The 144,179-nt window shown below is 42.5% G+C and overlaps 3 protein-coding genes and 2 long non-coding RNA genes across 5 annotated transcripts in view; 4 read left to right on the top strand and 1 right to left on the bottom strand.

Moving 5' to 3' along the window:
• Nucleotides 1–30,179: 30,179 nt before the first annotated feature.
• Nucleotides 30,180–88,056, bottom strand: CUNH10orf67 (chromosome unknown C10orf67 homolog). Its single transcript, XM_087207162.1, has 11 exons — nt 87,961–88,056; nt 86,956–87,157; nt 83,682–83,748; nt 72,243–72,536; nt 59,462–59,582; nt 57,936–58,079; nt 56,151–56,225; nt 42,377–42,526; nt 34,984–35,128; nt 33,818–33,876; nt 30,180–30,292 (listed from the first exon to the last, which is right to left on the bottom strand). The coding sequence occupies exons 1-11, from the start codon at nt 88,054–88,056 to the stop codon at nt 30,218–30,220; spliced, it is 1,428 nt and encodes a 475-aa protein (XP_087063288.1). The 3' UTR covers nt 30,180–30,217.
• Nucleotides 64,310–65,253, top strand: LOC101703194 (ubiquitin-conjugating enzyme E2 L3). The gene has a single exon (XM_004859916.3). The coding sequence runs from the start codon at nt 64,531–64,533 to the stop codon at nt 64,993–64,995; it is 465 nt and encodes a 154-aa protein (XP_004859973.2). The 5' UTR covers nt 64,310–64,530; the 3' UTR covers nt 64,996–65,253.
• A 22,955-nt stretch (nt 88,057–111,011) lies between the features above and the next one.
• On the top strand, nt 111,012–122,035 carry LOC101702967 (uncharacterized). The gene is made up of 3 exons (XR_205876.3): nt 111,012–111,302; nt 113,314–113,416; nt 114,532–122,035. It is a non-coding gene; the product is annotated as an uncharacterized LOC101702967 (long non-coding RNA).
• Nucleotides 122,036–124,586: 2,551 nt separating this feature from the next.
• Nucleotides 124,587–139,819, top strand: LOC147829084 (uncharacterized). The gene is made up of 2 exons (XR_015449677.1): nt 124,587–126,037; nt 139,376–139,819. It is a non-coding gene; the product is annotated as an uncharacterized LOC147829084 (long non-coding RNA).
• A 4,321-nt stretch (nt 139,820–144,140) lies between these two features.
• Nucleotides 144,141–144,179, top strand: part of Otud1 (OTU deubiquitinase 1) — a 2,793-nt gene continuing 2,754 nt past the window's right edge. Inside the window, exon 1 of the mRNA XM_004859915.2 lies at nt 144,141–144,179. This exon is cut by the window's right edge and continues 2,754 nt beyond it. The gene's annotated coding sequence lies outside the window, so the exon portion shown is untranslated.

Consider the following 144,179-nt stretch of genomic DNA (forward strand, 5'->3'; position numbering starts at 1 on the left):
GGCACGTACTTCTCATTGTGGAGGCCAAAAGTCAAAACATATTTCAACTTTAAATGTTCTATCAAAATCATTAAGCTAGGGAAATCTAGGTCACAAAATGACCACAGTGTAACACCCGCTGACATGGAAACCTTAAGCATGTCTTCTCAAAGGCCCAGAAAATCATAACAGTTGACTCGGGCCTGGTCTCCTCTTCCAACTCCTGACACCCTAGACCTTCTGTTCTTGCAGGGAGTCAGATATGTAGTAGCTGTACACACATCTATCAAACTGTCCAATTGAGAAAATTTGTAATCAGGACATTACCATGATGAGAAAGTCTCTATTAATGATGGGAAAGCCACTTTATGATAGCAAATGATTAGAAATAGTATCTCAGGAAGATGCCATGAGTTGACAGGGAGGGGTTAAATAAGTCATACTACTCGGTGAAGTGAAGTGCTACACACAATTGATTACGTATGTTCAGTGCATAGAACAACGTTCTGTGCATCTTCTTGAATATGCAATCCATCAGGACTCATCCAAAGAGACAGCGTAAGAGGTTTCCAGTGGTTCTCATTGGGTGGCAGGATTGCATTTTAGCTTTCTGCTTTTGACATTTCTTTTTTCTTTTCTCTTCTTTTCTTTCTTGGTGGTGGTGGTGGTAGGGGTTTGCTGGGATCAAACTCAATATCTTCTCACTGAACCACATCCCCAGACCCTTAAAACATTTTTTTTTTAAATTTTGAGATAGGATCTTACTAAATTACTAAATTGCCCAGGATTGACTCAAACTTTTGATCTTCCTGTCTCAACTTTCCAGAGTGCTGGGATTATAGGAGTGCATCACAATGACTGGCTTGATATTTCTTATTGAGCATATTTTATTCAATAAGTATGTGTCTGTTTTATTAAAAATAGTTCAGACAGGGCCGTGGATTTAGCTCAGTTGTTCTGCCACCCGCCTCGCAAATGCAAGGTTCCGAGTTGGATCCCAGGTGCCCCAAAAAAGAGAAAAAAGTTCAGACATTTAATTCCCACTTTGAAACCAAGAAATTCCACTCTCATGCTAACAAAAAAATCCCAGGTAAAGTAGCAAATGACAACTTTTCTTGAAGCATCAGAAAACTAAGGTCATACTTCAGTAACCTAAATTCTAGCAGAGAGGTAGAAAATGTTAAAAAAAAAAAAAAGAGAGAGAGAGACAGAGAGAGTTAAATGGAAATAGTACTTGTTATGGCTTGGATCTGGAGGTGCTCCCAAAGCCTCATGTGGTCATAGGTGGGGCTTTTCGGAGGTGGCTAGATCTAGGTTGTGTGATGCTGGGATTACGCATGGGATTCTGGGAGTCAAGTTGCCCCACCTTGGGTATGGATGGCACCAGCCAAAACACGTGAGGGATGAAAGGGAGAGGCAGGCTTGTTGCTGCTGCTTCTGCTGTTTTGTGGCTTGCTACTTCACTGCTTCACTGTCTTCTGCCTGCCTTGCCCTGCCATGAACTGTTTCTCCTCTTCGATGCCCCTCTGCTATGTCACCCTGCCTTGGAGCCAGCTGACTAAGGACTGAAAGCTCTACACACTGCGAGGTGAAATAAACTTTTCCTCCTTTAATTTTGGGTGTTGGGTATTTTGTCTCAGCAACAAGAAAAGTTACTAAGATAGTACTCAAAAGAAAAAAGGACGGAAGTGAAGAATTTACATGATGGGCTCATCAGTAGACTCAATGCTATTGAGGAAAACAATTCGTAAATTGGAAGGTAGGTCAAAAGAAGTTCTCCGAACTGAAATAAAGAGAAAGGGGTAGTTCAAAATTAATGAGCCGAACAAACAAGCATTTGGGGACAGTATCAAATAGTCTAACATAGACATGTAGTCATGGGTCATGTGAAGATGTTTCCACCAATGGAGGGCTGAAGATATAGCAGCATATGAACAGCATGTGCCATGTGAACTAGGTGTGCAGTAGCCTGTACCAGCTAGGTTTATGTAAGTGTACTTTGTGATGTTCACACAACAACACCATCACCTAGTAACTTAGGACATGTACCTATCATTAAGTAATACATGGCTATATTTGAAGGCAAAGACAGAATTAGATATAATGGCCAGGAGTTAATGAAAGACACCAAATTACAACTTCAAGAAATGGAATGGGGATAAACAGGAATAAAGAGAAAAAGAGATGGGATGGGTCCTGGATAACAAACACCCAAAGATATATTATAGTCTGACTGTTGAAAAGTGAAGATAAACTCTTGAAGTCACTTCAAGTGAAGCACGTTGCAGACAGAGCCACAAAGTTTACAGGAGGCTTCTTGCCAGTAATATGCAAGTGGGAGAGAAAATGGAGTCAGATCTTCAAATTACTAAAAAACAACCTGTCAACCTTGACTTCTATAATCAAAAAACAGGTATCAAAAATGAAAGCAAAATAAAGGTCCTTTGTCAGACACAGAAAAAAAATTAAGAATTCATTGCCACCAGACCAGATATAAACTTAGACCCACACAAGGAGAAAAATTTCTGAAACGATATAAACAAAGGCATCAAATATAAATCTTGCCAAGACAAATTATATCAATTTCTGTTACATGAAAAAAATCTGTATATTTTTGAAGGGTACAATATGTCAGGAACTCTAAAGAACTATACCTTTGATGGAAAAACAGGAAGAGATAACCCAAAGTCATTCGGAACGAGATACATGATCAGATACGAGTGTCATGTTGTTCTAGAGTGTGCTTACCTAGGGATTGGACTCAGGGCCTCACACATGCTGGGCAAGGGCTCTGCCACTGAGTGACAAGCCCTTTTTAATTATTTATTTATTTATTTTCCAGTACCAGGGATTGAACTTAGGACCACGTGTTTTCGAGGCAGGCATTGCTCCACTGAGCTAAATCCCTGGGCTAAAGCCCTTTTTTATTTTTGAGAGAGAACCTTGCTAAATTGTTCGGGCTAGCCTTGAACCTGTGATTCTCCTACCTCAGGCCCCTCAGTAGCTGGGATTTTAGGTTTGTGCCATTGTGCCTGGCTAGAAATACTTTCTTCACTGTTAAGGCACTTAGTTCCAACTTTATTGGGGTTCCTCTCAATTGCAGTGTCTTTTTTTTTTTGGTACTGGTGATTGAACTCAGGACCTTGCATTTGTGAGGCAGGTGGCAGCACCACTGAGCTATATCCCCAGCCCTGCAATGGCTTTTTTTTTTTTACTGAACTCTTCTCAAGCAGCTGGTTGGGTGTTTCAGTCTAAATCTTTTTATATTGCTTTCTTAATTTTTGTTCTTCTAGCTTTTCCAATGGCTACAGAAATCCACATTTCTGTAACTAGATCTTTCTAAAATGTGCTTATGTTTTATTTAATATAAATCAGGATCCATTGCATATTATCAACTAGAGAGACAAATCATTCAAATTACACTCTAGGATATTTAGACTCATGGCCCTCAATTCTTTTTTTTTTTTATGGCCATCAATTCTTGTAGCATTAATCCATATAAATGTTCATGGTTCATTTTTTGCCCTTGGATTAGTCAGAGTCCATACATTTTATGGTTTTAGGTAACTCCTGTTTCTATTTTAAAATAGAAAATGAAATTAAAGGTCCAGTGTAGAAAAGAGTTATCTACAACCAATGCCATGAACTTTATGGGCTCGTTAATCCAATAACTGAAATATATATTTTAATGGCTGAAAGTATATATATCAGAGAAATAATTCCACACTGAGATTAGTGGAACAGATCTTCAAGTTGCTTTTAAGGTTTTCAAAAGTTTAAAGAAAAGCGTGTCTCTATTCCCTAACTAAGCCGTTTAGACTGAAAAAACTCTAGAGCTCTTTAATTTGCCCGGCATTGCATCAGTTCAGTGAGACAGGAGTGGTTATCTAGGGTTGTCTGGATTGCAAATCAGGCTGGTGGTGTAGCTCAGTGGTAAAGCACTTGCCTGGTGTGTATGAGGCTTTGGGTTTGATCCTCAGTACTACACCAAAAAAACAAAAAAGAGTCGGTCTCAGATACTTAAATTGGAACTGCCATGTAATAGATGAATATACAAGGGAGGACAATTTCTCTGTAATAAGTTCTGTTTTCTTGAACAAGCAGAGATCAAACCGTGAGAACAAGAAAACAAAAGGGATATTAAATGGAGAAAAGTTCGAGAACTACCCTTTAGGAAGATAAATTCCCAAAGGCAAAAATGATCTATTATACCTTTTATAGACTGGCCCCCAGGTTTGGAGGAGAAAGCTGGGACCTGGCGAATCTAGGGACAGAGGAACCAGGGCTGGAGAAACCGCCAGGTTGGTGGAACTGGATCCGAGGAAGGTGGCCAACAGTCCCCAGCCGGGGTCACAGCAGGAGCCACCATGGGTTCCACAACAGGGTACAGCACCAAGTGGCAGCACTGGCACATGCAATGCTGGGGTCAGGATGAGCGACAATGTGTCAGACACTCGGACTTCTGGGGAGGACCCGAGTCTGGGCAGGGTTAGGACTCTGGTCACATGACCGAGTGTTCCGTGTTCAGAACCAGCCTCAGCTCCCCGTGGGGACTGGCAAGAAGCCCACAGCTACTGCCCAGGCAAGCGGAATAAAGCAACACCACGTGTGAGGGGTAAGATGGCTGCCCCAGTGGTCCTTGCTTTCAAGGACAACACTTCTGTCACAGCCAGGTCGAAGCCACACGTAGTCAGAACCTAGCATCCACCCCCATGGCCAGCGCTGCCTGGGGAAGGACAGGAAATCCTCCAGAGCTCAGATTTACTATTTCTGACTCACAGTAAAATTTCCAGTCCTGAATTTAAATTATATTAAAATATGTGAACGCCACAAATAAAATGTTATGATTGTTTCCTAACAAAAGAGAAAAAAGCATAAAATTCCTGAAGAAAACAAATAATATTTTCATGTGTACCACAAACATTAAATATTTTATGAATATATTTTAAGTTCCAAATATATTGAAAGCATTTGTTAAACTTATCAACAAACTACCCTCAAATAAAATAATGTAAAAGGTAAAGGCTACCTTCAAATTGAATTTTAAATAGAATATTGGTCAGGTTTTCAATTATGGTTTCTGAGAGAATATCCTAAAGATGAATTCATTTCAGAGGTACACGAAAAATTTGCTTGAAAAAATAAAACAAGTGATTATCTCTATATTTCAAAGTTATTCATATTATATGAAACAAAAATCGAGTATGATAACGGATTTTTTTTTGTGGTACTTGGGCCATCACACTGAGCTGTAATAATAATAAAAATTATTATTATTTTCAAAATTTGGAGATAGGGTGTTAGCTAAGTTACTAAACTGCCCAGGGAGGGTTTGAACTTGTGATCCTCCTACCTCAGTCTCCCAGAGTGTTGGGAGGATAAATGCTATTGTGCTGCTATAACCTATCAAAACATGGCAAACCTCCCTTGAGGAACTCTGAAGGGCACCAGGTGTCCAGCATGCCCGTCTCTATTCATTTACTGCCCAGAGCTGCTGGATCAGCGGTGAACAAAGTGTGGGCTCTCTCACATTGCTGAAAGAACTAATAGCTTGATCAATCGGGGAAAAAGAATCAACGAATGAGTGAACAGATTATATTATTTTCTTCTTCTAGAACAGTTTTTTTAAACCTCATCTACAACTGAACCAAACAATCTATGGAGAGGAATAGGAAATGCCAGGAGAAAATTATTTTCTTTACCCACCCAGCCTATAATAATAATTCTAGCCCCATAACAAGCGTTTAAAAAATTACTAACTTGCAGGGTTCCTATGGTCACAAAACCATTGAAAAAATACTGTACCTAACAATTCTTGAATGTTAAAAAAAAAAAAAAAGGCTGTAGACTTGCATTAAAATTTGTGTCTGTCGAAACTGCTTTGTGTTGCAAGAACTGTAAGAATGGGAACAGGATCTGCTCATCTCTTGCCCCATTTCCCACGAAGATGCCCGGGTGCAGCGCTGAGCTTGAGAAGGCATAGCGGGTGCAACTTAATTAACTAATGACTTGGGGCGGGAGAGGGGTGAGGGAGGAAAACCTGAGCATCCAATTTAACCTTGATATGTGAAGCCTCAGTATTTGAAATGTTTCACAGATAGCAAAAAATAAACTTTACATAAAAGCCCTGAGCAAATAGAAATTTCATGTTGTGAAATCTTTCATAAACAGAAATCAGATGGCAATGTCCGTGTCGTGTTTTCAGACTGGCTAAACACACGGTTTATCACTGTGTCTGCTGCCGTGAGCAGCATGTGCCCCGTTCCCACCGAGTGACACAGATTTCAAAAACTAAGTATGATTAATTAGATAAGTTCAATGACTGATGTAAAAGTTCCTGCCGCAAGCCCTCCATTTGGCCGTTTACACGCACTAAATGTTATAAAACCCTTCAAAGACCACTTACTTTAAAGAGGTCCAGCTACTGTGAGAGAGTTAAATGTTTAAAGCAGAAGCAGGGAGATTGTAACTAGAGTGTGTGTTTGTAGAATGGGGCGCTGAAGAATCAATCACAAGGGAAGGTGGCAGAAGGGACGCTCACAGTAAGTTTATTGTCATTAACAACAATAATACACATGATGGTAGTGACAATGAACCTGAAAATGCATTTCACTTTAAAACTGAGTCAGTTAATATAAGGACCTAAATGCCAGCTTCAGGATCTCCCCCTGCCCGTCCCAGTTTTCCCTGTTACACATTAACCTCAGAGTCTCCCGGGCTGACAAAATGTACCTGACAAAATAACAGCCAGATAACAGTCGTTACAGTCAGAAGGAAGGCGAGAGTCTGGCCCTGAGTGAGAAGCCTATTCAAATTACACGTCTTAGCGATGACCCCAAGTCGGCCTTTGTCTTGCCTTCTCCCAGCACCTTGCAGTGGGGGAGAGCAGACATTGCCCTTCTGGCTGTGATTCTAGAAGCTCGGCATCTATCTATAAACGAGGGCCCCAGATTCTCTGACCTGCAGTTCTAGGTTTAGCTCCAGCTTGGGGTTGTGGGGACCCCACACCTTCTGCTGCAGCTGCCCCCCTGCTGCTGGGACCTCAGGACTAGGGACTCAGCTGCTCTGCCTGAGAAGCTGACCCGGCTCTGCTGTCCTTGGCCCACACAGCCTGGACCCGGGACTCACTTCCTACTGCTGATTCCACCTTGGGGAGAAGCCCCTGCCGCATTGTGAGCCCATGGAGTCCAGGGCTTGCACCAGAGCCCTGGGATCCGCAAAGACCCACGTGTATCCAGAAACAAAATCCTTAAATAGCAAAGTGCTCAAGTAATTTTCCAGGAAAAGTCTTCGCAGTCCCTGAAAGACCCCTGGAAATCTGCTTTACTAGAATGGACAAGTGTAGAAGCGGCCAGCTACTGTGGTCAGGGACCTTTTGGCATCACAGCTCAACATCCACTCCCCGAAATGATAACTGTCTGAAAAGATGTGTGCAGAGCAGCATGGTGGCCATCTGCACTCACGCAAAAGCACCCTGAAACTATGCTCTCCAGTGAGAGGATAAACACTTGTCCTCTCTTGCTTCATGTAAAGTCTTCCCTATTCTGAATGGGGAGACAGATTTGCAGCTTTTAAATCTCTTGTCTCCTTTTTCCCCAGCCCTGGGCTTGAGCACCAGGGTCTCTGCACTGAGCTACATCACCAACCCTCTAATAATTTTAAATTTTGAGACACTAAGTCTCAGCATTGCCCAGGCTGGGTTTGAACCTTCGATTCTCCTACCTCATCCTCTCAGAGTGCTGGAGTTACAGTCATACTCCACCATGTCTGGCTCTCTTGTCTCCTTGATGGTCAGCCCTCAATAAAAAAATAAAAAGCATTTTTGGGGGCAAAAATCTCATGCTGTAGTATTGGCTTCTGTGTGTCTCGGTCCATGAGACCTGGTCCTGTACCACCCTCACCCAGTGTGGCTGAGTGGCTGGTTTCCTGCCTGGCTCAGCTGTTGGTATTGCGCACTCAGGCCAGGTGTGTGCTTGTGGTGCAAGATACACTTCCCAATAGCTGGATCATAAAGGTCTTACTGCTAGAGCTCAGTCGCTGGGCAGTCTCTGCCTTGGAATGTTGCACCTGCTTCCACCTGCCTAGAACTCCTAATTTCTGGAAAGTGGAACTGCTCCTAGAGGAAAATGCCTTTCCTCACCTCTGACATTTCCCTCCCTGTGGATGGCTTCCCCTGACTCACACCTCTGCTGGATGGGAGGAGTGATGCCTCTGCTTGGTGTTGGCACAAGAAGCCGACAGTTTTTGGAGCAAGGGTGCATGCAGGATGCATGAATCTGCTCCCCTGCTGCCATGCCCCACATGTTAAAGAAGGAAGAACTTGGTAACTTGAACATGACTGAGGGGCCTGGAAGACGACACAGGCAAATGGTGAGCCTCTCTTGGCCTTGCCTTGGGGGTCATCTGCTGGGTCCTAGGCTTTCTGAAAGTCAACACAGGAGAGGAGCCATGGATGATTACACAAGGCCCAGTGCCCACAGACCATCTCAGAGAAATGCAATTCCCAGAGAGAAGAGCAGGAGAAAGCTCTCCATGGAGCCACGTTGATGCAGGAGGCGGGACCTCAGCCATGGTGTCGCAAGGAACCACCAAGCAGCTAAGCTCACAGAGCTTTCCGGACAGTCCGGGGTGTAGAGCGATGGCACCCCCATAGATCTAGCGGAATCGGTGCTGAATTTCGGGGGGCAGGTGATAGGTAAGAGGGGCGACAGCATAAAATTCACACCTGGGTGTGTCCGAGAACGGGATCGAATCCAGTTTTTGACCTTAGAATGTTACATGAGTGAATGGGCTGGGCCATGTGTGTCCTTCGGTGGGCTTCTGAGGGAGGTTGGGGGTAATGGGTGAGCTCATCCTCAAAAGTGCTTGCGATGCGGTTTCGCTCCTTTGCTAATTAAAGACAGACTCACTAAGGCGTATTACTACTAATCCGGGGCATCCTCTTGGGAGAGCTGAGGGAGGGCGAGCTGGTCAGCAGCCAGCGTCCCCCACAGGCCCACCGCGCTCCCGGTGAGGGCCAGGCCTGCTGGCACAGCGGGGTGTACGGCTGCTGCCGCTGGAGCGGGGCTGACACACAGGAGCCCTGGTCAATGGAAGGGACGCAGGGCCAGGGCGTGGAACTCTTCTTACCGCTGCCTGCTCTGGCCTTGGAATTTTCTTCAGCGAAAGTTTCGATTTCTTCGCTCTGACAGGCTGTGTATTCATGGAACCAGAAGTTGCCCTTGGAGATGTCGAGCTCCTGGGCTGTGACTGCCCTGGGGATAAAGAGGGTTCTCTCTTCTCGGATGATTTCAGGTTCTGGCCCACAAAAAAGTCAGCTCTGTTATTCTCATTTCACTCCTCAGATTTGTGCCCCTTCTTGCCCTCGGCTGACCTGGAATCCCAGACTCGTAGTTTGACGACCCCCCCCCCCCCGCCCCCAGGCACGATCCGTTCTTGGCTCGTGCTCCCAAGCTGCCCTGGGCTGACGGGATTGGCAGACTGGGTTCACCCCCTGCCCATGGACCCTGGTATTGTCGGAGACACAGTAACAAGCCAGCGTTCTTTGGAAGCACCCCGGAAAGTGTGGAGTAGGGCGAGCCTGGGGTTTGCATCAGAGTGGGAAGAAGGAAGGGGCGTAGGACGAAGCAAGGAAGGGGTGGGAGCTGCAGGGCCTGGCACCCGCTCAGGGAGCGGTCCGCAGGCATGGACGCTCTGGCCTCCGCTTGCTCTCCTCCTCCCGGCTCACCCAGCAGCTCACTCTCACTCTTGCCTTTCTGCCCTCAGCAACCTTTCCCTCCCGATGATCTCTCAGTCACAGTGCTGGCTCCACTCCCAGGCATTTCCTCTCTCAAACTCAGATAGCAGAGAACGGAAAGCCTCAGTGTGGTATATATTCTTCATCCCAGATGCGAAGATAACAGGGTAGAAAGGGGAGAGGGGAGAGAACATATACAAACCCTGGCATATATTTCCACGTCTTTGTGCTTACTGGTCTGTAAAATTCAAGACCCATATAATTTTTTATTATTTGCAAATATTCAAAGGGAGAAAAAATTTAAATTGTATTAATACGTGTTTGCAGTTCATTATGATTACATTCACCACGGGGAGTTGGTGCGCGGACAGAACACATCTTAATCCTTTTCACTTCCCCTTCCCTTCCACTCCCTCCTTCTCTGAGTCCCTTTCTCACTTGCTTTATAAAACAGCTCTAAGTGGGCCGGGGATTTAGCTCAGTGGCTCCGCTGTCTGCCTCGAAAGCGCAAGGTCCCGAGTTCGATCCCCGGTACCAAAAAACCCCCCAAAACCTCTAAGCAATGAAAGAGTAGCATTTAGAAACCATTTCACTGACAAAACTCTTAGGGGCTATGAGTAATTCCGTTAAATGTGAATTTTAAAAGAGAAAATAAATTTGTATATAGGAAAAAAGCACTTAGAAATAGGTGAACAGTAATACATAAAATTGTACATTTTAGAAGTTGTCTGCATTTATTTATTGCTTTATGCAAAATAGAGATTATAGAGAAACATGTTTGATTATGAGGTGATTATTTGATACATTATTATAATAGCTCTAAATCCTAACGCCTTATTTTACTCTTTTGTAGGCATTTAAGACAATACAAGAGTCAAACATCAGTAATATAAGGAAATTTTACTGTAAAACTTAATTCTAATTTCCATTCAGAAAAGCTTTGTATCAAAAATACTGTCAAGGGCTAGGGATTTAGCTCAGTGGTTCGTCACCTGCCTTGCAAGTGCAAGGTCCTGAGTTTGATCCCCAGTACCAAAAAAAAAAAATAATGTTAATATATGGTTGGCTAATATTAATATTGTAAATCATGCTATGAGTACTATTTAGTGATTCTAATTATGTCTAATTTTATTTGAAATTAAACAACGATGAGAAATGCATCTAACCATTAATCTCATTGGCATCTGAACAACAACTACAATGATTTTTTAAAATCTCTCTCAACTTGCAGAGCAGAACTCAGCAGAAAGATGTCTTGTGACACCATGCAGACTGGATGCTCATTAAGGATTCTATTAAATAGTCTCAGTAGGTTTGAACTCAAGCCTAATATTAGAGTTAGGTTCCATTATAATTATTTAAAATCATGTTCTCCACAAATCTTTAAAAATCTATTAGCAGATTGAATTCAGTCTATAAAATGTATGCTAGAATATGACCAAGTGGAGTTTTTCTCAGGAATGCAGAAATGCTTTGACATTAAAAAAAAATCAAAGTATTTTAACTGATTGCAGAATAAGGGAGAAAAATGTCATAATTTCCATAGCTGAAGAATAAATATTTGACAAATATTTCATGATAGAAACTTGGAATAGAAGGAAAGTTCTAAACTTTGACAAATGCTTGCAATAAAAAACTTATATCCCAATTATACTTAATCATGATATAATAAATGATGCTCCCTTAAGGTGGAGAACAAGGCAATAATATTTATTTTCACCACTGATATTCAATATTGTATTAGAAGTCTTAGCCATTGCAATAAGACACTAAAAAGAAATAAAAGGCGTAAAGATCAGAACAAAAAAGTAAAACTGTAACTATTTTCAAACAACCTGACTGTTTACAAGGAAAATCTTAAAGAACCTACAAAATTATAATGGTAGCTAATACATTAATCTAGCAAGGATTAATGATATAAAGCTAATATGAGAATCAACTGCATTTTTACATACCAGTACCAAACTACTGGAAGTAAAAATCTAAAAACAATTCCACTTAAAACAGCATCAAAATATAAAATATTTGGAAATAAACTTAACAAAAAAGTGCATGACTTCTCACTAAAAATTACAACATTTTGCTAACAAAAATTAAAGAAGACCTAAGTGAATGGAGAGGCACACCATGCTATGAATTGGATGACTTAGTCTAGAATACATTAATATGTTAATCCCTTCAAATCAATGCATACATTTATTGAAATCATCATATATGATTGTAAAAAAATCACAGTATTCTTTTTAAAACATGAACAAGTTTTTTCTAAAAGTTACATGTGAATACAGAGAATCTAGAATTTTCAAGATGCTTTTGAAAAACAACAAAGTTGAGTTATGTAATTTGATTTCAAGACTTATATAAAGCTGTAGTATAATAGAGCTCAAAATATACCCTTAGATTTTTTTTTTTTTTGGCACTGGGGATCGAACTCAGGTCCTTGTGCTTGCACAGCAGGCAGCAAAATCACTGAGCTAAATCCCTGGCCCCTACCCTTAGATTTTTAACAAAGGTTCCAAAGTGATCAATCCAATAGAGAAAAAAAAAGTTATTTCAACAAATGGAGTTGAAATAAATGAATATGTTTTGAAAAAATATGAAATTTAGGACCGGGGATGCCTGCCTCAAAAGTGCAAGGACCCAAGTTTGATCCCCGGTGCCAAAGAAAAAAAAAAGAAAAAGAAATTTGACCCCTATCTCCCACCGTACACAAAATGTAATTTAATGTGATCATTCCTAAACAAAAGGGCTAAAATCATAAAAGTTTAGACAACATAAAGGAATATCGTTTTTACTTCAGAGGATAGAAAAGTTTCTAAATATATATAAAGCAATAGCCATAAAAGAAAATAAGAGGTAAATTAGACTTTAAAATAAAAATTTTCTACTATTAAAACACATTGTTACATGGTCATGGTGGTGCACGCCTGTAATCTTGGCCCCAAGGAACCCTAAGGCAGGAATATCATAAATAAATTTGAATCCCACTGGGGGGTAACTTAGTGAGACCCTTTCTCAAAAATTTAAAAAATAAAAATAAAAATAGCTAGGAATGTAGCTCAGTGTCAGAGCACCCCTGGGCACAATCCCTAATACTGTAAACAATAACAACAACAATGATAACAATAACAGGTTGTTAAGAAAATGATCAGAAAAGGCACAGCTAGGGAGAAAATATTTACAAATCTGAGAAAAAAAATTGGTTTTCAGGAAACAATTTCTGGTTGTGTTATAGTTGTATGCTTAGTTTTTAATAACTGCCAAACTGTTTACCTAGTTGTACAGTTCCTCTGTATTTCTTCACTAATAAAAAGGCAACTCAATGTTTTAAAATGGCTAGTTAATTTTGAAATAATTGTACAGCCACTTGAAGCTGTGAAATAATACAGCAAAATCTTGTAATATATTTTGTCCACTTTTCCCCAATGGCAACATCTTGAAAAATTATTGCATAACATCACAATCAAGATTTTATTTTTTACATATATTAAACATCTATTTCCAAATGTCCAGATTTTTTTTTGCTTAAATTCTTTTATTGGTACATTTCAGGTACATAATATGTTTACATTTATCATTGGGTATCATTGTGCCTGTACATGCTGTATCTTGGTTCTTATTTTACCCCTATTCCCTGTCCTCCCTTCACCCCCTCCACCCTTCCCTATTTACATAGACTTCGTTTCCATTTTTTTTTCTTCTCATAATTTTTCCTTTCCCTTCTTTCCTTTCCCCCACCCCTCCCACTTCCCCTACCCCTTTGGACCTTTGCTTCAAGATTTTTGATGTTGATACAACCCACCAACTTTATTCATATTTCCCTAGGTGTCTGTGCATTTGGGTGTGTGTTTAGTTCTATACAATTTGATCAGATGAGTAGATTTGTGTTTCTACCACCACAACCAAGATACAAAACAATCTCATCATTGCAAGACTTCTGGGGTTGTTATTTTATAGCCATGCCCACATCACTTACTGTGCCCTTCTTCTGCATCCTGAACCCTGGAAACCCTACCTTGTTCTCCATTTCTAAAATTCTGTCTTTTCACAAATGTCGTCTAAAAGGAGGGTGCAAGAAGTACACAGAGAAGTACATTTTGAGGTGGGCTTTTCATTCAGCAAAATTCTCTTGGAATCCATCCAAATTGTTGCCTGTCATCACTACTAAGTATATTGCTAAGTCGTGCTGTGTGGTATGGACATACCACAGTTTGTTTAATCATTCATGTGTTGAAATATTGGGATGTCTTCTAGCATTGAACTATTATGAATAAAGCTGATTCAAATATATGGGGGGTTTTGCTGTGAATATGAGGTGTGATAAAAATGAGTGATTACATTTTAAAAATTTATTACAAGTAAAGATGCATTCATCATTAATTCTCCTCGGAATACTCCTCACTTCAAGCACACGTATCCCGACGTTTTGGCCACATTCTGACACAGTTCTCAAAGTCCTCTTTCATGAGCATCTTTAGATGTGTTGTGATGGGCACCTGGATGTTTGGAATAAGTGCCAGATGGTTACCCTTCGTGACCATTTTAACTTTGGGGGAGAACAACAGTCATGCAGTGCCAGATCCAGTGAGTAAACTGCATGGAGATGCACTGTGTCATGTTTTCATGAGTCTTTCTTTTGGTGGCACTTGGCAGCAGCATTCACTGTATTTTTTGATCACAATTTGTAAGGACCCTCAGGAAAGAGGACTCCAGAACTGCTTCAGAAAGTGGCAAGAATGATGGGATGAGTGTGTCCAAAGTAAGTGGAAGTATTTTGAGGGGATTAATGGCAATGTGCCTGGTACTGTAATACTTTTTTGAAGAAATTTAAATATATACCATATATTTTGATCATCCCTTGTATAAGTTTTCATTTCCCTGGAAAAAATTCATGAGTGCAACTGCTGGATTATACAGTAGTTTCATTTTCTGCTTTTTCAGAAAGTGCCAACCTGTTTTCCTCTTTATCCAGTTTCTCTGCATGTTTGCCAACATTTACTGTTAATACTATCATTTTTCTTTTAAAATTTTAATAGTTTGATAGGTCTGTAGCAATATCTTCTTGTGGCTTTAGTTTGCATTTGCCTTGTTAATAATATTGAACATCTTTCCTGTACTTCTTCAGGAAACATCTGTTCATGTGTTTCACCCATTTTCTAATTGGATTGATTGGGGGGGCAATAAGTTTTGAGAGGTCTTTATACATTTTAGACATTAGCCCCTTACTAAATACAGTGTGCAGACATTTTTTCCTCCAAGTGTGCAGCTTGTCTCTTCATCTGGTCACTATGCACTTTTCTGGAGCAAGAGCATTTAATTTTGATCAAGTTTGTCATGGACTGAAGGTTTACGTCCCTTCAAAGCCAATATGTTGATGTATACTTCCAGGGTCAATGTGATGGTATTAGGAGAGAAGGCCTTCCAGAGGTAAGTAGATCTAGATTAGGTCATGAGAGCAGGACCCTTATGACGGGATTAGGGTCTTTATTGGAAGAGGAATCTCTCTTCTCTCTCCCCTCTCCTCTCCCCTCTTCTCTTATCTCTCTCTCCCTCCCTCCCTCCCTCCTGAGGAAAGGCCAGGTGAGCACACAATGACAAGGTAGCTGTCTGCAACCTAGGAACTGGGCTTCCTCAGACACTAAAAATGCTGGTACCTTCCTTAGTGTGGAGAGTTCCTTTACAGAGCTTTGTAAAATGAATTCAATTTCTTTACGGTCATAGGAATATTCAGATTTTTTTGTATAATGTTGTTTGAATTTTAGTAATGAGTGGTTTTTGAGGAATTGTTCAATATTTCTAAGTTGTGAAACTTTTTAAGCAAAAAGTCATTTGTAGTTTCTCTGATTATCCTTTTACAGTTTACATATTTTACAGTGACATCCCATTTCTTCTCAATCCTGGAGATTTGTGGCTTTTGCCTATCTCTTTGCATATTTGTTAGTTTTTTTAAAGGCTTATCAATTTCACTGATTGTTTTTTCAAAGAACCACCTCTTTCTTCATTGATTTTCCCTGTTGTTTTCTTATTTTCAATTTTACGATTTCTACCATTATCTTTATTATTGCTTTCTCATTGATTTGGGTTAATTTGCTCTTCCTAATTTCTTGTACTGAGAATAGATTGTTGGTTTGAAACCTTTCTTATTTTCTACTGTATTTCATGCTATATTTTTCTCTCAGCAATGATTTAACTGTATCTCACATATTTGGTATGTTTCAATTTTTATTCAGTTCTATGTTGATTTTTAAAAAAATTTACATTAAGACTTCATTTTAACTCATTAATTGTTTGAGTGTACTTTGTTTAATTCCTAAGTGTTTAGAGATTTTACTCTTGTTTTTCAGTTATTGACTTCAACTCACTTCATTATGTTTGGAGAACACATTATGTAAAATTTTGTTTTTAAAATGTGTGTAGGTTCACTTTCTGGCTCAGGATATATGGTCTACAGTGTTAAATGTTCTGTAGGTATTTGAGGAAGAAATGTGTCCTGCTGTTGTATGGATGCCTCTCTGTATGTCAATTAGAACTTATTGCTTGTTTTTCATTTCTCAGTCCTTGTTAATTTTATGTGTAGTTCTATCAGTTGTGGAGAGGAGTGTTTTAAATTTCCAATTATAATTGTGAATTTCTCTGTCCTTTTACCTCTATCATTAGTTTCTTTGTGTATTTTGACCATCTGTTATATATACCTACACACATTTAGGATCATTCTGTATTCTAGGGAGATTGATATTTTTAGCATTATGTACTTTCCACTTTGTTTATACTAATTCTGTTTGTTCCATTTACTTTATCTGATATTGATAGGGTCAATTCTGTTTTTTTAGAATTAATGTCTACAAACTTTTTTTCATCCTGTTCCTATCAACCTACCTATGTCATTGGACTTGAAGTGAATTTCTTGTACACAATATATTATTGGGTCATGTTTTTAATCCACTCACCCAATTTAAATGCTTGGTAGTTATTGATGTATTAGGGTTTAGTCTGCTCTTTTATCATCTGTTTTCTGTTTTTTCCTTTATTTTTCATTCCTCTTTCCTTTTTCTTAACTTTTATGCATTACTTGGGCATTTTTAAAGATTTAGTACTGATTTAGTGTTTCTGTGTATAACATTTTACACAGTTTTCTTAGTGTTACAACAAGCATTACAATATACATGTACACACAGGGGTACCTTGGTTCATGAACTTAATTTTGGAAAAGATGGCCACATTTGTGTTTGTGTGGGAAAGATGGCCATGGTTGTGTTTTTCACCCGATGTAGAGTTTGCAAGCAATAAGAAAATTTTACCTAAAGTTTTTGTTTGTGTACCAAATTGTTTGCAAACTAAAGCATTCGTGAACTGAGGCACCACTGAAATTTGTCAGAGTCTAATGGTGTCGAGGGAAGTGTAGAAATGTTACTTCCATGCAGGTCTCTTTACCTTCTAACTTTTTATTTATACATTAAAGACCACATTAGCCAGGCAGTCCTGTACTCCCAGCACTCCAGAGGCTGAGGCAGGACGATGGCCGTGAGTTTGAGGCCAGCCTGGGCCACATAGTGAGTTCAAGGCCAGCCTGAATCGCACAGTGAGAACTTTCTTCAAAACAAAATAAACAAACAAACAAACAAACTCATGAGAAGATGGTCTCTTGTGTTTGTTCTCATTTTGACCTACTTATGTACTGTGTTTTCTCCCTAACGTTCCAATCCTTCTGTTATTATTTCATGTAGGGCACTTCCTTAAGCATTCATTAAGGGTAACAAATACTCTTAGCTTTCCTTCACCTGAGAGTATATTCATTTCTCCTTTCTTGTGTGTGTGTATGTGTAGTGCTTGAGATTGAACGTAGTGACTCACGTGTACTAGTCAGGCTTTCTACTACTGAGCTATAACCTTTAATATTTTTTTTGAGATAAAGTCTTGCTAAGTTGCTCAGGCTAGGCTTGAACTTGCAATTCTCCTGCCTCAGCCTCCCAAGTGGTTGGGATTACAGGCATATATCACCACACATAACCTGGCCTTCATTCTTGACAGATACTTATGCCTGATAGAATTTATATTTTCAGTACTTCAAGAATATTTTGTCACATTTTTCTGGCCGCCATGATTGTAGACAAGACATGCTGCCATTTAAATTATAATACAGGTCATTCAGATTTTGGTTGTTTCTTTTTTGACCTTCAGTTTTCAGACATTTAATTGTGGATTGGTGTGGATTCCTTTAGATATATCCTACCTTGTGTTTCCTCAGTTTCTTAAACTTCTTGATTTATGGTCTCTTGCCAAATTTAGGATATTATCAACCATTATTTCTTTGAATTTATTTCAAACTCACTCTCTCCTGTCTTTCTTGGACTTTAATGATACAAAGAGTAGCTCTTTTGTTATTGTCCTATGTACCCTGAGTCTTTGTTCATTAAAAAAAATTCTATTATCTTTCTTTTTCAGGTTGGGCAAATTCTAGTAATTCTAGTAATTTGTCATCAAGTTCAGATTCTGTCATCCATTATCTCCACTCTGCTATTAACTTATCCTCTGAATGTCATTTGTTTGAGTGTTTTTCAATTCTATAGTTTCAATTTTGATTTTAAAAAGTAATTTCTGTTAGCTGAAATTTCATATCTTTTCATTTTTCAAGAGAATTCTGTTTATGTATGTATGTCTTTATTTGTGTTGCTGGGAGTTGAATGCAGGGAATGTTAAGCCACCTCCCCGGCTTCTTTCATTTTATTTTGAAGCAGGACCTTGCTAAGTTTCTTAAATTAGCCTTGAATTTGAGGTCCTCCTGACTCAGGCTCCCGAGTAGCTTGGATTACACCCTGCTTCTCAATTTCTTGGTGAAGAATTTCTATGATTGCTGTTTTTAAAAATCTTTGTAAAAACACTAACGTCTTAGATAGGTGTTGAATTTGATTTTCTTTTCTCATTCAAGGTTGTGATTTTCCAAGTTCTCGGCATGAGTGATTTCCAGTTGTACCCTCAACATTTAAATATTGTGTTATGATTTCTTTAATGTAATATTATATCACTTAATCCTTTTGTAGGCAGACATGAACCAGGCGGGTGGAAATTGGCCACCTGCTGTCACCAGCAGAGGGTGGACACAGTCTGCTCCTTTGCTCCAGGTGGGACAGAAGCTCAGCTCCCCATTTATAGCAAAGGTTGGGGGAATCTGGAGAGTCAACTTGCCCGCACTACGTCATCCCCTAGTGGAGGGGCCTCGCTCTGCTCCCCACCAAGCCCTACTTGCTTGGGAAGTCGGGAAGAGCTGTCGGGCTGGCCACACCGGGCGCCTCCCGGTGGGTCAGTCCCGTTGGTGCTGGGTGGGAACAGAGGCTCGGCTCCTGGTGGCTCCACTGCCGAAGGGAGTAGCGAAGGCAGCTCGGGGTGACTGGCATTGCCTCTGACGTCCTCGTTAAGTCTCGCTGCTGCTGGGTGTTGTTGGGGATGCAGGCTCAGGGCAATGCTGATCCTCGTGATCTTATCATAACAGGGGCATGGTGGGGAGGTTGCAGGCAATGTAAACTCTACCTTCTCTCTCTAAGGTAGGATGGAAAATCAGTCGTCACTTGGCCTTATCAACACTGCCCCGCTGCGGAATCACAGCTCCACCACCCGCTTCCTCTAGGCTCAAGAGTGTTCCACTAGCCCTGCTTCCTGTTTGGCTTGTCCACACCTCCTGGTGGAATTGTACTGTCCCCTGCCCCGTCAGGCAGAGGGCAGAAGATTAACTTGATGCTTGGTCTTCCAACACGCTATCCTAGCAGGGGAATCGAGCCACCTGTGCTGGCTTCTGAGTGCCGTGAGGGTAGAGTGGAAGATCAACTTGTTCTCCAGGTTTTTCTTGGAGATGGCTTTTTTTCTTCTTTTCCTGTTGGTTCTGGGATGTAGGCTTCTAGTGTGCCCTGTCGGTTGATACAGGAAAGCCAGTAAGGGAATGCAGGGGACTCATTGCTACACCATTCTCCAGGTTCCATAGATAATCTGCCCTACTCCTCCGCCTTCTGAAGTCTTACTGTATTTTTTTGGTGCTGTGTGTAAGATTTTATAGTTGTAAAAGGGACAACCTGGGAAGAATGGCTTCTCTATCTTTACTGGTCCCAGAAGTCTCAGCAACTCATTTTCCAAATAGGAAAAATATTGGTGTGTATACTTCAAAAAGAGAGAGAGAAGATTTGTGAATGGTTAATAAGCAAAGAAGATGTGTTTGATGCCTTTAACGGTTACAGAAATGCAAGTCAAAGTCACAGTGAGACATCACTCTGCATCTACTTGCAGAGCTAAAGTAAGGTTGACACCACCAAATGTTGGCGAGGATGTAGGACAAACAGAAGTCTCATACTTTGTTGGTGGGAGTGTAAGGTGGTATAACCACTTTGGAAAAAGATCTCTATATTGTAACACTCAACATATACCTACACTCTAATATAGCAACTCCAGTTCACAGTCCTCAAGGTATGAAAACACGGCAAAAAGACATGTAAGGGAATATTCATAGCAGGTTTATTTACCATTGCCAAAAACAGGAGACATTCCAGGTATTCATCAATATCAGGATGGATAAACTAACCGGAATACTCACAAACTGGAATTCTACTCAACATCAACAAGGAACAAACTGAGGAGAAGCATAACATGGCTGAATCTCAAAAAATATTGTGAGGAATGAAAGAAATCTCTCACAGAGTGTATACCATGTAATTCTGTTTACATAAAGTTTTAGAAAAGCGGGGATTTAACTCAAGCAGTGCCACTGACTGCCTCGCAAGCGCAAGGTCCCGAGTTTGATCCCGGGTATTAAAAAAAAAAAAAGTTTTAGAAAAGAAAAAAGTAACTTAAGAATAAAAGCTAATTATCTAGAATCTATAAAGAACTTAAAAAAATCAGACCCCCCAAATTCAAAGACCCAATTCAAAAATGGGCATCTGAAATGAACAGACATTTCTCAAAGAAGTAAAAGCAGCAAATAAATACACAAAAAAATGTTCAACATCACTGGTTATTCAAGAGATGCAGATGAAAACAACACTGAGATTTCACCCCATCCCAGAAAGAATGGCTGCTATCAAGAAATCAACCAATAACATAGGGCTGGGGATTTAGCTCAGTGGTTCCAACACCTGCCTCATAAGTGCAAGGGCCGGAGTTCAATTCCCAGTACCAAAAAAAAAAAAAGAAATCAACCAATAACAAATGCTGGCAGGGGTGTGCGGAGAAAGGAACCCTTCTCCATTGCTGGTGGGAGTGCAGACTGGTGCAACCACCATGGAAGTCAGTATGGAGATACCTCAAAGAACTAGGCTTTGAGGTCCCATTCGACCCAGCTATTCCCCTGCTGGGTATCTTCCCCCCAAAATTAAAAGAATCATAACAAAGCGATACATATGCACTCATATTTATAGTTGCACAATTCATAATAATGAAAGCTTGGAAACAGCCCAAGTGTCCATCAACTGGAGACTGGATAAAGAAGATGTGGGTTTTTAATAAAATGCAGTACTACTCAGCCCTAAAGAACGAGAAACTAGAGACATTTATAGCTAAATGGATGCATATTGAGGCCATACTCTTAAGTGAAATAAATAGGACACACGTGTAAATACCGACTAGTGTCTCTGGTGTGAGAAACTGAAAGTGTAAATAAGGATACACATGGATGAATATGGCCTAATAACATATTTCTCGGATTGTGTTTCCATTGTGTGTCATATGACTGTATCAAAAATTGAATTAGGCAGAAATTTGGCTTATGTGGAGTCTGCTAACTAACTGGAGGTTTTTTCCAGATCATTATTTGTTCATTGTTGGTTTTGGAGATCTTTCTGAAATAATCACATCCTCTGGTGTCTTGTTGGTGCTTGAGATGCTTTTCTAAGTTATATGGAAAAATGTTTAAGTGCTTTTCAGTTCTGTTTTGGTTGAGTTCTACTGTATTAGAATATCATTGTAGTTTTTTCTCCTTGCATTGTTCTTCTTTGAATGGTATTAATTTTTTGTATTTGTGTGTGTTTGATAATAAAGTTATTTAAAAAAAAGAATAAAAGCTAATAATGGTGGCTTTATGAGGAGGGTAGGGGTGTGTGAAGATGATTCTGATGTGGCAGTAATGTTGTATTTGTTGACTGGAGTCTGCAAATACATATAAGTTGTCAGAACTTGTCAAATGGGGCTCGGAATGTAGCTCAGTATAAATATTTCCCTAGTATGTGTGAGGTCCTGAGTTCAATCCCCAGCACCATAAGACCAGAAAAACACCGACTTATCAAATGGCAACCCTTAAGATGTATGTGTTTCATTCTATGTAAATATTATCTCAAAAAAAAACAGTGAGTTAAGCATAAATGTTGAAGTCTAGTTAATGGTATACATGATGAAGAATTTATAAAAAGTGTATGAATGGCTGTAGCTTGTTTTGAAATGTATCGTAAAGATTTTGGGCTGATGGATAGAACGTTGAAAAGATGTCTAGCTAGGTGATAAAGCAAGATAACAGATTGCTCATAGGAAAATTTAGGTAGTGGGCTTATACGCATTCACTAGTTTTTTAAATGCTTGAAAATTTTCATAGTGCAATATGGGGGGGAAAAGATTATCCTGACTATTGTGCAGAGAGTAGACAAGAGAGGAGGTTGCAGGAGACTGATTAAGATACTTTTCAGTAATCCAGGTGAAAAGTATTAGTGGCTTAATATAGTGGGTGGGAGGGAAGCAATGAAAACAGAAAGAAACTTGAGGACGGGAGCTGTGATTTAGGAGGGAAGTGACTATTTTGCTATTACATTGGATGAAATGGTGAGGAACAGCAAGGGAAGGAGAGAAATTAAGGCCAACTCTTAGGTTTCCTAGGTAGGACCATTTTTGTGAATTGAGGAAGACTGACATGAGGAATTAAATTCAATAGTGTTTGGCACATCACGAATTCAAAAGGTCTGTAATATTCAAGTGTGGATATTTATCAGGTAACTGGAATTGGAAGACTAAAGAGCTAAGGAGAGGTGTGGACTGGAAATAAAAAGGTGAGAGTCATAAGAATACAGACGGTGAGAGAGTGGGTAGTTCACCCAGGAAAAGAGCACAGAGGGCAGAAGAGAGCCCTCGCCACACTAAGCATAAGGAAACCCAATGCCTGGAAGATGTAAAGAGGAAGAAAACCAGCAAGGGAGGGCCGAGAATGGGAAACAGGGCTGAAGGAAGGCTAAGACTAAGATACAAAAAGAAAAAGGAGAGAAGTCTATTTTAAGTAAGGAAGAATGATAAACAGTATGGAAAGGGTTGAACAGCTAGGTAAGGTGAGGAAACAGTGAAGATAATGAAAATATCCATCATGCTCTAAAGTTTTCCTCTTTGGGCTTTTAAACAAACACACTATGCTTCCCTGCTGTATCATCAGGCAACCACTGGTCTGCCTTCTGCCACTGTAGATTAGTTCTCATTCTCTAGAATTTTATATACATCGGACAGTATAAACGTATTCTTTGTTTTGTCTGGCTTCTTTCTCTCAGCATAATTATTTTGAGTTTTATTCTTGCTGCTTCGTGTAAGAATAATCCATTCCTTTTTATTGCTGAGTAATATTCCACTGGATAAATTAATAAAATTTGTCTTTGTATAGTATAGTGGGTTTGTCTGTCACAGTTTATGTCTAGATGTCTCCCCAAAGCCTCATGTGCTCATAGGTGTGGGGTTTGGGGAGGTGATTGCATTATGGAAACATGATACTCATGAGTGAATTAGTCCACTGATGAGTACATAGTTAAATGTGACTTTGGCCATCAAGCCTGGTTATAGAAGGTGTGACACTGGGGAAGTGACATGGAAGGGTCTATGTCCTCCCCTCCTCCCTTGGTTACTCTGTTTCCAGCTGCGGCCGGGCCTTGAGCTTTTTCTCCTCTACCATGCCCCTCTGCCCTCCACCTTACCTTGAAGTCAGCTGATCATGAACTGAAACCTCTATAAACTATCAACCAAAATAAGAGTTGTGAGTATTGGATATTGTAGCTCAGAGAAAAGAAAGTAACTAAGACATCGTCCATATATCTGTTAATGTCAAGGTATTTCTAGTTTTTGGCTCTTCGAGATAAAGACACTATGAACATTTGTGTTCAAGTTTTTGTGTGAACATATGCCAATGGCCAGACCATACGTTAGGTATAGATTTTTAAAAAATCTCTTTTAATTTGTCAAAATATGTTCCAAAGTCACTGCATACTTTACATACCCATCAACAGTGACAAGAGTTCTAGTTGCTCCACATCCTTGACAACACTTGCGATGGTAAGATTTAAAAATTTTAGCCATTCTAGTCAGCATATATTTCTATCCCAGAGATTATAATTTGCATTTCCCTAAGGACTAATGTTGGTGACTTTTTATGTCATTGATTGCCATTTGTTCATTTTCTTTCGTGAACTATCTGTTCAAATAGTGTCCCCACTTTTAAAGAATTGAGCTGTTGACCATATTACTTAAATTATAAGACTTCTTTGTATATTCGAAATCCTTTGTTCGACATATTTTGCAAATATCTCCTCCTACTCTATGACTTGACTTTTCATTTAAAAAATGTACAGTAAAATTTTAATATTTTATAAGTGCAATTTATGTTAAGAAATCTTTGCTAAAGCTTAGATTACTAAGATCCTTTCTTATGCCTTATTCTGAAAAATCTTGCAGTTTTAGTCATTAGATTTAGGTTTCTGACCCATTTCAGATTAACTTTTATAAGATGGGTTGAGATTGAACTTTGCCTCCAAAACTCACCCCAGTACAGTATCAGCTGGAAGCCTGATGTCTCATTATCAAAATCAAGTCCAAGTGCAGCAACCTCCTTGAGCATGGGCTGTCTTGATGAGAAGATCCAGAAACTAATGAGACAAGTCCAGTCATTCCAATGGCATTGTTGAAAGGGTTACCTTCGATTGCATAAATTACATTGGCCTGTTTGTCAGCAATCGATTCACCAGATGTGACCCACAGGGTCTAGCTCCAGGGTTTCTATTCTATTCCATCAGTCTGTGTGTTTATCCTTACACCAATGCTCCTTGGTCTGGACTACTACAGCTTTATAGTAAGTTGTGAAACCGGGGTGTGTGAGTCCTCCAACTTTGTTCTATTTCAAAATTGTTTTAGATATTCAATCTTCTGTGAATGTCCATGTAAATTTTTATTTATTTATTTATTTATTTATTTATTTATTTATTTATTTATTTTGGTACTGGGAATCAAACTTGGGACCTTGCACTTGCGAGGCAGGCACCAGAACCACTGAGTTAAATCCCTGGCCCTCCATGTAAATTTTAGGATGAACTTGTTGATTTCAACAGAAAAATCCTGACTTTGATTGAGATTGTGTTGAAAGTGTAAGTCAGTTCAGAAATCACTGACACTTCTGTAATATGCATCTTCTGAGTCATGGATGTGGCATAGTTCTCTATCTATTTACTGCTTTCATTTCACTCAGCAGTGTTTTATGTTATTCAGCATGCAAGTTTTGTATATATTTATTGCATACTTTTGATGCTATCAAGACTGCTATTCTTTAAAATGTCAACTTTTGATTGTTTACCGGTTTTACACAGATTCATGATTTTTGTATCTTGATCTTTGCAGCCTTGCGAAATTCACTTACTAGTTCTAGTGGCTTTTTTTTTTTCTTTTTGGTAAATTTCTTAGACTATTTTATAAAGATGGTCATGTTATCTGGAATAAAACAGTTTAATTTTTTCTTTTCTAAACTGGGTGAGAGTGATTTCTTTTCCTTGTATTATTGCACCGGTTAGGACCTAAAATAAAATGTTGAACACAAGTGGTGAGAGCAGAAATCCTTGTCTCATTTCTGATCTCTGGCTTAAAACTCTGAGTCTTTCACTGTGAGATATGGAGCAGTTGTGTTTTGTACCATGTGTTATCAGCCTGGGGATGTTCCCTTCTATTTCCAGTCTGCTGGTAGTTTTTGTTTTTAATCACAAATGCACACTGGACTTTCTCACATGCTTTTCTTGCATCTGTCTGGTCTCTGGCTCCAGTGTTTGGTTATTGATTGCCATTTGTTCATTTTCTTTAGTAAACTCCTCCTATTACGTACGCCTCAACTGAAAGTCTGAGATCTCATTATCAATGTCAGGTCGAGGTACAGCCTCCTTCAGGATGGCCTCTCTTTATCTGAAGACCCAGAAACGAAAGAGACAAGTTATCCATGACCACACAGCCAGCATACCAAGGTGGAACACAGGATTGGCACTAGAGAACCCACCCTTTTCTAAAAAAGGTAAGAATGAGAATAGAGCAATCACTGACCCACGGTAATTCTGAAATCCAACGAGGCACACACTGCCATCTTCTCAATGAAAGCCAAGTTCTACTTCCACCATGGAAAACACTGCCCTAAGTAGTAAATACTGTAGGAAAATGCCGATTTTTGCAGTCCGTGGGGTAGTCTACATTGTTTCTCACTGTGGCTCCTTATTTCCACTGGTGCTTCCTTGTCTTTGTGTGATCGTCATTGCTCCTATCATTGTAAGGGGAAATTTAAGGATTCTTGGAGGCTTAGGATTAAAGTACTTTCTTCCAGAGAGTATTTCCATTTGCTTCCTGTTCAACCAAACTGAATGTTTCAGATTCCTTGGATACAGCTTGAGTTGCAAACCCACGGGAAGCCCCATGTACCCTCAGGACCCCCGAGGAGGAGACTGTTCCCCCGTGTTTTGTTCAGCATGGAGCCAACTTTCCCCTGCAGACTTCTCAGTAGTGGGGAGGCTACAGGTTTACTTCGGGCTCACATTCACTTCATTCTGCAGAAATGGTCTTTGGTCCTAGCTAATATGAGAGGGCACAGCTATCTCCTCCACCCCGTGCTCCAGACTGTGACTTCGTTTGGTGCAGACTGGTAAATCCTTATAGGGCAAACCAAACTTGGAATGCTCAGATGATCCTCTGTATTTACCTTGATGTTTGACCTGTTATCCCCTTATCTCCTTTTCAATTTTTGGAGCCTTTATAAATTTGTTTGTAATATTTTTTTTCAGAGGGAGTGGGTCGAATGCTTAGCTCACTTTCCCTCTCTGTCATCAATATCAGTGTGGTTAATATTAAAAAGCTGGGACTTTCTTTCCCATAGAATTTCTATTTTGCCTCAGAATCCTCTTAATTACATTGGAGTTGTTGATTCGTGAACTTACATACATTTAGAATCCCTGAACTGATCGGAGAAGCTTCCAGCTTCTCTAGCCGTTGGCATGACCAAACATCTCAGTTCCCCCAGGACTGAGGGATTTCTGGGATGTAGGACTTCCTGTACTAAGGCCAAAGAAGTCCTGGGCAAACCAGGATGAGCTGTCACCTCAGCAGCAAAAAGTCTGAGACCCACAGGGGTAGGACCTAGAAATTGTGTATTAACAGTATTGCTAGCTTATTAAACTATGTATCAACCATGCCTTTGTGGCTTAAGCCATTTTTACCCAATCATTTTTGTTATTCATTTTTTCACTGACTCATGGCAAATACTTATGGGGGAATCTATCCATGGCAGCCACCATGTTAGGTTTGAGGGGACAGCCTTGAACAAGGTGCAGTTGTTACCTTCAAGGACAGTAGCACATTGGCAGCAGAGACCAACTCACAGGCATCTCCACAGAGACTAATCAGGTCCAGGAGAGGAAAATCAGGTGCTCTGTGTGAATCAGGGGGGCATCTTATCCAGGCTGAGGAAGTTGCAGGGGATGGGTAGTTTTTCAGAAGAGGAGGTGTCTGATCTGAAGGATGAGTGGACATCAACCAGGTGCCAGTCGAAGGGCACACTTCAGCTGGGAGAAACAGCACTTGAGGGGCCTGGTATAAACCTCCCGACTGTAAGCAGAACACTGTGTCTGCTGACTTCAGCCAGGGTGCACTGCCCCAAGGGGCCGTGAGCCTCATCTGATGAACTCTGGACCACACAAGCTCAAGGAAGCCCTGCCACTCCAAGATTTCTCTTCCTCTCTGGCTTTATGACTAGATCACAAAGGCTGAGCAGGGCTACCCACATCCGGGACTGCAGGGGACACACTGACAGGCAAGTGGGCGGGGCTCACTGATGAGGAGCAGGGACCTGGCGGGCAGAGAAGCCTGCTCCCCTGCCAGCGGCGGCAGAGGGCTGCAGTCCACTCCGCCCCTGCTCCTGTTACACTGGCCCTGACTACAGGCTGCTGCCCCCAGAACGCCAATGCCAATGCGGGTTTGCGCAGACTGGTGGAAACACCAGTTTCCCGCGGGGTGGCCCAACAGTGCCACGTCCCAGGAGATAGATAGGCCCGGGAAGACTGGAGGCTCGGCTTACGGAACTCAGGCAGCCACTCGTGGGTGCAAACGTGGTGCTGTCTCCTCCGTGTGGGGCCAGAGCAACCCCGGTACCTCCTCCCTAACCCTGGAGAAACCGCTTACACTGCGATTAAGCAGGTGGAAGTCAGGTCAGGAAAAGAATCCAGACGTGGGGCCTTTTTGTGAGGACTCTTTCTCCCTCTTTTGTGAGCTGCCAGATTTTCAGACTAACTCAGCCTGGGAATCATAGGAAGATACGAAATGATTTCATAGACTCTGCCAAAACTCCTAATAAGGACCCAATCCCTGCACATTTCATTGTGTATTTGTATTCCTTGATGGTACCTTTTTACTACCAGCTTTTTGACCTTTGTTTTACACTAGAGTCTCAGCAGTCCAGAACCGAACTTGTGCTGTACTGGGACACAGTAACAGGCAAACGTGGGACAAAAATCTTTCTACTAGGACGTTCTAATTTTTATGAAATGGCTGCGGTCAGCTCCACGTTCTCCCACTCTTCTTTATTATTCCAATCACAAATCCTAGCTTAAGGGAAAGAGCGGCATAGGACGCGACAGAGGAGTCAAGAGCAACAAAGCCAGCCTCCCTCTGAGTGGACAACAGAAAGCCTGGGGGGGAGGGACGGGAAGTAGTGACCATGCTTAGCCCAGGGCAGGTGCATCGGGAAACCGTGGTCACAGTGAGAACCTTCAGCTCATTCCCTCCACAGAAAACATAGACCCCAAAGTAGTTCTGAGCACCCTGAAAGCTCTCGCGGGGTTTGTGAGACAAGGCTCTTGACACTTGGCAACAAGCTTGGGGCTCAACAAATTTCTTAAACAATAATATAGAATGTGACTGGCTCCCCCGTGTCCAACATAATAGTACCCATTAAATGCTTACAGTTAGAAAAGGAAAAGAGGCGGATGATTCACAGGGTATGAAATCTGCTCCTAGTAGAGGCACAGTCACTGACTGTGTAGTGCGACTTCTTCCCTGTTTCTGCTAACAGACTCATCATATAGCATTTGCTTCCCACCCTACAAGAACACTTTTGATTTTAATGGCAATGTACACACATTTAGTTGGTTTTTTTGGAAGCAGACCATGGACTCTGTAGAGATGACCGAGGACAGCGGAGGATGGGGTAGAATAAAATTTCTAAGATGCAAATGACAGAGGCTATTTTTATATGCCAGGTATTTACAAGTAAAGGGTTCAGAATAACAGATTTGTTAACACTTGGTTTTTGTGAAGAGCCAGCTATAATTTTTTTCCCCGTTGCCTGCATTCCCGAGTTGGTTTCATAGAAGGCTTTATTGTAATCCAGGAGCATTGTTTTGCATTAATTTCTATGACAAGGAACCCAAAACACAGGGTGCTGAGAATAACAAAACAGAGTTGGGGAAACAGTCATGGCTTGGCACGGAGTGTGACAAGCTATAAAAAAGCGAATGTTTCAATATCTGAAGTGGTGTTGATTTCCTATGAACAACCTTTTCTCTTCTACACAGTATCATATTCTTTTCAAGCACATTTAGAGCGCAAGTCAAGCTGTGTTTTATTTTTTATTATAATACACACAGTCAGCTTACTGTAACAAAGACATACTAGTGGTGATCAGTTGAAAGCACACACTACCATAAGCTGGGTGTGGGCAGGGGTGGGGAGTCAACTGGTAAAATAAAAGGCCAGCCGTCTGGAAAGTTCTCTTAAAAGAACATAAAAAGGCAGTGTTTTCTTATGAGACTAACACAGAATGCCAAACTATCTAGCTGGGCTCTTTTTTTGTTGTCACTGATGGCAATTTGTAGCTAAAAATAGCAAATCCTTCAAAATATTGGGCTCTTATATTGGGTTTTTTAAAATCACCATAGCTAAATGAAAAGATTTTGTACACTATTTTAAATGCTAACATTATTTCTTATAGAAGTTTTCTACTCCCTAAGTATATCTGCTACTTTCTACTCCCTAAGTGTATTTATTACTTTCTACTCCCTAAGTATATTTATTACTTTCTTATAACAGTTTATTATATATACTTAAACCATTTTCTTTAAAAAATGCTTATTTAAACATGTTTATAGCTAGGCATACACATAGATTTTTGATAAAGGTGAGTGAATTGTCCACAGCAAGTTACAAATAAAGTATATAAAACTTTTATGATGGAATTAAATTTTTCAAAACAAGTTCATTAGGGGAAAATGTAAATCATCTTACCATATCTTGAACTAATACTTTTTTGCAATCAAGCTCATATCGTAATCTGTCTCTACTATCCATTAACTGAAATAAAAAAGAATATGACACATTGATTAAAGAAAAGAACAAAACACCTGAAATTCTTCCTCAGTATTGTTTGGTAAAGCCTATTTTGATATAAGAAAAATGGATCAAAGAATATGGTCAAAGAAAAGATGGAATTTCTGCAGGTTTTTGTGTTATTGTAATCTATTATAGTTAGTATGCATGCAAACAAACTTACAGAGAACATGCCAATGTATTTATAACCTTCCCCACACCACCCTCCAAAAAGCAACGTCAATACACAATAAAGCAAGTCCTAGCCTGTCGCAAAGAACAATTTTGCTTTACTCTTTATATGAGCCATTTCTCTTACATTAGCGTTTTGTGCTATATTTATGTGTGTATCAAGCCCCAGTCTTATTCATTGAAAATAGCACCAAAAGCATAGACTTCATTGTTATACCCATGTGACTTCTCGGTGTTTTAAATGATTGTTATGTGAATGTGTTGTACACAGTGGTAAAATCCAGCTTTGCTTTTGACATCAATTCACTTCATTCACGAATTCATTAACGTAATAAACATCCCCAGTGCTGCTGTCCATGTTGTTTCTGGACATCACAGTTTCCCTACTTTATCAAAATGATCTCTTCACTTGTCTTTCTGGCTCTGTCCCCTCCCATTTTCTTCTGAAACACAAATCTGATCTTGACACAATGTCCAAGGCTCCCCAGCACATGCAGGAGGTAATCCAGACCTGTGGCGTGAATAATAATCTTCTCCCCTTGTGCCCCGGCCTGTGTCACCCCTTGCTCTCCTGTACCCTTCAGTCTCTCTAGGCAAGCTGCTTCCTCACAGGCTTAGGACCCCTTCTGGACCCTCCCTCAGCCCCTCTGCCCCTCTTCCCTGCACCCTTCCTGATTTCTTACGATCCAGACTGGGATTCTCCTATGTGCTGCACTGCACACTAAGCCTCACACCTAAAGCATCCCCGACTCCTGTTCCATCTCCCTACTAGAATAAAAGTCATGATTGAAACGTGCCAGCTGCTGCCAGACACAGATATGGTGTTACTGTATCACTGAAAAGAAAACACAAAAGCAGCCACAGAATTCCATAATGGACAGTGCTTAATACATGGCAAGAGGTCAGCCTTCCCAAATTCAGACCCATTTTCAACTTGTTTTTTATTTCATCCAGGGTAATAAAAAGGAACATACGGTGTACCCAAAACTTCTGTTTCCTGCTGTTGCCTCAACCCCATGCCCAGGCGTTCCTGACGTAAGACGATTTCTCACCATGTGGTCTCATCAGATTCCTATTCCACTTTCCACCACACTGAATTGCAAACAGTTCCACGAACATGCCTCACACTTTATGCCTTCATACTCTGTAGCCAGCTCTTCTGCACTCTTGCCTTCCTGCAAAAGCCAGCACCAGGGGGCTTCCCCAAGAGGAGAGCATGAGGAAGAGTTCGTAAAGCCTTTCCAGAAGTTTCCAGAAGCTCCTAGATATCTCTTCTCTCTACATACACTTCATATGGTCCATATTGCTGGCTCCACAGCTTTTGTCTCTCTCTCTAGACTGAATGTCCTTCACATCAGGGGCCACACACACACACACACACACACACACTTTATTCTTCTAGCAGTAGTGCAGTGCCTAGCCCTTAAAGGTACCTGCACTTAATTGACTCTGAAGAATAACAGGAACAAAGCAGCAAATATCAGTTTTCATTTGCTAAATAACATCTGATTTCCCATCCAGTTGGCAAACTACTTTCACACGTATAGTGCTCTCTCATTCTATCCACCCAGTAAGCCTGGGAGAAACCAGAAGGAAGGAAAAGAGACTGTCACAGGGCTATATGTGACCCAGAGGCAGAAATGTGACAGGAGCCTAAAGTTCTATATTCTCTCTGCTGCATACCGAAATAGAACTGTATTTAATGTTGGTGTGGAGTTCCAGTTACTACAAAAAAAATAAAAAAGGAAGACAGGATTAAAAAAAATAAGCAGTTAAGGAGAAGCTCTATTTGTCTAGAATGCAGATGTCAAATAGAAACAAAATGTAATCATAGATATAATTTTTAATTTTACAGTAGTTTTGTCAAAAACATAACAAAATAAAAGTAATTTTAATAATTCATTTTACTTATTTTAAGTAACTAGAAAGATGACATTCCTTTCTTTTTTTTTCAGTACTGGCGATGAAACTCAGGACCTTCTGCATGTGTGGCAGGCATGGTGCCACTGAGCTACATCCCCAGCCCTGAGATTTCATTTTTAACCTTAGAAGTTGATGTGAAGAAAGTTAAACTTGTCTATTCACAGATTCTGTTGTTACACCTCTAAAAGGGGGATTTACACTGTCATCATTGCAAATGGGATAAAACGCAAGAAAATGAAATAATTTTGTGCAATGGTTGTGTGTAGGATTCAGTGATTAGGGCCTCTGATTGACCAGGGTAACTATTTCTGTGAAAAGATGCTTTAGTTCTTAGGCTAGGGATGTAGCTCAGTGGCAGAGTGCTTGTCTAGCATGGGAAAGGCCCTGGATTCCATTTCAAGCACAGAAAGAAAAAAAAAAATCTAAATCTAAGACTACCCTGAACTGCAAAATCAGAGCTGGATGAAATCTGAACCCAACTTTAGGTACATGTTGCCACGATGCTTTTGACACATGGTTCAGGGGCCAGAGAAACCAAATTTTAAATTTTGTTTAGTTTTAATTAATTTTAACTTAAAAAAATGATACTTGGTTCAGTTCCTGGAAAACATTTCTGTGCATTTGGAATAATTTGGGGATGTGAATCTGCTTTTTCATCTGTAAGTTTTATGAAGTCTATGCACATCTTTGTCCTATTCATCCCCAGAGAGTACTCTTCTGTGTGCCAGGCCCTGGATTTGGCACCGGGAATATATCCAGGGATGGGGGTTGGGTAGCCTGTCCCCTCCTGGAGCTCACAGGATGGAAGGAAACCCAGCCACGACACCACAGGATGGTACAACTCCAGACAGCACCAAGCAGGGGCCCCTCGGGGAACTCCTGGAAGCGCCCTGGCCCTGCCACCTCTGATGCCCTAGGAAATCTTCCCTTTTTATGATGACAAAATAATTCCCTGCTCTAAGTAAAGATTTACCAGATCACATAAGCTGAATTCATTCATGTACAGAGAAACCAACATCAGCCAACATCTACCAACGTCTGACCAGAAAACGAGCCTACTTGTTCTTAAAAGTATAATTCCCCCACAACTACAAGCACATCTTTGGACTTTCTTGTGTCACTAGCTTCTGAGTTCTTTAGCATCCACAAGGTAGATGCTCAGTTATCCCACCTAAAAGAAGTATCTCTATACCAAGGAGTTAGCAAGACCAAATTCTTATTCATTATCAGCTACTCTACGCAAAATAACAAGGAAATGTATGACAACACTTATATAACTGGAAAATATATAAGCCAACTTTCCCCTTCATCCCAAGACAGGCCAGACACAGTGTTATTCCATCAATGATGCTGATATTTCAATTTTTAAAAGGTCATTTATCAACGTTACAGTACCGTTTGAATGGTTCTCTGATGCTGTTCTGAAATCTCTTTCAGACTTCTAAGTTCATCTTCTGTAGACAAAAGGAGAGAGAGGCCAACCATGAAATTACCTCCGTATGCCCCTGTATCCAAAAGGCCTGCTCTGGGGCAGGCTGTGAAGACGCTGGAAGGAACAGTGGACACAAGAGCTAGCGGGACTGTAATCTTCACAACTGCCCTTGACATTCACTCCCTTCCTCCTGCTGTTCAGACGGCTGGTCAGATAGGGATTAAGAAGTAAGTTCAAGATCCAAGGGTGGCTGAGGGAGAAAGCTTTTCATCAATACTAGCAGAGGACATTTTTGCTGTTAGTCACAGCCAATGCCAAGTGCTTTAGCAGGTGGCAGGTTAGGGCTCAATAAGAACTACTCAAACCTGAGAAAGCATTACCATACCACATCAGAAGACAAACAGAATCACATGGGTAAAGTATAACTTTATAGCCAGCGGATACTGTATCTCACTTTATCCATGTTTTGCTATCAATTTCTTATTCCTTGTTCATTGCTTTTCACAGTGCAGGTCAAAGGCATTACATAACCAAGATAAACACAAAGACAGCCATTAAATGAAAAAAGAATTTTAAAGAAATTTAACTTTGGTGATTTAAATGCAACTCTTATCGATGTTGATGACATGAAAAATGGGCTATAAAGTGTACAAATAAAAATTTATACCAAAAATTGTACCAAAAATAGATGAAAATTAAGTAGTAAGCATTTTTTGCTGAAGGGCCAACTGTGTTTCTCTACAGAGCATATCCCAGTGTGTATGCTTAAGGATGTGAATGTTATAGTTTAGGTTATCAATTAAACATATGCAATAAATCAGCAAAATTTTTTGTTAATAATATTTCTAAGGGAAGTAGGACATCGATTAGCACCTTGTTGTGCAGCAGCCAACGTCTGGCTTGAATAAAACACTACTAAATTGACATGGCATGCATGGTCAGGAGTATGACCACACGGAAGTCCTTTGCTGTAAGCAATGAATGCTCTCTTAAAGGAAAAGCAGACAGCTACCAAATTGATCTTTAAGTGTAAACAACCAAACAAACAGATGTGTGGAAATGGCTAGCAGTGAATTTTACAATGTGCTTATTTTTTCTAAAAAAAAAAAAAAAGGTTTCAAAATATTACCTAATGCTGAATTTTCTTTTATATTGAGTTTGAGTTCTTCTTCAAGTTCTGCCACAACTTTGAGCAGTTTCTCATATTCTGTTTTGTGATCCCAATTCTCCCTTTCTAAGGTTGATTTGGAAGAGCTGGTCTCCACAAAAGAGTCCTGAAAGATAGGGAAATCCGTACCTCTAAGCGGGGAGCTGAGGATTTAAATATGCAGCGCTAGGACAATACAGATACAGAAGAGCTATCATATAATTTTCTGAATTCTATTACACACTTATAATATGAATAGCAAAAAGGAAGGAGGCTAAATAGAGCTCGCAGGAAGAAAAGCTGCAGTACATTCTGTACAAAGACCCCAACACATGGGGACACTTTATTGACAGGAATAATGCATATCATACTGTTTGTGTGCCCTCGTCATTCAGGTCACTTCTTTATGGAGGCTGTGTCCGGGAGGCAGCTGGGCCCTCCACCCAGCCTTCCTCCTGTGTGTCTGAAGTGCTGTCCGCCGTAACTAGGCAGGCCGGGGAGACCGCGGATGGGCAGCGCCAGGGGGTGGCAGAGCACAAGGCTACGGAGGGGATTCATTGCCTTTGTGGCATCTCCAGTGTCGGCGCTGCCAGTGTGGCGAGGAGCACTTCGCATGTCAAAGTGGTGACGTTTCCAGGCTGGGAGCCGCATGGCCCCCGTCAGGCGAGGGGATCCACACAGTTGGTTTTCTGCTGGGTGGAGGAGCCACCCAGAGGCAATTCATATTCTGAACATTAACGTGGCTTTGCATGCCTGTCACCCGGGCCCGCGCAGGCGTTGAATGCTATTGAAGACTTCGGTTTAAATCTCTATGCAAACAGTGATTACCTTGTAAGAAGGTTTCAGGATAACTTGCAACAAAAGACTTTAAAGTTATAGTTTTAGTAAAGCAAACTCATTTACATTTTTATTATGTGCGTCTTTTGTTTAAATCTTGCGCTGTCCATTATGGGAGAGGCTTTTTCTTACGCGATAGCAGCTTATTGGGACCTCAACTCTTTTATTTTTCTCTTCTTCTTCTTGTGTTAAAAAGCTATTGAAAACATCTGAATATACTCCCTTATGGCTGTCTAGATTTTACTGCCACACTTTTTTGCTAAAAAAAAAAAAAATTAAGATATAATGGGTGGGGAGGGCTGGTGCAGAATTTTATACTTCATCATAGTAAAACATTAAATGGATTATGCAATCTCAAACATATTAACAAATCATTGGATTATTACGCTTAAAGAGAAAATTTGACATGTCTCAATTCCAAATTACTACAGGCTCTAAAAATACTTTTGAACTTTAATCTTCAGGTGACTGACAGCCCATTCCTTGTGTAATAATTCCATGATTACAAACAAATAAGAAGAAAACATCCCCTCAAGAACAAAATATTTCTTCCAATATACTGGTTTGCTTTTGGAACTCTGCTTTTATTTTACTTAGAGATATTGGTGAAGAAATTATTGAAACGTTTTCCCCTGTGCTATACAGGTTTAAAAGAAAAATAAGTGGTTGGAATGTTTTATAATACTAGTTAATCCTTTACAAGACAAATGGCTTATGAATGAAATTATATATATATATGTATATCAAAATTAGTATTTAAAATATGTTGTTGAGCTGAGCACCAAGCTCAATTACTAATTTTCAAGGTTTTGGGGGGGGTGTTTTGGGGGGGTGAGGGGTATGGTGTTGGGGATCAAGCCTAGGGCCTCAGGCATGCTAGGCAAGTTCCTACCACTGATGCCCACCTCAGCTGCAAGACTTTAAGAATTTGATTCACCACTGCATTTCAATTTTTTGAGCCCAATCCATCCTCGTGAGTACTAAAAAGTCTATTGTGTTCGTAAAGGAAGAATCCCAGTCATTAATTTCTTGTCTCACATTGTTCACAGGATGTGTTTATAGACTAAAAGGATTTTTTAAACGAACCAACTCTAGCCCTAACAGGCTTGGGCAGGCATTGTCTCACAGCGCCCAACTATGAAAAGCCACTGGGAAGGACGCAAGCACCTATTCTCATAAACGACAGAACTATTTGGAGGAATCTGCTGAAATGTAAAACTTGGTAGCAGTGAAGCCTTAAAGGTGCTTTTTTTAAAAAAATATTTTATTTTTTATTAAACTCTTTTATTGCTACATTGTAGGTATACAACACAATTACATTTCTCATTGGGAATTGTACCTTTACATGATGCATCTTGGTTCTTATCTTTTCCCCATTCCTAGCCCTCACTTCACCCCCTCCACCCTTCCCTATTTACAAAGACTTTATTTCCATTTTTTCCATTTCTCATCATTTTTCCTTTCACTTCTTATAAAATGGAGTACTACTCAGCCATAAAACATGAGAAATTAGAGACATTTATAACTAAATGGATGCACATTGAACCGATACTCTTAAGTGAAATAAATAGGACACACATGTATAAATACCGAATGGTTTCCCTGGTGTGAGAAACTGAAAGTGTAAATAAGGACTAAAATGTATAATAGGTAATGTGAAATAGGAAGAAAAGGGGCAAAGGGGAAGGAAGTGGGAGGGCTAGGGGAAAGGATAGAAGGGAATGGGATTAATATGAGAAAATGGAAAAATAGGAACAAAATCTTTGTAAATAGGAGGAATGGAGGGGTGGAAGGGAGGGCTGGGCAAGGGTGAAAAATAAGAACCAAGAGAGACTATGTAAAGGTGCAAATTTCCAATGACGAATGTCATTATATTGTATACCTAAAATGTACCATTGATTAGAATGAATAATTAAAGGTGCTTCCCAAGAGTCTTCGGCACGGCCCAGGGAAGGGCCACGGTCTGCAGCCCTGGCTCCTGCAGGTTAACCTTTAGCTCTGTCTCCACCGGCCGTCAGCTCGAGGAACTGCAAGTAATTAAGGATTCCGCGGCCCGCAGCGAGGACACTCATTAGCAAGAGGAACAAAGGGATAGCTCTGGGCTGCGCGGCCCGCTGCACTCTGAGTGGCAGGTTTTGTGGTGGTGTTTCTTCTGCCATCTGCCCACTCTGCCAGTTTTTGGTTTGCTTAAACCATGAGACTCCTTTAAAATAAGCTGCATTAATAAAACAAGGTTGAGTAGGACGGAGATCATTAAAAGGCACTTAACTGGGTGCAGCTATTTAAAACCACATTATACTCTAAAAGACACTGCGGGTGATCTGTAATTAGACTGGAATTTTAAATCTGTACAGGAAATTGCCATTCTCAGTTTTTTCTAGAATATTGTGAAGACTCGGTCATTAGTTGGTGGCCTAGGCACTGTGTCCCTCCCTTGGGAATATTCACAAGATGCACAGAGTTACAGCGTCCAGGTTTCAGAAACCCAAGGTGAATGTCCAGAGAATCATTTGCATAGAGTAGAATCCAGACTTCTCCCACTTGGAGTGTGGTTCGGGCAGCAGGAGCCTCAGTATCACCCGGGAAGGCATGGAATGCAGGTCGGGCTGCAGTCCAGACCCTGCACGGCAGAGTCCTACCCTACCCAGTTCTGCAGGTGACTCAAGGGGACAGCAGAGTTTGGGAAGCCCTGGGTCAGAGCTCCTTCGGTGCCATCTCAGCAGTCACCCTTCTGCACCATGGGCAACTCCGTCCTGCTCCGGGTAGGGTACTGCGACATCTCAATTTGGCACGGGGGAGGAGGCGGAGGGTTCCGATGCACGCTCAGCCCCGCGACAGTCATGGAGAAGAGCAGGTGCTTCCCCGTGAGTGACAGCCAGGGCAGCGGCACGCTGGGGCCACGAGGCCCTGCAGAGATGCCACTCTTGAATGACAGTGCTGTTTCAGAGTTGTCAGCAACAGGCACACAAGTCCTCCCATGGAGGGTGGGTGGGGGTTGGTCACGCAGCTCATGCGCACTGGGGTGTGTTGCATACAGCAAGGCCGGCGGACTTGAACACACGTGTGGCCACACACACACACACCCTCTGACAGGACACCTCCTTTCGTAAGTCCTCAGAGCACTAGACAAAGGACAGCGTGCTAGCCGGATGCCTACATGGTACCCGGCCGAGTCACACTGGTTTCTGCAGAGTGAGAAGTGTCAGTCTCATCCTCTACATGAACTTGCTCTCAGGAAAACTCGATGCCAAGGGTGGTCTCCTCTGAAACGTGAAGAGCTCCCTTTCCTGATTTCCACTTTGTCAGAAATATAATTTAAAGAAGCTGCTTATTTGCCCTTTCCTATTACATTCTTACTGTCTTTCTCTCAGAAACAATCCGGGAGAGACATTATGACTCCTTATTAACTAAAACAAGCTATTTGTGCAACCTGATTCTAGATAAGAATAATTAGATATAGATGTTTAGATAAGAATAGATAATTTTAGATAAGTTGACTAAAACATGTTTATTTCAACTTTTTTCAAGTTATTTCCAATGCTACTTTGAAATTTTTAATTGTTCCTGAAAATTCTGTATTCCAATTAGATGGTGTCTCAGGATTTTGTGCCACTAGAGGGGGCAGTTGTATAAGATCAAACTATATGTGCATATATATGTATATATGTAAAATCCAGAATTCAAGGGGCAGGGCATATTAGGAAAGGTTGTTCTGGAAGATTCTGAGGAGTGTTTTCCATGGGTTTATTTGATATAACCCATGACCTGCTGTTGTGGCACTAAGGTCTACATCCTTGAACACACGCCTGTGAGTCAGGAGACCAGGGCCATACATTTTTTGGATTCCCCAGGAGAGATCTCTACCCTTCATTAATTAGAGTTACCTCACCTTCCACAAATCTTACGGTGTTAACAAAGCATTTTATGTGGTCTCCACGTGGACAGACTATTGTGGGATGCCCGCAGTGTTCTGGATGCCACCCTGACCCAGAGAACAGACCAGTTACACTCGGTGTCCTCATACAGCTTCCACCCACCCTCGTTTTTGTCCCAGAACATCCAGACGGACAGCTCACCAGTAAGGAGAACATGGAGCGGTGTAAAGATTTGGAAAGTGTGAGGTATAAGGGGCTCGGCTCACTGAACTGGGGTGTTTGCAATATCCAAGTCCTATTCTGCACATTTTACAGGACATATACCAGATGGTCATAAGAACATTCTCATTTCCTTTCCCAACTGGAATTTATATTCTAATCTTTCTTTGAAGCGCTTGAAGCCGTTCACATTCACTACATCAAGCACCCTTATCATAACTCTACTTTAGCTAAGAAGTATAACCTTGTTTTTCACAAATGAGAGCTAAATGGACCAAAATTATCTTGGCATGTCTATGGTGGATATCTTTGGTCACGGTGGGATTAAAATCTGACTGTGATAGCTTTTAGTCTTTTCTGTTAAATTATTTTCTAAAAAAATAAGGGTAAACATAGAGTCAGGAAAGGATAAAAGAAAAGAAATGCAAAAATTGGATGATGTGCTTCCTACTCCAGTGCAATCAGAACATATTAAAAATGTTCAATTTTATTTGATTTATGCTCATGATGTATTTAATACTACTTTGCTTAAAGGGTGCTCTAATAGATAACAAAGCAAACACTCCTTCACCAGTTAGTAAACACAGCCCTTTAGAACGGTTTGTATTCATTTCCTCATCTCTTATAACATTGGAGTAGCAAATAAGAATACTGACCTGGGATTTAGATAAACTCTAGATTTTGCTTGACAAGCAATGCATAAGTATTTCTTTCCAGTGTTATCTGTTTGCCATATAACTGCCCAGAGTTTTCTTGTGCACACCCATATGTTAATATTCCCATATATGCTATAATATAACAAGAAATGTACATCACAGTAGCATAATTTATGTATCCATTATAACATTTAACTCTTACTATAGAATATAAAGCTCCACCTCCTTCTGAGCGCTTTGGATTCCAGTAGACCTTGGTTCACATGCCATCTTTACCACTCATAGCTGCGTGCCCATGGGAGGGCTAGATAACCACCTGTTTCTGCTTCCTGCTCTGTTCACTGAGCTGTGAGATGAGGAGGGGTACTACTGATGCAGCACCTGCTACGTGCTCAAGATGGAGCATCCTCGATTGGAAAATCTGAAATGCTCCAAAACCAGAACTTTCTGAGCACCGCAAGAGGGCTACAAGTGGAAAATCTCACACCATAGAGCTTTGATTAATGCACAAAACTATTAAAATACTGTAGAAACTACCTCCAGCTATGTGTATAATGTGTATATGAGATACAAATGAATTTCTTGTTTCAAATTGGGTTCCAGTCCCAAGATATCTCACATAATGCATATATACAAATCTGGGACACTTCTGGTCCCAAGCATTTTGGACACGGAGACTCAATCGCAGTGGGTATTCAGTAGATTTTTATTCCTCCTGGGTCCTGGCATCCTGCTAGCCTGTCCTAACCAATCAGATCCACTGTGGATGGTCTACCATGGAGCTACAACCCCAAGCTCCCATCAGCTTTTTTTTTTTTTTTTGGTAATGGGCATCGAACTCAGGACCTTGTGCTTGCAAGGTAGGCAGCAGAACCATGGAGCCAAATCCCCAGCCCTCCAATCAGCTTTTTGCTCTTAGAACCTCAGGATTAAACAAGCTTTGGTGATGCACTGTGGCTGGGGCCTGAAGCAACTAGTACCTCAGAGCTAACATTTGATGAAGCTGAATGTGCTTTCAATACCCACACTTTAAAACTTACCAATCTAATTACTTCAATGTAGGATGACCAAAAATTGCATCTTCATTAACTTTTATAAGATAATATAACAGGAAATAGAAAAACAACCATTATATCAAATTTATTCAATATAAGAATGGCCTGGTTGCAATGACACCTGCCCAAGTGTTGCTTGGGGTGAGTTATTATGTGGTCAACGGCCCTTAAAAATTCCCCTCCAGGACAAACGTCTAGGCTCTCCTTTCTGCTCTTACTCTTCACTTTTCTTTCCATCTGTCTTTTGTTTAAGCATTAAAGCAGCTTCCAGATTCTACTGCACTAGGGAAAATTGGAAGTAGGGCGATTTTCTTTCTTGACATTTTTAGGTAAAGGTCATTCTGTCCCGAGTGGGCTTCTTGGGAAGACTGGGTTTGTGTCTTTCAAGCTATCCTACCTGCAAAAAAGGTAGAAGTCCAGAGAATTACACCAAAAATCCATTTTCAGGCTCTTCTAGGGTGTTTTTGTTTGTTTGTTTTGTTTTGTTTTGTTTTTGCAGTGGGAGGTAGGTTATTTTATGTCCACTATAAGTAAAAATTGAAAACAATTACATTGGTCTTGTTCATAATTATTGAGTTTTCTAGAATATGACAGTCAAGTGTCAGACTGGCTTACATGACAGAGAGATGTCCAAGATACATCAGTTCAATTTCATTCATCCTTAACCCAAGCTTTTTAGCTATGACTTTATTTACATATATTAAAATTAGTTATTCTTTGGCTTGAAACTTACAAGTTTTTGAAATCCTTCACAATGATCTAGTTCTTCTCTTAATTCTTTAATAATTTCTTCCTTCTCTCTCAGCTTTCTTGACAAAAAACCCAATTCGACATTTTCTGCATCGTGCAAAGTAGTTTCCTCTTCCTCTACATCAAAGAATTGCTGGGAGAGGAAAAGCAACATTAAAAATCAGACACCAAGCAAGCTAACGCCACCAGAAACCATTTCATTTTTATTTAAGCTGCTGTTTTGTGATGTTGTTATTTCTGTAATCTGTGCATAATTTTTAATAAAGTTTAATGTTTTAATAAAATAAAACAAAATAAAATAATATTTTAATGCCATAATGTTTTAATAAACATTAAATAATAAATTAATAAAATTAATGAAATAATGTTTTAATAAAATAAAATGTGGTGGGTGATATAGCACAGCACCGTTCTATAAAACACATTGGGACGCATTACCTTTATCACACATGCAAATAATAATAGTAAAAAGCAGGAAGGCAGGAGAGAGGTCTCCACCTGGTGCCTCTCCCCACAGCATCTAGCATTTGGCGGCCACTCCTCAGGAAGCATGCCCCAGGTGCTTCGTACCTAGCAGGAAGTCTTTGCAGCCCTGGTGCAGCCGGGTTGGAGACATGGGAGGGCTGTTTGGGAGCGCAGCCTGACCCAGGTGGCAGGCTCACCAACTGCGTTTTGGGCTATGGGCTGGGAAGTGGCCTCCCCGCCCTGTGGACTCAGGTGTAGCCTGTTTGGCCTTGGTCAAACCACCTGCCTCTGGTTTCAGCTCTACTGGCTCCGGTCACAGCTGTGGAACCTGAACTGTTCCTGTAACTCAGCTAAGGCCTCTCTGGTGGTGGCTTAGGAGCAGTTCGCCTTCCTGGGGAGACGCTGAGTCAAGACCACCCGCGCTCTTGGAGCCAGGCTGCCGACCTTGGCCTTGCAGCAAATCCTCACGTGCCCTGCACCTCAGCCCTCTCCCTTCATGGGCTTGTGACAGCAGTGCGCTTGCCCACTCAGGGACCGGCGGGAGATAAGACTGCCCATGTCCCCACTGACCTCAGCCCCACTACAGATCTTGGAGTGGTCCTGAACCCAGTTCTGCTTTGTCCCCAGCCCCAGCCCAGATGCAGTCTGGCCCAGCACAGACATGCCAGCTCTGCTGACCTCAGCCTGACTGCCTGCCTCCTGAAGCAGCTCAGTGACCTTGCTCCAGCCCTACTCAGCCAAGGTCCCGGAGCAGTGCTGCCTCCCCAAAAGCCCATCCAGGAACTTGGAGGGAGCAACGCCTGGTACCAGGCCCAGCAGCATAGAACCAAAGCAAACCCTTCACCCAGCACAAACCCTGCTGATCATGCTGCTTGAGGCAGGTGAGTCTTCTAAGGAGCAGAAAGAATCCAAGTCCCTGGCAGTAAGCCCACATCACTGACCCAGCTGCAATTCTATCCACTCAGGGACACAAAATAGGACATTATTTACTTGCCAAGCCAGTCTATAAAGCTTGGTGTTTGCTTCAACTGCACAGACTCCAACGTAAGGCTGTACAGGTCATAAAGAATCAGGCAAACAGCACAACTAAAGGAAACTAATATAGCTTCAGTGACTGGACCTAAAGAATGGAAATCTCCAAGTTACCTGGCAAAGAATCCCAAACAAGCAACTTAAAGAAGCTCAATGACATAGAAGAGAAACCAAAGGGAGCTAAACAACAACATGAAAAGTATGAACATATACAGGGAGACAATCTACTGGTAAGAAGAAATATATGGCAAATTCAGAAGTCACGATAGTATCTGAATCACTGCTAACTCTCGAGGAAACGTTAAAAGACAAGGGTGCTAAAAGCGAAAGCTACAATAAGTTGCAGATCGATATAGAATACAAAAAAGATGTAAAGTATGACATTGAAGCATAAAATGGAAGATAAGAGAAAAAGGAAAAGTGTGGGGATTTTCTGTGTGATTGAAATTGGTATTAGGTTTTTTTGGTTTCTTTTTTGTTCTTTTTTCCTTACTGAGGGTTGAACCCAGGGCATTTGCACTGAGCTATTTCCCTAGTTTTTTGCATATTTTTAATTCTGAGACTGGATGTCACTAAGCTGCCCAGGTTGGGCTTGAATTTGTCATCTTTCTGCCTCAGGCTCCTGCAGCGCTGAGATGACAGGCGTGCATCACCACACCTGGCTTAGTTGCTGTTAGTTTAGAGTCTTATAACTAAAACATGCTGCATGTAAGTAACCATAGTAACCAAAAATAAAAAGCTCCTAGTAGAAATACAAACGATAAGGAGAAAACATTAAAGCATAATACTTGAAAGGTCAGAAACTTTGTACAAAAATATTCTCTGGCTTAATAATGACATAATAAACACCTGTTTTTACCATCATACATTTTTTCTTTTAAATTCTTTTATTGGTACATTTTAGGTATACAATACGTTTACATTTATCATTGGGTGCTTGTGCCTGTACCTAACATCATACATTTTTAAAAGTCAAACACAATTATCAAGTTTTCATAACTATATTTTCCTCTATCATCTGCAGAATAGTTACTAATATTTATTTTATTGCTAATAATTTGTATTAGAAATATGAGTTTAAAGTTTCCATTTAAATACATTTGTGTGTGTGTTTGTTTTATTTTTGTGGTGCTAGGGAGTGAACCCAGGTTTTCCCATGCAAGGTAAGTGGTCTGCCACCGAGCTATACGCCCAGCGTTTTTGCTTTTCATTAGGAGACAGGTCTCGCTGAATTGCCCCGATTAGCTTAGAACTTTCAATCCTCTTGCCCCAGCCTCCAGAGTCACTGGGATAAGAGGTCTGTGCCACCACAACCAGCTTACATTTCTGTTTTTATTTGTTGTTTTATGTTCATAAAAATTTATTTGAAATACAGCATATTTTTCACTATTTTAAGAAAAATCTGTGAACTCTGAATACTTTAAAATAAATATTCCTTGCAGCATTATTTCTATGATATGAAAAATAAAGATAAAAATACAGAGCCAGTGCTTTGCTTCACATGGCTGCTTCTTGCTTCTTCGTGGCCTGTAACTAGAACAAGTAGAGTTAGCTTCACTTTCTGCTCCCAGGACTTGGTGTGTCCTTAAAATCATTGTGGAGACACTCATGGGGGTTCTGGGTACCTATTCTTCCCACACATTATGAGAATAACGCTAAAGAGGATGCTTTAGGAGTGAGAAGGATGCTGAGAAGCCTGGAGTTCCCTTCCTGTGAGGAATAGTTGGAGAGTTGGGGCTTAACCAGAGTGAGAGAAGACACAGGAAGGAGGACCAGAGCTTCCTCCACTCTGAGTGACGACACGCGGAAGGGGGGTTAGTCTGTCACCTCACCTTCTGGGTGCCAGTTACAGGGGCACCACAGAGAAAAGCATGAGGACCAACACTTATGAGGTGTGATCAAAATATAAGGTGAATGCTTTAATTTAAAAAGTGATTCCAGTAAGGACACATTGCCATGGATTCCCCTCAAGATGTGGCCTCTTGCTTCAAACACATTTATCGCATCGTTCCTGCCACTTTCGGGAGCAGTTCTGGAAGTCCTCTTTCGTGAGTCTTTGTGTGGCTGTTTCAGGGTCCTCAATCAATTAAAAATATTTCTGTCAAATAAAAACACACGAGGTGGTGTGTCCTCGTCCACCTTATTCACTGGGGCCGTCTCTGTGTGCCTCCTGGCTCTTCCCCAAAGTCAAAATGACCATGAAAGGTAAATGTTTTGAATCGATTCAGGACATTGAGGAAGCCATGATAGCACAGCTAAAGATATGAATGATGGGCTTCGTGTGTTTGACGCAAGGGGGAGTACTCTGAGGGCGACAAGTGATAATGTATTTTTTACTGTAATAAATTCTTAAAAAATTTGGCATCCACTGTATTTTTCGGTCATACCTCGTAGATATGAAAATTTGCATTTTTCTCTAATCCACCCAAATAAACCTCTAGCCTTTTGTGACTTTCTACCAAAAAATAGAGCAAATATGAGATGTGTGTAGAGCACTTTGCACAGTGCCTGGGAAATCATCGATAATTTATTTAGTAAGTGATAACTGCTTTTGTTATCACCCATTATCTGCTAATGGACGAGAAGCAAGTTCGCCCAGCACTGTCACTCACACTCCTGTCACTAATGTGGCCCAAGACGAAAGAAGAGCTGGAGTCACAGTTCTGTGGTTGGTTCCAGTGGTTGTGGTCTATGCAAAGCGTCCCCAGGGCTTTCACTATGCTGGTATCCCTTCCTTCCCTGTAACTATCTACCTCTTCACCCGCCTCATCCTCTAACTAGCCCCAGGAGACAGGTCCATGAAGGGCCTTTGGCTAGTGAAGATTTTTCTCATGAAATAAAGAAAGACAGGGTAAGCCAACATGCACTAAGGTGATGACTTCATTCTTTCAGCCTCTGAGGATCATTTGCGCTGGTAAAGAAGAAGGGGGTTTTAGGGTTCTTTGACTAAAGGAACGAAATTCTGATGGCAACATTTCAAGCACTCTTAGATAGGAAGATATCTAATCTTTCTGAACAATGGTGAATATCTCCTTCCCTTACTACATCTCCCAGATATCTCTGGGATAGGAAGAGCCATGCAAAGACAAATCTGCATTCATCCTGCAAGCATTCACAGGACCTGCTCTGTGCAAGAGAAGGCTAAGGCACAGCACAGGAAACTGAGGGACAGGGGTGTGAGAAAACCCTTCATGTCCAGGTAGGATAGAGACCAGAGAGTGCTGCTGAGTCTCTCCCAAGCTCTCTAAAAAGCCCAGAAAACCACTGCCTCAAACAGCATCCAAATAAATGCGGCAATGCACAACAAGTGAGTGTATTCCAAACTCTACAGCAAAATTAATTTTCCTCCCCTTTCAAAGGGTCTGGATGGGAAACCCCACTGGCAGGCTGCGAGCCTTCGTCCATGTGCACTTCACCTTGGTACTTCTCTGTGAAGAAAAGTCTCAGCTGGCTCAGTCCCTCAGTCTTACAAGAGCCACGGGACTATCCTCTTTTCCAGATGTGACATTCCCTACAGAGTATGAGGCTGGGTACTGGACTGCTTCATGCATCAGCGCCAAAGGGGTCAGCAGGCGAGGGTGTCTCCCCACCACATTTCTGCTCCCCCGGAGGAGGAAGCATAAGTTTCTTCCAGTTGCCAAAGCAAGGAAACACCTAGAAGTGGAGCAATGGGGAAAGGGTTCTTTTTGAGGTACTAAAAATGTTCTACTGGGCCAGAGATTTCGCTCAGTGGTTCCGCCACCTGCCTCACAAGCACAAGGTCCTGAGTTCCATCTCTGGTATCAAAAAAAAAAAAAAAAATATGAGCCACTAAAAAGGTTCTACAGTTGGATTATGGTGATGGATGCACAATTCTGCAAAAGTATATAAATAAATTTCACCCTCAGAAGGTGAAATTCATGCCATGTAAAGTATGCATCAATAAGGCTGCTAAAAATTCAATGGTTTCAATATGCTCTAATAGTAGACTTTAAAATGTGACAGAAAATATTAATTTTCTAAAGAAAGAAACATGTAATACTTAGGAATAACTTAGTTGAAAAATATACACTACCTACCTAAATCTTCACTGAAATGTATAAAATAAGACATAAGTGAATCAAGAATAATCCAAGAAAATATTCATGGATAGGAAAACTGAACATTATAAATTATATGATTTCTTCCAAAATTAACGAATATATTTCCAACCAATCAAATTGCAATAAAAATGAGAAAAAGGAGGCTTTTTTGAAGTGGAAGCAAACAAAATTATTTCAAAGTTTATCTGAAAGAATAAAGAAAGGAAAGAAATCTTTAGGAAAGAGATGAAAAAAGACCTAACTAATTACAAGATATTAAAATATATTTTGGTCTAGGCATGTTGCTCAGAGGTAGAACATTTCCATTATGTGCAAGGCCCTGGATTCAGTCCTCCGCAACACACACACACACGCACACACACACGCACAATATAATGCTAAAAATATTTAATACAAAAAAGCAATATGAAGCCACAACATAGCATAATCTTAATATGGAGCTACATAATGCTGGACAGCCTTGAATGAGACTTAGGTTTATAGGATGAGAAAATATTATATATCAATGAAAAAGGAAGATAGTCAATTAATGATACCCCCACAATTGCTTATTAGTTTCAAAGCTAGTAATAGTGTTCCTGACTTTCACTCTTCCATTTTTTTCTGCATTTCATAAATTCCTAAATACATATATTAAACCTCTATGTATTTGAAATGCCTGCAGTAGTTCTGTGGTAGGACAGAAGAAATAAAGATAAGTAGAAAAGAGAAAAAGGAAATGCAAGTTTTTGTTTCTTATCACCTTCAATCTCTGGGTGTGATACCTGCCCAGCCCTGCATGTAGCCATGCTATGAATCACTTTGGGGCATCTTAACCAGATGTGTGTGGTGTCACACACCTGGAAACCCAGCAACTTAGGAGGCTGACGCAGGAGGATGGAATGTTCAAGTCCAGCCTGGGCAACTTAGCAAGACTGATTTAAAGTAACAAATAAAAAGGGGCTGTGGGTGTAGCTCAATGAGCTGCATTGATGTAGCTCAACGAAAAGGCCTTGTGTTCAATCCCAAGTACCAAAAGAAGAGAAGTAGATGTACCGTCCCTATTGCAGTTTGTTAGCCTTAAATTTGCCTCGTCTGTTTCACCCCCTCTAAGACTGAGGACACCAGGAGAGGAGGAGCTGATGGGACACCCAGCTGCCAGCTTTCACAACATCCACTTGGGAACCCCTTGGAGCAATGCCCAGAAGTCTGCAAACTGGGTTCTAGTGACCCCAGGCCTGAGCAGAAGCCGAGGACCGCCTCCCACTCAAGCAGGGACAATCAGCCCAGCACTAAACTTCCCTGAAGCCACAGGATCCTTCCAGAGCTAGGAACCCAACTGAGATAATGGTCAACGGAACCCTGGCTGACCTCAGCTAATCCCCAGAAGCCCCGTGTCAGAGCTCCCGCCCGCCACTCACCCTGGGGCCTTCAGCCTTTCTCTGTCACTTTCTAACTCTGCCTAATAAATCTGCCTATGACCACACCAACGAATCCTAATTTTCCTTCTTTCTTGTTGCTAAATTGCCTAGACTGGGCTTGAACTTGTGATCCTCCTGCCTCAGCCTCCGAGTGCTGGGCTTACCACCATGTGCAGTGTCATGCCCGGCTTTAAATTCTTTTTTGGTGACAAGTCAAGAACCTTCTCTGGGCCACGCTTGAGGTCTCCTTTTCCTCTTTGGAGGACATAACTTCGATCCCACCCAGTGCAATTTCTTGTTTTTAAAAATCTGAATCCTGACTGATACATTTCAAAAACCAAAAATAGCAAGGGAAGATTTATTGCTGAAAATGTTTTATCTGCAAAAAAAAGTACTTCTAGCCTTAACTGGCCTCCAGGGGGCAGCAGAGAGTCACTTACACTTGTCCTCCACCCAAAATGTGCAGTTGGGTTGCATTTTAGTCTCTTTTTGTTCTGTCTTATAACTAAATCTTAATAATCTGGGTGGCCAGGATAAGGAAGGATTTGTAGGGTCATGGATCAAAGCAATGCTTACAAACCAAAGTGAAGATTCAGATAATTCATCTAATTTAATATAAACAAATTTTAATCAAATAAGGCAGATAACCATGATTAATATACTTTGCTAGACATGTAATTAGCAATGTTAATGAAAACCCAAGAAATTATGAAGAATTTAATCCTTTCAGGTATTTCCACTCTTAGAAGTAGAAATGGTGGGGCCGAGGATGTAGCTCAGTGGCGCCATGCCTGCCTGGCAAGCATAAGGGCCTGAGTTAAATTCTGAAACTGGAAAAGAGGTGAAAATAGTCTATGTAAAGAATGATATTTATTATTCAGCCATTTAACATTTGATAAACATTGGAATCATATCAGTGTCCAAGAAATTACTGAAGACCTGGAGGAGTATAAAAGCATGTTTTAACGAATCATGGAATTCAGAATTACCCTTCCATTGTAAACAACAAGAACTCTGGAGAAGAGAGATTAGATTCTTTACAAGAAAGTAACGAACTCTTAGATAAAAACTGACAGACTCCAGAGAATATGCAGAACACACGACTGGCCTTTACTTCCAGGATTCTATGAGGACAGATAAATTTGAGTTTTGGTTTCCAACTCTTTATAGGACACGGAGAACAGATAACTAGGTCCTCCTCGGGATGTTGATTCTACATAACAGAAGACCACCCCTTTACAGTTGGGACACCAAAACAGCAGGACAGGTTGGAGAAATGCAAACTAAAACAACACTGAGATTCCACCTTACCCCAGAAAGAATGGCCATCATCAAGAATTCAAATACTAACAAGTGCTGGCGAGGCTGTAGGAAAAAGAAACCCTGCTACACTGCTGGTGGGAATGTAAAGTAGTACAACCACTGTGGAAATTAGTATGAAGATTCCTCAAAAAACTAAAACTAGGGCCAGGGATTTAGCTCAGTGGTGCCACTGCCTGCCTTGCAGGCACAAGGTCCGGAGTTCAATCCCTGATACTAACAAAACAAAACAAAAAACAACAGCAACAAAAAACCCTAAAATTAGAAATTTTATTTGACAGATCTCTTCCCATTCTAGGTATTTTCCCAAAAGAGTTAAAAAATCATGCTATAGTAGTATAGGCACACCCATGGTTATAGCAGCATAATTCACAATAGCTAAATCTTGGAAGCAGTCTATATGTCCATCAACAGATGGATGGATAAAGAAAATGTGATGTTTATAAACAATGGAGCTCTGCTTTGCCATAAGGAAGATAAACATGAGTCATTTGTAGGAAAATGGATGCACCTTGAGACCATAATATTAAGTAAAATAAATCAGTCACATAAGCTTAAATTTCACATGGGTTCTCTTACCTGAGAAACCCAAATTATAAATAAAGAGCAAAATAAAAGATAATAGGAAGTAGGGAGATGGATCTTCCTCAAATGGGAAGGGGCTCAGGAGACGTGTGTGAGGGGGAGAGGATGAAGAAAGGGAATGGAGATGTGTTATGTACACGGACCAGCTCCACTCGAGGAATGCAGACATCACGTACCGCAAACGTACACATGAAAACGAAAAATGAAAAAGAACGCAGTAGAAGTAAGCTGCTTGAATCCTCACCTACTCTCATTCCACTATCCTGGCGCTGGGTCCTGTGCAGAAACTGGCTTTAGGGGAGGGGAAGGAGAAAAGACCTCTGAGTTTATAGCGGGAAAGTGGCCCACACAGTCAGCTACCCATGTTCATACATCGAATGTTCTCGAATATATGTTATCCTGAGAAATCGGTTATAAAGTGGGCATAGGCCCAGGGGTCTCACACGAACAAACACAGATGTTCTCTGAAAAAACCTACCTCTATTTCGGGCCTCAAATAACTCTCCTAGAAATATGAATTCACAGTCAAAAGACATGAAATTCAAAAGCAAATGATTTATCGTGAGAGCCGGCACTTGGGAAAGCCAGCATTATCAGATCCTCGGTGAGGAAGATGCAGACATTATGAAACACAAAATGTAGATCGAGTACATTTACGGGTGCTGACACAATGAGGGAGGGTTCAGTAGCTGATTTGCACTGTCAAAAATGTATTTACTTGTGATGGAAATTTTTAAACATAAACCAAAATAGAGAAGACAATAATAGCTTGCCATATACTTATCCACTAGTTTGTGCTTAAATATTCTTGAGGGAATCCTAGACTCCATGTCTTGCTCCCGAAACACTTCAAGGTGCATTCTAAGAATTGGGGATTTTTTTCTTACACAATCACAATGTTGTCATTATACCTAACAAAATTAACAAATAGTTCCTTACTATCATTGACATAATAAAATTCTTCCAATTGTCTCAAAAATTTTCTCCTGTTAATACATATTAAAAACCTTTTTGTTTCAAGAACCATCCTGAAGGGATTTTGGTGAACAAAGTCATGGAGCCCGTTTCTGTAGACTGCACGTGTCTCCACTTTTCCAGTGCATTCTTAACACTGTCGCAGAAGCAACCACCCTGAAGTGTAAAGCATCTCTCTTTCTCCTGATCAGAAGCTGCAGGTGCTCCCTGCTATCTGCACAGTAACTTCAGAGACACAACACTGATTTGAGACTTGTTATCCTCAGCTACCAAATACCCACTTTGTGCACTGACTCTATGGGGAGTAACCAGGCAGAAGCCGCTCAGACTTGCTGTTTGGGTACCACATTTTGGGTAAGCCAGCTGGCACAGGTGCTGCTGTAGATGCACAGACATGACAGAGCCGAACCTCTAGCTAGCAAGAACACCAGCTTAGACTGCAAGGCTGAGCAGTGACTCCTGTTATTAATATAACCACTGTCTGAATCATGTCAAGAACTCAGGAGCTGTGGCCAGCTCTGGTGGCTCACACCTGCAACCCCAGCACCTGGGAGGCTAAAACACGAGGCTCTCAAGTTTGAAGCCAGAGTGAGTGAGCTACATAGCAAGGCCCTGTTTCAGGAACAACAAAATAAAACAAAAGAACCAGCTTGTTAATTTAACTTCAGTTTGAATGGCAGGAAACACATACAGCTGGGGGCCATAGCCTGAGCATGTGGAGTTCTCTGACCAGGCCCTATTTTCCCAGTCCCCTGACGTGGGAAGTGGGAAGCTATTTTGCCCGAATAGTTTTACCTAATCAGCATCTCTCTTTCAGATAACACAATCCCTCTTCCACTTGGGGAACCCTGTCCTTGATATTATTTCTGGGGATGGACACGTGACGCAGGACTGGCCACTATTCAGGGCAGGTCAATCTGGGTCAGTCTTGACCCTTGTAGGCTCCATTTAGAAAGACACTCTCTCCAAGCTTACCCTCATGTGGGGAGAATATGTTTGGAAATTAAATCGTCAGAGAAGAGAAGGCAGACTCAGGGGACGAACAACTTCTTAATGACTGGAGCACCTAGACCCAGCTTTTCCTGAAATACTATCGTGACTCTACCTAGGGACACCAGTACAATCTCCTTTTAGCTAAGGACAACGTCAATTAGATTTCTCTTGCTTGCCACCAAAACATTCTAACATGCACTAGACTGCTCACCTAGAATCCCTTTTGATGTCTGGCCTGTCAACTGAGCACTTAATTCAAAATCCAGCAGAAATCTCACTCCTCGGCAAAGGCTTCCCGAAACGCACCAGCAGAAATAACTGGCTCTCTGCGGCATCCCGCAGAGCCTGCCTGCGTGCCCAGCTCAGCACTGGTCAACCCACACTGTGCCTGGTGTATGCTCCCCTCCCCTCTACCCAGCCCAGCTTCATCTCCGTAAGCTCCGTGTCCAGCACATAATTCATGAAGTTTGTTGCTGTCTTTTATTGACAAATATCTATATACTTTTAAAAATTCTGTATATTAAGTCTAACCATATGAAATTGCTGATATCTGACCTTTTCAGTTCCAAAAATGGCAATTTCCTATGGTTCAACACCATAAATACTGATGATGATGACAGGTATCTTAAGGATACTCTATCATAGCTGCAGTCGGTGGACAGAGTCTATAAACCTAAACACTAGAAGTAATTCAGAGGCAGACAGAGACACCAATGCCGAAGCACACCTTGCCTATGTGAAGGTGTTCATTTATTTAATAAATGCTTAGAGGGCAGTAGCCACGTTCTAAGTGCTTCACAAAGATCCATGTGTTTTACCCTCAGAGCCTTTCTGTGAGGTCGGTATTTTTACAGTCCCCTCTTGACAGCACGGGAAACCAAGGCAGAGACATTCAGTACTTTGTCTAAGTAATCACATGGCAGAGCCAGGATTCCAATCCACAGTAGTCTGGCTCCAGAGTCCTTGCCCTAAAACACACACTGGGCTCACTCTTAATCAGGATGCTACTCTTCTGTGCTAGCAGACAAGCATCAGGAAAGTATTCTGTCCAACAAATTTAACTGAGAGATTGCTAGCTGAGGTGTGCGGATACTGCTCCAGCTACTGCATAACGTATCTCCCCAAACACAGCAACATAAAACACAACTGTTTATTGTGCTCACAAATCCCGTGAGTCAAGGAATGAGGGCAGCAACAGCAGGGTGTCTCGTCTCTGCTCCATAAGGCCTGTAACCTCAGGTGGAAGTATTTTAATTGGCTGGTGGGCAGCATCATGTTGGAAGCCTCTCCACTCCTGTTTCGAGCCTGAGCTGAGTTGATAGGAAGGCTGGGTTTGGAGGAGCCTGGAGACCAGATACCTATAAGTATGGCTTAGGCTGGGCTCTGAGAGGGTGTGGCCCGAATGTGGGCGTTCTGGGAACATAAGGGCAAAGCTGCAAGGCTCCTTTTGCCTCACATACCAGGCTTATCAGCCAGCCACCCTGACCAAAGGGAGGGGCATTAGCTGGAGCCAGAACTAGAGGAGCAAGGCGTGCCAACCTCTGGAGACCCAGGTGGGTACACAGTGTCGGCAGATAACTGCCCTGGAATATTTTCAGCTGTAAGTAACTGAGCAGCCAACTCACAGGGTCTTGAACACTGATTAAAACATATTATCTCATGAAAGAAAAGGGCAAGGGCCAGGCAAGTCCTGAGTTACTCTAGTTGGCCAGTGATGTCACCTGTCACCCAGGGCCACAGCTTTCCACTTTGCCACCTCAGCACAATGCTCCAGGTCTCGGACCTTGATTTTACGTTGGCTGCAGCGATTCCAAGCATCAGAAGGAGACAGAACAAGGTTAAACAAAGGAAAAAATGCTAGGGCTGGGGATTTAGCTCAGTGGTTCCGGTGCCTGCTTTGCAAGCTCAAGGTCCTGAGTTCAATCCCCGGTACCAAAAAAAAAACACACACACAGAAAAAAAATGCTATTTCCTCCCATGATTTCCTTTTCATGAGAAGACCCACTTCCTCCAAAACAGCCTGCTGACCTTCAGGCCCCGCTGGTCAGGGACCTGACCTTGCCCTATGCTCTTGTCACAGCAGGAAAGTAAGCCGGAAAGGAAAGCGTCCCGCAGTTTTGCTTCCACAAAATCAGAAAGGCTTCTGTTAGTGAGAAAGGGAGCGCACACAATGTGCGACAGCAGCGTCAGCTTCCGGTACAGGACATTCACTCACTCAGCAGTCAGGAGCTGAGGGTTACTGGTGGGCGCCCTCGGTGCTGAGAAGTCACACAGTGTCCCCACCCTTACAAGGCCGTGGTCGGTACAGGACGGAGACATTTAACAAACAGCCACACCATTGAATAGAAATGTGCTGAGTGCTGTGACACGAGGTATGTAATCAGAGGATGACTAGCTGTGGGCAGAAAATACTTATGTATGGAAGTATGTTGGAATGAAATACTAGGAGAAGCCTGAGCGCTTCATTGAGTCCCCAAACAATCACTGAAAGTATGAACTTTCCCACTGTCTGGCCCATGGATGTGTCACTGTCACTTGAGACAAGGAGGGAGGGAGAGAGACTGTTCCCTGGAATTTCTCACAGGCCCCACGAACACTCTTAGGATCATCTGATCTTCTCTCCAACTGCATCTTCACCAGACGAACTTGGGGTACTTTGGTACCTGCCGGGGAGCCTGGATACCACCTTGAAATTCTGCAGTCTCTGGAGGGTTATCACCATAAAATGTTATTTTGGTAAGTTTAATGTGAGCGTGAGCAGCGTCAGGCCTGAACCCTCTGAGATAACCTGAAAATCAAGGAAACAGATTTGAAAGGTACAAAGAATGAGTGGGAAACTCAAGGTGAGCCCACTGGCGCACACCCAGGAACTAAACCAGCCTGCTCTCAGCAGCACCAAACCCACCTGGTACATCCCTTTGATGACAGCAATGGCATCAGCTAACTGCTGCTGAAAGCATTTTCTCATGTTCTCCTCATTCTGCAAACCAAAAATAAATACAGTAAGCACGACAGTGTGTTTCCAAATATGGCTCACACGTACTAGGGAGGAGCTCTGGAAAATCCACCATCAAAGTCACAACAACCTCTCAAGAATTTCAACTTATAATCATTTCTCCCACACTAAGCTATTATAATACAGTTGACTTTTACTTACATCTAACCAAAAGCAACAGAAATAAAGTTAATACATACAGTTAATTTATTTTATATGTCAGGTTAAATACTTGAATGCCTTCCCTGAAATAGAAAAGTAGCAAAATCTGAGGCTGAGGTAGAGGGATCGTGAGTTCAAGGCCAGCCTGGACTCCACCGTGAGACCCTGTCTCAACAACAGCAAAAAGTAGCAGCATCTTTTTGTAGTTCATCTCTCCTTCTGGTCTTTATACTTTTTTTTTTTTTGGTACCAGAGATCGAACTTGGGACCTTGCACTTTTGAGGCAGGTGGTGGAATCAATGAGCTAAATCCCCAGCCCTGGTCTTTATATTTTTTGATGGGAGGTGTGCATGAAAAGAAATCTAGAGTGGCCAATCTATAAACTAGAGTCATTTTCAGATTAATCAGATACTTTGATTATTTAGGTAGGAAAAAAATGACAGTACATTTTTGAAAAAATGCTTTTGATTCTGATATCAGCTCTGATTCTAACATGGAGTATAAACAACAAGTGGGCTTTTGAGCAAGAAAGAATTCCATTTGAGTATTGTGTCCCTTATTATCTAGACTTAGTTAAATAACCTGCAGATCATGGCTAACGGGATTTCCGATTGATGATTTCAAAAGGCCTACAGGGTAAATTTTTTTAAAAGACTTAGCATATTTAGTATGCTGTGGTCAACCAAACATGAGTTTTCTTGCTTTCTAGCATGGAAATAATAACAGATAAGTATCCTGCCCAGACCAAAGATTCTAGAAAGTTCCCTGAAGCATCAGCTTTCATGTCTTGGCTCCTACAGAGCCATCAAGGCACAAAAAAATCATATAAAGTTGTGGTTAATCCAGGTGCGGTGGTGCACGCCTATAATCCTAGTGCTTTGTGAGGCTGAGGCAGGAGGGTCACAAGGTCCAGCCCAGCATGGGCAACTTAGCCAGTCAGCAAGACCCTGTCTCAAATCTAAAAGGGAGGAGTGTGTTGAGGGTGTGAAGTCCCTGGGTTCAATCCCCAGTACTAGGGGAAGAAAGTGTGGTTAAGAAGAAAAACTCAAGCATAAGCTATTTGGCCTGAAATCCGACTTTCCTCTCTGCTGTTTAAATGGTGACCTTGAACAAGTTAATTAAACTTTCTGTGATTCTGTTTCCTGAGAAAAGATAATTATACCAACTTTAGAAGGTAAATGTTAGGATTAACGAGTTAATAGACAAAGAATTAAAAGAAAAGTTCCTCACACATGGCCAGGTATGGTGTCACATACTTATAGTCCCAGCACTTGGGAGGCTGAGGCAGGAGGGTTGCTTTGAGTTTGAGGCCAGCCTGGGCTACGTAATGAGTTCAAGGCCAGCCTGAATTATAGAACAAGACCCTGTCTCAAAAAACAAAAACAAACAAGAAAAAATTCTGACGCGTAACAAAGCTGTAAATATTAGTTACTGTATGTGTCACAAGTTACTGAATTCAAAACTGCAGCACACATTCATGGAAGCCCAACATCAGTGTACGTTTAAGGAGAAAAAAAACGAGAGAACATCTACCTGTGGGCTGTGTTTTTCCATCTCTAGGATCCTGTCATATAGAGCGATGGAGATATCAGAAGACTCCTCTGTAAGTCGTTCCTCAAACTTCAATTGAACCAATTCTTTAAGGAACCTAAAATCCACCTGAAGGGATGTAACAACCTAAAAACTGAAAAGGATACAGTGAGGCATACAGCTTGGTAGCTGGCCACATTTACCTCTCAGACTGTGACGTACATGAGGGATTCCAGCAACTCTATCTCCTGGTGGCCAGGATTTCAAAATGGTGGCTAATTTGACAAAACCAGAAAAGCTAACAGAGTGCTATGTTTCAATACGGTTTGCCCCCTTCAAACCTCAGTTCCCGAGTTTAATCCCGAGTGTGAGGTATTGAGGGAGTGGAAACTTCATCTCACTGTGGTGTTAAGAAGCGGGCCTTTGGGATGGATGCGGTTAGGATTAGACAAAGTCATCATGGAAGGAAGTGGGAAGGAAGGGATAGAGGCGAGGGAACAGAAATGGCCACAAGCACATGTGAAGTGTATCTTGAGGAAGGTCCCCAACAGCTGCCACACTATGTCCACAGAGATCCTACTGACCAAAACTTAGTCACAAGGACACATCTATGATAAGAGAATAAAAGCATAAAACATTTCTGAAAATTGTCTTTATGAAAGAAGACAGTAAATCGGCAAGCATGTTGGAAGAGACAACCCCAAAAGCTACCCTTGGGAGTGTAAATTGGTACAATCTCTATGAGGGCAATTTGGCAATATCCTTAAAATGACTAACGCATACATCCGCTGACTCAGAAATACCACTTTTAAGAATTTACACCAGAGGTTTCCTGGCAGATGAATATGTGCAGGATTATTCGTCACAGTAAAAGACCTGAAACTACCAAAATGTCTATCAACAGAAGAATAGCTAAATACATGATGTACATTTTGTGTCACGATGTACTTGTGAAATAAATGAGTGAAGTCTTTATGTGCCAATATAGAATGATTTTCAAATTATATTAAGCAAGAAAATAAAAACAAAGTACATAAGAGTATTTGTAATAGTATGTTACTTCATGTGACAGTTTTATCAGTTAGGGCTTTTAATAATCACTCTTGATATATGATGAATAGGAAAGGTTATATTCTTTGACAATCCAAATATACCAAACAAAATATGGCAAAATCTGACAAAGCCCTATGACGGGGAACAGTTTTTTCATATACTATTCTCTATATTCTCTCTACATATGCAAAAAAATTCTATAAATTTTTAAAGTGTCATAAATAGAAAATGCACAGATGTCAAAAGGATAAAAAGTAACAAAACATTTTATTAAACAAGTTAACATATGTAAGCATGACATAAATACAAACCACAGCTCATATTCATTTTTAAAACTACCACCATCATTCAGCTCACTTGGTCAAAGAGGCTAATATATTAAAATTTTCATCATTTCAATTCTGTCAATGAGAGATACATGCAGACAAGTAATGCCAAAAATTATCAAAGAAATTTCAAAGTAAGCCCAGATTTACCTGCACTAACTGTTGTGTAGATGCACTCAGCTCTTTCAGAGGCAAAATTTCACTGGCATGTGTTTGAGTAGCATGGTCTGTGGTGAAAAAGCCAACTTTCAGATCATCTGAAATGGTATTTCTGAAAAAAATAGATTAAATGTGTTTTGTGTTATAAAATATTTCCTTAGAAGATATGTTAGTGCATATAGTATTCTGGGGTAGTCATATTCTAAATGAGGACTGCGGAAAGGGGGAATCTTCCAAATTATCTGCTTCTGAGTCAGAGTTTTCAGGACTCTGTCAGCTCATCTGTGCCCTGGGCAGTGGTACATTTGCTGCACTAATGCTCATCCTGTCTCCACCTTCTCCACCTTCTTGTCATCAATTTAAGTGTATTCTCTTAGCAGCTGGTGTGCTCTTATTACCTGTGCTAGCGCTCGAAATGATTATAAATTATGCACGGGCTCACTCGGCAGAAACACTTTAAGACGGTGGTTCTCAAAATGTGGTCTGGGGAGCCCTGGTGCTCTAGAACATTCTGTGAGGGAATCCACGAGCTCAAGATTATTTTAATAACAAAATTAAAATTTGTCTTTTTCACTGTGATTTGCTCACAAATGTTCAGCAGGGTTTCCCAGTGGCTACAGGTTCTGTGACTGCCCAACAGACACAATAAAGAATTCTGCCGGCTTCCGTTAGGACAGGCCTGAAAAAAATTTGCCTAAATGTAAAACAATTTTAAATGTAAAAACACTTTTCTCATTAAAGTTTTGGTTTTGAAAACATGAATAATTTTTCTTTAAGGTATGTTTTTTTATATTAATACACAATTGCTTTATCCTTATATTGCATAATGTAATTATATATTTGATTTCTTTTTAATTTTGAATACACCAGCTGTCAATAGATATGATCAACATAAATTAAAGGTCTTTGAGGCTGCCAATAATTTTTATGAATATCAAGAAATTCTACAACCAAAAGGTTTGAGACCTGCTTCTTTAAGATATTCATACCACCAGCTTGTGTTTGATTGTTAAATTCTCTTCCTAAAACGTCTAATTAGGTGGGGAACAAGTCTTGGTAAACCCCTGCCATGGCCCCTTAATGACAGTCATCTCAAACAGTAGTAAGAAAGCCAGTTTTTTGGATGCTCTCTCTGTCAGTTGGACCAAACTTACTACAAATCTCCATTTCTAAAATCTTAGCTTAAAAAAAAAAAAACCCGAAACAGGAAATCCCAAATAGAATGATCAGATTTCAACACAGGCTCTAAGACTGTCTGTGTTCCTCTCCTTCCTCCCCTGCTAACCAGCTGGAGCAAGCCCTGATAGGGATGCCCATGGCCACAACTCTCTTCTTGCTAGCTGCAGAGCCTTAGAAGTGTCCCCCACAGAACTCAGGGGATGTTGGCCACACTCCCAGCCCCAGGAGTAGATCCTGTCTAGTCTAATCCATCATGGCAATCCCGTCCTTCTTGGTGACGAATGACCAGGGGTGAGTGTAGAACCTGGTTTGGAGGAGGAAACATGAAGAAAAGGTTGCTGGAGAGATTTCAAGAAAGCCTTTTTAGACTCCTACCTAGAAGGCACCAGAGAGAGTTTGCCACTTCGACTCCGGATACGATCAAGTGTCTAAGTAATGCCAAAAACCCTCACAGTCCTCTCCTGTGCCCCCACAAAAGGGACCAGATAGAAGATAGAGCTTCTATCTAGATGATGAGCTTTCAAAAGAGAGAGAGAGAAATAAATGTGATGGATGGCTTTGTTCAACTACTGACCCAGCCAGCTCTGTACCCTGTCACACCTCTGCCTTCCTGTGACGTCATATGGTAAGTAGGTCACTTCTTCTCCCTAACAACCACAGCTGAAAACATCTTACCCGATAGATACTCCGACTGTGAGACACTAGGGAACTTAACTTGCTGTGCCTTAGTTTCCTCTCCTGGAAAACAATAGCGCCTATTTCATACATGTATTGTAAGACTTAAGTCACGTAATACTTACAAGCATTTTGGTGCTTGATACCTAGCAAACCCTTGAGCTGTATGACCCATTCTTGATGCTTTGATGGTGGCTGGCACTATTTCATTGTCACGTTTTGAAACATAATTTTTTTTATCATGTTTGGGAAAAACTATGAAAGCATAATAATATTCAACTAAGAAAGGCTAATTTGAACTAAAAATGTTCTTAATATTCAAAATTATTTCCAATCGGGCCGGGGATTTAGCTCAGTGGTTCCGGCGCCTGCCTCACAAGCGCAAGGTCCCGAGTTCAATCCCCAGTACCAAAAAAAAAAAACAAAAAAATTTCCAATTAATCCCTCTCAATTCTCAGCTTCCACACACTCAGCAGAATTGTAATGATAACAGACCTTGTCCATAGCATTATCTGGGTGGGGAAGGAACATCTGAATTTAAATCAAACTTTCTGGTGTTTCCTCACTGAAAATTATAGTTTAGGTTTTGTCTAATTCACTGTAGGAGCCTACATTTTTTCTCATGGGAATACAGCGGAGCCCCGAGGATCCCTGCACATTCTTTTTGGATACGCCAAGAACAAAATCTCTCGCTAGTCTTTCTGTAGACCATTTCTCTGAGCTATGTTTGCAGTGAGCAACTTGGAAGGATGTAGCCATATCTTTCTCTTGTTATTGCCTGCCTCCCACCCTCCAGTACTGGGGATGTGACCCGGGGCCTTCACACTGAGCTACATGCAAAAAAACTTTTTTGAGACACGCTTATCGCTATGTTGCCCGGGTTAGTCTCGAACTTTTAACCTCGTGTCCCAGCCTCTGCGTGTGGCACCACACTGGGCGGGCTTGTCATTGTCTCTATAAAGACGGCGAAGCCCCAAGCCAGGGCTCCCCTTTCAGTGTAATTCAGTGCACGCAGTCATCCGTGACGAGTCCTCTGCGTCGTCATCATCATGGCATGAACAGCATAAGGGTTCAGCACAAATGAACACGAGGTTCTGGCCATTGCTTTTTGGTAAAAATCCTTGGTTTCTTGGGCCAGGGATTTAGCTCAGTGGTTCTGCCGCCTGCCTCGCAAGCGCAAGGTCCCAAGTTTGATCCCCGGTCCAAAATAAATAAATAAATAAATAAATAAATAAATAAATAAATCAATCCTTGGTTTCTGACCGAGGAATCTTTTGTTTTCTGCCAAAGGCCATGGAACAGTAACAGGAAGACTATTGGCAACTCAGTAGCGTGAGATCTCAAACACGGCATAGTCTACCGAGTATCTGGCCTCTGAAAATGCTTGTTAGGTTGAATGTTGTGAACGCTTCCAGTGCTAAGGTGGTAGGTGGGGCTTTTGAAGGATGATCCAATCAGGAGGGTGCTCTAGCTGAACGCGGGGTTGGAAGGCAGGGCGCGGTTGGAAGAGGCTGGGAGAGTGACCCGGATGTACCTACCTCCCCGTTTCTCCCTGCGACCCTCGCTTGCTTCCTGGCTACCAGGATGTGAGCAAGTTTCCTTCACCCAGGCCTTTGCAACACGCCTTCCTGTCCTGGAGCCAACCAACTATGGACTACAAGTGTGAGCCCAACAAACCTCCTTTAACTTGCACGTGTTGGGTGTCATGTTTCAGCGACAAGAAAATGACTTTTCAAGACACAATGATCAACTGAAAAGATTATCATTATTTAAGGTTTTGCCTACTTAAAATATAGAACCATCTTTGAAAGTCTTTTGTGAAAACTACCACTAAATTACTACTCTCACTTTAAAATTAAATGTGCTGTTGTGCTGCACTATAGAAATGAATGAGTCATATGATCAAAATTAAATAAGCATATTTCCAAAGTTGTTTATAACAAAAAAGGAGAAAAGCAGTTTTTAGGGGGTGATGACATAAAATTTCAGAAAAGTGTTCTTGATTCTTTTCAAAGATAACAGCTATTATTAAGGACAAATTGTACATGTGGGATTGTTTTTCCCCAGAAATTGGATTTTAGAAATGTTGAAGTTCTCGCTTATGATATATTGTAGAATCTTTTAGAGATATAAAACAAAAATAAAACCGTACTTTAAGTGGGCTAAGGTGGTACACATCTTCATTTCCAGCACTCTGGGAGGTTGGGGCAGGAGGGAGGCAAGTTCAAGCCTAGCCTGAGCAACTTGAAAACTTACAAAAGAGAGAGAGCTATAGATGTGGCTCAGTGTGAAAGCCCTAGGTTCAGTCCCCAGGGAGACACACACACACACACACACACACACACACGCACACACACACACCATTATACTTTCAAACACATGTCCCACAAAACTTAGGTAATAATGTAGATGTTCTCTAAAGTCACTAAAAGTCTCTAAGCCTTTGTTTTTTTTAACCTGTCACTCAAATTGTCCCTTGAAGTATCTCACTAAAGTCCCAGTTGTGTCGCTAACCTAAAGGACTTTTATAGCCTTCTTTTTCCAACGAATTAAACTCAGTGCCTTTTTTCTGACTTAGAAAATCTGAGTTCAAACTAACTGAGCTTCATACATTTAACACAGAACAAGTGAATACTTACTCTTTACCGGGTGTTCTTTTTTGCCCCAAGAATAGTAACAGAGAACAAGCTCCTTGTTCTTGTGGAACTTACATCCTAATGGGTTGACACCCAGTGAACAAGTAAACAAAATATGTCCTATGTGCTGATATGGTGGCAAGCCTCCGCTCCTCTTCCATCCACCCCCATGCCATGCTCACCCATCACATATGGGCCAGTGAAACATTCCCAGATTCCACCTCTTCTTCCACAGCATCCTCAGCCCCAGGACTCTACCTGCTACAAATAATTTGTAATCACTTTGTTTTCCATCCTATTTTCCCATCCATTCTCTCCCCTTCTCAGAGTGGAAGAATCAAAGTGATCAGTGATGTGGGTGATGAGAAAGGTTGGGAGCCATCCAGGCCTGGTGGATAAAGATGAGGGTCAGCGTGGGGAAGGTGAGGAGCAGCTCAAGGTGCAGGCAGAAGAGAGAGCTCCATGGAGTGAGTGAATGCACTGAAGAGGACAGAAGTCAAGTCTTTCAGTTTCAGAAAAGATGTTTATAAACATAGAAAAGGAGGGGAAAGCAGCAGCACCAGATCCAAGATGGTGGCCAACAGAAGGCTGATGAAGGAGCTTGAAGAGATCCGCAAATGTGGAATGAAAAACTTCTGTAACATCCAGGTTGATGAAGCTAATTTATTGACTTGGCAAGGGCTTATTGTTCCTGACAACCCTCCATGTGAGAAGGGGGCCTTTAGAATCGAAATCAACTTTCCAGCAGAGTACCCATTCAAACCACTGAAGAGCACATTTAAAACAAAGATCTATCACCCAAACATTGATGAAAAAGGACAGGTTTGCCTGACAGTGATTAGGGCTGAGAACTGGAAGCCAGCGACCAAGACCGAGCAAGTAATCCAGTCCCTCATAGCACTGGTGAACGACCCCCAGCCCGAGCAGCCACTCTGGGGTGACCTAGCTGAAGAATACTCTAAGGACCATAAAAAATTCTGTAAGAATGCTGAAGAGTTTACAAAGAAATATGGGGAAAAGCAACCTGTGGACTGAAATCTTCTACAAATGATTCCAGCAAGTGTGAGCAGAGACCTCGAGCAGTGCATTCAGACACCCCGCAAAGCAGGACTCTGGAAAATTGACACGTGCCACCACCTGGTGTTCACTTGTGGCAGTTACTAACTTTCTACAGTTTTCTTAATCAAAAGCAATCTAGTAACCTGTAAAGAAAGGATTAAAAATTTCAGCTATTCTAAGAAAAAAGAAAAAAGAAAAGGAATAGGCTAGGGATTGTGCAGAGACAATGTGATGGAGCTGGAAAGTCTGGTGTAAATGCATGCTTTACAAATAAATATTCACTTAGATATACAAGCAGTTACAGTGCATATATGTATAGATATGTGTCTTTTTTCTAATCAAGACCTGCTACAGCAGTGACGAGCACACCAGATGTTGGCTTCTAAATACTAGCTCCAAGGCTCCTTGGAGAGATGGTGCCTACAAGGCTGGATGAAAGTTTAATATTATACAAAAGCGAAAGTATAAAATGAGCCTGGAACATTTTGTTATGCCAGAAGTTGAGCATGTGCCCCCGAAGTGATGGTGGCTTGTGAAAATGATGGAGAAACTAGATTGAAGAGACTCCCATTGGGCATATCTAGGACAATTTGAGCCCTGAAATAAAGGGTGAATGTATCAAATCTTAACCCTTTAAATAAAATAGTCACAAGGTCCCGAGTTTGATCCCCGGTTTAAAAAAAAAAAAAAAAAGGATCCAGCAATTTATACTGATATGACTGAATGAAAAAAATAGTAAATTGTAATGGGAGGTTCTAGTAAGTGCATAAAAATGATGACAAGAGAATCACCTCTTGGCAACCACCACAGAGGCGACTGGTTTAGAAGTCACTGCTCAGCATGGGTTTCTTATTAAAAGGAAATTTTGTAATATTTACCAACAAAATAGGAATTTATTCCAAAGGAAAGAATGGTAAATTTAAAGTAGCAAACCTTGGAAGACACCAACTCCTCAAAGTCAAGGCTAATGGGGAAAAGACTGGACACAGCAGGATGGCTTCATTTATGTAGCATTCCTGACACTGGATGACCCAAGTCTGGGTAGAAGGAAACATTCTGTGACTCCAGGCAGAGATGAGCATTCTACAACATGCAGAATCTGTACCTTTTACAAGTGTCAGTGGCATAAAAGACAAGGAGAGGCTCAGATTATGTCATATGGCCTCATGGGAAGTTGTAATCAATTGACTGGGGAAGAAAAAACTCCACCCTGATCAAAAGATGAGTCTGTCACCAGATACCAACCACATAGCAGTCTTAGAGCCCCGTTCAGAAGTGATTTTAAAAGGCAGTCACAAAGGGAAGTCCTCCCACAGAACAGAACCTGGAGTAGTACATTTGGTTGTCCACTTTTTCTGAATGAGAAATGACCAGAAGTACATATCTATACTAATTTATGAGCAGTTGTTAAAGTGTTAGTTGCATGGTTAGGAAGCTGAAAGAAACAAAACTGAGATGGGTAACAAAATCTGTGGAGGAGCTATGTAGCAGACATCCCTGCCCAGTACTAGCGGGCTATGAGTGGCACCTGCTTCTTGCCTTCCATAGTTCGGCTGTATTGTTTTATACCAGGAGTCAGACTGAAGCCCTGAATGACTCAAACGGGCTTGTCAGCTAGCAAGTTGGGCTAGGATTGCTCCTTTGCTAATGGCTGTCACAGAGCCCTAAGTCCTGGTCTGTGAAGTGGCAGGGCCCTGCTGAGTTAAGTGCAGCTGAGGTCAGCGTGACCCCAATTAAAATCCTTTTCCCTGAACTATGGCTTCTCACTGACCCGATGGGTTGCATGCTAATTGCACCCGGTCCCAGTGCTGAGTTTGTTCTATCCAAGCAAGATAAATGGTGCTTACTCCCTAACAGCCCTGGCTGGTGCCATCATGGCAGTGTTTCACTAACTGCCTTCAAAGCTCCCTAGCTCCCTATTCCTTTCCACGATTGTATTCAATAAATACTGATGCACTTGGGGGCCTTTGTCTTTGCTGCCATCAGCAGCACTGACCAGAACCCAAGACCCAGCTTCTCCACTCTAAGTCTCGTTTCTGTCTGTTCTTGAATTCGTCTTGGGCTGTGTTGGCTCACAGGAGTCCAGGACCCAAGGCAGAAGTCCTGGTAACGTCCCCTTCCCCATTCCCTACAGAGCTATATATATGAACCTTAAAAATGGGCACAGTCTATAAATGTCCCCATATGAATGCTTACCAAAGAGCATCTATTTCAAAGAAAGTGCTCAATATTGAGGAAATGACAAAATGCAAAATGACACACTCTGTGGATATCAGTTAATTTCTGCATCGATCCCAGTGCTTGCTCCATAGCATTTGAACAAAATGACCCTGGTGGCAGGGATGGAATTCAACAGCATGCACTTTTCCCTACCAAAGCTGCCCTGGCTTCTCACCAAACACTGAGTGTCTAACTGGCCAACAGTAGCCATCAACACTGAGTCCCCACCTCGGCAGTGTTAACCAGAAGGGACATCCAGCCACCCAGATTCAGACTGACAACCTTGAGCCTCTCCCAGCGTCCTCACTGGGACAGAAGTACATTCTAGATATAAATCTGCATTTTCAGACCATAATGCAGCTGCAAGAACCACCATGTATGAACTTATAGAACATCTTATCCACAGGCATGGCATTCTACATAGCATCACTTCTGATCGAGGAACTTATTTCACAACAAAAGAAGTGAACAAATGGTCTCAGGCCCATGAGTTAACTGATCTCATCACAGAATTCATCACTCCTAAGCTGGTGTCCCAGGGGACAAGTAGAATAGCTTACTGAAGATTCAGTTATAACATGAGATGCAAATCCACGAAGGTATGCAATTCTGTCTTACAGTTTCCAGTAGATGCTTTGAATCAGTATATGGTGCTCTCTTTGCTACAGCCCCAGTTTCCGGAATCAAGTTGTATAACTGGAAGAGGCTCCTGTTGCTGTTGCACCTAATAACATCCCCAGCACGACTGCTTTCTGACTTAGCACTTTATGAATTGATGGTTGGGGGGCCCTAGTTCCCTAGGGGAATATGGTCCCAAAGGAAAACACAAGGATTCCACTGCACTAGATGAGTTGACATTTGGCCAACAGAGGCACTGATAACCATCACGCCATCTTTTCCTAGCTGAAAGTCCTAATGCCACTGAACCAAATGCACAGTTACGTCTGATCACCCAGGGACAGCTGGGTCTCGGGACGCAGTCGAATCAAGAAAGGCTCTGTCTGGAATGCAGGGCATTCTCTAAAGTGCCTCTTGGTGTTTCCACACTCAAGAGTAAATCTTTTCTTTTTTTCGGTACCGGGGATTGAACTCCGATCCTTACGCTTGTGGGGCAGGTGGAACCACTGAGCTAAATCCCCGGCTCAAGAGTAAATCTTAATGGAAAAACACAACAACCCAAACAAAATGGTGAAACTTTTGAGAACTTGAGGCCTTTGAGGATGAAGACGAGGTTCCCCCAGCTCAGTAAAGGATGGTAGACTATGTGTACTTGTCAGCAAGTTTCCTAGATCAGCAAGGCATTCCTGCAGACCAGTGAGGGTGGCAGCCTCAGGCAAGTTTCTTTGCCGTCATCATGCTGTAAGTTTCAGTGGCAGGTGTGTCCTCTCAAAGAGGCCTTATCTCAGTCATTGGTGGGGGGATTCTAAATTCTTACTTACTTTCTCACTCACTATTGCTCAGACCTGAGTATCATGGTTGCTTTCTGCACCTGCTATCACTCCGCTACTTAGGGTCTTCTTTTACCACTGCCCCACCTTTTACTGGTTGAAAAATCTTCTTAATATTTAATAAGGAGCAGGAAGCATGACCTGTTCAAATCCCTGATGAGGTTCCTGCATCCTGTGCAGATTCAGAGTGCTACATCAATATAATAAATACAAACAACCTCCTGAATTTACCGTTTCTTTATATTCGACACTGCTCTACATTTAAAAGACCTCAGTGACTCACCCTTCTTGTCTAGAAATAACTCTCCTCTAACTGCCCCAGTGCTAAGTGGATCCTTTTTCCAATTCAACTTCATTTTTCATTAAATTCGATCATGTATTTTTTTATTCCTTACTATTTTAAGCAAAACACCTATTGTGCATGGTAAAGTTATGGAGTATGGATCATTTTTATAGTTTATCTATCTATCTTCAGTATATGATTTAGAAACTTGGAATAATATTTTCAGTTATTCCTTCTGCTGTCATAATATTGCAATAATACAATACAATATTTAAAATCGAGTCCAATGATTTTATAGATACCTCCCCTGGAAAGTCTAAAAGCAATATTAGTACCTCTTTGAGTCTTAACTTGTCCCCTGTGTTTTGCTAAGACATATGTATTAACATCCACATTTTCTCCTGTAGCAATCCTCACAACAGTCTAATCAGAGAGATACATTCTTGTTTGAGTGTATGGAAACTGAGGATCTAAGAAGTAAATAACTCATCTAAAATAAGTGTGGAGGGGCAGATTCCTTGTCTAAATCCTAATGTGGACAGACCTAGGACTCTGAGGTTTCCCCCAGTCCTAACTTTTTGTGTGATTGCTTCAGAAATATCTGTCTCATTTAGAATCTAAATGAAATACAAATGTTCATTCTCCAGCTTCCCTTCAAATTCCAAATGTCTCTAATTTTAGATGACAATGCCCTGCCTAGAATGGAAGTCCACATCACGACAAATTCTTTATATTCTCAGCAATTCCATTTCTGAAGAATAGGTTATGCATAAAGACCAGTCTTATGGTTTATGTTAAAGACAACAGCTCTGTTTTTAATAAATTAGAAACAAAATTTAACACATCACCTTATTACAGAAACAGATCTGTGAATACTTACTAAAAGAATGCAGCAACACTTCCCACTGAATACTAGAATAGCCCACCCTAACAAATGCTTGTAGTGAATAGTCAATGAAGACAGCATTAAGTGTGAGTAGCTGTACGTACTGCTTAGCATTGTACAAAGAAAAGTGTTTCCTTTTCTTCCTCCTCAAAGAATATCAGACTTTGATGTGCCACGGTCTGTTGGTCTCTCCTGTACACATGCTCGCTTCCCGGCTGATCCCACTGTATCTCACAGTTTTAACACACCATCTTGGTGCTAATTATGCCCAGACTGATATCCCAAGCTGGACCTCTCTTTTCAACTTCAGGGTCATATAGCCAACTACATACTTAGCAGTTTAAAGGGACTGATTTCCAATAGTCACACAGGTCATGCCCCAAGGTAGTGTTCGCTGTAAAGCTGTCCCTCCCGTTATCTTCCCCAACCCAGTTCATGGCAATTCCGACCTCCCGGGGAACCAGGCCACACACACTGTGCAGTGCAGCCTTTCCTACAGTGTGGGGCCATCAGTAGCCCCCGTCCTGCCTTCGACACGCATCTGAAATCTGACTGTCTTTCAGCACCTCCAACTGCTGCTTCCCCCAGCAACACCTTTCTTAAGAGACACTGTATCAGCTCCCTCCCTGGTTTCCCTGTTTCTCCCCTCGTCCTCAGGATAGATAGTCCATTATCAGATCAGCCGTCAGAGTAATCCCATTGCAAAAGAAGTCAGAAACATTAATCAGCCCTGGGACCCAGCGACCCCCTGGATTCCCGTTTGATTCAAAGTGAGTGCGGAAGTCCTTTTGTGATCTAAGGCCCTTTGTCCCTGAGTGCTAATCCCTGTCCCTCTGACCTCACTTCCACGAGTGGCCCTGCCCATCTGTTGCAGCCACACTGTGGCCTCCTTGCTGTTCCCGGGATGCCCAGGGACCCTGCTATCCACTTCTTGCCTTCTCTGCCTGTCCTCTGATGTACCCACGAGGCTCCCCCTCCAGGCTGCAGGTCCATACCCCAGTGTCACCTTTCCCAGGGAGGACTCCCTGACCGCCACATCTGCAATGACAGCCTCCACTGCCCTTGTCTCTCCTTGCTTTCTGTCTCTGTTTAGCACTTAAGCACTAGTATTATACAATTTGTCACTGGTTCCTGCCTAGAGTGTAAACTTCGCCAAGGCCAGGCCTTGGGCTGCTAAGTGTGACCTGGTATACTCAGGTCTCAGGTTCTACGATTCTGGTCAGTACTCGAGTCTGTCCCTGCCACGAGGGGACCAACCTGCTCTTCTGAGCACTTTGGGTGAAGAGAAACCAAAACAGGCATCTGTGTTTCCTTGTTTGAGCGTCAGGTGTCAGCGGAGCATCGAGCTGGGGAGCTGCTCCACCACGGAATGCCAAGGGCGCTCGGGAAGAGGTTATTCCAGTGAGCAAACAACAGGAACAAGCTGGACACGGTGGGACTCTGGTGCTTACCAGGAGCTCTGTCCGATACCTGCTTTTCACGGCCATCACTAAATCAGGGCGTGTAGTATACCCTGCCTCTTTTTACCACGGTGTCCATTTAACACAGACGAGCTTCGGAAGCTGAGCTCAGCAGGACTGTCCACTGGGTCTGTCCCACCCCCGGGCTGATCCGCCATGGACCTTCGCTCTCACCTGGACATGCCGAAGTGTAAGTGGTTCTCTTCTGAACCACCGCCTGGCCCCCGTGGCCTTGCCTTGGGGGGTTTTAATACTCAGAGCAGCTTACAGAGTGCTGGCTATTTGCTGATATACTTAGATGTTTAGGAAGAAAGATACATTTTCCCAGAAACATCACCTTTACATTTATCCAAATAAACATCAGTGAGCACAGGTGGCAAAGAAGGGTTATTTGGCAAGGAATAACAATTATGTTGTCGAACGTAAGTGGCACTGCTACCGTCTCAGCATGTGCCCCCCAGAGAATCCGTGTGGAAACACTAATTCCCAAGGTGACGGGGCCTCTGGGGGTGACAAGGTCATGAAGGTGGGTGGGGCCCTTATAAATGGGATTAGTGCCCTTATAAAAGCAGGCGGGGGTGGAGTGGAAGAAGTGGGGAGGACCCTCCTCCTCCTCCATCGGAGGACACAGCCAGACCGCACTTTCTAGGAAGCAGGGGCCATCATTACCCCGAATCTGCCATGCTGAGATCCTGGACTTCTCAGGCTCTTGGGGAAGAAGTTTAGCTTATTTATAAACTACCTAATCCGTGTGATTTCGTGATAGAAGCCTCAAGGAATAAAAATAGGGACTGGGTGCCCTTTATGTACGGCCCGCATTTACTAAGATTAGCTAATTTAATATTCCCTATGATCTACGAAGTAGGCACTATTTGTCATCGCTGTTTTCCAGAGGAGGTAAACTGAGGCACAGAGAAGTTAAGTACCTTGCCCAACTCAGTCCCTGGGAGAGGATGGGCAGGATTTGGACCCTGGCGATTGAGCTCCGGAGTCGGCCGCTTAAGTCGCGAAGCTGTAGCGCCCAGGCCTCGAGCTGCCTGGCAGGGCTGCGCAAGCGGGTCACCTGGGGTGGCACTGGAACTGCTGAATAGCGGCCTCGAGGTTCCTGACCAGCTTCCAGCACTGCTGCGTTCTGGGCGCGTCCTCGGCCATGCCTAAGGGCGGGGCGCCTCCGGCGAGCCGCTCCGGGAAGCAGGAGTCGGGACCTGGCGTCCGTTGCCCTGGCGACACCGGGGAAACAGGCAGAGCGCGGGACGGGGCGGGGCGGGGCCTCCGATCCACCCAGCCAGTCCTCTGCCGTCCTCACTCAGGGCTACGCCCACAGCTGGCTGCAGCCAGCAAATGACCGCTGAGTCCCCTGTGCTTTACTACGTTTACTACGTTTCTAGAGAGGATGAAAGAAGCCTGTTTTTAATAATAAAACTGTTGCACATCCTTTGTTTTAAATTATGTATCACTCATTGACGATTGGTAGGCGATATCTATTCTAATATCAATATGTCAGTGCTCGGGAGCTAAGCATCCTACATCACTTATCTACAAAAAATACAATTTTTATTCTCTTCCTTATAATAACTGTGTGAAAAAGATTTTTGGTATTAGGTGCTCAAAATGCAAAATCACTGTAGCATTATCACTGCTCCTATGTTTAAAGACAAAGATGAAAACGTCTCAAATGCCCAACAAAAATCATAACCTGTACTAAAATAATCTTCCGTGAAGTTTTATTTTCCTTGGGGGGAGGTAGAGTGGAGCAAATGAATTACTTTTACTCCACAGAGGTTTTTATTTTCAAAATCTAACCCCAAATTTTATTTAGGAAATTTCTATTGTATAATCAAGATGTTTTAAGGAAAGAAATTACGTATCTACAATAAGTTCTTTTTCTTAGGTAAGTTTTTCATCCTGCATATACATTTTTTAAAAGAAAGATTAAAATTCCAAGTGAAAATAAAACCCCGATCCGTCTCGAATGGAGCCAAGGTAGTGCTGAGAAGGAGATGCACCTTTGGCTCACGCAGTTGTAAATGAGTATTATGGAACTGAGGAAAGATCGCACAGCAGAGTATGAGTCACTGGTCAGGTCTGTAATCCCTGCTGCATGGTTACACGGTCCCACAGGAATAGGTCCTGAACAAGACGTCTCTGTTTGAACCCTTGCTGCAGCGTATCAGAGCTGCATATTTCACTGTGGAGGAGGCCACGTTACGGCGATGATTGTGTTTGAAAGTAGGAGCTACGTAACAACCTCCTCCTTGTCAGTCACCTATATTTTGTCTCTGTGGAAGGCGTTCTGGCTTCTGAAATTGTCCACTGCAGAGCATATTCTCCTATACTCACTAGGGTTGGCGCTGTCAAAGTATTTGTCCTATGAAATCCAGTCTTATTTCATCACATGTTGAATTCATTGATGATTTTTAGTGCAAAGCCCTTGATCGCTGAGTAAAATCAAGGAAAAAATGAAACAGGCTCTGAAACTTCAGAATGCTGGTCAAGTTGTTTAGCATTTCTGAGCCTGTTTTCTCCCAAGTAGAAACTGGACAGTGAACTTTTCTCAGAAGACAGTTGGGAGTCATCTATAGAGCAGGAAAAGCCCACGTAGCATATGGCAGACTAATACTAGCCAGATTTTCAGAGGAGTGTGCTGTCTTTCCTCCTAAACCACCACTAAGAGATACAGCTTTATTGGTTAAAGTTTTCCATTTTTAAGAAGTTGAACATTTTATGAGATAGAATGATTCTTTTACTTGTTCAGTTAATAGGACTTTGGGGACAAATTAAAAGCACACATGTATAGACATAAGGTGTATTTATATGAAAATATCAACTACTGATGATTAAAAGTGATAACATCTCAGATTAAGTAGCATGAAGCTTTGATTAAGAGTCAATTGCTGACTCTAAATGTAGTCATTTATATGTCCCAGTTGGATATTATCAGATCTATAGTCTAGTAAAAGCCAGGAGTTTCAGGTTAGGTTTGTAATTTAAATTCTTTCTAGAGAGTCATCAGATGTAAGAGCTTATTTTTCTTTTATCACCAGCTGTAATGTATGATTATGTGGTATAGGCTCTGTTATGTAAACTTGCTTTATGTCACACTTCATCCATAACCAGAGCACTTAAATAAAGGGTTGGGGAAGGAAATAGCACTGCCCTTAGCCAGGACAATATTATGCTACTAAATCCTTTATGGAAAAACTCCCGAAACTAGATCATTTTAATGTCTTAAATTTTGTTGCAGCAAGACAACATATCCTGGCTAAAACTGACAACCAAGATGATGACACAGCAGGCAGTTTGACCAGGAACAACCTGAGTAGAGAGTTTGTATTTCTTACTGCCAAATGTCTTTTTCGTTTGTTCATTTGTTTTGAGGTGGTTTTTTATTGGAGGTACTAGAGATTGCCCCCAGGGCCTTTGCACCAGACCTACCTCCCCAGTCCTTTTAATTTTTTTTAAAATTTTCTTTCTGAGACAGGGTCTCACTGAGTTGCTAAATTGCCCAGGCTGAGCTTGACCTTGGGTGTCTCCTGCCATAGCCTCCCGGAGTGCAGGAATGCCAAATGCCCCTGAGTGCCCAGGCAGCCTCTGGTACTCAGAGCTAAGGAGAGGTCGTGACCCTTAAAAGGAAGATTAGTAACAACTTGAAGAAAAGGTAGAGCTTCGCTGTTGCAGAAGTGAGCCTGAGAGATTTCTATAACCGCCGCTAAGGGAAATTTGGGTCCTCAGAAAACTGTGATGTCCCTGTACTGCAGAGAGTGAGGTGACTCAGAGGACTAACACAAGGGCAGTTACTTGTTTCAGGCCATGCATGCGTCCATCCTTTGTAAGATATGTCCATTTTATATGATGCTAAGAAAGGAAAAACACTGCCGACCGCAATCACCCTTGATACAGAGTCAGCGATGGAAGGTAGATGTTGGGAGTTTTTCAGGCAGACCACAGAGGGACCCCCTGTCTTGGAAGCTGAAGAATCCATCAAACTTTCCCATAACCTGGGTAAAGGAACTGCCTCATTCTCTGTTTTTCCCCAGAGTCACAGGGTAGCCAGCTAACGCCTAATTCTCGTTCTTAGGCACACAGATTCCAAGACCTGATTTAGAGGCAGCGTGATTTGGGTTAGTGTACGCATGCGCTCTCCCTGCCCCAGGTTTTGCTCTCTGTGGTTTCAGTTATTTGCACTCAGCTGCACATAGAACTGAGCCCTACTGTATGGTGCAGTAAGAGATCCTGAGGATGGGCGAGACCACATTCCCATAACTTTTATAATGGTTTTATTATAATTGTCCGATTTTATTATCACTTATTATTAATTTATAAATTAAACTTTATCATATGTGTGTCTGCCCAAGAGAAAACGTGGTATCTGTACAGTTTGGGGTTCACTGCTGTCGGTGGCTTCAGACATCCACTGAGCATCTTGAAATGATCCCCTGTGGACGAGGGGGACTAGCATCCCCCCATTTTAGCTGACCCAAATGAGCTGATGAAATGGGAACTTAGACCTTCTGCACGAGGACAGATGCAGAGCTCACCAAGCTAGCCTGCACTGCTGTGGGCACCATTCTGTCTCGTTAACACCTCTCAACAGCAACGTAAGGAGCCTCTCGTTGTCCCCCAGCTTTGAACTCTTGACTCACAAATGTGGTGCCAAAAATGTGAATTTCGCAGTTCTGCAGCCCGGAGAGGAATGCTACACATAGGAGAACATGGCTGTGTGAACTGAAGTTTGTTACTGTTGTGATATCAGCTCACCTACTGGGATGCCCTTCGGTATGTATTGTTTTGTTTTGTTTTGTTTTTTGGTACATGGGGATGGAACTCAGGTCCTTGAGCTTGCGAGGCAGGCAGTGGAACCACTGAGCTAAACCCCCGGCCCAAGCCCCCTTTGGTGTGTATGTTACACAGACAGTGCTATGGGCCAGGGGACCGATCTGGAGAGTGTAGTCCAGGGATGGTCCTGCTGTCTCTCCAGTCAGGCAGCACAGACTACAGGAAGGACCACTCCAAGCTCTGTGGTTAACTGTCTTGATCAATGACCGCACTATGCTAATTAGTAGTACACTGAGTGTCTAATATTTTGTTGGTGGTGGTGGTGGTGATTTTTTGGTGGTGGTGATTTTTTGCAGTGGTGGGGATCAAACCTAGGGCCTCATGCATGCTAGGCAAGCAAACATTCTTCCGCTGAGCTACAACTCTGGCTAGAAATGGGTTCTTAATGATGAATGTAGTGGCCTACAATAAATGTTAGAATTGGGTTTACATTGGTGAATTTAAAGATATTGAAGAAATACGGACTAGCTGAAACAGTTCAAAGATCAGCCCACTTCCACACACAGGTTATAAGAAACTAATGAAGGGCAGGGGATTTAGCTCAGTGGTTTCGCCGCCTGCTGCGCAAGGGCAAGGACCTGAGTTTGATCCCCAGTACCAAAACAAAACAAAAACTAAGAACCTAATGAGGCTGTGACTTACACCTTGAGGTTGGGGGTCAGAGCTTGGTCTCTCTACTGCCTTTGGTTGCTAGGTGTCTGCTGGGTCTTGTGTATGGAGGTCATCACATCTGCTTCCAGTGAACCATCGGTGTCTGGTGCTAGAGCTCAGAAGGGTGAGATTACAGAGCCTCTGGACTAGATTGTACAAATTGCTAATGAATCTTTTTTGTTTGTGTTGAAAAAAGTTTCTGAGACTTGTTTTCGTTATAACCTGAGATTAAGTTTGTGTGGAAAATAGTTAATATTTACCATCCTCAGACTTCTTCAGAGGGTACAAATCAAGGCGAGTTTTCAGGGAAGCCAGCAGAAATGATAAGCACTTCCTTAATAGAATGGATTTTGATGTATGGGGCAGAAAATGTATCTGTCTTGCTCATCCTATATTCCCAGGGCTCCAGTTCATTGCTTCCACATTGTAGGTGTTCAATAAACATTTATCAAATGAATGAGTAACTCTGAATATTCTCTTTACAAGAGCTATTCCCAAAGTACTGTGTACCTCAGTATTTGCCCCTAGAAAACTAGACAAGAAAATCCTGTTGGCTGATTTCAAATTAAATGTGGAATACCAAATTAATGCATTGAAATGGCACAGGATCATGCAAAACAGTCTATAATAAAATGCTGATTTTTATCATAAAGGCTCCAAATGATATAGGAAATGGAAAGAAAATTAAATTTTAAGAAAGAAAAGAGGTGCTCCCTGCAGGAGGAATATCTAAGAGCATTTCATGGAAAAACTGGTGTAGAGCAAGACAAAACCTGAATGTGACCTGTCCCGGTAGGAAGGCCAAGGGGTCACAGTGCAGGGTAAAGGCCAGGATATGTCGTGTCCTTGGGGAATGGCCCATCTCTGCTGCAGCTTCCAGGCTGTGCTACTCTCCATTATGTATGTGAAGATCTAATTTGTATTAGAAATGAACTTCGCTACAGGCAAGCGGCCCAATGGACAAGAAACAGGAGAATAAAGTCAACATGCATTCAGGCTGAGATTTTCTTCTTCTTTTTTTAATCATATGAAGCTGGGCATATTGGCGAGCTGAGGCAGTAGGATTGTGAATTCAAGGCTAGTCTGGGTTACATAGTAATTTCAAGACTAGCCTAGACTACAGTGAGAAACCCTGTCTCAAAAAATAAAAATAAATAAGTTTAATTAAAAACTAAAAAAAAATTTTTAAAACGAGCCGGGGATGTCATTCAGTATAAGTTTCCGAGTTCAGTTTCCAGTACTGCAAAAGAAACAACCACAAACAGAAAAATACTGGGCTGAATAGTCAAACCACTGCACCCCAGCCCTACTTATTTTATGATTTTTAAAATTTTGAGACAAGGTCTCATTAAGTTGCTAAATTGACCAGGCTGAGTTTGAACCCACGATCTTCCTGCCTCAGCCTCCTAGAGTGTTAGTAATACAGGCAAGTAACGCTACACCTGGTAGATGAGGGTCATTTTAGGGAAGAGCTCATTTTTCTTCATATAAGTGAAACAGCCATTCATCACACATTCATTACACATGGCTCATAAAATGTTTTCAAAACTGTTTAATTAATATAGTTTAACATTTCTGCTTAAAGGGTAAAAAGAGGACTTCATAGCTTCTTAAAACTTTTCTTGAGCATGTTTGTTATTAATTCATTTGTAAATGGAAGCTTCTGTTCCTAATCTTCTTTTCCCTAAATTGCTTTTGAAGATTCAGGCTAACACAGGACTAATGCTAAGCCCTACTGTGGCGTGTGCAACGTTTGCAAGTAATAGCGGGGCACCTTTCTCTGTCACTCTTTCCCGTGCTGCTGCCTGGGGAGGAAGTTTGAAGTGGCTATGAACTGTCGCCATGTGGAGAGAGGATTCCCCCAGTCCGCTCCTGCTGCCTTGGATAATTAACTGGCCAAGTGCTTTTTGCCAGTAACCAGCCTGGCGGATCTTCTTGTGTCTTATATAATCCAGTGTTACCTGTTCCCGGCCCTATCTTGGCTCCACATTGTCTCATTTGCTGCTACTCTATTTTAATCCCTTTTGGTCGTTCTTCAGATTCCAGAGCTGGGCCCAGCCTGTGGTTTTTGTGTTTTGCTTTGTTTTCCTTGTCTTCTCAGACCACCTGCCTAGCTCAGGCCCTAGCTAATGCCGCTACTGCATCCGGGGCCCTGGGCTTGGTTCCTGACTCCTCCCTTCCTCGGCCACGAGAGTTCCGGGCTCTCGATGTGCTCGTGCAGTGCGGAGGCTGCATTGCTGGATTATTTGAGGGAATGTAGTACATCTACTCAACACTCCTCTCTGAGCCCTTCCTTTCTGACCAAGGGCCTTTTGTCTTTAATTTCTTATGAGGACAACTGAGCTTTAAGGCTCAATGTCTCGCGCTTGCAAAGAGCATGATGATTAATATGAATAATTACAAAACCTCTGTGCTACCACATAAAGGCAGAACACAGCATTATTGCACCCTAGGAATAAAACCATGCAAAAATGCCCACAGTTACTATAATACCCAAAGAATGAAAGGGAAAACAACACAAAAGCAAAGAGAGAAAAAAAGATTTTATTAGGGTGGTAGTGTTATGAGTGAACTTATTCCTTCTTCTAAATTGTCTCTTAATGTTATTATTAATAGGCCAGATGTGCAAAAATCCTATAAATGCCTGGCTCGCTCTTTTTATGTCCAAATAAAATAGCTTAATTTTCGATCAGTATTTTCCCATGATTTAAAAAAAATTCTCAATTGGGGTGACAGTGCAGCTCAATGGTGAGTCCTTGCCTAGCACGTGTGAGGCCTTGAGTCTGATCTCCAGCATTGCAGATTCAATAAGCAAACGTGAAAGTTGACATTCCCAACATGCATGCAAGTGAAGAGGCTCCAGTCTCTTGTTCTTTGTCCATCTGCCCATTTGCCTGTGGCTGAAGTCCGTTCTCCCTACGCAGAGTGGCTTTGTCTTCTTCAATGCAAAGTCACCATGGCCTCAGGTTACTAACGCACGCCTAGTTGCTTATCCTTTGGAGGAGAAGAGGGGGCTTCCAGAACAGCGCCAGCACGAGAATTTGAAATGAGATGTTGGACATCATCGTCCTTGGGCTCACTGTCATGCTCACTGAGGGAACTGCTCACTGGTGTTTTATTCCTGCGGGTCCTTTTCCCTTTCCATGGAGACTCTTCCTGCTCCAGCTCTGCTTGTCCTTTTCTCTCCAACCTCCAAACCTGCCCACGCCCAACCCTTCTCTTCTGGGGGTTCAGGGGCGACTTCCTGTGGGCGACATGGCCCCAGAGATGAGTTTCAAAGGCTGAGGAAGAGTTAGCCTGGTGAACAATTGCAGAGAAGCCACCCAAGGCAGAACGAAGAGCCGGTGCCAGGCTCTGCCAACAGGAAGAGCGCTGTGGGTTCAGGCCATCTTAAAGGCTACCATTGCCAAGTAGAATGCATGAGGCGCAGGCCAGTGGGAAGGGGGTGGCAGGAGGGCCAGGCATTTCCTGTGATTGCCACAGTCTTAGAGCACTGTGACAGCAGTGTGGGGAGCAGGCTGCAGTTGGCAAGGCTGAAGCCAGCGTGACTTGCAGTGCGGTTCAGGTGAGGTGAGGAGAGCCAGAGCCAGGCCTTAGTGAAAGGTGACCCAGTGAGCAGACCAAAGGGAGCCCACCAAAGCAGTGACAGGGGATGGGAAAGGTGCACTGCGCATGGCCTGTGGGAGCAGGGAGGGTCCAATAGCAATTGATGGTGGGAGGGGTAACAGAAGGCCGAGTGATGGCCAACTGGGCAGACAGAGCAAGGTTACCCCCAGTCCAGGAATGGTGAGCAGCCAGGAAGTAAGGTGTGTGCATGACAGCTTACAAGGCCCAGGAATCGGCAGAGCGATGCGCTGGTGAAGGTGACTGAGAAGCAGGACACACGAGACAGTTCATTTCAGAAGCAGACCTCAGAGTCTGCCCTGCTCCACGCGGATGGATGGGCATTGGCACTTCCCGATTTGCCAGAAACTAGAGACTTATTTTTGGTTAGGGTGAAGAGTGTGTTGGGGCCAGGCTGCTGCAGACTCGCTGAGGGGGGCAGTATGGTCCCCAGCTGGGCTGAGAACAGGGACAGCCAGGCGTCTGCCACACAGGCAGGTAGAAGAGGCCCGAGATGCCCAGCCTGCAGGTTTGCCAGAGACACGGCCCTGCAGGTGGCTGCACAGGGAGGCCCCAGCGGGCTCTCCTCACTCCCAACTCAGAATGCACAACCACCTCACACATCAGCCTGCTGCCCAAATCACTGGATATCTGGGGAAAGCCTGAACAATGAACGGAAGTGATAACCCAGCACCAAAGGAGAGAAGGGGAAAAGAGACTGCGCACAAAACGAAAGCTTGACAAAGACTCTGCCACTAATGATCACGGATACTCCCAGGGAGTTAAGAGAGGACAGGTACTCAGCACCAGGTGCTTTACACTCCCAGCACCGAAGACGGGGCACAGGATGCAGGGCGAGATCATTACGCTCCAAGTAAACCCCCAACACGAGAGAGTCTTGCTTTTGCTACCACCTAGAGCTCAGGTCTGGCCCTGCCCTTCGAAGCCGGTGGGCTGTACCAGGGACCAAACTGCTCCAAATGCAGTGTATGCAAGGACACTTTGTCGACTCTAAAGTGCCATCTAAATAGGAATTGTCACCGGTGTGTCCCATCCCTCCCTTTATCCGATGCTCATGTGGAACGGTGGAAGGCAGCCTCTCTGCTGGGTGATCCCTGGGCCAAGAGTCTGGGGCTTGGAGCCCCTGCTGAAGGTCCTCAAATTCACTCCCAGTTTCTCCCTCTATTGCTTCTGCTTAATAGCCTGTTTCTGCTCTGGACTGGGCGCTTCTCTCACCCTGCACGACCTGGGGCCTGCAAGGCATGAGCGACTGTCTCCACGCTGTCTCCCTGCCTCCAAGCTCAGCCACCCGCCCATCTGTCGGGGCTCTTCGACCCTCTGGTGATTCTCGCATCTGCACTCTCCACTCGGCTTCCAAGTGGACCTGCCTTCCTTTCCACCAGACTTCCTACTGCATGGCCTCTGGTCGCGCACACAGGACGAAGTCCAGTGCCCTCGAGCTGGTTCCTAACGTCCTCCAAAGGCACGCCTACCAGCCCCTGTGCACAGAGTTTTAACACAGCAGGGCTGAGACTGCTGTCCAGGAAGGCCTGTGGGCAAGGCTGGCCCACAGCTGGCATCAGGGACGCTGGTTTGGGGGGAGGTCCCGTGTTCCGTAGCCGATTGAGTCACTCAGTGGACTTTGACTGTTTGTGCAAACAAGTGTGGCTAATGCCCAGCACCCGCCTTCCTTTCAGAGTCTGGACTCTCTGAACACTAGAGAGGGTGCTTATGTGACAAGCCCTCCGTGAAAACCTTACACACGGAGCCTCGGGGCCTCTCCCGAGGCTGGCCCTGCTGAGCGACACTGGGCACATTTTGTCAGATCCAGCAGTGACTTCTGAGGATGCCTGCCACCTGCGTCTGGGTCCTGCAGACCTCTCCCCACACACCTGCTCCCTTGCCTGAATTTGTCCTGCATCTCGGTGCACTAATAAATCCAGCCATGGTCATGACCACTCTCTGAATCTTGCAGATCCTTCTACTGAATCACTGATTCATAGCCCTGACATGCCTCTCCGATTTTAGTCCCTCTGTTCCTCTCCCTGGACTCTTATTAGTCTAGTTTGCTCCAAATACTCCGTGGGCGTGCCTGGTCCTACCTCCTCACTCGGCCTCCAGCTTGGTTGTGTGGAAAGCCTCCCTTCTTACAAAGCCTTTGACCAGCCCTCTGTCCTCCACCGTGTCCTGCAGAGTGGGCAGGCTTCGAGCGGTTTCCTCCTTGGGACAGCTTTTTCTAGTCTGTCCCATTCATTTGCATTTGGCACAGCTTTTTGATCATTATTTCAGTTTGAAAGTTTATAATCTGCCTTCCCAGCTCGACTGCTAAGCCCTCTAGGAAGGAGAATGATTTTTTGCCTCTTTGACTTTGGCAAGCAGAGTGCCTTATTTGTTGTAACTGTCCCGGGATATGTGGATGCTCTCAGTGGCCTCAGATGCCGCCCGACCTGTGCCAAGGACGTCACTCTGACCGTGCCCTCTGGACCTGCAGTGTGCAGGCTCCCTCCTGCTCCCCTGCCCTTCGAGCCCCCAGAGCCCTCAGTGAGGCAACCCCCCTGCCCCCTCCCAGCCCCTCTGCCCCAGCTTTATCACCACCTTACTCCCCTGGGCCATCATCGCAGTATCTGTTGCCGATTTGGTGGCTGACTTGCCTTCATGGGGGATACACCTGGTGAATTCTACTTCATTTTCTGTTTTCACCTGGGCCTCTTTGTGCAGCTGGAGGAGGTCACCTCCAACCTCACAGGGGCCATGCCAGGCAGGGCATGTAGTTTACATGCAGGCAGGCCATGGACCCCGAGGATGGTCCGTTCGCTGGTACCTATCCATAGCTTCAACCTCAAGGCTGTAATTCCCGGGAGAGGGGCAGGCTTTTTGTTCTCCAGTCAAAAGACAAGTAAAACAGAGACAGCTCTTGAATCGACCATTTATTGTGACGTACACAAAGGCAGAACAAGCAAAAATAAGCAAAGGAGTAAAGGAAAATACAGGGTAAAAGAAGGAGAAGGAAATCATTCAAGTACCGAGTGCTAGTCATGGGGAAACACCTTGCATCTGAGGAAGGAATCACCCCGGTCCAGATGCTGTCAGGTCATCACGATGGAGCAAAAGGCCGTGCTCCGCGGTGGCGTCAGGGTGCACTTTCTCCCAGGGTGGGGTCGCGCGCCCTGGGCCTCAGCGGCAGCCTGAAAGCGCTGCTGTTTACAGTCCCGGAAGGCAGGCGTTACCTCAGCCTCCAGATGTCAGCCTGGGAGCAAAAAGACCCCACCAACTACCGTATTTGCACAGGGGCTCCGCTTGGGAAGCGGCTACTGGCAGTGCCCGGCTCCTTTGTGGCTTGTGCTACAGGGAAAGGCTCAAAATGGAATTAGTGCTGCCAAAGCGTGGTCATAATAATCGTAATTAAAATGCCAGTCTACTCAGATTCACGAGAGTCATCACACAGCAAAATACACATCCCAACTGGGGCCCGGTGGGAATGGATGACTCACTTAGAAAGGGGAATGGGGAGGACTGAAGAAAGGCGAGCTCAGGGTTCAGAAAACCCAGCCGAAGTGTACCCCCAGGCCTGCCGGGCTGAGAAGGGCGCGCTTGCAGAACCCAGCCAGTAGCTGGGGCTGTGGGCTTCAGCAGAAACGTGCAGTAGCCGAGAACAGGCTCTCCGGGGAAAATCCAGAGCCAAGAGAGCAAGAGCAGGAGGAAGCAGAGCTGAAGCAGCGCCCAAAAGCCTGATTCACCGTTTGAATTTGCTCAGCTATTTCACTCTCTTCTCTCTACCCCCACCTCTGACCTCCCTCCCGAATCATTCACTTTCACCCTGGGATCTCGCACCCTGTTTCACCAAGAGCCTGAGACCATTGGAAACCGACTCCCTCAACCTCCCACCGTCCAAACGGCCTACTCCCTGGTGGGATCAGAGTTCAGGGGGCCTGAGCATGAAGACTCAGGACTGTGGTCTAAACAGCACGGGGTGCTCCCTCCCCGTCCTGGCTTCTGGAGCCAGTTAAGCTGTCCCCGGACGGACGCACGCCTCCTCCTTCTCGGTCGTGTTTCGCTTCTGCCTCCTCACTGCCCCTGCGCACTAACTGTGCCGGAGTCTGGAGTCTGACTTCTCTCTAACCCCCTCTCCGTGAGCAGTGGGCTCTCAGGCCAGGTCTGACCCCAGGCTGCCTTCTCCACCTCCACACCCAGGCCAGGCTGTCGCGGTCATCGTTCCAGCGTCTCTCTCTCTCGTCTCTCCAGAGCCTGGATCTCGGTGTCTCGGACCAATGCTGACTGCGGACGGGGTGGGGACCCAGCCCTCTTCTACAAAGCCAGATATGAAACTGATTTACAAAAACGTACAGCTGTGTTTTTCCCCTGCAGCAAACGTCCTGCGTTTGTGAAGCTTCAGTTCTTTTTCTTTACAATGTGTAATCTTACGGGTGTGTTGTTGTCTTACGTTAATAAATACCAGGCCTCTTTTTCAGTTTCAGCTTCTAATCCTGTAAATGTAGACGAGTAAAGCACGTGAACGAAACCGCTTTGAGGTCGGCGGGTGTCTGCAGAGTGGAGGGGGCCGGGCCTGGCAGGTTGGGACTGATGCCCGACGCCTGCCCCTGGCAGAGGGCTGGCAGGTGACTCAGGCCTCCTCCTGGCCGGGACTTGTCCCTGGGTCCGCCTGCCCGCCCGCCCTCCCGGGTCTGTTTCAGGGACTCAAAGCCACCGCGGGCTCAGTCAGACTCCGAAGCTGCCACTCCACAGCAGGCAGCTGGGGACAGCTGCGTCCCTGCTCCTGCCCTGTCCAAGCCTCCTGAATACACTCCGCCTCCCGCCAGGCCTCCTTGGCCCAGGCCCAGGCCCAGCAGGATCACCCCAGCTGCCTCAGTGGCCTCTGCATCCAGGCTTGTCCACTTGCTGCCCAGTGTGCATACAGGTCCCGGCTACCAGCGAGAGTCTGCACTACACCCCATGCCATCCTCCCAAGTCTGGCCTCTGCCTTCCCCAGCCTCACCTGTGCAACTGCCCTTTCACTATCATATTGCTGCCTGCTGGTTTCTCCAATAAACCCCACTCCCTCCCACCACAGGGCCTTTGCACATGCTGTCCTCCCTGCCTCCTCTTCACCACACTGCATGTGCCTCACAAACTTTCCCTGGAAAGTTTCTCTCCCCTCTGAGCAGATCAACTGCTTCCTGTAGATGTGCTCTCTCTCCCTCTCCATCTCTGTCTCTCCTTAACCTTTAAGGCAGTTTTAGTTCTGTATTTGTGTGGTTCCCCGTGCATCAGTCAGCCAGTGCCACTGTAACAAAATACATGGATCGGGGGTGTAAATGACACAAATCGACTTTCTCACATGCTGCAGACCTGGAGCCCAAGATCCAGGTGCTCTCGGGCTGGTCTGGTGGGGCCTCTCTTCCCAGTTTGCAGATGGTTGCTGCCCCTTCTCACATGGCTTTCCCCTGTGCGTGTGCACAGACACACACACACACGCACACACACACACGCACTTGCACGCACACACGTCTCTGCTCTCTTCCTTCTCTTACAATAGCACCAGTCTGTTGGATCAGCAGCACCCCCTGATCCCATGTAACTTTCATTTCTTTCCTCAAGGCCTAAGTTCCAAACACAGCCACATTTCGGAGTACGCCTTCAACATAGGAATTCACCGGGGGAGACAGATGTGATGCCATACACCTACAATCCTAGTACTCAGGACGCTAAGGCAGAAGGATTGAAAATTTGAGGTTGGCCTGGCCTACATAGCAAGACCCAGTCTCAAAAACAAACGAAAAAGAAATAGCAGGGGACGCAGTGCAGTTCATACCATTTGGATAACTTTCTCTCCCACTGCGTTTAAGCCCCTTGAGGGCAGGGTCCACTTTTATTTTATCTTATATTCTCAACACCTAGCAGAGTACCCAGCCAATAGCAAACAGTCAGTAAGTACTGATTGAATGGATAATAGCTGTTAATATGTATTATGCACATGAGATTTTATAGGCACTGGACTGATGTGCTATGTAAGTTCTGGGCTTTGTTCTCAGTGAGTTGTATATAACAACTCATTTCGTACTCACTAACAACCTTAGGAGAGTTATATTATTATTCTTATCACTCTAATGAGAAAACCAAAGCCCAGAGAAGTTACATGATTGCCCAGTGTCACACAGCGCATGAGTAGGAGAAAAGGGAATCAGCTGGTCCCCACCTGTGCCTAGAACCCGTATTTTTAATCTGTATATACACCGTTCTGTCATTCATTTGTTTATCTATTTGGCAGTTCTGGGGATTGAGCTTAGAATTTTTGCACCCAGTTACATCCCAAGCCCTTTTAAAAAATTTTAGATTTTGAGACAAGATCTCTCTAAGTTGCCTAGGCTGGGCTCGAATTCATGATCCCCCTGCCTTGGTTTCCTGCTGTGCTGGGGCCACAGGTAGGTGTGGCCTGGCCACACCCAGCTACCACACTATTTCAAACAGGTGAATCTTGACTGAAAATGCAGATTCACTGAATTATGAGCTTCAGAAAAGCGCTGTTGTTCATGGACTCCTGGCAGGCTCTACCTTTCCGGGCATTTGAGGTAAGGGACAGATGGAACGCTTCGCTGTGGTTGTGCTCACGCCCGTGTGCACCTGCGATGAACAGTGAAGAGATGGTCACGCTGCCAGGGGGCGGCACGGAGAGGAATGAGGCAGGGGAGAGGGTGCAGGTGCAGGCAGGGGCAGCCCTCTCTGCGATGGGGACGTGCACAGGTGAGCCCAAAGTCTAACCGAAGATGTGGAAGGTGTCGGAGAAAGAGTTTCCCACTCATTAAGGACTCAGTTGAGAGGCTCTGAGCAGATACAATTTGACAGCCACCACTTACTGAAGCTTCCTACAAGCCCAGGCCTGGAGTGAGGCAGCAAAGCATCTTGGGCAGCCGCTCACACAGGTGGCCATGGTTATTCTAAGCTCAGGGTGAGCCAGGGCAGCTGGTCTGGAAGCGCCCGTCCTGCCAGTGCCATTCATCTGTCACCTGCCTGTCCAAGGTGGTGGGGTTTACAAAATGGTAGGGGAAGCTGGGCATGGTGGTGCATGCCTGCAATCCTAACACTCAGGAGGCTGAGGCAGGAGGACCACCGTGAGCACAGGGCCAGCCTGGGCTGCATGAGTCAGACCCTGTCTCAAAAGACCAAACCAAAATAAATAAATAAATGAATGAAATTTAAAATGAAAAACAAAAAAACCCAAGCAAACGGTAGGGGCAGCCTGGACCACAGCACAGCATCATGGTGAATGGGCAGCTCTGATTCATTCGTTCATCATTCATCATTCATCATTCACCCATTCATAAAAAGCAAATACTTCCATGCCTCCCCAGATCAACCCACACGCTTGCTACCCAGCGACTCTGCAGGGGAAAGATGCTTTCACTCAGTATCTAGGTCAAATTCACCTGGTGACTCTGTACCTGAAAAATTCATACACTGCCCTTGGATATTTCGGAGTGGGGAGGGCAGCGGGCTGAGATGGGATCTTGCTATGGAGCCCAGGCTGGCCTTGACTCTGCAGTGATCTTCCTGCCTCACCCTCCCAGATGCTGGGATCGCAGGCCCGTCTGCCATGCTCACACTGCCCTTGGATTTTCCATTCATGCCAGGGTGGTTGCTAAGCACTTGGACCATCTGGCTCAATAGTGTAAGGGGAGTCCTGAGAACATGATACCTACTGCTTGTTACTAAATCTTTGTGAGAAAGGAAAGTGGGAGAAAGGCACAGATCAGAGTTTGGGTGAGGAAGATTAGGCGCTTTATTCCCTCAAGCAAAAGAGAAAACTTTTTAAGAAAAAGAGGTCGAGTAGGTGTGGAGAGCCCTCTGCTGTCACTAGAGCATCTAAACAAGAATGAAATCCACCGAGGGTGAATCTTGAACTATAATCACTCCTGTCTACACTTGGTCTTTAAAAATATTTTTACTCTCTAGTTCATTCTTTCTTTTCCCTTGATAATTCATTCAGTGGCCGTGCACAAGCCAGCCAAGCCACATTCAGGACAGCCGGTGAACTGATCTGTCCTGCGGTTCATGAAAACAAGACAGCCAAACACTTCCTTTGTGCCTGGGAGAGGCAGAGGAGCTCAGCCAGGACTCTGGGCTTCATGAAGAAATCTAGCCAGAATGATTTCCTGCCCGAGGGGTCCATTTTCGGTTCAGACTTTGCCCTACTGATTTGCCCAAAGACCATTAAAAATATAGATCCTCTGTCAGAAAAATGGATGCAGAGATGAAAGTTTATTAAACTAACATTTAATTAGCAAGGCAGCCGCGACCTCTCTGCCTCCGAAGGGTCGTCTTCAGCCCCTGCTTCCCCGGTCACAGCTCCCTTGTAATGTTCGGGTAAAGTCCGAGATGTCACTGCTGGTGTCACTGCGGGTTAGTTCTGGAACCCTGTGGTTTAACTGGAGAAAAAGGAAAAGGTTCCGATTTCCTCCTGTTCCGTCTGGGCTGGGTGCTTGGGTCCCTTAGAATACTTTCCACCAAGCCAACCCAACATCTCAATTAAGCACTAAGTAAACGTACTGGCTCACGACCCTGAGAAGCTGGAAATGAGACAAAACACGGTCCCAGGCCCGGCATGCTGGTGCACACTTGTAATCCCAGCTACGCAGGAGGCTGAAGCAGGAGGATTAGGAGTTTGAAGCCAATTTGGCAGGGCCCTGTCTCAAAATTTAAAAAAATAAATACATAAAGGGCTAAAGACAGAACAAACAAATTCCTGGACCCCTAACTTGTTACTGATTAAAAGCATAATTTGTGTTTTCTTCTGAGACTGTCGGGAACTTACGCACAGCGCCTCTTCACTTTGGCCAGCAGATGCTCACTGGGTAACTGAAAGCAACACAAAGCTTGAGCTTCATTTTGTAAAACTCAGGGTCAAATCCTGTCTCACCTCTGCATACAGGCCTGGTGGTCACTCAGGGAGTGTCTGACTTAGAGGTGGCAAAACAGAGTTTATTAGCCCTGAACTTACAGAACCCATCTTGTTCCCCTGCCAGAGTGAGAACACCAAGAAAATAGGTTTACGGGGATGGACTTTCAACTGCCAGGCGGGGCCCAGAAGTCTCCAGGCATTGTCCTATTCCTGAGGTCACCTCGGATTCCAGTACATCCTCCACTGCAGGCCGAGGCTGCCCTGAGCAGAAGCAATTCCCTCTCGGATGCTAAATCATTCCCTCAACCAATAAGGACTTCTCCCAGAGCCATCCTGAGGACCAGAACAGAGATGGTGATGGACCAGACCCCAGCCCACCTGGCAAACCATAAAACCTTCCCTGGCGGGCCGGGCATGGTGGCGCACACCTGTGATCCCAGCACTTGGAGGCTGAGGCAGGAAGGATCGCTGTGAGATCCAGGCCATCTTGGGCTACAGTTCAAGGCCAGCCTGAACTGCACAGTGAGACCTTGTCTCAAAAAACAAAACCAAGAAAGCAAAACAAAACAAAAAAACCCCAGACTGGCTCTTTAGCTAAAGGCCAGTCTGTTCCTTTTCATCACACCTGTGCCTTATTCAGTTCCTCAATTTCAAGTTTCCTGCTTATTTTCTTTCCTTTCCTTAATGGGCTGATTTAATTTTTAACAGAGCCGTACCTGCATTAGCTTTCAGCTCCTCAAGCTAAAGTCTCTTAGCATTTTCTCTTACTTTCCAAGTAAAGCTTTTACCTGTAAAATTCATGCCAATTGCTTTAGTTTTAATCTCCACTATCACTGAAACAAGAAGTGACAGCCAGTGACAGGTGCAGCTCAGTGGCAGAGGCCTTGCCTAGTGTGCAGGAAGCCTGGGTTCATGCAATCCCCACTACTACAAAAAAACTTCTCCCAATGACTGGCTCAGTCTGAAGGTTCCGACTTCATGTCTCGGCAACCTCTTGATCTTTCTGTCGTATCAACCATATCAGTGTCCAGAGGAGAGAGGAAGTCACTTCTAAAAGTGCTCTCAAAAGAATGCAGAGGAGAAAGAACATTACTTTGCTTCGCTCTTGCTGAGTCATGGCTGGCACCCCCTACGACAAAAGACAGACTAACAAGAGAACAATTTAACAAATGTACTTATCAAAGTTTTATGCGATATTAGGGCTTTCAAGAAATGAAGACCCAAAGACTCAAAACTGTTTGTTTTCAGGCGGAGTCTGGCGAACACAGTGGGGCATTGTGGTAGAAACACAATTAGACGACACAGGGTCTGATTTAATGGTAATAGGCTGATGGGAGGGGTCTCAGCAAGGCTTGTTTGTCCAAATTCCTTTCCGTGCCTCTGTAAGATCTTCTTTTCCCAGGGACATGGGCAGACACTTGTCACAGTAGGGCCTTCAACAGAGGAAGGAAGGAGGTCAGGGAATGACCTTCCTTGGTCTAAGGGTGTGCTTTAGATAGAATAATCTTAGTTTCTATGACTGCCTTGAGGCAAGGGGGGAGTGAGAGAAAAGAGGGCAGGAGAAGGGTAGAGAGACTTTGCTGTTGAGCCCTTTCTAATCTCCTTCAGTTCAAAATGCTCAGCAAGCTCAAGGCACCATACTGTGGGGTATCGTGTTCTGGGTACAGCAAAAGCATGAATACACAGAGTGAGCGGAAATATTTGCAAATCATACAGTTGGACAAAATCTGGTATCCAGAATAAATAAAGCAAGCTTATAACTCAACCTTTAGAAGGCTCACCAATTTAAAACCAAAGAAGACCAGGTGAAGTGGTGCATGACTATAATCCTAGCACTCTGGGAGGCTGAGGCAGGAAGGTCACAAGTTTGTGTCCAGCTTGAGCAACTTAGTGACTTAGGGAGAACCTGCCCAAAATAAATAAATAAACAAACAAGCAAATAAATAAATAAATAATTTAAGAGGGGGCTGAGAACATAGCTGAGTATGAAAGCCTTGCATTCAATTCCCAGTACTGTAAATAAATAGGTAGTTAGGTATGTAGGTAGGTAGGTAGATTTGGAAGGAAAGGGTTTGAACAGACATTTCTCCAAAGAAGCTATACAAATGATCAATAAGCACACAGAGAGATGTTCATGGTCATCAGTCATTAGGAAAATACAAATTAAAGCCATAATGAGACAGCATTTCATGCACACTAGGGCAGCTATACTCAAAGAATAAGCAGTGCAAAGTGTTGGTGGAGATAAGGAATCAGAATGTCTGCACACTGCCGGTGTGAACATAAAATGACATGACCACTTTAGGAAGCCAGCAGTTCCTCTAATAGATAAATACCAATTTTCCAAATTACCCAGCAATTGCACTTGTAGCTGTCTACCCAAAAGAACTGAAAATATATATATACATATACACAAAATTTGTACATAAATGTTCATTAGCGACATTATTCATAATAGCCCAAAGTGAAGATAACCAAATATCAACTGATGAATAGATAAATGCAATGTGGTTTATCCTTATAATAGAATACTGTTCCACCATGAAAACAAAGGAAGTATCAATACATCCTGCAAGTGGGTGAGCCTTGGTTGTACTATGCTAATCAAAAGAAATTAGATGGGGAAAAACTTATTGTATTATTCCATTTACTCAAAATGTCCAGAATAGACAAATCCATAGAGAAAGCAGACTGTTTCCAGGGACTTCAGTGAGGGAAGAATGGGGATGAGGTTTTTTTATCACTGGACAGGGTCCAAGAAAGTCTCTGAGAGAAGATGGGAGCTCAACCCACTCCACCTATAGGATAGGTTGTAGGTTCACAAACTTCAGCCACAGAAAAAAACTGCAGGATGTGTCAATGAGAGGCATAGAAAGATTGATTAGGCCAGGTATGCTGGCACATGCCAGTAATTTCAGCACTCTGGGAGGCCAAGGCAGAAAGATCACATGTTTGAGCTGAGCCTGGGCAACTTAGCAGGCTGGGGGTGTAGCTCAGTGTGAAGGCCCTGTGCTCAATCTTCAGTTCCGGGGGGAAAAAAGACAGATAGACAGTCAGAGACACAGAAAGAGAAAGACTGATTTATTCGGCAGAGTCAAAGAAGTACGCACTCAGAAAATAGAGTGCAAGTCCTCCAGAGATAAGTACATTGTGGCTTGGAGCTGGGAATAGTTATGCAACCTAGGATGTATATTTCTCCTGTCTGTTAGGCTATCCATTTGGAGGCTAGGTTAAAATGCAAACCATTTACATGAATTTGAAGTCTAGAACAGTACTAGATAGTGAAGTTTCCTTGAGGATGGCTGTCTATAGGATTTGGGAATCTATAATATTGGAGGGAAAGTGCAGACTCAATTTATAGGTGCAAAGCATGGGGACCCATTTGCTGGTTCTTGTATCTTTATGACCCTTAGGATTTTTTAAGAGTGAGTTTCCTGCATGGGAAAAAGGCATTGTAACCTGGGGTAGCTTGGATTGTGTCCAGATACTGTCGATTTTTAATTTTTATTAGTGTTGCAGAATCCAAGAGACAGGAGAGACCATTGGGAAACAGGAGGATTTTATTCTAGGATTTTAGGTGTACACCAGCTCAGTTGGACTCCTGTCCAAAAAGACTGAGCCTGAACAAAGGATGGGCCCCTGTTTTTATACATTTTGTCAAAGGGGTTGGCACAATATGTGGCAAAGGCAGTTAATTACTCAGTGACAGTTTACAGCTTAGCCTTGAAAGAAAACATATGTCAGGAATTCCAAGATGTCACAGGATTCTATTTACAGGAATATAATTGTCTACTTTATCAGTCCCAGAGCAGGGCACTCAAGCAAGCAGATCCCTGAGAAACCAGGACATTTCAGGACTCTGTTTGTAAGAGCTTGCTATTTACTTTATCTGTAGCAGAGCAGGGGTCAGTCGTTATGGGGAGGAGGAATCAGAGAGTGAAACTGCATGAAGCCGGGAGAAACTGCTTAAGGCAAGGGGAAAAACTGATTTTCTCCAAGTTCTGTGTTATTAGTACATGTGTTACCACATGTGTTACCAGGTTCTGAGTTTCTGAGGTCTCCTTCCAGAGGCGGTTTCTAGGTTCTTCTTGTCTTGAACAAAGAGTTGGACCAAACAAGCACAAAAGGTAGTGAGGTTTTATGTTCATTAGAGGTAGGAAAAGAAATATGTGCTGTAGAGTGAGTTTAGGCCAAGTAAAAATAGGAAAAACATACACTCTACAGTGTGAGAGCAAACTACAGTGAAAGAGAGAACACAGTACAGGAGAGCTCAATGGCAACTGTCTTTTGTATCTCCCGCTCCTCAGGCTAATGTCAGGTCTAGGCTGTCCTATCAAGAACTTGCTCAAGTTCTTGTGATAAGAAGTGAAGACAGCACTTTCTGCTTGGTTCCACGTGCAGGGCTTTGGACACTGTTCTGTGCATGTGTCCTGGGACTTTTCAATAAACAGATCATGCCTACTTCCCCAGCCAGTTTGCCACACCTAATCTCCTGCCTCTTTCCCCAAAATTAAAACCTAGGCAGATAATGATCAGCCTTGAAAACTAGAGATAAAAAATGTCAGCCCCAATCAGCCTATCCTTAAGTTACCTGGCATCACTTGCTCAGTAGCTACTCTGTAAGGCCAATTTTAAAAGTACAATGTAAGAATTATGTGGTTGATGGATTTACTGAAGAGAGAAGACCCACCTTGGATGTGGGTAGCACCAACCAACAGGCTTGAAGCATGGATGGAATAAAAAAGGAAAGAAGAAGGAAGTCTCACTGCTTGCTGTCAGCCCTGCCATGGACTGTTTCTCCTCTGCCATGCCCCTTCACCATACCACCCTTCCTTGGAGCCAGCTGACCATGGATTGAAACCTCTACAAACTATGAGCTAAAATAAACCATTCCTTCCGTAACTGATGGGTGTTGGGTATTTAGTCCCAGCAATGAGAAGTTAACTAAGATACTATTTTTATTTTTTTCTATCCTATCTCAATTTCTTTAGAGAATGGTGAAAAAAATCTGAAATTAGAAAGTTGTGATGGCTATATACTTTGTGAATATGCTAAAACTATTGAAAAGGGTAAGTACTAAGGTGATATATATAATTTGCCATGCTGGAGTCTGAACCCAGGACCTCTTGCACGCTAGGTAAGAGCTCCATCACTGTTATAGCCTCTAAATTTTTATTTCAATTTTTAAAACATGGTAGCCTGAGCATTTCACTCTGAGAAGTTCTCAGAAAACCTCTCCTCATTTGAAATGTGACACACGAACCAGCAGCCTGGGGAGCGTCCTGTGTCCACTGAGGTGGATGAGACTTACTCAGCACCCACTCCAAGACCCGAGACGGGCCCCATCCCCTTGCATACTGGTTGTGGGCACACAGCACGATTCCTGCCCCCTCTCTTCCACATCCTATGTCTTGGGCATACCTTTATACCTGCTCTTATTCTATCAGAATGTATTATAATTACCCCTTTTTGCTACTAAATCAGAAGTTCCTTGACAGTGAGGGCTTCTGGTTACAACCCTCAGCTAGTAGAGGGCCTGGCCATGCAGAATAATCAGTAAGTGCTTATTAAATGGATGACCAGTGCGAAGCTTGTAAATCCATCTCATGCTGGCAAATGTTCAAAATTCTCAGTATCAGCAATTCATTGTTTGTATGAAGTCATGTTTTCTGATATATCCTCCCAAACAGAGATAATACTGAATTACTCACAACTTTGTGTGAGTTTGTCTTATCAGCAACTCCAGACCTAGGGAACAGAGGTAGCCTGGGCTTCCCAGAGGTTGAAACACAGAAGAGGAACTTGTCTACTATGTGCCAGTGCAATATGTAATTAATCTATCTTGCTATATCAAATATAAATACGCTACACACATGCTTACCCTTGCACACACTCACACCACACACCCAAACAAACCACACACAAACACAGTCACTGCCTCAGTAACCCCAATTTCTGAAAGGGGTAAGGGGCTTTTGACCTCCTGAAGGGAAGATAGAAGGAAAATCAGGTCTTACTAGTTTAAAGCAGTTCTTTGAGGTGCTAACAGTGAGTGCAAAGAATAGAGATAATTTATCTATTGTTTGAATCTCTGGGCCTCTGGTAAGGAGCTTTTGATAAAGTTTGTAAAGGTCCCTTCAGATCTCATGTTTTATTGTTGTAGGATTTCATTACAGAATAGTTTGTCATAGGAAACATTTAAAGAAGGCCATAGAAAGTAACTGAAAACTTCAAGTCTTACTCTGGAAAACTTTGATAGTATTGTAATTGATTTGGAAGAACAAATATACCATGAACGCTGAAGTTTGTATAAATAGTAAGCTTCCTAAGTAGGGAGTTAACAAATCAATAAAGGCATCATATTTGTGGACAGAAAAGTGACACAGGAGCAAACAGAAAAAAATAATGCAATGTAAATCTATAAGTTGATACATTTTAAACTATTACATATCGTATGGGAAGGATTTTAAACTATTATATATCCTATGTCATGGATATACACACATATACCACATATGACAAATCTATGAATGATATAGATATACATACCAAATTGAATATTTACATTAATATTGTTTATAGTATGTAAAAACTAGAAACCCAAATGTTTTAAAAATGGCATTTCTTTAATAAATTATTGCACATCCATGTCCTGAAATAATATGACAGGTAAGAACATGATTTTGTAACAAGTGAAAGTATTTACAGCATGTAGTTAAACTAAAAGGCTGCAAAGCAATACTAGGTCCTCCTGTCCAAAATTGCTGAAGTTCTCAGGAGAAGTCCATACGTGGGGCTTGGAAACTAACTGCTCTGTGTATGTTTCCTAGGATTATGGCATTCACAGGTCATGCCTGGTTCCCCAGCCAGCTCTGCCATGTCCTAGTATCCTACCTCAATATGTGTACACAGGAAAGAAAAAAAAATGGACAGCTTTACATCAAAAGTTAGCTATGGTCATCTCTGGAATTATGAATGACTTTGTTCTTGCCACGTTTTCAACTAAAAATTTTATACTTAGCATATGTTTATTTTTTACTGTAAAAAGAAGAGAGATTTTTGCAGTTGGAGGAAAATTAAAAATACCAAACACATATATGCAGCATTTATATTATCACACAAAATTCCAAGTGCTCTATATGGTGACTTTAAATATTTGCCACAATCCTGTGTGGTAAGACCACTACCACTCCCTGTGTAAGATGAGGGAAATGAGGCATGCAGATGTATAAGCAAGTGGTAGAACTGCAATTCAAATCCAAATGACTGGCACCAGAACCTGTTGCTTAGTTAGATCGTATGTGTGGATGTGTGCGTGTGTGGTGTTGGGCACTGAACTGGGGTCTTCACACTGAGATACCACCCCGGCTTGTTTTTACATTTAAAAAAATAGTTTGAGATGTGTTCTTCCTAAGTCACTGAGTTTCCCAGGCTGGGCTTGAACTTGCCATTCTCCTGCCTGCATCTCCCAGAGTGCTGGGATAGTGAGCACACGCCGCCGCAGTGTCTGGATTTCTAAGTGAGTAACAACCTGCGGAAGACACTGCCACCAAGTCAGTGCCCTCGGGTCCTGAGGGGTATCACTAGTGTCATCCCCGGCCCACTCCCCTCCTTGTGGCAGTAAGGAATATTTGGGTTTTTTTGGTAGCGGGGATCAAACTCGGGACCTTACGCTTGCAAGGCAGGTGGCAGAACCACTGAGCTAAATCCCCAGCCCAATAAGGAATATTTCTGGAAAGAAGACTTTTTTTTTTTTTAAGACAACCTTTCACTGTGTAGCCAGGGCTGGCCTTGAACTTCAGTCCTCACTTCCAGAGTGCTGAGTTTACCAGCACTGCCCACCTCCTCTGGCTGCAAGAAATATTTTAAAGAAGATGACCATGACCAGGGAGGTGCTTGCTTCTCTTCCTGCCTATTCCTCCACATCCTTGGGGACAGAGAACAGCAAAGCCACTCGGGTACGTGAGGACTCAGTGGGAGCAGGAAGAAGCCCCTCGGTCTTTTACATCTTCCTAAAAAATACAGAGAAAAAGCTTATTGCTTTCATGAGCCTCTGGCCCACTTGGATCACAGGCCCAGAGACTTCTGAGGATTTGCTACAGAAATTCAGTAGCAATTTCCTTCTCAGAGTCTGAAGCTCAAAGGGGAAGAGATCAAGACAGAGAAAGGTCAGAAAGCGCTGACGGGCCATTTTCATCTGCTCATGAAGAATCTGAATGAAATTAAAGCTGCTCTAAGTGGTGCCAGGATGCATTTATCTTGTTCCCTCCGCTCCCTGCTGTCCAGGCAATATAAGAAGTCCCTAAGCGCTTACCGAGGCGTTTCTACACAGAAGGTATCTTCTCTATAACACAAGAGCCTCTGATGAAGAAAACATGTTGTCTTTCTTTTCTTTTCTTTTTTTTGATGAAAACAATATTAAACATAACAATGTCCCCAATTTCCATGAGTGCATGACCCTAAGGAGGGGATAGACACATATACAACTTTTAACAAAACCCACAGATTTCCCTAATAACAGCAGGCAGAGAGCCGTGGAGGTAGAGACAAGGGAGAGAACTTCTACTGGGGATACTGTGTTAACTGGGATCCTGAGTTGTTTGTGGTGTTCAGTTCATAAGCCTATTCCCTGCAACCTTCTGATGATCAAGGGCACAAAAGACCCATGTGTGCAAGAACCAGCCTTTTGAACACATTTCTGTGTAAGATTTTTATATCCTAACCTGATCGTGTTACAAAACAAATAACTAGCTGCATGTGTACCTATGGCACAAGGTTTCTTGTTTTTACTTAGGGTTTACTCCCAGGAAAAACCTCATCATAATTACTAGGTATCTCTTCCATGATTACTCAGAGAAACTTTGAGTTGGCCTTCCACAGAATACAGGTACGTAGCCATGCCATTTCACAAGGTTTTGCCACTTACTGCGAGCATGCATGGCATGTTCTTTGAAATACCCTAACGGTCCCAACTCTCCCCAGTTGTTCAAGCCCTGCATAACAAAACAAAGGAATGTGCATATCGGTCTCAATAGCAAATGTTTCCAAAGAAATCTTGTAATGTGAATATTACAAGGAAAGAAGGCCTAAAGCAGGCATTGAACTTTATTTGAAATTAACATGCCATGTTCTGTTGCTTTGGCAACCCAAGCCTGTCCTATTCAAGCCAGTTCTCAAGACCCAGCAAGTCAAATGGTGACTCGGGCGACTTCCGAAACAGAAATGAAACACTGTTCAAATTGTATCCAAAGCATTTACTGGGTGCAGCCCTCTTGTGATCCAGCTGAATTCTTTTGGCAAAACATCCAGCAAAGAATTTAATCAGCAAAGCAAAACAAGTTTATAACATTCCAGAGGGATTCTCTACTCTGAATATAAACTGTGCAAGTTGCAACCCATCTGGCAAATCACAAATGAACATGGGAAAGACTGACAGGTCAATAAAAAGTCAAATATGGACAAAGCAGAATTCAGTCTGATACAGTTTCATCAAGTTTTTTGTTCTTGATAAAATCACAGCATGAAAAATATTTTAGAATTATGAAAGTTTCAGATTGATTCAAAAATCTGGTTAAATAAGTTGTATACACTATTAAAATGATGAAGGAAATTTTAGCCTCTGGCTTCAATCTGATATCTTAAAAAATGGGAGCCAAAAGTGTTTTCTAATCATGGCTCTAAATTTTATTCACTTTTCACTCTTAGATACAGTCATATGAGCAAACACAAATGAGATTTCTGAAAACTCAGAGTTAAAGGGAATTGTGAATCGTCAGCCAATGGCTATATATTTTATTTCTATAGTTCAGGTCAAGTAACCCTTTTCTGAAATTCTTGAGACTATAAGTGATCTAGATTTCAGGGTTTTTTTTTATTTTGGAAGATTTTCCTATACATAATGAGACATCTTAGAGATACGATGGAGTTCTCACCGCGAAGTTCATTTCTGTTTCCCTTGTCTTTTCAATTGGTATTATATTTACAGTACATGCATCATTTTAGGGGACGGGTACATATACAACATAATCATTTAGATTCCCTTTTCCCCCTTTCCCTCCCCCTTCCTTTCATCCCCGCCTCCTATTCCAAAAAGTCTGCCTTTATTTTACTCTTTATTTAGATCTGGGTTTCTCATCTGAGAGAAATCATGCGACATTGAACTGTCTCTGACTGACTCATTTCACTTAACATTAGAGTCCCGAGACCCATCCATTTTCCTATGAATTTAGGCTTCTTCAAGGCTGAGTAAAATTCCATTCGGTTTATAGACTACAGTTTCTTCGCCCATTCGCCTCGTGATGGCCCTCTAGGCTGTTTCCAGGGCTTTGCTGTTCTAAACTGCGCTGCTTATTATAATGTAAGCATGGTGTGTGTGTATCGCTATAGCGTGACGTCATTATTGACGGAATATACCCAGGAGTGGTATAGCGGGGACAAATGGAGCTTCAAGTTTTGGTTCTTTGAGGACACTCGCTTCATGTTGACTTCCACTGTAGTTGTAGCAGCATTCCTTTTCATCGTTTTCCCTCTCATCCTGGCCAGCATTTGTTGTTTTTTCCAATCTGACTGGAGTAAGACGGAATCTCAGAGCTTTGACTTATATGGCCCTGGTGGCTAAAGATGATGAACAGTTTTTTCAAGTGCTTATCGGCCATGTGTTCTACTTTTGAGACAATGTCTATTCGGTACAGTTGCCCATTTTTTGAATGCGTTTTGGGTCGTGTGTGTGTGTGTGTGTGCATGCGTGTGTGTGTGTATGTATTCTAGACTTTAATCCTCTATGGAAGAGAAGCTGGCAAAAGTTCTTCCTTGTTCTGTAGGCTGCCTCTTCACTGCTGAATGTTTGCCTTGCTATGCTGAAGCTCTTTAGTTTGACCTGATCCCATTTGTTGATTCCCAGTATGACTTTCTGTGCTGTTGGAATCCTGCTCAGGAAGCCCTTGCCTGTGCGTATGGGTTCGAGCACTTCCCGCATGTTACCTATACTGTATCCACACAGCCTGAAGCTAGTTTTGAGCAGTAGTTTTGGTGTTCGTATTTTGACCGCAGCCCATCAAAGGAGGTCGGGTGTGGAATTTTCCATTAGTCAGCATCAGGTTGATGCTCAAAAAGTTTTGTGTTTGGGGTCGCGGATTTAGCTCAGTGTTTCCGCGGCCTGGCTCCCAAGCACAAGGTCCTGAGTTCGATCCCCGGTACCAAAAAAAAAAAAAAGTTTCGAGATTGGGAGCATTTCAGATTTTGGGCTTAGGGATGCATGACCTATATTTGTTTCTTGTACTTAATTTCTGTAGTACTTACTTTCCTACTTTTTTTTTGGTACCGGGGATCAAACTCGGGATCTTGCATTTGCGAGGCAGGCGCGGTGCTGCTGAGCTAAATCCCCGGCCCACTTTCCCACTTTTTGAAGTTGTATTTTAAGTGAATATTTCTTGAATGGCAGTTGGTAAGCTGAAAGTAAGAGATTTTGTGAGGAAATAATAGCCGTAAAAACAAGGGATTTTACTGTTCATTCAAATACCTATGGATTATTAATTATTTATTGGAGTTTGTTAGCTGATACTGTTTTTGTTTGTTGTTGTTTGGAGACAAGGTCTCACTATGTAGCCCAGGCTGGCCTCGAACTCGTGGTGATCCTCCTGACTCAGCCTCCCGGGCCCTGGGATCACAGGCGTGCACCACCACAGCTGGCTAACTGGCAATTTTGAAGCAATCTCATGTCTCATTTTTCCTTTTATATTTTTGGTTTTTCTGAGCCAGGGTCTCACTCTGTGTAGTTCAGGCTGGCCTCAAACTCCAGCCATCCTCCTGCCTCAGCCTCCCGAGTGCTGGTATTATAGGCATATGTCACCACACCATACTCATCTCAGTTTTATTTTAAAATCTTAAAGAACTAAAGAAAAGTTAAGGAATAGTGTAATGAATACACATATTCTTTACCTAAATTCATCACTTTTTAATATTTTGTCACATTTTCTTTATCTACATATGCACATATTCATACATGCATGCGTACACATAAATATTTATAATATATATAAATCTGGAATTCTTAATATTTGTTTTGCTGATTAAATTTTTTGTTCTATGTGTTTCAAAAACTAATTCAGTCAGCTATTCATACACACACATACAGAAGGAGGGCAATAAAGAATTGTCTAAGAATAAGGATATACTTTATATAATGGTGACACAATTATTACATTTAAGAAAATTAACATTAACTGTATACAATCATCTGATATAAGATGCATGTTGAATTTCCTCAATTGTTCTAAAAATATCTTATAGCTGGGTTTTATTTTTCCTGATCTAAATTTCAATTAAGATTTGTATCTATGGGCCAGGGATATAGCTCAGTGGCACCACGCCTAAGTGCAAGGTCCTGAGTTAGATCCCTGGTATTGGAAAAAGAAAAAAAAAAAAGATGTGCATCTATCTATCTGTCTATCTATTTATCTATCTATCTTTGTATGTTTAACTGTATATTTAGAAAGAATGAATATATTATTGTTATTTGGGGAATGTGAGTGAAGAGTGTGCACAGATTACTTTTATCTTCCCCCCCCCCCTTTTTTTTTGCCATACCAGTGGTTGAACACAGGGTCTTTACACTGAGCTACATCCTCAATTTTTTATTTTTATTTTGAGTCAGGGTCTTGCTAAGGCTCTAAGTTGCCCAGGCTGGCCTCAAACTCATGACCATCAGTCCCCTAAATGTGAGCATTACAGGTGCATACCACCACCCTGGCTCTTTTTATCATTTTTACAACTTTTCTATAAATTTGGAATTATTTCACAGTAAAACTATTTTAAAAAGCAACCTATAGAATAAGAAGGGATAGTATAACTATAAAACAGAGGGAGCAGGGTAGATAAGGAAATAATGTAACACAAATGATATAAATGATAATGTTAGTACCAAAGCCATAAGAAGTATTTTCCAAATATGCTATATTAATAATAAAAATGTGCATATATTATAGAATATTATAGAAGCAATCTTCAGGGAAAAAATGAAGAATAAAAGAAAAGATTGTTACCTTACATTTGATTATTTCTCTTTAGTTCTTAATTTAGAACAATTTCCCTGCCTTAACAAATTCCTATGGTGGCTACTTTCTTCCAAGAGTCTTGAACAATTGTCCCATATTCTGGATTTCCCTACTTGTTTCTTTATTACTAGATTTGGAGTGATCAAGTTTGCAAACACAGTGTGTTACTGGCAAAACAGTATTTGAAATGAAGCCCTGAAGTTTCTTTGCTTGATAGGACAGCTTCCCCAGAGTTCTAGTGTATAGAAAGTTTGGTTTTAAAATGATCGTTCAATGTAATAAACAGTATGGTCCTGTTAGCAGCAAATACTATACTGTTTCTTTGGTATGTTTTGTTTTAAAGACAGAAGATAAGTCTTGTAGACTTTCTTTTTAAATCTTTTGAATACCAAGCAAGCGTTGAGAGTACCTAACTCTCCCACCTTGCTCACACAGTGAACACTTCTGCAAATGTTGACACAATTTATCTTTGTACCCTGGTGAGTCTACAGAGCCACTGAGAGTACACATGTGCAAAATAAATACCAAGCAATGATAAAGGAATGTGTTTGCTTATGACATGTGACATTCTGAATTTAAGTGATTTTTCTTCATTATTAATGTTGCCATAGCAATGTGTTTGAATTATTGGTCTTCATCCTTGTCTAAGTCCAGCTGGCTGCTGTAATATAATACCATAGACTGGCTGACTTATAAACAAGAGAAATTGATTTCTCAGATTTTGGGAGCCTGGAAAATCCAGGATTAAGGCTCCAGCAGACTTGGGGTCGACGAGGACTCATTTCTTGGTTCATAGATGGCACCTTCTCACTGTGGTCAAATGGACACAGGAAGGCAAGGGAAAAAAGCTGTTTCTCTCTTTACTTTCAAGCTCAATATGGTGTAATTTTGAGGTAGATGGGAGACCCTCACCCGAGCAGTTCTCCAGTGGATGCCAACTGGCTGGTCTATAAGTCCGTCAAATCTTGACACTGTCTACCTGAAGACATGGCGGATCCACAGGTGAAGGGGTTAATCCCATGAGACTGTGTCCACTTCAGATGGTAACCAAAAGTTGGGGTCTCCAGTATTTCTGATGGGCAGGCTATAAATGAGAGGTTCCATGACCTCCACCTCAGGTTTGATTACTTTGCTAAGATGCCTCACAAAACTCAGGAAGATACTTTACTTACATTTACTAGTTTATTATAAGAAATACTTAAAGGGTAAAGATGATCAGGCAAATGAAAAGATGCACAGGCAAGGGATGGGGAAGCGATGGGGTGGCATCCACTCCCTCTCAGGGGAAGCACTGTGCTACCTCCACAGGTTCCGAAAACCTCACGGTCCAAGTGTGTGGACCAAGTTTCATCTCCAGAGGACCTCTGCCCCCACCCTTTTCCTGGGGGTTGGTGTATGGGGCTGAAATCTCTGATCCTCTTACCCTCCAAGCACTTGGTTTTTCAGGTGAACAGCCCCAGCCCGAGGCTGTCTTTCCCTGAGTCATCTCCTTGGATAAGTTCAGATGTTATTAAGGAGCTCATTACGAAAAGCAAGACACACCTATGGTTTGGGAAATTCTTAGCAATTTAGGAACTCTGCAGCAGAAGTCAGGGAAAAGGACCCAAAACCTGTGTTTCCCCGAAAAGGAGACCTAACTGAAAAGTGCCTGCTGGTATTTACTGTGGTGATGCCCAGGGTCATGCAGACGATTGTACCTCACTATTATTCTCTTGCTCGGTGGCTACCTGTGGTGGCAGGTAAGGCAAGGTGATCAGGGCTAGCATTTTTTATCTTAGCTTTCAAGGTGCTTTATTTTCCAGTTAGGTCTTATGCTTAAGAAAACAGGGTGTGTCTCATAATGTCCCATAGCCATTGATCACATTTACGAGGCTCAGCCTTCATGACCTAACCCTCTCCCAAGGACACCAACTCTGGATATCATTGCCCTGGAGGGCTAGCATTTCCACATAGAAATTTGGAGAAGGGTCTAAGCATTCACTCTAGAGCAGCAATTAAATAAGCATGATCTTCTATGATTTCTTCCAAGTTTCATAGAGTTATCAATGAAACCAGGCTGAAATTGGGGAGATTATATTTTCTGATAATTAATTAACCTGAACATAACAGAACTAGGGTCTTACTTTTGTCAGTCTGATCCGTACTGAGTCACATTTACTGGATGGCCATCAAGGTCATTACACATTTACACCTCTGAAATCTGAGATTTCTTTTCATTTTTTAAAGTTCGAGATTCCAACCTTACTTTGAGAAATCTCTTGGGGAAATCAGTGCATTTTCAGGATATTTCATGTTGAACTCAATTAATGGATACTGAGAAAACCATATCCATGCGTTTAAATAACTGGGAATGAGACAGAAAGAACTTTCAAGAGGCTGTGGACTATTCTTTTAGCACCAAGGCAATCTTCTATCTACTAAATGTCACCCTACTTCTTTTCTCTTCCTCCTCTCTCCTTCCTCCTTCCCTCCTCCTGCCCGTCTGCCCCACCTCTTTATTCTTAACATCTTCCTCCTACGCGTGAATGGGTTCTGTTGATGTTTCCCTGATTGCACAGAGCACACACTTCAAATCCAAACACCCTTCTTCCACTCTCTCCTCCTCCTACATCTTTCCCAATCTGTAGTAATCACTGTTTTACTTTGAAGTCAACGTTTTGAAGAGTTCCCCTTTCCAAGTGAACATGTCTGGCTTAATGTACTTACTATAATGTCCCACAGTTGATCCATTTCACTGAAAATGACAGGATTGCATTTTTTTTTAATGGCTGAACAATACAGTACTTCACTGCATATATATGCTACATTGTCTTTAGCCACTCACCTATTGATGGGCACCCGGGCTAATTTCATGTCTTAGTCTTTGTGAGTAAACATGGACGTGCAAATACTTTATCAGCATGCTGATTTTAATTCCCCTGGATAGATATCCAGAAGTGGGATTCCTGGATCCTGTGTTAGATCTACTTTTAAAATCTACCGTATTTCTAATGGTCTTTTCCAAAGGGATTTTCCTGTGGGCTCTTTTGTAAATCATTTTTATTTTCAGGATTTTTCATGTTTAACTTAAATTCTTTCTATATGGTGGCAAAGACAGTGGCCATCTGAAGTTGAAAACCAGCAAGTTGGAGCTCAAGTTTTCTACCACAGGCAGAAGATGCGAAGCCTCTCCAAGCTTTCCACATGGGGCTTGTTTCCCAAACCTTTAATCATTTTTATGGCTTTCCTTTAAACTTTCTCCAAGTTTTCTGTCTTCTTTTAGATGCAAAGCCCAGAATTAAATATAGTATATGAAAGGATATGATTAGTACCAAATTCAGGGGACAATTACTGAGCAGTTCTAACATTCTGTGCTCTAAGCTTTGTTGATGGTTTTCAGAACTTGTCAGGCTTTCCAAACAATGAAGATGCCAAGTACTGAATGCAATATGGTCATGGTTAAGAACTTTTTTGACCCTGGTCCACTTGGTTGGGACAACAGGCCTCAAAACTCAGCCACCCACTGAGTGTCACCTTTAGTAGAGAAGCTATTCAAAAACTGCAGAGACCACTCTTTGAAGGAAGTGTACGGATGATTCACATGAGAATCCCGGTGCATTCACATCTGAAGGTCTAGTTATTGCAACATTACAGGCCCAAAATTGCTGATGGAAATGTATATTACCGCTCACTCTAGAATTAGCCAAACAGCCCACAAGAGCAGTGCCATCTCGATGAGCCTGCACTAAGGCGCTTTGTTCTTACACTTACCGAAAAATGTTGCCTTTGGCTTCATTTTATGGAGTTGGACGTCCCCTCTTAGCACTTTCATAAGAAACCTATAACAGATACATGAATTTTCCCTCAAAACACAGATTAAAACTTTCAAAGAAGACAAGTAGACCTTATTTTATGGAGGCAATATATTCTTAAAATTTTATCTATCAATCATACTCCTATTGATCAATCTGCTTAATAGCATTCAAAATGAAATTCCACAGTTGTTCCCTGGGTAGAGAAATGTAATTCAGCAAGCTCACTTATTCATCCACCAAGCTTTGAAAGCATATATCTCAAGGAAAATGGTATTTTTATTTAAAATGTTAACATTCAGGTAAGCTAAGTGCCGATGCAATCAATCTGGTAGTTATTTTTAAATTTAGAAGAATGTTCAAAATTCACAAGAAAAACTGCTACTCTTTTGAACTTAAGACAAACTGAAGTTTCTGTTAGTACTTCTTTCTCAGTGTTGTAATATATACTTAGGGCTGCCCAACCTGAACATCCTGGAGTGTTAGAAATACATTTGGCTTTTGAGAATGATTTTTGTGTTGTTGTCATTTGAAAAACAAAACAAAGATAAAAAAGCAGAGCAGGCAAGAAATCAAACACAGCAGTAAAAGCAAGCAAACATATTTCTGGAAAGTTATCATATATAAATGACTTCCATGAATTTTAATTTTATAAATAAGATTTTCAGTGTACACTTTCTTTCCCCAAAGAAAAAATATATTTAAAACATTTTGGAGCCTGCCTGAGTCTTATTTTCAAATATCTTTTTAGATTCTAGCCAAGAAAGTTGATCTTTCTACATCAACATCCTAGCTCATCCAGCTTCCCACCCCAGAAATACACTCTTTGCCCAATCTCTTTCTCCTGACACCTCCTCCGCCCTCAGCCCTAATTAATATCCTCAAAGTCTTCAACTGAGCGCAGCCAGAGCTGGAAGCAGGAAGGAATTTTTTTGTAAGGAAAGCTAAGTGGGTTCATATAATAAAAAGCTAGGAGAACAAAGGAAAGTAAGGAAAAGAAAGGGAGGAAGGGAAGCCAGAGGAATGGAGCTGAGCGTTTTCTTTCTTTTGGAGGAGAATGTGGCTTGTGGGGCTTTGTAGCAGTGTGAAGTGGTAGAAGACTGTGAAGGGAAAAGAAATATGCAAAAATTATTGCTAGGATTTAAGCATTGGACTTAAGTTCAACTTAGACAATGTTAAAAGACAGGAATTCGTTTTAAAAAGGCGTGCTGGATGCTTGAGGGATACGTCGTTGAATTTGGCTTTGAGGCTACAGGCAGTACCTGCTGCCCCAGGCCCCACAGGGGGACATGGCTTGGATTTCCCTCCGGTGGCAGCCTCTGAGTGGGCACCTACCCAAGCCCACCCCGCTCTAGGCCATGCTGCAAAGTTCCACTGAGCCCCATCTTCTCCTGACCAAATGGCCTCAAGCTGACTGACAGAGTTGCCCCAGCCCCTTCCTTGGGTGCTTCCGCTCGAGGGCAGGACCTTGGCTGGTGATGCACAGTAGACTGACAGACACTGATAGACTGGAGGCCCAGCATGAGATCCTTCCTGCTGAGGGAAGAGGGGGCAAGCGTGTGCTGCGAGGCCCCCCCATGGCTTGTAAAGCTCAGGAGGTGAAGATCTGCAGATGGAAATCTGGTCTCCCAGATCTTCATAGAGATACGCCCATCTGGGTGAAAGATCAACCGTTGTCTAGGTAATGAGGAGGTGACATGGTTTATATTCCAGAGTTTAGTCATATGCATTCGGGCTTCCATTTGTACCCGTGCCCTGAGCCCACAGTTAGCAGGGTACCTGGGCACTTATCTGAAAAAACCAGGTGCCTCCAAGATACTTAGACATTATACTTACAATGCAGGAGCAGAAACTAGTGCTGGGGCCTGAATGTTCCATTACAGTTATGTTGAGGCTTAATCTCCAAAGTCATCAGCTAATGTTATTTGGTGGTGGAGCCTTTGAGGAGTAATTGGGGTTAGGTGAAGTCATGAGGGTGGGGCCTCAGGATGGTGTTAGTGGCTTTCTAAGAAGAGGAGAAGAGAGGCAAGTTAGGAATGGGGATGGTCCCGAGTTTGATCCCTGTACCAAAAAGAAGTGGTCAAGAGATGCAAGTTAGCACATCTGCTGTTGCACCCTGCGATGCCCTGTGCCACCTTGGAACGCTGCAGGGTCCCTCTCAGTAAGAAGGAAGCAGTCATCCAACTTTGGACCTCCCAGCTCCATGAACCACAAGGCAAATAAGCCCTTATACTTTATAAATTACCCAGCCTAGAGCACTCGGTTATAGCACCAGAAAACAGACGAAGACAACTACTAGAGTGCTACTTTTCTGCTGAACTTCATCTGTATACAAATCCATCTGGGGAAGCCGCATGGTCTGGAGCTAGACCAACAGACCCAGGTTCAAACCCTACCTTCCCACATGTGTGGCTCTGACCTTCAACTCTGCACCTCACTAAGTTGCATGTAGAAACTGGTTGTGGCAGGATTCAGTGAGAAGACACAGGAAGCACAGGGGCCCAGTGCCTGCACCTAACAGTGAGTCCTTGCAAGTTTCTTGTAAAGGCAGGACTTTGGGCTTTGACCTGTTTTTATATGAGATTTCACATTGTAGGCCAAAGATTGTAGGGTAATTGAGCTGAACCAATATGTAGTCAATTTGTAGAACTTGCTATTTAAGAGAACAACTGTTAGAGTTCAACAGACCTGAACTTGGTGCTTCTATAGTTTCCATCAGGGCACAAGTGACAGGGGGTCACTCAGCAAGCATCCTCATAATAGCCACTAATTCATCATCTCATCACAAGAATAACATGAGAAAAGTATGCAAGAATGCTACTACACAAGAAGGTTACTTCCTTTAAGTGCTATGCTTCCAACTTTTATTGTTTCTTTCCACCTTTGACAATGTCTCTCCTTCACAGGGATTTCGAATGATGATGAAGTAAAGTTTGTAATTCCTGGTACATTTAGGACTATGACTTTTTCTTTCCAGCATTGTTGGTTGAACCCAGGGCCTTTGCACTGAGCTACATTCGCAGCCCTTTTTTATTTTTTATTTGGAGATAGGGTCCTGCTAAATTAGTCAGGTTGGTCTCTAACTTGTGATCCTCCTGCCAGAGCCTCCCAAGTGCTGAAATGATGAGTACATGCCGCCATTTCCGGCGAGGACTATGACTTTCATTTTCAAAGTTCTTTTTGTTGCTGTTGATGAAGGAAAACCAAGCTTTTCCTTTCTACTCACACCCTCAAAGCAAGACAGAAGGTTTCTGTGCATGTTTACTGTTTTGTCGGGAAGACCCAGATGAACATCCACATTGTTACCGACTGGCCACTCCCAGAAAAACGGGCGGCCATCTGCTTTGTGAAAAGGAAAGGGTTTATTGAGAGCAGGTTCTGAACGAGCTGGAGGGCCCTCCTCTGACCTCTGCGTCACCTCGCTCAGGTGGGCAAGGGCTTTCATACTGAGGAAGAGAAAGGAGAAACGCAGTGAGACGCCAGACAAGCACATCCCTTTGCCATCACGGCCCTCTTCCTCGTGGAAACAGAGCCTGACCCCAGGCCGCGCTTCCTCTCAGGCCCATGGGCTACTTCCGGGCAGGGCACTGCTCTTCCACTGCTCACCTGAGCTGAGGAGAGAGGAGGAAGGCTTATGCCGTCAGCAGCGGAAGTTGGAGAAGCAGCTTATCTCCGAAGAGAGAAGCCCTAAGTTTTAAGATCTGTTTTACCTTCTGGGTGACAAGATGAACAGATGGCGAGGCCCAGGCACGCAGGAGACCCAGGCCTTCCTGGCCTTCTCTCCCTGCCACCTGGCGCTGCCACACGTTCACGCGGGAAGCGTGTCAGCCTGCACTGTCCCGCGTGTCTGTGGAGGCTCTTTCTTCCCTCCTTTCTCTTTCTCCTCACTCTTTCCTCTCGTGTTTTTTGGTGGTACTGGGGATTGAACCCAGGACCTTCATGCTGAGCTGTATCCCCAGCTGCCCTTTTAAAATGTATTTCATTTTGAGGCAGAGCCTTGCTGAATTGCCCAGGCTGGTCTCAAACTGGTGACCTTCTTGCGTCAGCCTCCCCAAGCGCTGGAATGGTGCTGTCCCCTCGCCCCTTTCCTGGAGGTTGTGTATGAACATGGAGGTCCTGGCCCTCTAATGCCGTAGCCACATGGTCTCTCTGCTGGTACGTGGGGGCCCGCCCTAAATCACCCCTTTAGCACCCCTGGTCTAAACGAATGGAAACAGACACTGCTGTCATCAGGAAATTCTGAGGGTTTCACCAACTTTGTACGAGAGCAAACATCATGGCACAAGATGCTTCTACCACTGTTGTCGCTAAGAAAATTACCGGGGACTTAGGAGCCCTGTGCTGGGTACTGGGGCGAAGACGGATCCTACTTCGACTGCACCGCCGTTGATTTGCTCTGCTCTGTGCTCTCGCTGGCGTCTGCTGGGATCCCCTCCACACTGCTGGCAGTTGCTTGTCTCCGAACGAGGGCCTTGAAAGGTAAGATATTAATTATCACCCAGACCAAATCGGAAAACTACCGTGTCCTTCCTGGTGCTTAAAAATCTCAACAATACAGCAATCACGTTGGAAGTCAGAGTGAAATAATGGGGCAGAAGCTCTGAGGAAAAGAGGTGCGAGGGTTTACTGAGGCCTCGGGACTTTCCTTGGAGTCGTGGGCGTTTCTTCCTTTCTTCCGCTTGCACTTTAGAGAGAGCAGGGAGCTGAGTTCCCTCACAGAAGCTCGGCCGGCAGCAGACGCACGGAGTCCACGCCTCCGAGCGCTGGCCAGGCCGTCTGACCCTACATTTGGACTGTGACGAGTACAGTTTGGACAGGGAGGGAGTGTCAGCGACTCACATTCCCTTTCCGTTCCCCTTCCTCATCCAAGGGCATGATCTAATAGCCTCCTTGCACAGCTAGCACACCGGGCTTACTCTAATAATAGACCTCGGCCGAATCACCGGGGGTTGTTACACGGAGTCCTCAGCTGTTTCCATGACCCGCCCTCTGGAGACCTCCAGGAATGCGCAGGGTAATCAGTGACTTTAATTTTAGCTACCATGACGCGAAGGACGCTCTACGGATCTCTGCTGACCTGTCCTGAGATTGCATGATCTGATGGGGAAGGAATTTAGGACGAAAGCTCTGGAATGGATCCCTTTGCAATAGCACTCCCAGGTACGCACAAATGTGGCATAAGTGTATTCATACTAAGTGTACATTAGGGCTGCAGGTGCCTCTCGGGGTAGAGCATGTGCAGAGCATGTTCCAGGCCCCGAGTCCCATCCTCAGCACTAAAACCTCCTCAACGTATATTGTTCTTATTACTAACAGTGGTCAATGTGGTGACACAATTGAGTGAAATATCGGTATAAATGAAAATTTCTTCAGTGGGCTCATTGTGTTTGTTTTCTTGATTTGAGGCTAGTTCTCCGAGTACACTGAGTATGAAATCCTTGAGCAAAGGCCTACAAATCTGCCTTTTTTGTATTACGTTATATGCCCAAAAAACAGTTTTCAACATTTAGTATATCATCTAGGGTTTTTTCATTTGGGGTGTGTGTGTATGTGTGTATGTGTGTGATGCACTGAACTTAGGGTCTTGCTCATGCTAAGTAGGCACTGTACCACTGAGCTACATGGCCTGCCCTTGATCTTGATTTTTTGAGGAAAAATAGACTAACTGCAATTGCAGTAGTATACCATATACACATGATGATACATATTTGGACTATATTGTAGATCAAATGATCGCTGAAAATTTTACAAAGGAAAGCCTAAGTAGATCTAAATCTTTCCTTTAAAGGAGGCACTGTTTTGTATTTTTCAACTTTCAAAACGAAGATAACATTTCTTGGGAGGGGAAGGGGACGTAAAAAGAATTAAGATGTGTTGTGTACATGTACCAACTTCCCACAGTGAATGTTATCATTATGTATCACAAACATGTGTTATTTAAAATACAAAAAAATAAAACAAGTGAAAAAATGTCTTATCTCCTCAAAATTGAAGAGATGTACTGAGTTTTAAACTAACTGCCGTCTTTGATTTTATACTTTTTTGTTGAAAAAATTCACACTTTTTTTGAAACGTGCAAAAGGTAGGGCTTTTCATGAATTTGATGAAATCATTCTGCTTTACAAATTATCCCTGAAATACCTTGTTGTTCATACATTCCACATTCAGCTAATTTGAGTCTCTCCTAGGTGGGGGTTCAGGTCTGGGTTCTGGGAACGCCTTGGTAACCAAGATAGGTGCAGTCCTAGCATGATGTCACACTCTCATCTCATCTGTGTCCCAGAGGGACCATAACAGCAAATGGTAAATCACAAAACCATGGCTTCATTAGACATTTAATTAAAAGTCATAAGTGAAACCAATGAAAATTGTTCAGATTATTTCACTACATATTACTTAATTTTAACAAGGAGACGCAGCCTACGCAATGTTAGTTGTCTTTTTGGGGAGGTTGAGACAAGGTCTTACTGTGTGATCCAGGGTGACCCTGAACTTGCTATGTAGCCTAGGCTGGTCTCCAACTTGTCATCCTCCTGCCTCAGCCTTCTGAGTGCTGAGATGTCAGGCATGAGCCATGTATCCTGGGCAAGAACATACAATGAAAGGACCTGGGCCAATCCGGAGATGAGAAACACAGAAGTGTGAAGCAACACAAAAGTTCACATTCAGGAGTAGATATCATTAATACCTTAAGCAAATCAGCAAATAGAATCATCTCTAGTTGTCATAAAAAATTAGGTAGCTCTGAGGCATGGAAATATGTCCAAAATGAATTGCAAATCTGAAAAAAAATATTTTACATATTTCCATGATATTATTTTCTTTTTGTAAATGAAAATAATTTCAATGTATACTTCTATACAAAGTGCGAATACATAAGAGCACATAATGTATACATAAGAATACATGAGAGCATATATATATATATACACACACACATAAGAGCATGTATATATATCATGAGCGTGTGTGTGCATGCCTGGTCACTCACCATAATCTGTTCTTTTTTCTTGGGCCTCTATGTAGACCTTCCCCAGCCTTCCTTGCAGTTAGGTCAAATGATCAAATTCTTAAAATAGAATATCGCTTGGGGCAGTGTGTGGGTCTCCATCCATGGGCAGCAGATACACGTACCCCCCCCCATTTTCTCGTCCCTCTTCCCTGCACCCAGAACCTGGACTCCACGGTGACACATTTCTGACCCTGGAGACTATGACAGTTTCCTGAGGATAGCAGCACAATCACTTGGAAGGAAGTTGGACCCTTGAATGATGGTAAGGAACAGAATTTCCCTAATGTCTTAGACTTCTCACCTTAGCATTTAAAAAAAAAAAAGACTAGGGACTGAGGATTTAGCTCAGTGTTTCTGCCACCTGCTTCACAAGCTCAAGGTCCTGAGTTCGATCCCTGGTACAAAAAAAAAAAGAGAGACTTTATTTTCTTGATCGGTTTTAGCTTTATAGAAAATACAGACTTCCCGTAAACTATCTAGCCTCCTCATGGGTTCCTCTAGTATTAATACCTTGCACTGGTGTGGTACAATTGTGATAACCACAAGCCAGTGCTGATGACGATTATTGTACACGATTATTAACTAAAGTCTGCTATTTACATTAGGGTGCAACCTGTATTGTACATTCAATGGGTTTTGACAAGTGTAAAATGACAGATGTGCACCATTACAAGGTCACACAGTAGTTTCACTGCCCTAAAAATCCATGCCAATTTTCCCCTCCCTCCCTTCTTTCCCCAAACTCCTGGCAACCACTGATCTTTTTACAGTCTCTATGCATGATTTCACCTCAGATAATTTGGATAATATAGTATGTAAATTTTTCTCGCCTTAGCATTCATTGTGAGAGAAAAATAAACCTGTGTGTTTTTAAAGTCTGTTTGTCCTAATCAAGTTAGTAGATCCATAGAACAAATGGAGCGGACTTATATTACATTAATAGGGACTTCTGGATGAGGTTGTGGAAGAATATCACTTAGGATACTTATTTCTACAGTGTCTGAACTTACCATTTTCTCAGTGGATAAATATGTGCACGGTACCTTTTTAAGCTGACTTAAAAATCACAGGGTTCAGAAGTAATCATGAGATTAATTAATATAGGTTTACCATATAGTGACATTGGCAACCAGCACGCAACTGTAGACAAACATGCAAGTACAACTTGTAAGTGCGTTTGGATAGGAAATCAAGACCAAGGAAAAGGGTACTTTTAGAGAAACTGCATAATAATGTTAAGATACAGTATGGGGCTAGGTTTATATCTCAGTAGTAAAACACTTTCTTAGCATGTGTGAGGTTGAGTGGAGGCCAGTGGAAATGCTAGATATCGGGACATCAACCTTTTCCTATCTTTTTCTCTCTCTGTTGATCTAGCTTCCATGAGGTGACAGGTCCTCCACCACATGCTCCCGCCAGGATGTACTATGGTACCACCACAAGCCTGATGGCATTGTGGCCAAGTGACCATGGACTGAAATGTCTGAAACCATGAGTCAAAATAAACTTTTTCTCTTTAAAGTTGATTATCTCAGGCATTGTGTTATAGAATCATAAGATTGACTAATACATGTGACTGTGCAGAAAATCATAGGAAGCTGGACCATAGGCCTGAAGTATCCCAATGGTAAGGTACAGTGGCACGAACCAATTAGCCTCAGGCAACAGAAGTTAAATCCTGATGAGATCTCTCAAGATATGTGCATTAGGTGCTCTTATTTTGCAAATACATTGTATTTTAAGGTTTTAAAATTTTACCATAAAGTTTGTTTTTAGTTCTATAATGTTACCTGGTTGTGTATTGTATTTACTTCAAAGGGAAAGATGCCTCTTAAGGTTGTCTTTGATATTTGCTGGTATGTATTGATTGCTTTTGATGGGCCAAGCACAGTACTAAAGAGGTTTTATGTGTATTGTCTCATGCCATCAATATAACACATGAGGTAGTTACTAAAATTAAATTCATATCAATCCTCCCTACAACCCTATGAAGTGGTTACTATTATAAGATCCATTTCACAAGGACACACAGCCACAAGTGGGCAGAGCCAGGGTTTGGATCCAGGTTTAATTCTAAGCATGAACTCTTGACCACGCCGCTCTATCTATGAGGAAATACAAGGCAAAGTCTCTTCAGAACATGACCTCATGAAGGGCAAGTCCCAACCACAGGAACATAAAGCTGCATGGCCCTTTGGGATCTCTAGACCAACTTCTCCATTGTCCACACAGGGAAACTGAATCCATAGCTCTTGATCACACACTTTGTAGCAGGGCCAGGAAACCAGAGAATTGTTACATTTCCAGTGGCCCCCATATTTATGTGGTGGCAATGGCTACTCTGCCTGCCAACCATAGAGGTCTCCCAGCCTCCCGTTCTGGTGAAAGAAATGAAGCTTTTCTCCACAATCCATCCTTGATCTCCCATTCTCTCACTGAAGTTTAACTTTGTGGGTCTCTGAGTAAGAACCCCACATCTCAAGTTCTTAGTGAAATATAGCCAGCATTTTAAGCATCATGGAAAACTTTCTAAATGTCTGATCTTAACATAAAATGCTTGATGAAGACCAAGTGGTTGTCATGGCACCCAAGACAGCATCCGCAGTGCACGAACATCTTCCTAATATAGTTTTACTAATAAAAATAGAAAACTGAGAGAGTGGTGAATGTGGGTAGGGTGAAAATATTGAAAAAATAACACATATTTTATTATATTTCTGTTTTCAAAGCCATTATTGTAACTTCTGCCAGTATCATAGTTGTCATCATCTATATTCACAACTGGCATCGGCCTCTGTCTATTTGGAGTGTCTGAGAATCTTAGCTATAAATAGATGACAGTTAGAACTATTTTTTGGCCAAATGCTAGGTCACTGAGCGTGCATATGTTGTCAGTGCCAATGGCTGGATGAGTGAGAACTTAAAAGTCACCAGGACCATATCCCTCAATATCAGCACACACACACGTACAGACACACACACCCCTCTTTCTACGTAGACTATTTGTTGTCTGGTCCTTTATCGATCTCCCAGAGAAAGGAACAGAGAGGAGCTGTTGATCTCCAGAAGCCGACCTGGCATTTGTGACGAGGTCATGTTATTTTGCTCGTGGACTTAAACACGCTCACTGAATACCAAACTCTGAAACTCTGACAAAACGAGACAAAGCTGGGCAGCTTTATAATTTTGTTCGAGCACAGACAGAAGCAAGGCCATTGTGTGACTGGATACCAAGCTTTCCTCTCTCACCTAGTGAGTGCAGGATCACAGTCACTTTCTGAGAGCGTCCATTTCACAGCAGACCCACCCCAATCCCAGCCAGCTTCCTCCAACACCCTCTAACTGGGCCACCTCACGATTCTACACGGTGTGTGTTCTTCTAGATGTAAGGATCCGTAAGCAACTTACTCAAGGGGTCTTTGGAGACAGGGAACTGACTCCTTTATTAAATGTGCTAAAATGTTTCAATTATTTTGCCTGTTTACTTTCCCCCATCTTCTCCCTGTAGAAGGTAAGCTCAGAGGGCTGGGATCATGTCTATCTGTTTGGTTATATTCAAAGAATCTAGTCTTTATTGGGAACAGGATGGATGTTCAATATTTACTGAATAAATGAATGAGTTCACAGGGGAAATGTATATATGCTCTGGTATTCCCCTATCTTTTATATATCCTGGAAGCAGGCATTTAGGTAGTAACTTACCTATGTGTCTCATAAGTAGTAATATACACTGGAAAATGTACACAAAAGCACTTTGCAAACATAACTTTACTCTTAAGAGGAATGACAACATTTGACTCCTAAGTTTGGATTTCAACTATTCCCCCAAACTACTATGAAGATATTTGCTTATTTTCATCTCTTATATTCTATTATTTAAAAAATAAGTTCTCTTGTTTTGATCTCTAAGTATAAAAGCAATATTTACATATTTCAGTATTTGGAAACTTTGTAAAATATAGACAAAGATAAGGAAGAAAATAAACCCACATCCTATTCCCAAAACAGACTCCTTTCCCCCAAATTCAAGTTGATGCCACTTTCGGGTTTGGAAGTTAAAACTCATTTTTCAGTATGGAGGGACTTAAAGAGAAATGCAAAGTTCATTAGATGGTTGAGAAAGGAATTTTGAAGGTATTTGGTAACAGGACACAGGAGCACCAGAATCCTACCTTACCAATCAATAAGTAACCTTTTTCTGGCTTTTAGGACCCCTTGACCTACTTAGATTAATTAATTAATGACCAAAGGAAACAAGACTTCATTGTATTTGTAGTCACAAGTTCTAGGGAACCTGGATAAAGCTGGGTTCGGGTTTGCAGTTATGGTGGAGGAATGGGATGGGTAGGAAGGGTGTGGTGTATCACATACTTGATAGATAAGTGATACATTTTTTTCTGATACACAAAGATTTTTACCCCCTCTTATCACCAAAGACCCCTTTTCCCACACTTGGTGAAAATTCTTTCATTGTCTTTTTTGAAAATTCTCTTTCTTGATAAAAATAATTGCCAAAAGTCTAATAATACAAAAACTATACACATCAGTTCTGTGGTTTTGATGCTAATAAGCAAAAATGTTGATACCTATAAGTGAGAATGAAAATTATGTATAGACACTTTAACATTGTTTACTGCTATTTTTGCTACCTAGAAATGAAGTCACTGTATTTACCGATGATGTAAATTATGTGTTAGCCTGATAAAATGTGGGTTGTTACAAGTCTAGCGTGTCATAACATTCTGGTAACCATCTGGTGTACCTAATGAATCCCAGGAATCTCTATGATGTCACTGGCAGCCAATCAGAACTTCTGTTGACACATAGTCACTCCACTGAATAACTGTTTCCTTCCCACCATGCCCTATCATGTTCTGAGCCCTGTTCTGAGAAAAATGAATGAATAGTCCCTTTCTGGGGAGCTCAGTGAATTACCATTGTGATGTACACAGTGCTGATATAGTCCAATAAAAGCAAAGAACTTGGTATTTAACTAATTTGGGTAAACTTATAGATCCATGACTTTATTGATTTCCTTAAAATATTAAAAAGAGCTCTAAATCCCCTTTACTGTCTTCCTGGAGTCCTAGCAGGAACCACTGCAAATGTCACTAAGTTCAACAGGGCCAGGGGCAGGACAGCAGCAGCCAGGGAATCAGAATCTCTAGCTTCAGATGCATCATGGCTTGCCTGTGCAGTGTTTGTTTGCTTGTTTGCTTGGTTGTTTACGTAGTAAGGATTGAACCCAGGGCCTTAGCACTGAGCTATAGCCCCAGCCTTTTCCATTTTCAGACGGACTCAGTGAGTGGCTAAATTGCTCAGGCAGGGCTGAAATTTTCGAGTCTCCTGCCTCTGCCTGCCACAGTGCTGGGATCAGTGTGTACCACCTTGCCAAGTGTCTGTGGTTTTTAAAAATGTCTTAAATGGGGGCTGGGACTTAGCTCAGCAGCACAGTACCTGCCTGGCAAGCACAAGGTCCTGACTTTGATCCCTGGTACCCAAAAAAAGTTTTAAATGTAAAAAGCTTTTGTTATCAGTTACAACATGAACAGAAACACAATAAATAATTTAAAAATTTTGAAACACATTTTAATTAACTGTTTCTGTGCCTGGAATGAAGTGATTGCATGAGGCCCTGACTTCGATTGTGGGTACCAAGAAAGAAAGAAAGAAAGAAAGAAAGAAAGAAAGAAAGAAAGAAAGAAAGCTCTGAAGGAATCAATCTTTTCTAAGTTTCAAAAAATTTTTCCCGATGATGAAGTCCATGTGACTTTTCTTAGGAAGTTGAGTGCAAAGTTCTAGTTATCACCAGCATAAACACAGCTGTTCTTCCAACGAAGGCATTCAGAGCTCTATGTATAAAGAGCCCATTTTCTCTTCTTCACTCAAGTATCTCAATAAAATCAAGGGTAGATCTGTCTCAATCAGATAAATTTATAGAATAATTTATAGACTAATACTCTCCTTTCTGTAGTGCAAGGTTTTCAGATATTTCCCTCAGAAATTTCCCTCAGAAAAGGCACCTAAAGAGCTGGTTGTGGTGGTGCACACCTGTAATCCCAGCACTTAAGAGGCTGAGGCAGGAGGATTGCAAGTTTGAGCCCCAGTACTGAGAGAGAGAGAGAGAGAGAGAGAGAGAGAGAGAGAGAATGTCTTCTTGAATCAAATGCCTTAGATTCAAGACTCTGCCCTGCCACTTACTAAATATTCTATGCCTCAGTTTCCTCATTTGTAAAATGGTGATAGTGGTACTACATACCTTATAAAATGGTTGTGTGGTTTCTAGAACAGGGCCTGGAGCACACAAAGGGTTCAATGGACATTAGTCCTTATTACATGGGTTTTTATCCAAAAGGGTTTTGTTAAAAAATGCTGTCTCCCAGCTGAACACGGTGGCGCATGCCTGTGACCTCAGCACTCGGGAGGCTGAGGCAGGGGGATCACTGTGAGTTTGAGGCCAACCTGAACTGTACAGCGAGACTTTGTCTCAACTTCACTGAAAAAAAAAAAAGTTTCCTGCTGCAATGGTAAGTGTGTGTATTTATTTATTGCGGTACTAGAGACTGAACCTAGGGCGTCCATCTCAGCTATATCCCTAGTGTTTTTTGCATTTTAAATTTTGAGACAGGGCCTCAATAAGTTGCTAAATTGGCCAGGTGGGATGTGAACTTGCCGTCCTCCTGCCTCTGCCTCCCAGGGTGCACCGCCATACCTACATTTTATTTATTCATTTATTCATTTATTTATTGAACTCAGGGCCTTGCACATGACAGGCATCCCCTCAATTAAAAAAAATTAAGTAAGGGTCATTCGATCTTGATTCATTCCTTTCTCTTTAGAGGATTTTTCTGTAATGTTTTTAATGTGGTTAAAAGCTTGCTCCCTGAATACTTTTTTCCCTCCGAGTATCAAATAATGCCAGATAGAAGGTACTGACAGTCAAGAACATTCTGCTTTGGTCTTCATTATCACACTCAGAAATCCATGAAACGAATCAATACCTGCTCCTGGTTGCCAGGCTACAAAGTCCGGTCCCAAAGGCTGATGGGAAGGGACCAGGGTCTCTGCCCCCTGCCTGACTCTCGCTTTCCTGAGTCACTCTGAACGCCCAGGCGCTCGCGGAGTTAATCCCCTTCTTAGAAAATGTACAAGTAAATGACACAGTGTGGTATTTTTATGTCTCTGACCTCACTGGGAGAGCCAGAGAGACCGAAAATCTCTCTCTGCAAAAAAGAAAAAGGAAAAGAAAAAAAAGCACAGTCGAAAACAAAGCCCTTCAGAAAAGGGGGAGTTGCTATTTTACACCAACTATTTTGAGAGTTTTCGTTTCCCTGCCTGCGCGTGTTATTTTGTAGGCTTAGCTCTGGAGCACCGTGAGTGCCTGAAATGGGAAGGCGAGGTTGTGTAGATTAAAAAATAGAGGAAGCACCGAAAATGTTTAAGCAGACGCTATTTTATTTAGCCTGTGATAATGCCTCCCTGAAGGAGATATACAGAATGACCCGCAGGAATGTGCAATTCCAGCGAATTGATACAGTGTAGCTAGGAAGTCTTCAGCACTGATAACAGGAAGGCTGGACTATACAGGTGACCCCAGGTGTCCTGCAGCCCCCTTCCTCCAGACCCTGAATTTTAGAGCAGTCTGACACTCCAAGAGCAAAGCAAGATGCAGCTTTTGTACATAGGAAGGGGAGGGGGGTTGAGGGGGGAATGGGATAAAATCAAATAAAATTTATTAAAGATGCAAATTTAATGACTTGCTTTTTATGAGAAAATAGGTCTGATTTCATTCACTGATATACAAGCGACCAACACTGATTTAAGAAATAAATGCTGCCTGGTAGTCACGCACAGCGGTGACAACTGAAATTCCAGCATTTCAGGAGGCCGAGGTAGAAGGATCACAAGTTCAAGTCCTGCCAGGGCAATTTATTTAGACTCCATCTCAAAATAATAAAATAAAACAGGTCCGGGGTACAGCTCAGTACAAAGGCCCTGGCTTCAATTCCCAGCAACACACACACACACACACACACACACACACACACACACACACACACAGAGGACGCATTAAAGGAATACAAGAGACATTTTCAGGAAGGAGCGAAGAGAAGGAAAAGCCTTTGGAGAACAGAGAGAGGAAAACGTTTTGGGTCACGGAAACAGACACTGGCAAAGAAGACACCCGGAGAGACCAGAAAAGGTAAGAGCATGAGGCAGCTGCTGAGGGAACTGACGCTGGTCCCAGTAGCCACCCCAGCTGTGAGTTGATACTATGCCCACTGCTTCCTTTTCTTCTCTTTTTCCTTTCCTTTCCTTTTCTTTCTTTCTCTTCTTTCCTTCCTTCCTTTCTTTCTTTTTCTTTCTTTTTTTTTTTTTTTTGGTACCGGGGATTGAACTCTCAGTCCTTGAGCTTGCGCAGCAGGCGGCGAAACCACTGAGCTAAATCCCTGGCCCTCTTTTTCTTTCTTGAGACAAGGTCTCGCCATGTAGTCCAGGCTAGCCTCAAACTCACCATATAGCCCAGGTTGACCTCAAACTCATAGCGATCATCCTGCTTCAGCCTCATGAGTGTTATGATTATAGGTGTGCACCACTACGCACTGCTAATTCCTTCTTTTAAAAGAGGTTTATTGATATTTATAACTCGCCATGCAGTACACCAGTTTGAGATGTGCAGTGTTTAAAGATATGTTTATAGAGTTGTGCAAGCATTATCATAATAATCTAATTTTAAACAGTTCCGTCACTCCTAAAAGAAGCCCTTTATCCATTAGTAATCCTTTCCCACTTCCCCATGCTCCCTCTGGACTCAGGCAACCACTAATTCACTGTAATCTATATTCTATCTCTACAGATCTCCCTATTCTGAGTATTTTACATAAATGGAACCCTACAAGTGTAGGGACTGATTTCTTTCATGTAGGTTAGTGCTTTGGGGGTCATCCATATGACAACACGAAGCACGATAACGAGATAATATTCATTCCACTGTGTCCATGTCACTTTGTAGAGGAAATATGAATGTTGATGTCTAAGTTTTGTGTGGACACGTTTTCATAGACACACTGAGGAGTGGAATTCCTGGGTCACACAGTCGCTCTGTTTAGCCCTCGGAGAATCTGCAATGATTTCCCATAGTGGCTGCACCTTGTCACCTTTCCACCTGTAAGGGACAAGGTCTCTAACTTCACCCAGTGGGCAGCACTTGCTACTTTTTAATTTTAACTTTATTGAAACATAATCCAACCACAACACAATTCACCCATTTAAAGTATACACTTCCATGGTTCTTTGTACACATTCACAGCTGGGCAATCAGCACCATGACCAATTTTAGAACATTTTCATCACCCCTCCAAAAACTCATCCTCATTAGGTCATTTTCTGTTTCCCCAACATTTCCCTCCCTCAGTCACAGGCAGCCAGTAACCTATTTCTTATCTCTACAGATATGTGGATTTTGATTATAGACCGTTCTGTGGGTGAGAAGTTATAATTAACTGTGGTTTTGATTTACGTTTTCCCAGAGACTCATGGAACATCTTTTCATGTGCTTAGTAGCCAGTCCTGTAGTACTTTTGGGGGGAGAAATGTTTATTAAGTTTCTTTGCCTATTTTTAAAATTTAGTTTATTTTTTGTTGAATTGTACGAGTTCTATGTATAAATGTTTTGGATAAGTCCCCTGTCAAATACATGATTTGCAAGTGTTTTGTCTCATTCTGAGGGTTTCCTCTCATTTAGTGTCCACTCTTTCCTGGGGATTCTTCAACCCAGCTTGAGGTCACATCTGGCACCTCTCCTTCCTGGAATCTGAGTGAAGGCGTGTAATCCTTCTCCCCTCTTTTTGTTTTTTTGTGGCAGGGTCTCACTGTGTAGTTCATGCTGGCCTCGAACTCATGACCCTCCAGTTTCAGCCTCCAAGGGCTGGGATTATAGATGTGTGAAACTGTGCACAGCTAACCTTTCCCTTTTTAAAAACTTATTTTATTTTTAAGTCAGGCAGTCTAATAGTCCATTTCCGTTTCCTTGTTTTTATCCCCCTAAAAATAAGTAGTGCTGGTGAATTCATCTGCTCTAAAGCAGGCTCAGGTTCCTCCAGAAAATGAGAGCTCAGAGGACAGTGAAGAGTCCTATAGTTGGAATGCAGCAAGGCTCATTTATTTATAACTTAATTTATTCAAATTTCTGCTTGGGAAAGAGTTTTGGACATTTGATCCCAAAATACTTTCTTGTTGTTGTTGTTGGCAGCACTGGGGATTGAACCTAGGGCCTCTGCACTGAGCCACATCTCTGTGTTTCCCCCCAACCCCTCTACGTCCACTCCACCCTGTACCACCCCACCCGGCCTTTTGAGACAGGGTCTGGCTAAGTCACTAAATTGCCCAGGCTGGGCCCAAGCTTGCAATCCTCCTGCTTCAGCCTCCCAGAGTGCTGGGATTACAGGCACAGGCCACCACACCTGGCTCTTGCAACATTTTTTATCAAGAATACTGAAATTTATATACACTTAGGAGTGGGATTACTAGGTCATATAGTAACCCCGTATTTATTCCTTTGATTCACCATTGCCAAACTATTTTCTTCAGTTTTTACCACTGAACATTAGAAATATAACCAAGTGCACAGGATGTATGTTAACTCAAAGATTCTAAATTAAATGTGATGTGCTTAATTATAGCTGTTATTACCTACTGTAAGTACCAGATTCATTTTTACTTTAAGATTTAAAATTTACTCACCCCTTTTAGTTCTAGGTATAAGTATGAACATCTGTCTTCTCTGACATAATAGATCTGATTAAAGATTACCTGCATTAAAAAAAAACCTACCTAAAGACAAGTGATATTAAAATTACATTGTTTGGGAAAGAGGTGAATTATCTCTGGCTCATCTTTTAGAAATAATAGATCCCAACACTTGGGAGGCTGAGGCAGGAGGATCGCTGTGAGCGATCAGCCCGGCCAGCCTGGGCTATATAGTGTTCAAGGCCAGCCTGGATTACATAGCAAGAGTTGTCTCAAAACAAACAAACAAATAAAAATAAATAAATAAAATAATTCATAATCTGAGCAGTTTTACCTGACAATACATTTGTTGAAGATACTGGAGAAAGGATAAGAAATTTACATAATTAGCTGCCCATTAAACTACTACTATAAATTAATTTTAATAATACATAATATTTAAAATCGCTTTTTTGTCCCACAGGCCTCAGAGTTCAATATAATTGAATAAACATTCCTTTTCCTATCTTGCAGACCACAAAACGAAAACATAAGCTTCCATCCCCTTCAGTAAGGGGCATTCATATATTTACACACAGTAGTTAGATATAAATACAGATTTCTGTTTGGGTTTCAGTATTATTATATATGTGTGCATTTCCTCAAATTGAAAAATCGCTTTGTTCTTATGAAAAAGCGCAAGTTGCTCTTTAAACTTAGAGAGGTAGGGAGGGGGAAGAAAGGAGGGAAAAGGGATGATAAAGGAACTGAGAAGTTTATGTTGTTGTTGTTCTTTTGGTTTTTTGAGACAAGATCTTGCTGTGCAGTTCAGCCTGGCCTTGAACTCATTATGTAGCCCGGGGTGGCCTCATGGTGATCCTCCTGCCTCAGCCTTCCCAGTGCTGGGATCACAGGCGTGTGCCACCAAGCCCAGCCTCTGAGATGTGTTTTGCACGTGCATCAACTCCACCTAAGGAATGTAACCATTTTGTACTCCAAACATGTACCAATGAACAAAAAATTAATGAAAAACATTGATTCCTTTGACAACCACAATACTAATGGAAAACCTAATGGAGATTCTGTTGTGGCAAACAGGAACAGCGCCGTGCTATAGTCAAGTGTTACAGCTCAGTGTCTCAGCTACTGCAATTTGAAGACTCAAGAATCCAATTGGCACTCAAAGAGGTGGAGAAAAACCTTTACTACAGCAGCAGGCTCCAGGGAGTTTGTACTCCAAAGTACGAGCGATTAACTAGAAACAAGAGCCTCCTTATATAGGAGTCTAGTGGGCAGGGACGCATGCTCACTGAAGCATGAGGGGCGGAGTTACAGAACATTTCTAAGAGGGGCGGAGTTACAGAACATTCCTGAGAGGAGTGGAGCTAACAGAACATTCCTGCAAGGTCTGGAAGTTCAGTTACAAAACATTTTGATGCATTGGGAGGAGACTGCCCTGCAGCACAAACTTTTATACTTCTGGAACAAAACATTCTGTGGGAAAAAAAACATGGAGGCAAGGCAACGGCCTGTTTTCTCGTGTAGTATTGGTCTATCAATTCAACTGGCAAAAGAGGCTGATCATGCCCTGTTGGCAAAGCAAAGCGTGTAGTCTAGGATTTTGGGAAGGAACTGCAGGGTGCTACGGGCAGGAGGTGGTTTCCCCAGACGTGCAAAAAGACAGGGAAAAAGCCTCATAAATTGAGAAATCACGAATGGACCAGAGTGACCGGATGCAGCAGAGTGACCCGGATGAACCAGAGTGACCCGGATGGACCAGAGTGACCCGGATGGGCAAGAATCACCAGAATGGAGAGTTCCTGCAGAGCGGCAGTGTGTGCAACAGTCCAGAGGCCTGAGAGAGGTGCAGCAGTTCCCCAAGCCTGGAGGGGGAGAGGAGGCGAGGCGCAAGGGAGTGCTGCGAGTCTGGACGCGACCTGGCCACACTGTTGGGCTCCGGGCTGGCACGTCCCGAAGCCGCCTGTGCTCCCGCCTGGGCGGGTCCGCCACTCAGTTCAGGCGCTGTCGGGGAAGAGGGCCCTGGTCCGCCCTTCGCTCTCCGCTGCCCGGGAAGCCTGCTGTGAGCAGCTGCCCTCCACCTCGCCCTGCCGCTGTGTCCTGCCTCCCTGGAAGCCCGGGACTATGGCCTGAAAACGTGAGCCGAAATAAACATCGCTTCTCTTAAGGTGCAGGTGCAGGGCATTCTGTCCTCCCAAGGAGTTGGAAAGTGACTAGGAACCGAGGGGGAGCCAGCCTGGCCACCCATCAGCGGAAGAACGCAATTATCTGTCCATCCACCCATCCAGGTATCTGGATGTGTATATCCCAACCATAAAGAACAAAAGTTTAAGTCATTTGCAGGAAAACGAGTAAAACTGGAGATCATCATGTTAATCAAAATGAGCCAGACTCATAGAGACAAATACTGCATGTTTGCTGGGCGTGGTGGCACACTCCTGGGATCCCAGCACTAGGGAGGCTGAGGCAGGAGGACCACAAGTTTGAGGCCAGCCTGAACTACACAGAGAGACCCTGCCTCAAAAAAAATTTTTTTTTTGCATGTTATCCCTAATATGTGGAAAATTTTTAAAAAAGACAGGAAAGTAGATGGAAGGAAGATTATTATTATTATTATTATTATTATTATTATTAAACAAGAAAGGAAATAGGAGAGGGGAGGAGCATAAGAGGGCAAGAGGGATGGACATAATTGAAGTGTATTACATATATGCTCTAAAACCTAATATTTGTAAAATTAATAGGCACATATATATGTGTGTGTGTATATATATATATACACACACATATATATGGTTTTTTTTTTAAAAGAAAAGCAATGGAGAGCCACACAGAATCTTCGTTAGGAGAACAGAATAATTTCCACTCTATAGATGTAACAATATTAATAATAACAGCAATAATGATTGCTAACGTTTACCATGCTCATAATATGTCAGGTAGCATGCAAAGTGCTTTACATCACATGCTTTCTAATATTTTTTCTGATATATTGTTGAAATAATGTCCCTGTATCTCATAGTAAAAGCCACATAAGTTAAATTACAGTTGTCGGCAGGTGGAAACGTAAAGCACTTTAGTTTACTTTTAGCAGGGCTTTGTTCCATCATTGCCAGCTGGAGTTTGGCTTTAAAAGAAGTATGGACCCCAACTATAGAGGTCATGATCTGACCATAGAAACAAAGAAGATGCTTCTCATTCTGAGAACACAAAATTATTTGGGAAAAGTGGTTAAAACACAGAGAGTAGATATGGATTATGTTTATGTTTATTTCTCCATAGTTACCTCCTAAACCGTAGGCTGGATATACTCCCAGAAATGAGTCCTAAAATACTTAGAAGAGCACCAGGTAATCAGGAGAGGCCCAGGTCCCCAAGCTGGAGACTTCCAGGTGGTTTCTTCAGGGGAGACAGCCACAGGGGCTACAGGAAGGGGCACAGAGGCCAGGGCGGCCGAGAGGCCTTGGAGGACAGGGGAGGTTGGCTGTTTGCTGAGGAACATGGGAGAATTGCTGTATCTTATTCGCGGCCGGGATGACTCTGCCTTTAAGTCCTGGTGAGTATCAGCTGTGCGGGATTCTGTTTTTGTACGAACAGGAAGAGCTATATAAAGATGGCAAGGCAGTAGGCAAGTGTTTAAGGTTACAGGAAAAATATGCTTGGAGAACACTGCATTTGAAAACAATCAGAAATTTAACACGTCTCAAATAGACTTTGTGTTTCATGGAAAATGAGTCAGAACCCCAAAACAGTACCTAAGCAGAGCTTCGCTTCTAAAAAGTTTAACATTTAGCATAATAGCAATAGATTGCACTCAATGGTAGAGGAGCCATCATTTTGATTCTTTTTAAAATAAGGACATACAATTTTCAGGATATTTATTGAGCTCCCATTTTCAGATATTTATTGAGCTCTTAAAATATGTAAGTGGGTGGAGAGAGAAAACAACATCCTCTTTTGGCAAGGACAACTTCCTTGTCACAATGTAAGGCAAAAGGTAATGAGTAGAAGCAGAAGCTATGCGTAGTGAAAAGAAGAGAAAGCTAGGGTAGAAAGTGAAGCAGTGGTAGGTATGCTGTCAGGTCACTGACAATGTGTCCATTAGTTTATGGTTGTATTTTTTTTATTCATGAAGTTCATTGGTGCATTTTAGGTGTACTTTATGATCACATTCAGCATAGGGAATTTGTACCTGTACATGACGTATCTTGGCTCTTATTTTTTCCCCTTCCCCTGCCCTCCCTTCCACCTCTCCACCCCTCCCTATTTACAAAAGCTTTGTTTCAGTTTTTTCTTCCTTTTTTCATTTTTTACCCCTTCCTTCCTTTCCCCCACCCCTCTTCCTAGTTTCCCTTCCCCTTTGAAGATTTTCTTCCTATTTCACATTATTTATTATTCATTTTGGTCCTCATTTACACTTTCAGTTTCTCACACCAGAGAAACTATTCGGTATTTACATGTGTCCTATTTATTTCACTTAAGAGTATGGCCTCAAGGTGCATCCATTTAGCTATAAATGTCTCTAGTCTCTCATTCTTTATGGCTGAGTAGTACTCCATTTTGTAAAAAAAATCTTTATTTACTCATCTGTTGATGGTCATTTGCACTGTTTCCAACATTAAGCTAGTACGAACTGTGCCGCTATAAACATGGGTGCACATATATCACTGTGGTATGATTCTTTTAATTCTTTAGGGAAGATACCCAGCAGGGGAATAGCTGGGTCAAATGGCACCTCCAATCCTAGTTCTTTGAGGTATCTCCATACTGATTTCCACAGTGGTTGCACCAGTCTGCACTCCCACCAGCAGTGGAAAAGGGTTCCTTTCTCCCCACAGCCCCACCAGCATTTGTTATTGGTTGATTTCTTGATGGCAGCCATTCTTTCTGGGGTGAGATGGAATCTCAGTGTTGTTTTCATTTGCATCTCTTGAATGACCAGTGATGTTGAACATTTCTTCATATGTTTATTTGCTATTTCTACTTCCTTGTCTGAGAAATGTCTGTTCATTTCAGATGCCCATTTTGGATTGGCCTTTAAATTTGATTTTTTAAAGTTCTTTATAGATTCTAGATAGTAGACCTTTGTCTGAAGAACAGCTGGTAAATTTTTTTCCCCACGTTGTGGGTTGTCTCTTCACACTGCTGGTGGTTTCTCTTGCTGTGCAGAAGCTTTTTAATAAGAAGAGATCCCACCTGTTGATTCTTTGTGCTAGTTCACAGGCAGATGAGGTTTTGTTCATGAAATCTTTTCCTACACCAATGTCTTCAAGAGTTCTACCTAACCTCTCTTCCAGCAGGTTTAGTGTTTCTGTTTTAATATTTAGATCTTTGATCCATTTCATTTTTAGTTTAGGGCATGGTGAGAGATATAGGTCTAGGTTTAATCTTTGGGAAGTTGAAATCCAATTTTTCCAGCACCATTTATCAAAGAGCCTATCTTTCCTCCAGTGAGGGTGTTTGGCTTCTTTGTCGAAGATGAGGTGGCTGAGTGTGTCTGGAGTTGTTTCTGCATCATCTAATCTGTTCCACTGGTCCTCGGGTCTGTTTCCTTGACAGTACCATGCTGTTTTTATCACAGTAGCTTTACAGTACTGTTTCAAGTTAGGGATTGTGATACTCCCTACCTTGTTTTTGTTACCTAGAATTGCTTTCACTTTTCTAGATCTCTTATGGTTTCAAATGAATTTTTGGGTTTTTTCTAGTTCTGAGAAATATGCTGCTGAAATTTCAATTGGGGTTGCATTGAATCTATATAGCAGTTTTGGAAGTATGGCCATTTGCACTATATTGGTTCTTCCTACCCAGGAACAAGGGATGTCTTTCCATTTTCTGATATTCTCTTTGATCCCTTTTTTCAGAGTGCTATAGTTTTCAGAGTAGAGGTTTTCTAATTCCTTTGTTAGACTGATTCCTAGGTGTTTCCTTTCTTGGGGTGCTATTATGAAAGGAGTTGTTTCTCCAGTTCTTCTGTCAGTGAGTCTGTTGTTTGTGTAGAGGAAAGTTATTGATTTTTGAGTGTTGACCTTGTATCCAGCTATTTTATTGAATTGGATTATTAAATCTGGAAGTCTTTTGGTGGAGTTTTTGGGGTCTTTTACATAGAGTATCATGTCATTGGCAAATAATGACAGTTTAACTTCTTCACTATCTATCTTTATTCCTTTTCTTTCTTTCTCTTGTCTAATTGCTGTGACTGTTTCCAAAACTATATTGAATAGGAGTGGTGATAGTGGACATCCTTGTCTTGTTCCTGATTTTAGTGTGCAGGATTTCAGTTTTTGATCATTCAGTAATCACTTGTGCTCACATTCTGTTGACCATTATTCGATCACTTACTATTGTGGATAGGTAAGTTAGATATCTTGTAGGCAGTTAGACAGGGCCAGCCGAGGAGGAGCCAACATGGAGGACAATTAAGACACATTCACTGAAGGCCAGCATTGTAAAAGGAGAAAAACTACTACACCCATGTAGGATGAATAGCAATGATTGGTATTCTAAATAGGTATTAACCTGCTGGGTAGGGGGCTGAGATCTTCCAAGAAAGATCCCTGATCCACCCCTTACCACCGAAAATCCTTGCTCATTCCTTGTATGCTTGCTATGTGACTTGCTTCCCCATTGGATCCCCATTTAATCAATTATCACCTAACCAACTATACTTGTAGTCTTACTAGTTGACTATAGTTTTGTCCCACCTTGAACCCACCTCACCTCATGGCTTTGTCCCATCAAACACCATTGAGAAGTTGGGTGAGTGGGCCACCCACTTTCTGGGGCCCCTTCTGCATCTCCTAGACAGAAGCTTTCCTCCTGTCAATAATTTTTTCCTACTCTTAACCTCTGTTGTTCCAAGAATTCATTCTTTGATTTTAGAGACCACAACTCATGTTTCAGATACCTAGCAGGTTTGGGAGTTACATCTCTTTCCCCTATATCAATTCCGTAACTACCTACAAAGAAGGCTGGGAATTGTAGTTTCTAGTGGGTTTACCACGTACCCAGCTACAATTATGAGAGCTCCTAGTGATATAGGGCGTATGATATAGGGATGATATATGGACCTCCAAATAATATAAGGGAAATATTATAACTCCCAAGTTTCTAGGTGTCCAATGTGCTGAGTTTGTGTTCTCTGAAATCCAAGAATGAATTCTACGAACGATGAAGGTTAAGAGTAGAAAAAATTTGAGAGATAGTTTCTCCCTAAGAGAGACAGAAGGGGGCCTGGGAAGTGGGTGGCTTGTAGACTCTACTTCTCAAGGGAGTTTTATAGAGCAAAACCATGAGGTGAGGCAGGTATAAGGTGAGATAAAACTATAGCCAACTAATAAGATTACAAGTATAGTTGCTTAGATAATATTGATCCAATGAGAAATCACAAGGTGGGTATAAGGTGGGACAAAACTTTGGTCAACCAATAAGATTACAAGTTTAGTTGCTTAGCTAATATTGATTAAACAGGGATCAAATGAGGAAGCAAGTCACATAGAAAGTGCACAGATAATGAACAAGGACTTCCCTGGAAGGGGTGGGTTAGGGTCTGTGTCCCCACCCATGGGATTGAGGCCTACTTAGAACATCAGTACTGCTCTTCATCCCTGGGGAAGTGAGTGGGTGGGTGTAGTCAGCTCTTGTCTGTAAGCCTGACCTTCCAGGAATGTGCTTCCTGCCACAGCTTTGAAGTGTTCGTACCTTCTGCATGGACACTGGAGGGCCCTGCCCTGTCTGACTGCCTATAATATGTTACCTAACTTAGCTGTCTACAATACTAGTTTTAAAAAGGGAGGGGCCAAGGAGTTAGCTTAGTGGCACTGTGCATACCCTGCAAGTGTAAGGTCCTGAGTTCAATCCCTGGTACTGGAAAAAAAGAAATAATAAAAGGGAGAAGGTAGGGATGAGGTTGTAGCTCAGCAGTGCAGGGCCTGCTTGGCAGGTGCAAGGGCCCTGAGTTTGATTCCTGCCCCACCCCCAAAAAAGGGGAGAACGTAAAAGTGGATATTGGGGAACAATTATCAGACATTTCCACCTTGAAGTAATCTGAGCCTCCATTTTGGCTTTTTTTGAAGTGTGGAGAATCGTATTAAGTGATCAGTTTAGAGAAAACACCCATCCCTCTGTGATGCATGCCATGTGCCAGACAAAAGCAGTTACTTCCTCCCTTCCTTGTCTCCAGGCAAAGATAGCCCTGGTGGTGGTCACAGGAATCTTCTCAACAGAGGTCCTAGCTAGGAGAAAATGGAGACCTGGCAAAGGAAGAGTCCTGTGGTGCCAGTCCACTGGTTTATCCTCTGCCAAGTCCATGAAGACATATCCAAGAATTTAACAATGCACAAGTTTTATGGGTTTCTACTTTTGCTAGTTCACTATTTATTTATTTATTTTGTTTGTTTGTTTTTTGTACTGGGAATCAAACTCAAGGCTGCACATTTGCCAGGCAGGCACCGTACCACTGAGCTACATCCCCAGCCCTTATTTGTTTTTTGTTTTTTTTAGTCAGAGTCTGGATATGTAGACCAGGTTGGCCTCAAATTCACTGCAATCCTCCTGCCTCAGCCTCCTGAGTGCTGGGATTATAGGCATGTGCCACTGTGCTTGGCTATTTTTGGGTAGGCAGGGGATCACTTTTTATTCTTAAAAAAAGTCTTTCCAGAAGTCCTGATTCTAACTGACATTAGAAAATTATAAAACTCATGCAGCAAATATCAGAGCCCTTACATGTGTATGGGTATGGCAGAGGAATGAATGCTGCAGCAGAAAATAAGGGGAAACAAGGGACCTGGCATTTTCTCTCTGATGTCACTTAGTGACAGCTTGACCATATATTTGTACTCTATTTTGGGGGCACTCTCAACATGTACCCACATCTGGGATAATTATCAAGGGAAACTCCTTTCACTCTAAAACATGTACTGGTTCAGAGTGTAAATTATAGATTATTTAATGAAATGTATTGAAAAATTATAGTGTTTCTCAATAATGGAAATAAAAGCACTGGCCAATACTGTAAATACAATGAGTAATGTAGTCATTAGAGCAAAATAGGCTGCAGTGTAGTGGTTTTCAAATTCCAAATAATAACCAGTAGCAGGTCATGAAAAACAATTTTTTTTTGGTGGTACTGAAGATTGAGCCCAGGGTCTTTGCCCTGAGCTACATCCCCAGCCTTTTTTAAAAATTTCATTTTGAGACAGGGTCTTGCCAAGTCACTAGACTGCCCAGGTTGGGATCAAACTTGGGATCCTCCTGCTTCAGTCTCTCAGAGTGCTGGTAAAACAGAACTTGGAGGAAATCAGTTTCTCCCTAGCCTTAAGCAGTGTCGCCCAGCTTCATGCAGTTTACCTCTGTGCTTCCTCTTCCCCATAACTACTGACCCCTGCTCTGCTACAGATAAAGTAAATGGCAAGCTCTTCCAAACAGAGTCCTGCAATGTTCTTGTTTCTCAGGGATCTGCTTGCCATTGAGGCAGACCCCTGCTCTGGGACTGATAAGGTAGACAATTATATTCCTGTACATGGAGTCTGTGACATCCTGGAATTCCTGACATCTGTTTTCTTTCAAGGCTAAGCTGTAAACTGTCACTGAGTAATTAACTGCCTTTGTCTCATTTCATGCCAACCCCTTTGACAGAATGTATAAAAACTGGCGGGCCACAGATTTAGCTCAGTGGTTCTGTCACCTGCCTCAAAACCACAAGGTGCTGAGTTCAATCCCCCATACCCAAAACAAAACAAAGCAAAACTGGGGCCCTTCCTTTGTTCGGGGCTCAGTCTTTTTGGACAGGAGTCCAACTGAACCAGGTTCACCTGAAATCCTAGAATAAAATCCTCCTGTTTCCCAGTTGTCTCTCCTGTCTTTTGGATTCTGCAACACTGAGATTAGAGATGTGTATCACCATGCCCCACCATGAAATGAATTTGAGGTTATAAATGAATATTTTAAAGAAGGAATAGAGGATAAAATAGAGTGTATCATATGTAATAAAGCTAAGTGTTATTTTATGGAATTTCTCTCAATAAAATATACATCCATAGGAGTATACCTAGCCTCAATGGAAAACCTATTTCTTTTTTTTTTTTTTTGTTGGTACCAGGAATTGAACTCAGGACCTTGAGCTTGCCAGGCAGGCACAGTGCCACTGAGCTACATCCCTGTCTCCTGAAAAATCTATTTGTGATTGTGAGTTGCAGTAAACAAAAGTGGGAAAACTTGCACATGAGGAAATTCAAACCTTAAAGAGGGCCTCCCAAAAGATGCGAGCTGTGAAGTAGTTCATACCACTCTGTAGCAGGATTTGAAATACAGTAAGTTGGCCATCTCAATAAGGTAACTAAAATGGAGCAAACTCTGAGACACAGTAAAGAATAAATATTAAAGCTGGGCATGTTGGCACATGCTTAGAATCCCAGTACCCTAGGGGCTGAGGCAGCAGGATCAAGAGTTTGAGCCCCATCCAGGCAATTTACCAGCTTAGCAAGATACTGTCTCAAAATAAGAAAATAAGAAGGGCTGAAGATATAGCTCAGCATGAAGGCCCTGAGTTCAATCCCTAGTTACACACACATACACACACACACACACACAGATTCTTAAACAGAACCATGTTCCTATGAAAGGGAAAATCAAGTTGCCTTTTCTCTACTCAACACAGAACACATCTGGGACGGTGGGACTTTCCACACCAATGAATTCTTTAGCGGACACCAACTGGGGGTTGTGCAATTCCATTCAGTTCTGATATTATCTACCTGCAGAGAGTGTGGTCCTGCAGGGGAGGGCTCAACCCCAGAAGGCCCACCCCATTTCAGATTCTAATCACAGGCAGGTGGTGCCCTGTGTGTCTGGCTGACTGCTACAATCTGGGTTCCTACAACCCCATTTTAGGTCCCACTGAATTGCTAGGGTTGCTCACAGAACTCAGGGAGCACTCTACTTATGTTTACTGGTTCTGGTAGGGGAGACTGGAAGGAGACAGATGGATGGCCAGATGATGAGAAGTGAGGTGGCCAGTGGGGAAGGAGATGTAGGGCACCCATGCCTGTAATCTTAGCGACTTGGTGGTTGAAACAGGAGGATTATGAGTTCGAAGCCAGCCTGGGCAATTTACCAAGACCTTATTTCACAATAAAAAGGGCTGGGGATGGAAATCAGTGTGAAGGCCCTGGGTGGGTTTTATGCCCAGTTAACAAAACAAGAAACAAAAAAAGTCCATCATATACTAGTGAAGTAAAAAAAGAAAAAAGCATATTGCTAAGAAAATAAACACAGTCAATCTCATGATGGAAATTTCTAAAAAAAGAAAAGTTCTCACAGGCACTAATGTATATGACCTATATATGCATATTATATATGTATATGCATACTAAGAGGTCTGGAAATACATATAACAAATGTTAACAGTAGTTACCACTGGAGTGGGAGATAACAGAGATAGGGATTGTAGGGCAGATGATGATATAAGGTGTATGATATATGGACCTCTAAACAAGATAAGGGAAATATAACTACCAACCTGCTAGTTGTCCAACATGTGGAGTTTGTGTTCTCTAAAATCCAAGAGTGAATTCTAGAAACAATGGAGGTTAAGACTAGGAAGAATTTATTGAGAGAAAGATCACTTCTGCCTAAGAGAGACAGAAGGGGCCCTGGAAAGCATGTGGCCTGCGGACCCCATTTTCAAGGGAATTTTACAGAGCAAAACCTTGAGGCAGGTATAAAGTGAGACAAAACTATAGTCAACCAATAAGATTACAAGTGTAGTCGCTTAGGCAATATTGATTAAATGGGGATCGAATGGGGAAGCAAGTCACATAGCAAGTGCACAGGGAATGAACAAGGACTTTTGTGGCAGGGGTGGGTTAGGGTCTGTGTCCCCACCCACCAGATTGATGCCTACTTTGAACATCAATACTGCTTTTCATCCCTGGGGAAGTGAGTGGGTATAGTCAGTTCTCTTGGTCCTAAAGCCTGGCCTTCCATGAAAGGCCCTCCAGCCACAGTTGCCTTCTGCACTGAGTTCTCTGAGGGCCCAGCCCTGCCTGACTGCCTCCAATATTTCTAACTACCTTAGCTGTCTACAATAATGAGGTGGAAGGGAATTTCACTCTTAGAGGAGGGTTTTGGGGATTGAACCCTGGGCCTCAAACCTGCTAAACATGCCCTCTGCCACTAGGCTGACCCAGGCCCTTCACTTTTACCTTTACATGTTTGTGTTGCTTTACTTTTTCCACTCATATTTTTAAAAATTAAAAACCAATTTCAAAGTAACAATGTCAGTCCTTTTTCTTTTGTTCTTTTTCTCAAGTCTGTGCAAAAGGGTTATATAATGGGTAGGCATTTTTACAATAGACCTCTTAGTCATTAGAAGGGTGTCTCTCAGCCTTGCCTTCTGCCCTGCTCCTCCCTGAAGGTCTTTAGGAGGGATAAGCCCTCTCCTTATCTCCTCTACTCCTCTACAGGCATGTAAGGCATGTAAGTAGCAGGTAAACATCGCAAAGATTGTGAGGTTTTAAAATATTGCAATATGATTTATGTCAGACTTACCCTTGGCAACAGATCATCGCATTTACTGCATTGTCACTCAACGTGTGTGTGGTTTTCTGTACTTTATGTTAAGCTCTTTAAAAGCAAGGGCCACAGGCTATGTTTATATCTGCAACTAGCAGGCTTAGTTATTGTTAGTAGACCTGATGATCATACTGTTCAAGTCAACCAGAAGCTGGTAAGAGGGCGCAGAACAAAATGTTTCTAGTCTGTAACTACTCTGTCTAATATAAAGGAACAGAATCCAGGGAACACTTGAGAGTTTTGAATTCCTCCTCTTTGTACCGGAATGATTCAAAGCTGTGCATGAGAAATGAAAATTTGATTCAAATTATGTCATTTAAACCTCTCTGTGAATAACAGCCCTGACTTCTCTCAGTAGAAAGTTAAATTCACACAATGAAAACTGCCATTGTACGAGCAGGTATTTGAACCTTGTTATTCAGTAGGTAGCATCTCCAGCTATTTATCAGCAGTATCTGCACATTTTCTAAGCCTAACCTTGAGTCAGTGATTACACATACTTCTCAGCCTTTTCTCCATATTTTGTTCTGGATTTTTCCTTACAAAAAACAAAACAAACCCATGCAGTTAGATAGGAGTAATAACTTCTAATGTCCCATAGCACAGTAAGGTAACTGTCTTTGTTAACAGCTCATTATATATTTTAAAATAGCTCATAGAGAGGATTTTAAGTGTTCCCGAAGCAAAGAAATGATAAATATTTGAGGCAGTTATTTATGTGGCAGTCGCCCTGTCCTGATCATGACAAATTATATACATGTATTGAAATATCACACTATAGCCGGGGATTTAGCTCAGTGGCTCTGGCGCCTGCCTTGCAAGTGCAAGGTCCCAAGTTTGATCCCTGGTACCAAAAAACAAACAAACAAACAAACAAACAAAAGAAATATCACACTATACCCCATACATATGTACAATTATTACGTTAATCAAAACTTTTTAAAAGTCAAGAAAAACAAAAATTAAAAAAACCCTCAGAGATTATGTGATCTAGTTACATTAACTGATTTGAATTTCCTGGAATTACAAGATCTTTAAATAATCTGATTTTCAGTGAATCTCTTCTTTAGCATAATGTTGAAGTTATGCAAGTAATGAATAAATACAGTTTCAGAAGAATAGTGAGGCTTAAATAATTAAGAATAGCTTTCACTTCTGCCTGGCAATTTCACTTCTAGCCAGTGCTATGTTAGCCATAGTAGATGAGTGGAGAAAAAAATTGAAGTGTGTGAAAGAGACGATGTTCTTTTTATTTATTTGTTCACCTTAACTTGTCAATCCAACAGCATACTAAGAATGTGTATCTATAAACCCCACACATTTCCCAAGATGCTTGCCTTTTTATTGTTTATGTTCCATTTTCATTTTGACAACACTCAGGAAGTATTTATCGAAAGCCTCCTGCTGTGTTTTGGGCACTTTTCAGAATCTTTTTTTCCCAGCCCAGCTTCCTGCAGGAGTCCGAGGAAGGCTACAAATTCTATTCCAAAGCAACTCGGAGCCACTAAGTAGATGCAATGAACAAAGCTGACTCTCATGAGTTAAAAAGATTTGTAGACAAGAAGTTACCACTGAAATTACACAGTAGCAGCCATGTTGGAGGAACATCGAGGGGATCTGATCCCTCTCTGAATCTTGTGATAGATGAATTTGTGGAGATGCCAAGAGAACGACATTGGGTTGCGGTATAGAAGCACATAATATTAGCATGTTAGGCATCTTGGAATGACTAAGAATTAGCTGTTTAGCAGAGAAATCCACATCTTCACTGCAAGGGTCTGTGTTACAACGATATAAAAACCAAGTAACATACATTTTCATACTAAACTTTTTGTTAGATAGACTTTTGTGATGATAATAGTAAAAAATGAGCTGGGCACAGTGGTGCATGCCTGTAATCCCAGCACTTGAGAGGCTGAGACAGGAGGATTGGGATGAGTTTGAGGCCAGCCAAGAGGTTACCTGAACTACAAAGTGAGACCCTGTGTCAAAAAACAAACAAACAGACAAAAACAACAACAAGAAACAAACCAAAAAACCTTCAGCTTCTTTATATTAACATGTATTTAACATTATTAACATGTATTTAACATGCATTAACATTTATTAATTACATGTAAGCTGCTGTGTGGAGTATATGAATTCATCAGAAAAATCATTAAGAAATGAAAACATCCATGATTTATGCAGTAATGTCTCTAAGTGTTACTGCTGCTGAGATATTTATGGATAAAATATATGGTTATCTCTGTAGCTCAAGCACTCAGCACAAAACCTGTCTTATAAGAGGTTTTAAACAACTTTTATTTAGAAGAATTCACATACCTCAAAATTGGCCCTGTTAAAACGTATAAGTTAGTGGTTTTTTAATATATCCAAAGAGTTGTGCAACCATTAGTATAATTTAATTTGAAATATTTTTGTCAGCCCCAAAACCTGTCTCTAGCCATTGGCAGTCACTGCATTATTTCCTGACTTTTGTCCTGCCAATCGCTATTTTTGGAACTCTATAGATTTGTCTATTCTATATTTCATATAAATGCTGTCATACAGTACAGAGCTTTTTGCATCTGGTTCCCTCCAATTTGGCCTGTTTTCAAGATGCATTCATATTGTAGCATGTATGAGTACGTACTCCATTCTGCTTGTGACTGAATAATGTTCCATTTTATGAGTACACCTACCACACTGGGCTTATCTGTTCATTAGTTGATGGATATTTGAGCTATTTCCACTTTGTGGATATTATGAACAATGTTACTATGAACACTGATATGCAAGTTTTTGGGTGGACATGTTTTTATTTCTGCTGGTTATATACCTAGGAGTGGAATTGTTGGATTGATTGATAGTAATTCTATGTGTAACTGTTGCTTTTTTTTTTTTTTTTTTTTTTTTGAGACAGGGTCTCACTCTGTAGTTCAGGCTGGTCCTGAACTCACTATGTAGCCCAGGCTGGCCTCGAACTTGCGGTGATCCTCCTGCCTCAGCCTCTGGAGTGCCAGGATTACAGGTGCGTGCCACCACGGCCAGTGCTGTAACTGCTGTGTTTTGAGAGTGTCCCCGAAGGCTTCACGTGCTGGGAGCTGGGACCTCAGGCTGACGATGTTGAGAGTGTGGGATCTTTAAGAGATCTGACCTGGAAGAAGGTCATCGCTGCTGCTCCCTGCCTGCTGCCGGCTTGCTGTCTGGCCATCTGACTTCCTCCCATGTGCATCCTGACACTGGGATGGTGACTGTGTTTACAGACTTCGCCTATCGTGCATGAAGCCTCCGTCAGAGCAGTGAAGATACTGGGGCTGTGCTGGAACAAGAACAGTGTTAATAAACTTATTTTCTTCAGAAAGTATCCAGCCTTCGGTGTTTTGTTTTAGTAATGGAAAAATGTACTAATAGAGCGACCGTTTCAGGACCTGCCAAGCTATTTTTCAAAGTGTATGAACTATTTTACAAGTCCCCCAAGCAATGTGCATGTAGGATTCTAATTTCTCCACTTTTGGGGCCAATATTTGCTGCTATTTATTTTTCATTATAGCTACCCTAATGGGTGTGAAGTATATAATACTGTAACTTTGATTTGCCTTTCTCTAATCACTAAAGAGACTGAGCAGCTTCACATACGTTGACTGGCTGTATGTATACCTGTTTTGAAAAATAGCTTTTCAAATTATTTTTCCATTTTAAAAATTGGGTTTTCTACGTTGAGTTATAAAACTTTTTTATACAGTATGTTCTGGACATAAATCCCTTATCATATATATATATATATATGATTTGTAAATATATTCTCCTATTCAGATTGCCTCTCTGTGGTGTCCTTTGAATTACAAAAGTTAGGGTTTTTTTTGAAGCACAGAAGTTTTTAATTTTGATGAAGTTTACTTTTTTCTTTTGTAGTATATGCTTTTGGTGTTTGTCTAGGACACTCTCATCTTAGTCATGATCATGAAGACTTTTTCCAAGAATTTTATAGTTTTAGCTCTTGCATTTAGGTTATTTTTTGTGCATAATAATACAGAGTCCAATTTCTTTTGTTCCATGTAGATATTAAGTATTCCTAGCAGTTTGTTGATAAAACTATCCTCCATTGAGTTTTCTTTGAATACTGCCAAAAGACAATTGGCCATAAATGTATGTAAATTAATTTTTGGACTACAAAATCTATTCCAATGGAATAGATGTTCCATTCATCTATAAGTTTATCTTCAAGTTAGTAGCATAAAGAATTGATGACCATGCTTTGTAGCCAGTTTTGAAACTGCAACACGTTATTTTTCAGGATTGTTTTTCATAGTAGGCTTATAAAGACATAATTGAAGATTGGATGGACATTTGAGATTTTTTTAAGGGCTGTGTTTTGTGTGTTTCTTTATACACATTATGCTTCAATAAAAATTTGCTAACTTTCTATGAAAAAAAGTAAATAAAAGTTTGGATTTGGTGGGAGGGAAGGTCGGACACTGAAAACTGATGGCTGGGCAGGTAGCTCAGTGGCACCGCACCTGCCTGGCAAGCACAAGGTCCTGAGTTCGATCCCAGGCACAAAAAAAAAAAAAAGACTAAATCTACTCATTCATAACATGATGTTAACGGGATCATGACTATATAGCAGCATCTACTTGTGGCACATGAAAACTGATGGTAGACAGGTGTACATGGTGTGATCAAAGTATACAGTAAATATTTAAAGTTTAAAAATTATTACAATAAAAGACACATTGATATTAACCCCCCTCAAAACACTTCCCTGCTAGGTGTGGCAGTGCACACCTGTATTCCCAGCACCCAGGAGGCTGAGGCAGGAGGATCAACCATGAGTTCAAGGCCAGCCTGGGCTACACAGGGAGACCTTGTCTCAAAACAAAACAATACTGCACTTCCCTATCACTCTGAACACACTTATTCCATCATTGTCGCCATTTTAGGAAGCGGTTTTGGAAGTCCTCTTTTCTGCATGTCTCTATCAAATGTGATCAAAAATATAGTGAATGCTGCTGCCCAGTGCCAACCAACAGAAAGGCAGTCTCCTAACAACACTGCAGTGTGTCCTCACCCACCTGATGCACAGGATCTGGCAGTGCCTGACCTCTGATTCTTCTCTGTAGTCAAAATGACGAGAAAGGTCAATGTTCTGAATCGATTCAGGACAGGAAGGCAGCCGGGACAAAGCAACTAAAGATGCAGAGCCAACTGAAGGGGCTGTTGGGAGGCCAGGCCTGGCTGAGGGGTGCAGGTCACAGGGCATGTGACCAGAAGAGTGTGCTCTTCACCTCCGCCCTTTCCTCTTTCTCCCTTGCCCTCTCTGCTTCCAGTTGCCATGAGGTGGGCAGCTTTCCTCTACCATGCCCCTTTGCTGTGCTTCTGCCTTGGAGCCAGCCAACCACACCCAGAATAAATCCTTCCTCCTTTAAACTGTCTCGGGTACACGGAAACCTGACAACTAGGCACACACTGGGTGTTCAGTGAACATTACTTAGGATTATTTATTTTACTTTTGAGAAAGGGTCTTGATATAGACAGGGTCTCTCTATGTAGTTCGGGCTGGCCTTGAACTCACTAAGGGCCCCAGACTGGCCTTGAACTTGAGGCAGTTCTCCTACTTCAGCCTCCCAAATGCTAGAACTATAGGTTTGCACCACCACCCCTAGATGATTACTTTGCTTTTTGTTTTGGGTTTTGGGGGTTTTTTGGTACTGGGGATCGAACTCAGGATGGTGCCGTGCCATTGAGCTAAATCCCCAGCCCCGATTACCTTGTTTTTAACAGTATTTTCTTGTTTCAGAATCCTAGCTTCTGAAAGGTTAAGGACAGCTCACTGACAAGTGCTTAATACGCAAAACACAGACAACCAACAACTCAGGGGCAAAATCTAATTTCCCTTTTCTAGTTAGCCATGGGGGCTACCAGCTCCCAATAAGTAGTCGCTAGAATTTGAAAAGATGGTTGGTCGTTTAACTTCTCTGGAAGTAATTTGCCTAGCAGGTTGGAGTCACCTGAGTGAGTCAAGGGCAACTTGAAAGCGCAGGTTAGCGTTAGAAGACCTGGTTAGGAATCCTGGCTTCTTCAGGCTGAGACTCCGCCAAAACTCGTTTTTTATTCCTCCGTCACCCATCCATCCATCCATTCTTTCATTCAGCAAATACTGATGAGCTGTTATGTGCTAGCCACTGTGGCTGGGGATAGAAACTCAAGGGAGAACAAGGCAGTGTTCCCACTCACGGATCTCATATCCTGGGTAGGGCACACCCTAACCCCATCTTTAAAACGGTGCATCGGCCTCTAACTCCAATTTGAATGTTTAGTGCCAGTAAGTTTAGTATTCGATCAAAGCTCAGAATACAGCAAAATCTCCTGACTATCAAGTGAATAGTCTGGCTACCTTTTACGAAGGGAGTCACCCTAAGTGTTTTCTGTTTTCACCCCGGCCCAGCACGGAGGCTGTGCCCTCTTTATCGCCTGTGCCCGACGCTTAGCACCCGCACCAATATTCCAAACACCCGAGGTGGCCGAGGTAGACTGAGAGGCCGCCTTCCTTCCGCCCAAGCATTTCCGAGTTGACATGAATTGGGGGTGCAGGAAAGCTGGTTTCCACTTGGCAGGGCAGATTCTGGATAGGAGAGGCCCTAAACTTCGGAACCAAGTGTTATGCCCAGATCGCGAAGTCCCCAAAACCACCAGGAAGCCGATTCCTATGTAAGCACACGAGGGCCGTTTATTCAAGCTCGAGCAGGGGCTCCCAACCGTCACCGACGCAGCGGATCAGAATTGAGAGCCCCGAATTTCAAATTAGCGGGGTTTTTATTGTGGTTACAGCAAGGTTTGGAGATTTTTCACTTAGCAGTTACATGATTGGTTGGCATTTAGCAAGCATGAAGTGTATATTCTTGATTGGCTAGGCCCATCGGGGGTTTGAGGGGCGGTTACACGTAGGTTTTACAGGGTAAAAGAGGGACAAAGGTTAGTGGTCGACTGTCACTTACTGATGGTCAGCACATTGACAGATTGTTCTATAGATAGTGGACCCGGAACGCTCATTTCCTGGGCAAACAGATGGTTGAGTAATCCACTTAGGAACTTTGCTTCGTTACAGAGTGTGTCTTTTGTCCCAGAGCAAGCACATTTTAACCATTAATTTGTGAGGACAATAGAGACTAGGGGAATAGTGGATTTTAGCAAAATGGAGTCGCTTTGGTCTCACACAAGGAGCTGGAAAGGGCGGTGGCCAATGCAAGCAGGAACAGTTTAAACCGCGCCCCGTCCTCCAGCCCTAGCCCGGAAGCTTTCTTAGAAATGCACGTTTTCCAAGTATTAATGCTCGCCCAGCTGCGCCCACCCCGCCAGCACGCCAAGCACAGCCAAGAGCAGCTCCGCCCGGGAACCCGGCTCAGGTAGGGACAGTGCTCCGCAGAAGTCATGTGGGCAGCAGCCCGGAATCCGAGACTGCGCATGCTCCTAAACCTCAGCGCGCACCCCTTCCGCCCGGCCGCCGCGGGCCACGCCCTTGACGTCCGCCGGCGGGGCGGGGCCCGGGGGGCGGGGCGAGCCTCGCACTTGAATGGGGCGCTTCCACGAGCCGCACATTCCGGCGGGGGTCACGTGACGCGCCGCGCGGCCTGAGGTAAACAAGCGCGGTCCCGCCCCCCCCCCCCCCCCCCCCGCACGTCTGCTCGCTGGCGGGACGCGCTCAGTGGCGGGGGCGGCCTCTCGGA

Source organism: Heterocephalus glaber, unplaced genomic scaffold (assembly GCF_053883595.1).
Source record: "Heterocephalus glaber isolate CG9 unplaced genomic scaffold, H.glaber_assembly_v1.0 deba00000768, whole genome shotgun sequence".
In the NCBI taxonomy this organism is placed as follows: domain Eukaryota; kingdom Metazoa; phylum Chordata; class Mammalia; order Rodentia; family Bathyergidae; genus Heterocephalus; species Heterocephalus glaber.

Excerpts from the sequence above, each read along its gene's own strand:
- LOC101703194 (XM_004859916.3), top strand. The coding sequence starts at position 64,531 with ATGGTGGCCAACAGAAGGCTGATGAAGGAGCTTGAAGAGATCCGCAAA.
- CUNH10orf67 (XM_087207162.1), bottom strand. The coding sequence starts at position 88,056 with ATGGTCCAAGTGCTTAGCAACCACCCTGGCATGAATGGAAAATCCAAG. Across the intron at positions 42,527-56,150 it reads TCATCAAAGGGATGTACCAG|CAATTCTTTGATGTAGAGGA; the intron begins GTGGGTTTGGTG and ends TTCCTCTCCCAG. Across the intron at positions 30,293-33,817 it reads ATCAGAGAACCATTCAAACG|TTAATGGATAGTAGAGACAG; the intron begins GTACTGTAACGT and ends TTTTTATTTCAG.